This window comes from Spinacia oleracea, chromosome 5, assembly GCF_020520425.1.
Source record: "Spinacia oleracea cultivar Varoflay chromosome 5, BTI_SOV_V1, whole genome shotgun sequence".
NCBI classification, from domain to species: domain Eukaryota; kingdom Viridiplantae; phylum Streptophyta; class Magnoliopsida; order Caryophyllales; family Amaranthaceae; genus Spinacia; species Spinacia oleracea.
The window spans coordinates 3642595-3765520 of NC_079491.1; the positions used below are offsets into that span (position 1 = coordinate 3642595).

The window sequence follows — 122926 nt, forward strand, 5'->3', positions numbered from 1 at the left end:
GTTTTGTTTTGTTCGACTTATTTTTACTTATTTCAGACAAAATAAGTTCATATAGTATTAATTCATAAAAAATAAGTTATTTTCATACATTTTCACAGACAAATAAGTTTATATCGGACAAAATAAATTTTTTAGATAAAATAAGTTCATATAAATTCAGTTAAGTTTAGTTAAATTCAAATAATATAAGTTCAGTTAAAATAAATCGAATATAACTGAGCCTACATCGTTTAGGCATAACAAAAAGTCCATTAGCCACGAACTCTTTGTTGAAACTCGATCTCAACTTTTAATTAAGATCTTAGTATTTGTAGAAAGTGAATATATACCGGTTAAATTAGTAATAGATTGATGGATCATATATCTAATTAACATTCCAATAAGACATCATCCACAACTATTTATTTTTTGAAAATAAATGAAGAAAAAGTTCTCAATTAATAGACAAACACATTAATGATATTAATTATCATATATTGTCAACCTCATACCAAACCTAGGGCAACTTCTATTAGTTACCTCTATTTTCCACAAACACAATAGTCCCATGAACTTGATGAACAAAATATTGGATAATGAATGAGCAACAAAGAAATTAATAAAATTGGCAAGATGTCCTTTTCCAATTTGAGACTTCGTACGTAAAAAAGGATCGTTAGTTCTTTGCCCATGAAGATTCTTGTACTACATTAAGATCTCAAAATATAGGTACAAGTTTCTTTTGTAAAAAATCCACAAGATTTACAACATTCGGTTCTTTATTTTATATATATATATAGAAAATACACAATGGATTTTATTATAAGGTCATTTCTTAAAAACAACGAGTGATTATGTCCTCATAATTCATAAATGTAAGTCATAACCAGGAAGAAACATCATACTTTGTACAAGTGTACAACTGTACATACACAGATTGATCCCAACCCCGAGGGTTGGACCAGAATCCATATTCAACGGACTCTATCCTACTAAGCTACGGAGTATATATTCAGCTAAATAACGATATACTTGGCATGCATTTAGCATCATCCAAGAATCTGTATGTCTTCATCTCAGGCCCGGCCCTAGGGGGGGTAGGCGAGGGGTGCGACCGCCTAGGGCCCAAGGCGAAAAGGGCCCCAAAATAATTGTCTATCCAGTAATTTAGTACTAGTTATAAACAACGCATTAAATACCCATGTTATTTTCTTGGCTCATTGGTAGAAAGTTGGTTCTAAAGTTTTGATATCTACTTTTATAAGTTTTAAAATAGATAAGCATTTTAATGAAGGCAAAATTAACTGATATTTTTATATGCTCAAAATGAACCTTTATTTTTAAAAAATATCTCTTTACGCATATTAATTATCTTGTAATTAAATGAGTATTTATTTTATTGAAATATTTCAAGAAATCGACTAGAGCCGGATTTTGAAATTCTAGGATCCTGCAAATGAGATATAGTAAGTTTTTATTAATTTGAATTCAACAATATAATGGATTTCACAAAAAAAAATTATATATATTATTGGAAGGGCCCAAATTCCATATTTCGCCTAGGGCCCTCAAAATGTCAGGACCGGCCCTGCTTCATCTGTTCCACAAATATCGCATTATTTTGACTTTTACACTATTTACGATGTATCTTTGACCATCTTTTGCAATATTATATAAATAAGAAAATATGTAATCATGTAAGATCTTGTTAGATTCGTATTGATACATACTTTCTAATTAAATATCAAAGTTTTACATATAATTATTACTTATGCATAATTCGAGAGATTAAGATTCAAAGTCATGTATTGAAAACGTAAAGTCAACATGGTGCAATATTTGAGGAACAAATGAAGTGTATATATTTTATCTTTCATAAAATTAAACATCTGGTCCTCTAAAAATGTTATCGTCAATTCATTTTCTCTTTTGGCTTCCATCTCTAATTTTTTTCAATTTTTTTCTCCTCTCTCTTATTAGACTCCGTTTTATTGGACTTATTTTGACTGAACTTATATTATTTGAACTTATCTGAAGTTAACTGAACTTATCTGAATTTAACTGAACTTATCTGAACTTATCTGCACTTATTTTCTGAAATAAACTTATTTGTGTGTGAAAATGTCCGGGAAAAAACTTATTTTTTATGAACTTATATTATCTAAACTTATCTGAATTTAACTGATTTGCGTTCTATTCACCTGATTTCCACTTATTTTTCCTGAACTTGTCTTATCTTAACTTATCTGAACTTATCTGAACTTATTAGAACTCATTAGAACTTATTTTAGTTATAAATTGTACTTGGGCAACCCTTATTTTTCCTGAACTTATCTTATCTGAACTTATCTGAACTTAACTGAACTTATTTTTCCTAAAATAAATGGAAATAAGGTGAACAGAATAGGGCCTTATTTTATCTGTAAGTCAAAATAAGTCGAACAGAACAAGAATTACTTTTTCTCTTAATAAGCTTGTTGACGGCAGATGCTAAGGAGGAAAATGCCCGGAAATGCAAATTAGTTCCCAAAAAAATGGGGCAGTGATATTAATTATGGTATCATCTACCCATAATTCGATTATCTGGGGTTGGTGCCACACGTTTGGTTTATTTATTAATTATTGTTTTGAAGAATATATATTAGCCACTAATACTATACTAGTGCTATAGTCCGTAATATGGTTGGTCAATTGTAGTATTGTGAAAGGAATTTGCTATCTTTTTCAAATTGATTTTTTCTTTATTTATTAGGGATATGGGCACACCACACGGGCACTAGACCTGGTTATCGGGCGGGGCGGGGCGGGTCAGGGTCGGTGCGGGTCAAAAGAGGGTCGGGTATTGAAAGGGTCATTTTTAGCGGGTCGATAATGGACGGGTCAAAACGGGTCGCGGGTCAATAGCGGGTCATTAGTGGGCGGGTCAATAAACGAGCAATGAAAAATGAAAAACAAAAGGGCCATGTGCAAGTACAAGTAAATACGAAACTATACACGTAATTTTTTGTATCATTACTATTTTAATTTTCAAAATAATTGTAGTATAAGTTTGACCCTATAATGACCCTGTCCAATAAAGACCCTGTCCAATAGGAGCCCTGCCCAATAAAAGCCCTATTAACTTGACCCTAACCCTATATCCATTGGACTACCCTGTCCAATAACCAGGTCTAATGGGCACACACCAATATTAAAGTACGGTAAACTTATTAATCAAATTTAATGATAATATTATTTGTAGGGTAGGAAGATTATATTATATCAAGCTAAGTGATGTGTATTATTGGTTGTTAATTATGATCATATTTGCGTTAAAATAATGTTAATGTGGACATGTGGTAGAAGTGCTTAATTCTTTAGGATTACTTTGTTATTTTTATTTTACAACGTAGTACACGCTTTTGTTGTCACGGAGTTTATTGTGCCAAATAATGTTGATAGTTGGTGCATACTACGTATGTTATTATGGACTTTTAAATACGGAGTACTATATATCGTGTATATTTTGGTAGAAGTTGTAAAAAGTACGGATGTAGTACTTCCTCCGTTCTTATTTACATACTCCGTAACACAATTAAGTTTATGACACTATTTACACAAGCTCCTTCGACTTCATTTTGTGATTTATACTTAAGAAAAAACATAGTCGTGTGGGGACTTATTAGTTTCGTCTCAATAAATATTTTGTAAATACCAAACATTTTATAATTTTTTCTTATCCATAATTGGAGATATTAACGTTTGAAATCATGCATTGGCAAACGTGTCTAAATAATTGTGTCATTTAAAAAAGAACAGATGAAGTATATTAAAAATAGATTAAACAAATCAAAAATAATGTTAAATGATACTCCGTATAATTGTTTTGGTGTTTGAGTTGAAATAGCTACCCATCTTTTGTACGGAGTAGGTGGGTATACTCCGTATAATTGTTGATTCTTTTAAAATAAAATTACAAGAAATTTAGTAGAAGATTACATTATTGAGCTAAGTGATATGTATCATTGGTTGTTAATTAATTATGATCAGATTTGCGTTAAAATAATGTTAACTAGATTTAAGCACGTGCGATGCACGAGTTAATTTTCATTTAGATACGAAGTATTACGTGGGTAATTAGTAGAGTAGTAACTTGATCATATACTAATATTTAAGATACAAGAGAATCCCATGAATTTCTATTAAATCTTATCCCAACTTTTGATAAATTTTGTAAACAGGTTGTTTTTTTATTTTGATTTGTTTATTGATTAAATTCTATATTTCATTTATCCTAAAATCTAAATACCATAATTATCTCATTATTTATAATTATGTGACTAGACAATCCTACATGGACGCTCTAAACTCTTTAATTATTTGATTATATATTAGGTGTGGTAGAAGAGCTTAATTCTTTAGGATTAGTTTGTTTTTGTTTTTTTTCAACCGTGCTTTTTTATTGTCACATTGTTTAATGTGCCCAATAATGTGACGGGATATTAGAGCATATTAGATGTACCTGGGTGCACCGTGCATTCTCTTACATTTTTTCTTTACACGTGAGGAGAAAATGTGGTAGAGATAAAATACCTTTGGGTGCACCTAATAATTTTCAATGAAATTATTAATTAATTAAATAAATTTTACTTAGTTCGGGTGCACGCTGTATCTGAGTGCACCTAATAATTTTCAAAGGAATACTTACGCCTTGTGGCAAAGGAAGTTATAATTTTATCTTAATAATGAATAACTCGTCTCAGACTCAACTAAACTCCTAAAAAAGATAATTAAATAGAATAAAATATGATGATGTGACATAATTTAATTTGGTTGAAGAAAGAGTAGAGTTTTAAGTGAGTTTGAGTGAGTATTGAATTTTCAAACTCACCTCCAAACTTGTCGTAATTTTTTACCTCATTATACCAAGAATTTAACTCCAAACTCTCTTCCAAACTCTCCTCAAAACTAGGAATAAACTCACTCTTACTTTTCAAACAACCTTATCTGCTAACTTCAACTAGTTTTATTTTGTGCGAGATTTAGGTCCTATCGAAACTCCAAGTCCATACCTACTAAAGAAAACATCAAGGAATACAAGGATAACTTAAATGTTACTATCATGGTATAGGCTATCACGTGAAATTTGCATGTTTACGACAATATTACTTTGTATACTATGCTCAATTGGTCAAGTTAATGGTGGCCCAAACAAATGACTCGTACCAACTACCAAGTACTAACGAGGTCTTTGACTAGTGATTAACTCTGAATGTTCGTGTACATACGTCACAAATTCTAATATGTATTTTTCATTATGATTTTTACTGTCATTTTGATTCATTAATCAAGGGAAATTTGTCATAAACAATCTTTTAGGGGGGAAAAAAACAAGTAAAATAGGACCTCAAAAATAATATTTTGATTGTGAAATGGGAACCTTAACCTATTTTATGTTCAGTGACTTCACTTTCCAACATAGATTTGTATGTGCCATGTAAATACCCTCAAATTCTCCATTTTTTTTCCGGTGTTTTTCTCAATTTTCTACCCGTTTATTTTTTGACATTGAATTCAATATAATTATAAAAAGGGTAATGATGATTCAAACTCAACACCTATCAATATATAAACCCTCAGTCTTAACCATTATGTCAAGATCTCGTTAGTTTATTTTGGACATCGGTGAATAGTCACTCTTCACAAAGTAACCAAGGGTGGGAAAGAAAAGGGGAAACTTGAGTTGGAATACCTTAAATAGTTAAATCAAATTGTTTAGGGCCACCATTAATTTGAGACCAAATATTTCTAATGTAGCAACTTGGCCCATTTTAAGTGTTGAAAATTGGGTTGACCAACTCCATCTGGCTAAGTTGGGTAACGCCTTTTTGGCCCATATGCATAAGCTTGTGGCCTAATTTTATTAAGTGAGTTTGGAAGTAAATGTCACCTAATTAGGCCCAACTAAGTCTTAATAGTTATAGTACTTTTTCGTTGGTATATTCTCTCTCGTTACTCTATACCATGCTAAATTTCAGATAATATGAAATGAGTCCGTGCGATATGTTAAGGAAGAGAGTTCAGTCTACCTATAAGAACATTAACAATATTGTGAATAATTCCTCAAGCTGACTAATTGTATGTTGATTCAGTGGTGATCGAGGCTGAACTTGGTAGGGAGAACTCGTGTTCGATTCCCCACAACAACAATTGGAAAGGGACTGATACCTATCCACCCAGAACTCGCACCGAATTCGAATTAGCCATAAGTGTGAACCGGGTGCTAATACCAAAAAAAAAAAAAAAATCCTCAAACTTATAATTTTTTCTCAATGTGGGATAACTCACATGTGGATAGCATTGGTTTAAACAGAAGTATATGAATCGTAAATTGTGAAGTTATATGTTATTCGCCTTTCAGTTTAACTTTGATGTGGCCTAAACCTACTTAAGGTCCGGCACAAGTGATTTTGATAAGTGGCCCTAATATCAAATGGGTTTGAATGTTTGATCAAGTCATGTTTCTTTAAGTTTCACTTAAAAAACTTTATCCAAACTCATTTTCTCTTACTTGTTTAAACTTATATTGTTTCTATTTCAATTGTAAATTAAATTCGAAGACATCAATTGAACTGGTTTGAACTAACTTGTTCTACTAATAATCATTAGGATTATTACATACCAATTTATGCATTTACAGCTTTCAAACGAGCCATATACGAAGTACAGAGTATATAATAGTCTTCGTCGTACTTTGTAAGGTACAGGTCGTAACTTGCGATCTTTATGTCATAATGATGATATGGAATGAGTATGTGTCATGAACGTAATTGAAAACTAAGATGTTTAACTTAAATAACCTATTATATATGTTACAAAAAAGTAGAAAAATCTTACTCCCTCTGTCCCTTAATACTCGACCTGTTTTGACGGACACACTTGCCAATGCACAACTTTGACCACAAATTTCTTTAACAACATATCATAAAAACTTATAAAAATATTAATATTTTGAAAATATATATTAAGATGAAGCCAAAAATATATTATATACTAACATCTGTTTTCATATACTAGAAATAAAATAGGGTCAAAATGAATTATGTGAATAGTTCAAAAAGTCAAAACAGGTCGAGTATTAAGGGACGGAGGGAGTAATATTCTAATTTATTATAAATATATAAATATTTACTTCCTTCTTTGTATCGATTACCTTATTTGCATATTTTAATAGTAAAAATATTGCATTGATAGTAAAAATATTTTGATAACGCATGACCTATTGACCTACATAACGCCTATGTGTACCATTTAGAATCTGACACGTAAAACTGCGACAATTAAATATTATCGGAACTTACGATATTTATTATCACCCAGTCAACCAATTAAATGGTGAACTTACCACTAATGATCAGTGATGATGAGCAACCGACCACCTAATCACCTATGTTCATGCTCTTTTTTTTTTGGATTTCACCTCTTATTACGATTTTGTATAAAATGTGATTTAAGATGTGACTTCTCTTATTCCAAATTCTTTTGGATCACTACCCCTTATTTTCTTTGACATCTTTTTCTTTTCTTTTTGTCAAAACATAGCAACCATTACTTTTAAAATGTACAACAATGTCCACTATTAATTAAACTAATTTCTAGGTATTATAGTTCGTTAATTTGAGGGGGGATGTTGTGTGGATAAGTGTGTGTGACCTAAGCACCAGCAAACATGAGGTACATCGTATGAGACTTTACGGTTGAGAATTTGCATAATTTTATTTTCAAAAATTATACGAAGTATTTATTAAGTGAAATACTCGGTAAAGGCTTTCTTTTTTTCATCTTATTTTTATTACATATTAAATTAAATCAGAAAAATCAGATTAGACTAGAACATAAAAAACTAAAAGCACTCACATACAACATTCAGTCTAAATCCAACTGAAAACTGTAAAAATCAAACCAAATCAGACGAAGAGACAAAAAACGGCCAAAGTTAGGAAAATTCTTGTAAAAAAGACAATTATGGCACATCATCCGTCATAATTGTTAACTAATTAAAAATTATTGTTGGAGGTAAATTTTACTTTTTGTCAATTCGACAAAAATATTTGGTCAAACTATCCGACAAAAAATGTAATTCAAGAGTTAGACTAAAAATTTGATTTTGCTTAAGAGAAAATATTAAACAACATCGAATAACCAAGATGTATATTGGCCATGTATTTTAGGACACCAAAATGGGGAATTTAGTTTCCTACACCTTTTTAATAGATGTGACTACTGACTAGTGCACTGCTGATAGTGGATTTCGAGAGCCAAAGGCAAATTAACGAAATGGATGTTTCAAAACATGCCTTTCACTTTCATTTCATTCTTTTGTGTTTGTTGGAATTTAATTTTAAGCAAAAATAAAACTCTAACAACACTATGTTGACGTACGGTTGAGGTAGACTTGATCAAAAGGCGGGTCGGACCAAGACATAAAAATCAGCCCGTATGTCGGGTCGGGCCAAGATTCGAGTCGGGTTTTTTGCGCCCAAACCTGCTATTTCGGGCCTAAAATGTCTGGTTTTCCAGGCCATTTTCGGATCGTGCCAAATTTATAACTAAAAGTGTAATTTTATATTGCCAATAGCCCGTTAAAATTTCAGGCCAGGCTCGAAAACCAGGCATAAAATTTCTTTCCGAACCCGCGAAATTTCGGATCGGGTCGGCAGGCCGGAATCTTGTTGATCAGGTCTAGGTTGAGGGAAAGCTTTAGTACGTGCCCCACCATGTGGTAATAGTAACTTTGTATGCATGTTAAATTGTTAAGTTGTTAACACGGTTGATAGGATGGGTGCGAGTTAAAAGTGGATTATACCATAGAGGGAAGCGAGTCAATAGTCAACTTTTACCGTAGCGGATGTTGAACTACTCCCTCCGTCCCGAAATACTTGACCTGTTTTCCTTATCGGGCCGTCCCTTAATACTTGACCTGTTTCTAAAAATGGAAATATTCTAACAATATTATATTATTTCTCACTCCACCCCTATTAACCCACCTACCCCCTACTCCATACAAAAAATAATTAAAAATTCAACCCCTACTCACCCCCAACCCCACCCCTTTACACATTTCTCACTAACTACATTAAAATAATACCCCACTATCAACTACTACCTATTAAATTAAATAAGTCAATTCAAGTCCCTTAAACTCTGTGCCGGTCAAATCGGGTCGAGTATTCCGGGACGGAGGGAGTACTTTATGAGGGAGGGTCGTATATAATAAGAGGAAGTATTTTCGGATATCAGATATGTGTGGGCAAATGCATATCATAGTAAAAGACAAAATAAGAAAAATGATAAAAAAGAAATTAAATGGTACTTTTTTAAACAAAAATGGTACTTTTCTTAACTGAATGGTACTTTTTTTTATAGAATGGTACTTTTTTAACATAAATGGTACTTCCTTTTTTGTCTTTTAGCTATTTGTCTTTTAGCTGATATGTGTGTTGCCACACATATCTGATATCCGAAAAAACAACCTCTATAATAAGCAACATAGTATGAAATTTATACAACTATATTCAAATTTTAGGGATAGTCGGACCCACCCAGGCCAGAATGAAGAACCGATGCTACACCTTTAGTAGATGGCCCAATATACAAAGCTAGTACTCCAATATACATTATTAAATACCGAGTACGTAGTATGATCTTTTTATTTATGTATTTAACTACTTTAATTTTTATCAATTGACTGTTGGTTCAGTGGTGATTGGGGCTGAACTTGGTAGGGAGAACCTGTATTCGATCCCCGCAACAACAATTGGGAGGGGGACTGAAACCTATCCACCCAGAACTCGCCCCGAATCCGGATTAACCCTAAGGGTGAACCGGGTGCTAACACCAAAAAAAACTTGTTTAACAAAGACTTTTAATTGACCATGTTTAACAAAGACTTGTTCGAGTTGAATTGTAAACTTTGTTTTAAGTTACTACTTGGAAGTAGCTAGAAATAGACATCCAACACAATCACAAACATAATTCACAAGCATCCCTAAGTACACGCATGTTATGTTATCATTCTGTTAAGCTAGATAAGATCGAGCTGATGCATCATTCAACATCATCGATCTAGCAAAGAATTTTTTAAGTAAGAGGATTAATTTGATATAGACACCTTAATTAATTAAGATACTCAATCATGATCATAATTTTAAATTTTAATTATTTATTGAGGCATATATGTTGCAATATAATATTGCCATGTGAACCTGTTATTATATTGGGAATTGAAGGTGGTAGTTGCTTTCAAATAGTGTGAGGGGTCTCAAAGTTTAGATTTTTTGGTTGGCACTTAGTAAGATGAAAGAGATCCATTTTTCCATAACCAAATCTTTGATAAATTTTTGAGTTGTAATTATAAATAAGAACTACTTGAATTGGAAGTTAGAATGTCATATTATATGAACCAATGTGCCATGGTTATATAGTATTTCATATGATTTTTACTTATGTGAACTCATAAAACTAAAGAGAACTTACTTTAAATCTAAGTTGTACTTGGTTAATTGTTACTGTAAAGTTTTATATTTCAATAGGATTTTCCGTAACATAACTTTTCTTGTTATAACAATTATCAATTCTTATTTAAATTTATCTATACTTATTAGTTTTAAAATAAGGGAAAACAAGATAGAACAGAACATCACCTACGTGTTTATTAATCCTGTATGATTTGGTAATCCATGCTATAAATATCTTCATTTTGATGACTTTGTATATACTAGTTGTTGGAACGTGCGCTAGCGCGCACGTTCCCCCAAAATATAAGAAACTATCTCCCGAAACGTTATGCAAATCATAAGCCTAATTACACTATTGAAATAGGTAAAAGCATGAATACAGTACTCCGTAGATGATAAGAAATGTATCTTATTAATTGATATAGGTTACATATATAGAAACCCCTACACAAGTCATAAGTGATCCCAAAGGTCAATGGCGCGCTATATATGTCCTCGGAACATAAAATTTGGTTACATGTTCCTCTAATAAAAACCCAACACATAAATACTAAAGCCATGCAGCATAAATAATGGTTGCTTGTAAAAGGCGTACGTGGTTCCGGTACTACTTAACTTTCACAAATACATAATATTGATTTTAACATGGATTTTAATAGAGCTTGCACGCATATAAAAGGGAGGCATTTCTGAAAGTGTTTACTCTTCTGCCGCAACCTCCAAAGTCTCCTTGGCATTACCCTCTAACTCCACCTCTTCTAATGCCACTTGTTTAAGATGCCACTTGAGCACGTTGCTTTTGGAGAGGGCTGTTGTTGGTCTCCGCCTAGAAATGCTTAGTACGAAACATCTTCACGGCAACGATTGTTTTGCAAATTTACAGAACTGAAATTAACATAATAAAATGAATTTGTTTGCAAATAGCAACGTTACAATACCTACTAAGGTGGGTTGAACCCAGCTCAAAACAAAACCAAAGTCCCTGCTTCCCTTCTTTTATTTTCATTTTCACCATTGGTTCTTCCTTGGATGGTTTTAGACAAACCCTAGAGTTAGGAATTTCTAATTAGCTCTAATCTAGAGTAGCTTACATGCATTCTGGACACTCTATCGCGACTCCAAAACACAATAATTCTAAAGTATGCAAATTTTCCATTAATTCAAAATTTATAGCCAACATGCATGTAAACAGAGTAAATATAACCAAAAACCCAACCCAAAAGATGGAGGCAATACCTTTAGTACAAATAGATAAGAATCTGAAAGTCCACTGTACTTTCCACCATGGCTATCCTCACCTAATGGGTTGAGAACAAAAAAACAAAAAAAAAATAGTGGATAATGATGCTTTAGCTAATACAAGAATATCATATAGATAAGAAAAATTGTCAATACGAACTTACAGGCTCGTACAACAAGCTGCAGAGTTGAGCTCTCCTAGTCCATTAATCTAGTACTGGATTCTTCGCAAAGTTGCATGGAGCCAAGCAGAAGTAAGGTGGGATTCGGGTATACTGACAATAAAATGAGAAAATAGGAGATGAAGGTAAAGGACTAACCTGTAGAGGTTGAGCATTTTAATACAGATTCATGAGCCTTTTGACCATGAGGGAAATAAAAGGATATTCAAAAGTTCAACATTCGCAATGATTTGATAGAGGTTAAACCAGATTTCCCAATTCAATAACAGAGCAAAACCACCTACTCTAAGAAGTGGAGGAATGTGCCAAATGTTGGGAAAACTGTGAGAGCTTTGCCTTCACATTTTCATCAAGAGGCTGCACAAAAATAATGGATGTTTAAGCTAAAAATCACCAGTGAGAAAAGTGTATATGTGCATGAAAAGAAAAGTGTCACAGGGAGTCAGGGTCACTCAAGTTATTAAAGATACAAGATTAAGTCTCGCTTTATAGGGGAACATTCGGCTAAAAACTCACTGTATAGTTGGATAATTGCTTGTTCATGCCTGCCTTCCATACAACTTTTGGATTTCCATTTACCAAACCAACTATTGAGTCCTGAAATAAGAATTTGGAGGTAGAAATATGATCAATAAAGAGATCGCTTGTTAGTTATATACACCGCTAAAGGTAGCAAGAACTCTACCTAGAGAAGTTTGGAGTTCAACCTTAGCTTAGATGCTGAATCTGCCACTAAAAGCTACAATGAAATATGAAAAAGTTACATTTTTTTAAAATATCTAATATGAAAAAGTTACAAATTGATAATCATTTGCTTTCCATGGATATTGCACGAGTGGATAAAAAAGTAGCACATGTAACGTTAAAGTTAACACTGAAATATGTAATTTGATCATCATTAATACATTTTTCTGGAAACTAAACCTTGATATAGTGGCCAACCAGTAGCATATGTAGAAGCTGGGTCTGAGCTGTATACTTTGGACGCTCAAGCTTGGGGGCTGAATAAATGGTAATTTTGAAAACTCGTAGACTCAATTTTACGGAGAGGTTTCCTTCCATATAAGGAAAACTTGCAAGTGGCTAGCCTTGAAAATTGGATTAGAATAAGAAGCATAAGAAAGGGTCATATATATGAATCCAGTTGAACTTACCCTCCCAACCCCTCCACAAGTTGGACAAATTCTAGCCTTTGCATAAATAGGATGGCCACGCCCATCTAAATCACAAGCCAAAAATGAAAATATATCAACTTTAGTAAGATGGGAAAAGAAGATTCTCAAATATTAGTGCACAGAATAGTTAAATTGATAAAAAAATTCTAGTATGTAGCAGTGACAGTGGAAGTATTATCAGTCAAATTGGGTTATAGGAAGTTCCAAACTCTTCATTGAGAAAAAGGCACAAGCTCTAACACAACTCTCAAATTCCATTCGAATTCCTATGAAAATCTTGACTCAGCTTTCCTCATAACAGATACTCTGTAATAAGTAAAAGAAGATAAAACCCAAAAGATATAACATCAACAACTTCTTCCAGGCTTCCACTCAAGTAAACAGAATCGATGCTAAATGTTCAGTAAACAGAATCCCCCTACTAAAACTTCCTTTCTCCGAATGTTCTGGCATATCATATAAATAGCTAAGGAAAAATGTGAATAACTAAAACTGAGTGCCAAAATAAAGCCAACAACAAAATATGCATTCAAAAGAGTGACAGCCATCTAAAATCAATTTGAAGCTACTATAAGGTCTATAACCAGAGAATTCTGTACAAGGAACAATGAAGGTACAAAAAAATTTCATTTCTACAAATAAAATTGAGAAATTGTTCACCTTTTCACACACAATCAACTACTCACTCTGAATTCAGTCCGTCTGAATTGCTTCCCGCAACTCCAAAACCCTACAGATCATGAAATGATGATGAAAATTAATCAACAAATGATCACACCTAGAATAGTGACAAATGACATTATTCTTAAGGAAAATGACAAAAAAAATTGGGGGCATATTTACCAATACAAAACACAACCCACCAAATTGTGATTTTGTTTGTCTGTTAGTCTCTTATATCTATTTATTAAAAGGCGATGATCAAAAAGTAATTGTAATAATCTATACTCATTCACTAAGTTGATGACCTCAATAGTTTTTTTAGGGTGGTCGATCCAGACCGTAGAGACAAAAGGCAAGAAGCAGTAAGCCAGTAACAAAAAAACGATATCCGGCAAAGGAACAAGGAGTTACAACTTCAAGGAGTACAAGTCAGGGGAGAATAACAAGTAACCTCACTGTTTTACTTTTGGGGTACATTTGGTTGAAATGTATCTTTGCAAATATGTTTTCTGAAGTACAATTCCCATTAGATACAATTAGAGATAAAGGATGTAACATCTATAAGAAAAGTTTTAATTCTGTTTACACTAATAGGAAAAAGCTAGTAAAGAACTGAAAACTTGCAAGTTGCAACAGGTAGTAGTTTATTTAGCATTAATAACATGATATTTAAGCAATAAGTTGGGCGACATACGATAGTGCTATTATCATTTTCAGATCTTGGGGGAGTTAGAAGAGGAAAGGAGTTACGGCTAAGCCTCGGGACATTGTACAATTCCATAACCTTCTCATAGTTACCCGTCCATCATTATTGGGCATGCCATTTGTTGAACATATATCTGCTAATAAAAGCATACAAACCATCAGAACCCAGATTTCATACTCCGTACTATATAGCCTTAAAAAACGTATACATAAACAAAGACATTGTAAGAATATTCACATATAACTTAGTATGACTTTCTGAAACTGCATCAATATATACCATAGATCTACACCATAAATTTCATGGTACATGTGTAATAGCTTCCAAAAGTAGGACTTAAATTCATACTGCAATACTATTTTTTTGGGAACAGTAATAACACGAGCTTGACACAAAGTTACAAAGCCTATCAATATCTATGATACCCAGACTCTTTATTTCACATTAAGAAAACGTGTCTGGTCCACTACAGTCTACAGTCTTACATGTATCCACACTTGAACACAAGGAAAAGGATTTTGCAGTGAACAGTCATATATATGGGTTTTTCCCATCCCCTGTATAAACTTTATGTGCTTTCTCGGAGGAACTTATGAAATTGATGAGGCGAAGCAAGATAAAAGAAACGGAATATTGATTGATAATTCCACACTTACAATAGTTACAAACTATATACAACTTACCATAGCCTTCTATCCACTATATATGATGCTTCTCGATGTCATATGCTTCCTTTACCATCCTTGTTTTCATACTTGCATCTCGCAAAGTTTTAAGAGAAGCATTATCCTCGTCGCTTTTCTCACTGCAAAGAATAAGAGATAGGATATATGTGAGAGTCTCTACCTCATAATCTACTTAAAAAAAAAATAAAGCTTGGTCTACACGAAGAAAGTCACATTCTCATCATTATTAATAGAATAAATTCTAGATTATATAAGCGTTCTAATGAGCTTATAATCTTGTACTGGACAAAACACCTTACATCTATTTGATCAACATGTTCAGCACTATTTTTTGAACTCGCCCGTATATAATATGCAAAGAAAAAGTTCCTCCCAATGATCAAATCTCAGTCTTCCGTCCTTAAAGTCGAATTGACAATCGACATTAACATAATGGATCAAATTATTTAAACACTTGAAAGATATGACAATTCCTACGTGCTACCAGTTCTACTAAACAATTTAACAACTGGATAATCAAATATTACTAACGAAAATCATAAGCTAATCCAAATATCCAAAACTCAAAGATTGAAGAGGAGAAAATATGCGTTCATTGTGTATAATATATATTCATTTACATAATTCAACTACACAAAATCCAGCTACACGTTATCTTATAAACCCCTATAGTTAAGAAAAAATGAGGCAAAAATTCAACCATAAATCCCAAAAGAAAAGTAATAAACTCTAACCTGACATTGCCAATTAGATTCCCCAATACCTGCACCCAAACAAAAATAAATGAAGTAGGAAAATGTTACAAGCTTAAAATCTCAGAAACCTTAAAATCACAACGCTATAAAACAAAACATTAATGAAATTGAATTAGAAAAGAGATAAAAATAAGAACCCTAAATTCAAAATCACTGGAAATAGACCAAATAAATTATCTTAATTGATGAATTAAAATGTCAAATACGTATACACTAATTAAAAATAAAAACTCAGACCTGAGATTCGAGGGTTCAAACGGTTTTCGCAGCGGAGAATTTGTTTGAGAGAGTATAATCATGAAGAACCTGGGTGCTGATTGTTGAAGAGGCGAATTAAGAATCAACCAATTCGTCACATGAGAGCGGATAGCTAGGGTTGAAAATGAAGGAGGTAGTGAGTTAAACTGACCAAAAATAGCAAAATTAATAACAAAACCATAGAAAACAATCGATTATCACATTCGAATGCATCAATGTCGGACTCCTTCTCAAAATCCTCGAACGTGGCCTTTGATCACCATAAAACAACATCCTCTTGAAGAAAAACGGGGATTGACGATCTGAAAATCCAGGATGATGGAAGGAGATAGGTGAAGGGGGCGATGGAGATTGTGGAGATTGCGGAGATAGAGCTAGGGTTTCTAGAAAATGGAAGGGGAAGAAGATCTCAGTCGAGGAAAGAGAAAGGGAAAACAAAGAGGAGCAAACCAGGCAGATGGCTGATAGAACACGTGGCACCATCCAACGTCATGGAAAAATCCAGTAATTAAGGTTGAAAGGTGGGGGCAAAATCGGCAGCACACTATTGCTGCAATAGTAACTTGAAGTTTGTATGTTTTAAAGTGTTAGGATTAGTTTTAACTTTGATGGCATTGGCTAATGAAGTAAGGAGGGTTTGTTAACATTGTTAATTCCTACATGTAAGTAATTAAGTGAACACTTGACTTAAAATACTTGGTGGATAGAGTAACGCTTGGCTACAAATGAAACTCGCTTGTGAGTTGTGTTTACGTGTTGAGCTTCGGTTCGTCCATGGATCTCATCACCCATGGGCCATGGCCCATGGGCTGTGACCCGTAGGCCCGTAAGTGAGAATAATCTACGTATATACTTCGTACTACGTATGTTGCAATATAAAACCCTACTTGATTCTTGTTCCTTTCAGCAATATTCCAACTTGGCACTATTTATCTATTGAGGTCATTTAAGTAGACTCATTATATGTTAGTGTAGAAGTGACAAATGGCAATCGAGTCGTATGGATCGGGTCAATTTGAGTTCGGTTATGTTCGTTAACTTTTGTGTAAGACCGCCTTATCGAAAAAGACCACTTTGATTTAACTAATTGGTTCAATTGGTTAACTAATTGGTTTCATTGTTTAATTAACTAATTAGTTCTAGTGTTTAACTAATTAGTTTCAGTGTTTAACTAATTAGTTTCATTTCTTAACTGATTAGTTTCATTGCTTAAATTAAATGACACCAAGATGGTCTTTTATATTTCCTTCAAAAAAAATGGTCTTTTATATAAGACCGTCGTATATTAAGGTTTGTAATATACTCATTATGACATAACAATTAGTATTAAAAACAAAAATGTGTTAGTAAAATCGGATCAAGCGATCTATAGGGTAGAATCAGTCAGAGGGTGCAGTAATTTTAGTTTTCCGTCCCTCGTAAAATTTGATTGTAATTAGTATCTAAAATAATTATATTAGGTCTCGTACACGCCCGATTATCATTGGACCATCATTGTTATAAAATATTTGAATAACGAAAGAATTGTTCAAAAATAAAATACCAAGGAGTTCAACAAATTAAATTTTGACTGATTTTTAAAGGATTAATCTAGTACTCGTATGAGACTATGAGTTGATTTTACCAGGCAATATGTGACTAATGCGAGTGTGTGGTTGCACAGTACTTGCATGTTGCACCCATTTTATGGGATAAAAGGAGTTGAACAATTGAAGTCGACATGTTACTGTATAGAAGATAATGTAGTTATCGTACTTGATAGAATATCGTATCTGGTAGGGTTAGGTCATATCTAGTTACGAAGTCAAAAAATAATGATATAGATAAAAGGATGTCAAAAACTGACTCGATTGAACCGTAGTTAAACAGAAATTAAAGTGGCCCAAAATATTCTTCTACATAAATGTGATTTGTACAGACATAGCAAAATAACCTAACACAAACTATCACGTAATATCTGACATGACCTGAGCTGATTAAATCTAATCTGTATTGACCACGACCCAATTTGACAATTCTAAATGTATACTCTCTCCATATTTTAAAAAGAGATACAACTTTGACTGATACATAGTTTTAGGAGAGTGAGTTAAATTTAGTAAAATAAAGATGAAAGCGGATAGTGGGTGAATTATTTATTATAATAAAAAAATATGAAGTGAGTAAGTGTAGGGACCACAAACAAAAAAGAGAGAAATATTAATATAATAGAAGTGAGGATAAAAACATATCAAAACGAAAAGTGTATATCTTTTTACGGTTTTTTCATGAAATGCCCATGAGGTTTCACGAAATTCACCAAATACTCCTGCGTGTTTCAAAATACATAGTATACCCCTATTTATCCGTACTGTTCATTAAATGCACCTGTACTTAACGGACGTTAGCCTGCCGTTAGCTGTGTTTTACCATTTTACCCTTAATTCGTATTTAGGGCGATTAAGGATGAAAAACCTTGAAAATCAAAAAAAAAAAAACATCTTCTTCTCGTCTCTCATCTCCCCTGTTCTTCTTCCTTCAATTCTACTCAAATGCTACAAAATCTGGGTGTTCTTTGGGTGAATTCGCGACAAAAAAGGATATTTGACGCGATTTCGATCTCACCCCCAATTCATCAATGGCAGATTCACCTCAAATTACTCAGAAACACAAACATGGGTATTTTTTCGTACTGTTCGGATGTTTGACGCGATTTCGATTTCACTCACAAACTTTCTTTCTCCTCCACTCAACCAACACCACTTCTGATTTCATTCACTAATTTCTCCTTTCGAATCTTCAATCAAATAATTGTTGATTCTTGAAATCCCCAATTTCTAGGGTTCATAGCTTTTATTCGCAAAATTGAACGATTTGCCCCAATTCAATTTTGTTGGGTTTTCGATTGTCTTGGTAATTTCTTTTGCAATTTTAGTGTTCCTCAAATATGGATTTCGATTGCCTTGGTAATTTCTTTTGCAATTTTGGTGTTCAAAATTTAGTGAAGACACTTACTGTGAGATTGTGAAAGGGTTTCTAAAGCATGAGAGTATTAAGGATTTAGCAGCATTGGTTGTTGAAGCTAAAATGTCAGAGCCTGAAATGTCGTTGGGGAACAATCTACGGGGTTTGGTATTGTTAATGCTTGTATTGTACTTGGGATGTTGGATAAAGCACATAGTATATTGGATGAGATGAAAGCTAAAGGAGCTTCTGTTGGACTTGGGGTGTGTATTTGTCAATCTTAAAATCCTACTGTAAAGAGTATCGGACAGCTGAAGCTGCACAAATGGTAGCGGAGATCAATTGTTCTGGCTTGCACTTGGATGTTAGTTGTTATGACTCTCTAATAGAAGCGTCAATGTCAAGCCAGGATTTCCAATCTGCATTTTCTTTGTTTAGGGACATGAGGGATGCAAGAATATCGGAGCTAAAAGGAAGTTGTCAGTCCACTGTTGGGTAATGGAACATCTGGAATTCTGGAGGCAAAGGTGCTCCGTCCCAGTTGGGAAGAACTACTAGAAGAAAAAACGCTCCTGACTTAACAAAGGAAACATCTAGAGGTGAAGATGCTTGTGTACGTTAGATTCAAATTCTGCAATTTAAAAAGCAGTTTTGGTATTTGGTGCAAACAAATTTACAAATATGGGTATATTGTGCAAGACATTTATAAATAGGTGCATTTGGTGAATTATAAACATGACTTAACGGAGGACTAACGGAAAGTCAAAATAGGGGTATTTGGTGAACAATACGAAAAAAATAGGGGTATACTATGTATTTTGAAACACGCAGGGGTATTTGGTGAATTTCGTGAAACCTCAGGGACATTTCATGAAAAAACCGATCTTTTATAATACAATCATTTAAGGAAAATGTATCTATTTTTAAAATACAGGGGATATTACGGATTACGTAATAGATAAGATGTTTTATTCCGAACATTAAAATAAAATAGATCGTCATCATGTTCATGTGGTGGGTCGTCTAAACAGTGGAACAAACACCATGTATCGACCTTATTGTTTTCAGGGTGATAAAAATCATAAAATCCATATAATTAATGATTGGATAAAGCCCATTTGCATGACCTATATTTTTACTGTAGCCAGTACCCACCCATAATGCTTGGGCAATATCTAGCTACGAGGAAGTCTTATTCTATGCTAAATATACCATTGAATGGTATACAGAGTACTAATATTCTGCATTTATATTTAGTACCAAACCACATAGTTTGGTACAAGAAAAAAAGTTGAATTTTCTCATATTATACCAAATAACATAGTTTGGTAACGTGATTTCATTTTTGTTTAGTTCCAAACAACATAGTTTGGTACTTACAAGTCAAAGATAAATGTTATTTTTCGTGTGCCAGACTCAATTTATTACATGAACGTACCATTTAGCCATTAATATACTAACTGAAGTTACTATTTTACCCCTAGTTATGGATGTAAATGGGTGGGATTTGGATCGGGTGGAGCATCACCCGCATTCATCCGCTCCACCCGATCCATCCGTCACCCGCTTTACTCATCACCCGAATTCCGTCCTTCCATCACCCGCGGGTGAACCGAGTGGATCGGGTGATATTCGGGTCAAAATGGTAAACCATTAAAAAATCACCACCTAATAATATGCGTAATAATTAACCAAAAGAAAAAAAAAATATACCTACATTCATCTCCGAAACATATAATTATTTCTTATTAGTTATTACGCATAACTTATAACCTACAAAAATAAACAAGCACTAACTTTAATAAGTAATGGATTTATCAACACATTTTATGTTTAAATATAAATATAAATGATAATATTTAAAATAAACGGGTATCGGATCGGGTGGTAAACGGGTGATGGATAAAACAACATCACCTGGATCCGTCCCGCATCCATCACCTACTTTTCATCCATTTAATTCGGGTTTTCATCCGTTTAATTATAGCGGGTGACCGGGTTCATGGATAATCCACTGGATATTTCCATCCTTACCCCTAGTATACCATTTTAATGATATACCAAGTATAAATTCAGAAAACCTCATCTAGCTACTGTGTTTGCTCCTTTGTTTTCTGTATACATGGACTATATGTGCATGTGATTATGTGATTGTTTTTGAAAATAAATAAATAAATAAAACATTTAAGTGGAGGTCAAACAAATAATGCAAAAAAATTTCATTATGATTTCTCTAAGTTTGTGGACAATAAGCTTTTGCATGTATGGTTTTAATCATCTCTAGTTCTCTATCACAAATTCACAATGTCAACTCCTTGATCAAATTAAATGGTTACATTTTATTCCCTATTACAAGTAACTACTCCCTCCGTCCCGGAATACTCGACCTGGTTTGACCGGCACAGAGTTTAAGGGATTTGAATTGACTTATTTAATTTAATAGGTAGTAGTTGATAGTGGAGTATTATTTTAATGTAGTTAGTGGAAAATGTGTAAAGGGGTGGGGTTGGGGAGAGTATGGGTTGAATTTTTAATTATTTTTTGTATGAAGTAGGGTGTAGGTGGGTTAATAGGGGTGGAGTGAGAAATAATATAATATTGTTAGAATATTTCCATTTTTAGAAACAGGTCAAGTATTAAGGGACGACCCGATAAGGAAAACAGGTCAAGTATTCCGGGACGGAGGGAGTAATTATAACGTTATTATATATCTTTTGACCTATATTAATTTTCCAAAATATGCGATGATTAATAAGTTGAATAAGTAAACCCTATTCCAATTCCAGCTATGTGTGAGATTTTTTTTGGTTGAAATGACCAACAAGACATTACATATTATAAATGGGGAGGAGAGATTTAGAAACTATAACCTATTTGTACACTTGAACTCAATCTTTATCATTAGACCAATATCTTATTGATTATATTTATTTGGTATAGATAGAGTCATTAAGAAAAATCAACAAATGGTGTAGACGAGATTCGATATCAGATCTCTAAACATTCTGCTTTAGCGGCTTCATATCTTGCCACTTCCTCAAAACTTTACCTCTCGTTTATTGGGGGTGAGAGTGTACTTCATTGCAAGAATGCAAGATTGTTGTTTTACTAGTGTTTACTCCGTAATTTTTTTATTCTGTAATTCAAAATGTGATGGCATACAATCTCTTTTAATTTTTTTTATTGGATTATATGAAAGTTATTGAATAGTATAGTATTCGTTTCTAATTTTAAAACTATGCATGTGGACTTTATTTCATATTTCAGGGGTGAAGAAAAACGAAACAGAATGGAAAATATTGATTGAAAGAAGAAGAAGAAAGCAGAATCTTATTTCTGTTTTTCTGTATTAGATGATGAAATAAATATTACAGCAATGAAGTATATATAGTACAGCTTAGGGATCTAGATTGTTCTAAAGTTTGTTATAACAAACTCATAACTAACTTGCTGACTGTGTGCTGACAAAGCAGCATCAGCAGCAAAACAACAGCATAGCATCAGCAGTAACACTACAGCATTAGGAAAACAGCATCACTAAACTGTTAGTATGCATAGAATGATAATGCTATAATCAACATCCCCCCTCAAGATGGAGCGTCACAAGCTCCAATCTTGGAAAGAAGTGTCTGAAATTGTGTAGAACACAATGGCTTAGTGAAGATATCTGCTAATTGTTGCTGAGTAGGCAAGTAATTTAGATGCAGTAGCCCTTCCAAAACCTTATCTCTGGTGAAGTGACAGTCAATCTCTATGTGTTTAGTGCGTTCATGAAACACTGGATTTTTAGCAATGTGGAGGGCTGACTGATTATCACAGTGTAATGTGATTGGCTTCAAATGATGAACTCCCAAGTCCTCTAACAGGTTGACAATCCAAGTAACTTCTGAGGCAGCTGCTGCCATTGCTCTATATTCAGCTTCTGCAGAGGATTTGGAAACTGTCCCTTGCTTCTTAGACTTCCATGAGATTGGTGATCCACCAAGCAATAAAATGTACCCTGTGACTGATCTTCTAGTATCAGGACAAGATGCCCAATCTGAGTCAGAAAATGCTTGTAAACTAACAGCATCTGATGCTTTCAACAATATCCCTTGACCTTCAGTGTGTGCTAGATATCTTAGAGTGTGGTGCAGAGCTGCCACATGGTGTTCTCTAGGATTCTTCAAAAATTGACTGAGAGTTTGGACAGCATAAGAAAGGTCAGGTCTTGTGTGGGTTAGGAAATTGAGTTTTCCTACTAAAGACCTATATTTCTCAGTATCAGAATAGAACTCTCCTTCTGTGTTTGATAATTTAACAGTCATGGGCAAAGGAGTAATTGCTCTCTTAGTGGTATCAAAACCACAAGATTCAATAAGTTCTCTAGTGAACTTCTTCTGGCTCAGAATAATCCCATCTGTAGTATAGCCCACCTCCATACCAAGGAAATAGTTTAACCTCCCTAGATCCTTAATACTGAATGTTTGATGAAGATATGCTTTTAATGCTTTCAGTGTATCAACATCTGTTCCTGTCAAAATGATGTCATCTACATAAACTGCTGCAATGTTGATGTGACCATTTTGTTTGTTGATGAACAAACTGTAGTCATACTTGGATTGTATGAAACCTTGTGTCTCTAAAGCAGTCAACAACTTCTCATGCCATTGTCTTGATGCTTGTTTTAAGCCATAAATGGATTTAACCAATCTGCAAACTTTGTTGGTTGGATTGTCTACCCCTTCAGGCATCTGCATATACACTTCTTCTTTGAGATCCCCATGTAGGAAAGCATTATTGACATCTAGCTGAAAAAGGGGCCATTTTCTACTAGCTGCAACTGCTAGCAAGCATCTAATAGTACTCATCTTCACAACAGGGCTAAAAGTTTCCTCATAATCAATACCATACTTCTGGTTGTACCCTTTAGCCACTAATCTGGCTTTGCACCTTTCCAGTGCACCTGTGGATCTCAATTTCACTTTGAACACCCACTTGCACCCTATAGCCTTTTTTCCTTTTGGTAATTCCACTAATTCCCAAGTGTAGTTTCTATCCAAGGCTTCCAGTTCTTTCTTCATTGCTTCAAGCCATAATGGATGTTTAGCAGCTTGAGTATAGGACACTGGTTCTGTGATAGTACAAACTTGAGACAAAAAAGCTTGAAATTCATCTGGAAATGTGACATATGAAACTAGATTACACCAATGCTTGGTGACAACAGGGGTGTCTGTGTTGGTGGATGATACTGCAAAACACTCATAAGCATCTAAGTAACCTGGTGGTTTATGTATTCTTGCAGATTGTCTGATAATAGGATAAGGGAGAGGTGAATTGGAGGAACTGGAAGTGGAATCTGTGGAATGAGTGGTGTTTGGGTGGGATTCAGAAGAAGAGTTAGAGTTATTAGGAGTTTGAGTGGTGTTGGAGGGAGGTGGTGTTGGAGATGGAGAAGAAGTGAACTGTGTATGCACAGAATCTGTAGATGTGGCTGATTCTGTGGGTGGTGGTGAATGTACAGGCAAAGAGTGACGTGGAAAGATGTTTGCATAAGAAGTGAAATCAGGTGGATCAAAAATTGTAGGTGACATGAAGCTAGGTAAGTAGATGGCATTAGTATAGGGAGAAGGTGAAAGGCTGTGTTTTAGATAGAGATGAAAAGGAAAATGTTTCTCATGAAAATGGATATCTCTGGTTACAAAGAATCTATTTGTGTCTATCTCCAGTACTTTGTATCCCTTCTGAGTAGTAGAGTATCCCATGAACACACAAGGTGTTGCTCTAGGATTCATCTTGTTTCTCCCAACCTTAGATGTGGATACATAACAAAGACAACCAAAGGTTCTTAAATGTGAGAGGTTTGGAGTTTGTTTAAACAATCTGTAGTAAGGTGTTTCAAGATCTAAGGATTGTAGAGGCATCCTGTTGATCAGATAAGCAGCACAAAGGACACACTCTCCCCAATACCTCTCTGGCACCTTAGATTGTATGTACAATGCTCTTGCTGTTTCTAGTAAATGCTTGTGTTTCCTTTCTACAACACCATTCTGTTGTGGAGTATGACTACAGCTAGTTTGAGTCAAAATACCAAGAGTCTGATATAATTTTTTCATGTCACCTTCACAAAACTCTTTAGCATTGTCTGATCTGATGCATTTCACTGTCATTCCAAACTGTGTTTTCACCATGTTTAAGAAATTGCTCATGACAGTAACACAATCACTTTTCTGTTTCAGAAAATGTAACCAAGTAAATCTGGTATAATCATCCACAATTGTCAGAAATTGATTACATCCAGTAGGAGTTTTTACAGAATGAGGGCCCCAAATATCTATGTGTATAAGATCAAAAGGACTAGTTGACTTAATGCTACTAGAAGGAAAGCTAAGTCTAGTCTGTTTGGCAGCAGGACATACTTGACAGATAGTATCCTGTAAGCAAGGTGTGATCACACAGCTAGGGTTTATTAGTTTCAACCTACTGAAAGGTAAATGACCAAGTCTTAAGTGCCACAACTTGGCATTGTCTACAGTAGAAAGACAAGCTACACTACATGTGTGTGTCTGCACAGAATTAGCTTCTCCCAACTTCTTTTCTGCCAAATTGTATAAGCCTGACTTCACATCACCAAGAGGAATCAACTTCCCTTGCTGACAGCAAACAAAACACTTGTCATGAGTAAAGTGAATCTCACAATCCAAATCTTGACACAGTTTGTGCACAGATATTAAGTTGTACTTAAAATCTGGTACATACAGCACATTATTTAGGGTTATGTCATCATTAAGAGTTACTGAACCAATGTGAGTGACAGCTATTTTACTCCCATCAGGTATAGTTATGTAGGTGTTTTGTTTCTTAACAGCTTCATAACTAGTAAATTGTGTCAGGTCATAGCAATAATGGTCTGAAGCACCACTGTCTAAAAGCCACTTAGAATTTGTATGAGACAGTAAACAAATATTACCTGCCATCATAGCTGAGTTTGTTCCAGTCCCTGCACTCTGCTGTTGCTTAGCCAACATATCCATGAGCTGTTGATATTGGTCCATAGTAATCACTGGATTAGTTTCAGATTGTGGCACTGTTGTTTCTCCTTCATTAGAATCACCTCCAAAAGAAACAGCAGCTGTTTTGTTGTCCCTAGTCTTAAAACCAGGTGGATAACCATGGATCTTGAAGCATCTCTCCACACTGTGACCCTGGATTTGGCAATGAGTGCAATAATAGTTGGATCCTGGTTTACCATATCTTGTATTAGTTCCAGTTTTCTGAAAACCAGACTGAAATCCTGTTTGCTGAGTCTTGTAGCTCTTGTTGTTATTGTTCCAGTGATCTCCATTGAATCTTCTCTTTTCAGCTGCAAATGCCAATGTTTCCACTTGATTACTAGCCTGAGACACCTCTTTGTGTCTTTCTTCTTGAGCAAACAACCTGTAGGCTTCAGAAACTTTTGGCAAAGTAGGCACCATGAGTACATTGCCTCTAATTGTAGCAAACTGATCATTGAGCTTCATCATGAACTGCATGACCATTTTTTCCTGTTGTCTTTGGAAAAATTTCTTGGTCACATTGCAAGTACAATTGTTGCAGGTGCAATAAGGCAAGGGATGAGCCTCTTCAATTGCATCCCATATAGACTTGATTTCAGTAAAAAATTCAGACACAGACTTGTTTCCCTGTGCTATCTCAGCTAATTTTTGTTCGAGTGAATAAATTTGAGCCAAAGAAGCAAATCCAAATCTATCCTCTAAATCAAGCCAAATGTCTCTTGCAGATTTGAGAAACATAACACTCTTAGCAATTACCTCATTCAGATTGCCTAGGATCAGAGAGCATACCAAATCATTGCACCTTTCCCAAGCTTTGCATTCTACTGTTCCAGCATCTGGCTTCATGTAACTTCCATCAACAAATCCAATTTTGTTCTTTGCTGATAAAGCTAATAGCATCGATCTTTTCCAGCTAGTGAATCCTTCTTCACCATTGAACTTGAATGAAACCAGTTGTACTGAATTAGCATCAGATGGATGTATGTAATATATGCTAGTTGGATCTTGATTTGGTGGAAGATCTTTGTGTGAATTGGTGTTAACATTCTCATCACCAGCAGCCATTTTTCAGCAGTTTTGTTCAAAATATCAGCAGTTTTGATCAAGATGATCAAGACAAAATCAGAAACCAATGGAAACACAAATCCAGAATCAGAAAGAATACCACAAATTCCAGTGAACAAACACTAGAATCGATTGATCAATTTGACAACAAACAAAGACAGAACTGCTAACAGTTTTGCGGAATTTTTCAGAAAAAATGAGCCAAGGATCGTTGATCCTGCTCTGATACCATGAAGAAAAACGAAACAGAATGGAAAATATTGATTGAAAGAAGAAGAAGAAAGCAGAATCTTATTTCTGTTTTTCTGTATTAGATGATGAAATAAATATTACAGCAATGAAGTATATATAGTACAGCTTAGGGATCTAGATTGTTCTAAAGTTTGTTATAACAAACTCATAACTAACTTGCTGACTGTGTGCTGACAAAGCAGCATCAGCAGCAAAACAACAGCATAGCATCAGCAGTAACACTACAGCATTAGGAAAACAGCATCACTAAACTGTTAGTATGCATAGAATGATAATGCTATAATCAACAAGGGGCCGTACGCCCACAACCTTCTTGCCGGTGACAAAAAAGTTGTTAGGGCTGTTAAATCGTGTCATTGGTCAATTACGGACCGAGTCTGATCAATTTGGTTTTAATCGCACTACGTTTTGTATGGTGTCACTATGCCCTTAGGATTTAATGTATTGACCGAGTTATAATTTATTTTTCCGGGTCACTTTGATTTTTGTCAGTATCGTCTTGATCGCTCAGTTTTTAACAACCTCCCAAAAAGGCAACGCTACAAAAATTTGTATCTTTAACGACAACCTAATAACGACGGGTCAAAAATCCCGTCGCAAAAGCCTTTTGCGACGGGATAACAACCAAACAAAGACGGGAACAACCGTCGCAAATTAAATGTCTTTTACGACGGGTTAACGACGAGATTTTCCATTAACGACAACCCCCTTTTCTGATGGGCTCGTGACAGGAAATCTCGTCGTTAATCAACGATTATTGGCCTTTTGCGACGGGAATCCCCGTCGTTAATGGTACAATTTCTTGTAGTGCAATAAACTATTAAAAAATACTTGTTTATGTTAAGTAACGATCAGTGATGTGCAAATTCCCGCTCTCTCCCTCCTCTCCCTCTCTCAAACCCTAGCCTCCATTAGTGAATTTTGAAGGGGCTTCCATCGATTTTATCGGTGGAAAGCCCCGGTCTTTTTATTTTGTTGTTCTTTTTCTAATTTTGTTTGAGTTTTAGGGTTTTAATAATACTTCCTCCTTGTGCGAGGAATTGTTCTCCCTCGAAAGACATGGTTTTTTCTTCTCCTCTTAGGGATAATTTTCTTAAGTTAGAGGATCCTAAATTTCTGGTGTACGAGGGAGAATATTATTTAATTTCGCAGGAGAAATTGATTCAGCGATGAAGATTTGTGCGGTGTCGCAGCAGATATCAGTTCTACATCTACAATCAATTGAATCTGGTTTAATTCAATATCAAAATCACAACAGATCAAAAGACTCCCTCGTTGAAGGTTGTATCAAACAACGATGTGTTAGAGGGTATACAAGATGTTCGATGCGCGATGATCGTAGTTTTGCAAAAAACGAGTTTTATTTGATTCGATTTGTAATGTATTTGATAGATTCAGATTTCTTTTGTAAATGTTGTATGACTTTTTGTTAATGAAATAATTTTATTTCAAAAAAAGTGATGTGCAAATTCCTTGTTAAGTTACAAGCTTGCATCAGAGAGATGAATATTATAGAATTAAACAGCTATAATTGCAACATTTACCTTCATATGTCCAATTATTAGTTGGATGAGTACATAAGTAAATTAATGTTGGTCTTTTTCATTAACACAATAATGACGTTTATTTAAATGTGGGTGGGCAACATTAAGCTTCAAGCTATAAAGTATTTTTCATTTTTGGCGTACTATAAATAACGGAGTATCAAATAATGCAAATTAGTGAGACGTAATTTTGTAACTCAAACTAATAATACGAGTTAAATTTTATCAACTAAAACTAAAATATCACATAAGTTTCTCGTCATATGTTTATTAAGCACGGACGGATCTTTGTTGTGGACTGTAAGAGACAGATCGATCTACTAACATAAAATTTTAATTTTCCGTCCCTCGTAAAATTTGATTATAATTAGTATACCTCATCTGTTTCGGAAATATCGAATCATGGTTGACTTTTACTCCTTTGACCATTACTTTGACTCTTAATATCTCACATCGTGTGCAAGTAAAAATTAAAAAAGTAATATTTAGAAAATATATATAGATACAAATCTAACATAAACTCACATGACTAAAATTTTCTTACATACGAATCACAAAAAATGGCCAACGTGAATATTACATGAAATCAAAACAGTTTTTGTTAGGCTCAAATTGTTGATCATCATGACTCCACGCGTCTCGACAAATATTGTGTTTTAATTAGACATAATTTTGAGGCCTGTTTTTTGAACCCGGCCTGACCCAGACGAATTTAAAATTCTTTTGGGTGTGTTTGGGACAACTGATATGTGAAATTTTAGTTGTAAATCGGGTCGTCCTGAAAATGGCCTGAAATAGTGAGTTTTAGGCAGAAAAAATCGACCCAAAGTTTGTCAGCCCGGACGATTCGAACTAACTAGCATAATTTTTATCAGTTGTAGCCCGGCCTGCCTTTTGATCGGGTATGTTTTTGGCTATATTCTATAATCATATAGAAAACTATTTGAAGAACACATTAACCTACTATAGTATTACTTAAAGAATCAAAGTTCAATATAAGCATGATCCTGGTCTACAAAAGTATAGAAACACTCCATAATACTTAAACCTAACCTTCCCTTTATTTCCCATTATATTTGGTCATAGCCAATGATTCATCTACCACGTGTCATGTTATAACTTAATCAATCAGGTTAAGCACCTAATACAACACCCAAAACTAGAATTGGAATCTATCACACTTTTAGGAGATTCATGATCTCATGAACTAAGCAACTAAGAACCTGCCATGTTCCTACACCAAATTCTTATTGAAAAATATTGTAGAACATCCTCATTCCTTATAGTCTTATACCAAGACTAGTACCTGATCACTTCATATTTGTTGAAGTTATGATCATACGAAGATGAGGAAGGGGGCGTTCTCTTCACCTTAAAAAATTAAGTTTCAGGTCCAATAGGTTCAGATAAGTTTCAATAAATTTCAATAAGTTCAGATAAGTTTCGATAAGTTTAAACATTAATAATAATATTATTATTTTTCTATTATATTATTTATTATTATTTATTATTATTATTATTATTATTATGGGAAAACACTAAAACGTTACAAGTTTAACAAGCTACAAAGATCAGGTGAACTACAAGAAGTTGGAGGGGAGCCGAGATACAATCTGGGCCCCCACTCCTCTAGCTATGGCAAACCAGATCCTGCAGAAAATGTGGGCAGCTGCCCGCGCCCCAATATCTTGAGCCCTGGAGTACGTCTGGACCCGCTTCAGCAAAGAAACAACCCCTTTCTCTAATTCCCCAAAAGAAGAGAAGGAAAAAGGTAAGAAACCGTAACCCAAAGCCCTACAACGTGCCGCATACTTATTATTATTATTATTAGTAGTAGTATTAGTATTATTAGTAATATTAATTATTACTCCCTCTGTCACAGATTAGTTGTTACATTTTCCTTTTTCGTCCGTCCCTGATTAGTTGTTACATTTCTAAATCAGGAATGACCCCACAATTATTATATTGTCTCTCTCTTCCCACTAATTTTCTTTTTGTCCCCACCCCCTCTCTCATTCAATTAAAAAATTACTCCACTAACTCCTATCCCATCTACTTTTTCAATAAAATAACAATTGATAACCAAACAACCACTTATCACCTAAAACTTTGTGCAAAGGTAAGTGTAACAACTAATCTGGGACGGAGGGAGTATTAATTATTATTATTATTTTATTAATTATCATTATATTATTAGTATTGATTATTTATTATTTATTATTTATTACTTGTTACTTATTACTTATTCCTTATTCCTTATTAATTACTTATTAAGTTAAGTTCTTTTCAGTTCAGTTCAGTTTAATTCAGCTCTAAAGAATAGGGTCTTACACGTAATATATATATATAAAAGGTGTTTATAATAAAGTTCATATGCCACATGGCGCTCTCCTTCTCCCCTTATTTAAATGGTCTTTCTCCATGATATGCATTTACATACAATAAAAAAAATTGTTTATACTCCACCAAGATATAAGTCATATTTGATGTCTTTCTTTCCCAAACAAAATATAATAAATTACAAAATAGTAAATATAACAAAATTACAGTAGCATCCAATCATATTTTTGTATGTAATAGTATCAATATGGTTTTCCATGTAACGACCCGGTGCATCGCCCGGGAGCAAAAGCTAGATTGTAAATAAATAGTAATTAATTATAATGGATTAAATTCTTAATATAGATTATGGTTAACTTATGTTCTACATCCAGTGATATACTCCGTATTTAGAAAATTAAATAAGTTATGTTCCCTAATTTTATGCTTTCCGGGATCATTATATATTAATCGAAATTTTTAACAAAGAAAAGCACAAAAAGTATTTATAACTAAGAACAAAATGGTTGCTAAATAAAATTACACTTGTACATTTTTTTTCCTTGCATTTTATTTGCTCGTCCTAGGAATTAAAGGTGTGCTCGTTCCTCAGGGTGATACCATTGTTTTTGACATAACCAAGAATGGAGCTAAGCCTGATACTGATGTTGCAAAGGTAAAGGAATACTAGACAAAATCAATGTAAAATCATAAGAGAAGCTAGTTTCTAATTTGAAACTACGTAAGGATTTATGGGATAACTTTTTTTGAGAAATGAGGCGACATTTTCCATCACATAACATCATGCAGTGTAATAATAGAATTTTAAAAAATTACTTACGTATAGAATCTAATAACTCCATTTTTTAATTTATAGTATTTGGTTTGTTGATCGTTTTTAGGATTTTTTGCGCGCGTGGACTGATGCATGTGCATCAAAAAAACGAAGCAAGGTGTTAGTTCCTAAAGGACGATACTTGCTAGGTCCTATTACGCTTAAAGGTCCATGTCAGGCACCAACTATAATAGAAATTTTAGGCAATTTTATGGCCTCTCCAAATTTGGAATCATTTAAGGGGGAAGATGCATGGTTTGAGATAGATAACGTCGATAGTCTAACAATCACAGCACCAAAAGGAGCAGGAGTGTTTGATGGCCAAGGACAAGAAGGTTGGAAAAGTAACCATTGTGTAAAGAATGACAACAGTTGCCACTCCCTTCCTCATGTAAGTCCAATTTAGATCATGGAAATATATTTGGCATGGGAATGTTAGGATGCCAATATTGTTTGCAAAATGATATACAATTACTAACTTTTTATGCTTTGTATTACAGAACTTTAGGTTCAACTCGCTAACGAATTCAAAAATTAGGGGCATAACTTCACTAAACAGCAAGTTATTTCACATGACCCTCCAAGGGTGTAAGAACGTGGAAATGACTTACATGACTATAATCGCCCCAGGAGACAGCCCTAACACAGACGGCATTCACATTGGACGTTCAAGTGACATTACCATTAGAGGAGCCAAAATTGCCACTGGAGATGATTGTATCTCCTTCGGTGATGGGTCCAAGAACATGCTTGTTGAGCATGTCACTTGTGGTCCTGGCCACGGCATTAGCGTGGGGAGTCTAGGTAGATACCCCAATGAGGAGCCAGTGTCAAATATCACTGTAAGAGATTGTACATTCAAGAACACTATGAATGGTGTTCGAGTTAAAACATGGCCCGACTCTTATGTATCCTCTGCCACTTTGCTGCATTTTGAGGGTATCACTATCCAAAATGTTACATTTCCTGTCATTGTTGATCAAGAATATTGCCCCCAAAATCATTGCAACAAAAAGACTCCGTCCAAAGTTAAGATTGCTTACATTCGGTTCAAGAACGTGAAGGGAATATCAGGTACCAAGGACGCTGTGCAGCTGATTTGCAGCAGCGGCGTGCCCTGTGACAAAGTGGAACTCAGTGAAATAGACTTGACATACAATGGCAAAGATGGTCCCGCGGTTTCAACGTGTAAATTTGTTAAGCCTATTCTTACTGGAAAACAGAACCCACGAGCTTGTGATGCACCTGCTATCCCAATTGTTGAAGCAACTGAAGCAGACTCAGAGTAATCTGTATATATTTATGTATTTCATGTGAATGTAAAGCTACTAAATTTCGATCGTGTCACTTTAAAATCATGTCCCTTTTCCCTAACTATCAATATGAAATAATTTTTTTGAGGAGAAAACTTCACAATAACCTTCTGATTTACCATTTAAGAACATACTCGTAGTAGAGTTAGTTGGAGTGTGAACCGGTCCAAAACCAATCTGATCCAGACCGAAAACTAAAATGGACCGGAACCGAAATTATAGAGATTATTGGTGCAGAGATCGGTCCCTTATAATTCGGGACTGGGCGATTTTGGACCGGTTAGACTTGAATAGTTATTACTTCGTATTTAAGAAATGCAGAATTATGAATTCTTCAAAATAAAAAAAACTTCTTCCTTCACATTTACCAAGACTACTCCCCTGGTACCTCTTGAAGCCATGTACCACGGTTCGAATGTTTTAACACCAGATCTGTGCCACACACACTTGCCTTTTTGGCGCAAGGACGCAACCCTTGTACGTAATGAGTGTCTTGAGGCTCGTAGAGGCACGAGCAAGTGTTTGATTAAAAAGGATACTCCGATTGTTACTAATTAGTTATCGGACTCTAATTGAGTTTATGTGTACGTGGTTATACACCTTGAAGGGTTTCAAGTCTTCAACTAGGTGTTATACTTGGCACAATAACGTACACTACCATCGACCATGCAACTTGATATCTTTGTGCAACTTCTCTCCTTCACAATAGATGAGTACAGAGTACCCGTCTTAAACTCTCAATATACACTCATTATTTAGCCTATTGTCTTTGAACCATGACAAATTATACTAGTCATGTTTTTTTTAAAAAAATTGTTGTTGTTGCATTTCAAGAGTACGTAGTTTTCTTTTAAGGGTGTGTCGTGTGTACATTCAACTTGTTTTCATAAGTTCTACTCCCTCCGTCCCGGAATACTTGACCTGTTTTCCTTATCGGGTCGTCTCTTAATACTTGACCTGTTTCTAAAAATGAAAATATTCTAACAATATTATATTATTTCTCACTCCACCCCTATTAACCCACCTACACCCTACTTCATACAAAAAATAATTAAAAATTCAACCCATACTCTCCCCAACCCCACCCCTTTACACATTTTCCACTAACTACATTAAAATAATACTCCACTGTCAACTACTACCTATTAAATTAAATAAGTCAATTCAAATCCCTTAAACTCTGTTCCGGTCAAACCAGGTCGAGTATTCCGGGACGGAGGGAGTAATAAGTTAAAAATTATAAATTTAGACAAAATAAATCCAAATGAATAATGACACTCTTTTGCACGTTCAGTAAATTTCAAATAAAGTAATTGATTAAATAAATACGAGTAGTTAATATAAGTTTAGATCAATATATAAATTCTGATAAAATTTATATAATTCTAAATAAGTTGTACTAGTATATATATATGGAGAAACACACTCAAGTTAGTCATAAGAGACGTACATTTGTAAAATAAAGGAATCGAGTTATTAAAATAAAAATGTGACAATTAGCATTTATAATATCTTACTGTAAATAAAGATGGATGTGGATCATGTCTCGTGTTGAGCCCGCGTGCTTTAAGTCTAGCTAGCCCAGACTCGCTAAATGCATCATGCACTCATGCGTGTCTAAGCCAAATTCACTTCTTTTAGCATGATTTTGTCGTTTCGTGCATTATCATCATACTTATTCATAAAATACAACACAAAGCCCGGCCCACGGGCCACGGCCAAACACGGTTTGTAGTGGACGGTATCAATTCAAGGGCCGTGTCCCCGCCTACTGCATCTTAAGCTGCAAACAGCAAAAACTGTAAATAAACACAGTAGCAATGTAGCATGAATAATTGAATATGTGACAAGCTCAATGACTCAATCTATCTCTAGGTAAAAAAATGACCAATTAGGAAAGGCAAAAAAGGTAACGAGGTTTACAATTAGGAAAGCTTCTTCTCCATTACCAATAACATCTAGCTAGCTAGTCTCTCTCGTGCATCAATATATACCAGCCACGTTTCCAGCTGACGCACACTCACAAGTGGGTCCCTTTGCGCACTTCTCCCTAACCTTTACTCCGTACATTCTAGCGTTACCGGATACTTCTTCTGTCCCTAAAAGATTTGACCATAAATTCTCATTAACATAAGTACTCCGTAAGAAAGAATATGGTCACGCGAGATGTAGTTAGGTTCGTTTCAATATATGTTTTTGAAATATCAATTTTTTTTAAATAATTTTTTCTCATGTAGAATTAGTGAGATATTTGTGGTTTAAATTGTGTCTTAAAGATCGTAAAAAGTCAAACGGAACAATCTTTTAAGGATGGAAAAAGTAAAACTCCCTCTGTTGTCCTTTTTTGTTTGCCCCATTTCCCTTTTTGGGATGTCCCTTTGAGATTACACAAACCCTTAAATGGTAAGTTTTCTCACTTAGCTTGCTCTCTCTACCCCTCTCTCTCTCTTCATGAGACCATTTTACTATCTCATGTGCATTATTTACACCCAAATCTTAATAAAGTAAACTTTCTTCCATAGAATAATAAAACAACGACGGGAAAAGTACCAAAGCTAATCACATAAATCATTAAATCTCCCCCTCTATATAAACTACAAACCCTCCATTTATTTCCCACCACCTTCACTCCACTTCATCTCAACCCTCTTAAATCCATTCTCAACTTTACATTTCCAACATTATTCTCCACTCCATTTCCATTTCCATTTCCATTTTTAACCATATAACACTATAACATACTTATAACACCTCGTCAACAGTATTATTAATTTCTCGTAAATAATACTCGTATCATACATGGGTACACTGAATGATCATCATCAGTACATGTACCCCAGTAACAACATGAACAACGAGAAGTGTAAGAGTCGGGTGGCGGTACCGCCACCACAACCGTTCTTCAAGTCACTACAAACCTCATTTAAAGAGACATTCTTCCCCGACGACCCGTTAAGGCAGTTCAAGAACCAACCACGGTCAAGGAAGTTCGTTCTCGGGTTGCAATACTTCTTTCCTATACTCGAGTGGGCCCCGAAATATACTTTGGACTTCTTCAAGTCGGACCTTATTGCTGGGATTACTATTGCTAGCCTTGCTATTCCTCAAGGGATTAGCTATGCTAAGCTTGCTAACTTGCCACCCATTCTTGGACTTTGTAAGTAAATTTATTTTTTCTGTTCTTTTTTAGTTGCAATCTTTCTATTTTGGAACGTTTTTTTTTTTTTTTGGTTCTACTACGAGTAGTTTTCACTGCCTTCGGCGAGTGGACTAATCTCCCGCGGGAGTTTGCATGGGTACCTCGATGGGCAGCATCCCTCCCAGTTGAGATTTTTTCCATTCCCAAGGCTCGAACCCGAGACCTTGGTTAAGGAGCAAGAAACCCTTAACCACTCATGCCAACCTCAATTGGTTTGGAACGTCTCTTTTAAGTTATAACCTTTCTGTTTTTTGACAGTTTTATACACTTGATTTTACCAAATTATCCTTATTCATATTCAATAACCCACACTTTCCCCTAACTTTATCTAAAAATAGAGGGTATAAATGTAATTTATTACCTATTCATCTGCAATACAAATTTTGTAGTGAACAGTAAAAGTTGCATCTAAAACAGAACAAATGAAGTATATTTCTTTGACAATTGATATGCATTTAAAATTTGAGATAGTTATTTTGTACTTCGTAAGACCTAAGTGTACGTCTCCATGCACCAAAATGGAGAGATGAGGTAAAAAAAGGGAAGATAATAATCAAGTGGTTAACTTTTAGGGGGCCTAATTAGCGCCCTAATGATCACTTTTTTATATTATATAATTGAGTATAATGCTCAGTACATGGTTGTTTAGCAGTAATATATCTTGATTATGATCCCAAAAGTTGGTTCAATAATATTGTAAAGCGCTTAATTATTTAGCTTTTCGCACTAAACTGACTCAACTAAGTGTCTAAGTGTGTTATAAAATTATTAGATTTGACTTGATTGGTTAATTATATAAGTTCACTAATTCTAATCATTGATTCATCTAAAAATAACATTGTATACACAATTAAGATCAAAACAAAAAAATAATAATCGTTTTACTGCTTTACTTTTTGTGGATTATCCTTTTTCATTGGCGAGTTAACATACAACTAAATAACAAATAAATTGTGGTCGTCTGATAGAAGACTTACTCCTAAAGTACGTGCAACTGAATAACATAATCGATAGATGTACGTACTTGTAATGGCGGATCTTTGTTTGGGGTGGGGTGGGCCTGACCCCCGGTCGGAAAAATTTATAGTGTATTTTTTGTTAAGCCCCCTAAAATTTGTGTATAATTGTATAATTACATAGTATGTTGCTTAATTTTTTTTATTACCGGACCACCTCGTGAAGTTGTTCAAGATCCGTCCCTGCGTACTTGTAATTTGAAGCCATGCTAACTAAACTAAACAACAACAACTTGCAAATTTTACTTATTTAATTATCATTAAACATAAATTTTAATTTGTTTTTATACTCCTTTTTTAGATATTATGAAACCTTAATTAATTTTGAAATTGTTGGGTGTAAAATATTCAGATTCTAGCTTTGTTCCACCATTGGTGTATGCCATGATGGGAACCTCCAAAGATGTGGCGGTAGGAACGGTGGCGGTGGCGTCGCTGTTGACCGGATCTATGCTAAGCACCGTCGTTGATCCGAACGAAAATCCAAAGTTATTCCTCCACCTCGCTTTTACTGCCACCCTTATTGCTGGTATTTTTGAAGCCACTTTAGGCCTTTTAAGGTTCGTACAGTAACTTTGTACTTCTGTGTTACTTTCTAATTTTTTTTGTTTTTACTACAGTAATTAACTACTCCTCCATCCGTCCCATAATATAGTGTGTGTTTTCTTAAAATGGTGTCCCTAAATGATGTGCATATTTCTATTTTAAACCATTAATTTTTACCCATAATACCCTCATGCACTAATTGTAATTCCAATATTGTCTAAATAAGTCGGAATTTTTACTTTGAAAATTGTACTTTTTGACTTTTATTCAACCCCATGTGCTTAATTTTTGTTTTTTTAGGCTTATTTATTATGTACACACATTTAATTTCTAATTTCTCTTTCCATAAAAGGCAACTAACATGTACTTTATCTTGAAAGTACAAATAATTATTGTTTTTATTATCAATGTTATCCTTTACTTTAATAACCGTAATTTTGGTCAAACGGACACTATATTATGGGACAGAGGGAGTAGTATGTGTACGTGCTAATACACGTGATTTCTACACAATTAGAAATCTAGTAAAAATGGTTGGTACTTGGTAGATGATAGATAACTTTTTAAACCATGTTACACAATTAAAATGTTTGTAGATGCTTAAGACACATTTTCATTTTTAGTCAGTGCATGAGAATTGAGAATTGCGTGTTTGGAGGCCTCACATTCACCAACACTCTGCTTTAACGATATAGATGTGAACTACGGAGTATTACTTATTGTCAAAATTATTTAATAAATTATTCATCTATAGATACGAGTAGGTACTAAACACAGTCGAGAATCACTAGTGATCTCTATTGTATAAGCCAAGTCTTGAGCACTTTGATGTCCACGTCAAATATTAATAATACTTTTAATTAATATTTGATTAAAATACGTGTGTAGAGTGTTGCAACAATTACAATTAAATATAAAATATGATTTTCGAAATATACATACGCATCACGTGCACCAAATATTAGTATCTCTATCCTAAGATTTTTAACACCTTGTAACTAAACATATCACGACTTTTAGTTTCATTCAATTCAAGTCCGTTTATAATAGTTTTTCACTCAATCTTAGTAATTAAGGTACCACGAATGGTATACGGAGTAATATGTAATGGTGAAAGTTAGTGAAACCAATTACAAATTATTTTGGGACTACTTTTACCGGAGATACTAAACTATTATTCTGTAGTAAACTTAGGCTATGTTCTTTGCACCTTATTTGTATTGTTTATTACTTTTTTTTCATAAAATTAGACCAGATAAGAAAAATACTTCCTCCGTCTTTTAATACTCGCAACGTTTCTTAGTTTTACGCATGCCAATGCACAACTTTGATCATTTATATCTTAAATTCTCTTTATGCAAAAATTATAAAAAGTTGATATTTTGAAAATACACATTGAGACGAATCTAACAAGATCCCACATGACTATGTTTTATCTTATACAAAAAACACTAAGAATAGTCAAAGTAGATTGTATGAATAGTGACAAAAGTCCAAACGTTGCGATTATTAAAAGACGGAGGAAGTACATATTAAACTAGAAAAAAGCCACTCAAAGAAAACAACAAGATCAGAAAATCTCAGACCAGACCAAACCAAATCAAGAAAAATCAAATCAAACCAGACTAAAAACTACGGAGTAGAAAAATTAGACTAGAGCAGTTGAGCAGGTGAAGAGAACGTAGCCTTAATTATTTACGAGAAATTATAAAAAGATTGAAAACAAAACGACATCCAACATTAGGAAGTGTCGACATCTAGATAGATTGAAGTTGATATTGGGAGTATATATTACAAATGTATGTTCCTTTTGATAAATATAGAGTGAGATTGGTCAAAAAATAGTGGGCAAAAGGCAGTAACATCGACCATGGTTTGGAAATTGGAAGTATGGGTGGTAGTGTGGTACGGATACGTTTCATTCACCTTATCGAAGTGTACGTCGTAGTAGGCCATCTATCTATAATTCTATACTCCCTCCGTCCCCTAATACTCGCACAGTTTTGACTGGACACGCATGCCGATGCACAACTTTGACCACCAATATCTTTAACTACATATTATAAAAACTTATAAAAATTTTAATATTTTGAAAATATATATTAAGATGAAGCCAACACTATATTATATACTAACATTTTTTTATATTCTAGAAATAAAATAGGGTCAAAGTGAATTATGTGAATAGTGCAAAAAGTCAAAACGGTGCGAGTATTAAGGGACAGAGGGAGTATGATACAATTTCCAATATTTGGTTCATTTTACACAAGGAATATATTTTGATTATTGAGTACTTTGAATTCTACCAACAAATATGTTAGTCACGTATTGCATTGCCAAAATATTTTCAGAGGGAGATAGTACTTCTTGTGACTTTCTTCTTGGAATTTCTTTCACTTTTTCCATCTTTCTTACAAGTATCTTTTATGTAGTACTCTTGTGTAATTATATTGTGTTATTATAATCTCACCTTTCAACTCTGTTTTAGCTAGGTTCTGTTTCAATAGGGTCGTGTATATAATGTTTTGAAGTAAAATTAAATCGAATACTCTGTCAGTTTCTGAATAAAGGTATTAGGTTAATGGCAAATGCACTTGCCAATACACAACATATATAACTTTGACCACTAATATTCTATGTAGTGATTATTACTACAAGGAATTATACCATTAACGACGGGAAATTCCGTCGCTAAAGGCCAATAATCGTTGATTAATGACAGAATTTATGTCGCGACCCGTCATAAAAGGGGGCCGTCATAAATGGAAAATTCTGTCGTTAACCCGTCGTAAAAGACATTTGCGACGTTTGTTCCCGTCTTTGTTGGTTGTTAGTCCCGTCGCAAAAGACTTTTGAGACGGGATTTTTGACCCGTCGTTATTAGGTTGTCATTAAAGATACAAATTATTATAGTATATCTATTAGTAAAAGTTATAAAAGGTTAAAATTATGAAAATATACATCGTGACTAGTCCAACAATATATTATAGGATAACACACGAAGTATAGTTTTTATGTATGTTAGTAAAAAATTAAGTCAAAGTTAATTAACAGGTGAATAGTGTAAAAGTACAAGTAATGTTGTCAAAACAAAATTACAAATGATGCATTTATTCGCAAATGAAGGAGTACTAATCACACCAACCGACTTCTAATTTTGTCTTGCATTTCTAAATTAATACGTATAATATGCATTTTCTGTTGTTGTACCTTCTGTATATGCTTCGATCCTTTGTAAGTAGTGATTGATGAATGATGCTCGTGACATATTCCTAGTACATAAGAGGAGTTTAATTTCAAGTGCTTCATAGACTTGTTCATGAACGTTTTTAATTGTTTAACAATATTACAAAAAAATATACTTCGTCCGTTCTTAAATATTAGCCTCCTTTTGACTTTTCAACCCGTTTTAACTCGATATTTAAATGTAAATATCTCTAAATACGTATGTTAAAAAAATATAAAAATTTGAAATTGTTAAACTACACATTGAGACGAACAAAACGATCTCACATGAATATGTTTTGAATTACGTATTGGAAAGAAATTAGAAGATTCTCTTGAATTGTAAATAGTATCAAAATTCCAAATAGGACTAATATTCAAGAACTGAGGGAGTACTTATATTTACTAGTAATAATTAAGTTTTAATAGTTGATGGTATGTAAATAATGATTGTGATTAATTAAGTTAATTATGAGATTAGTGACAAAATTGGATTATATTTAATGATGGATAGTAATAATGCAGGTTAGGGTTCATAGTGGATTTCTTATCACATGCAACAATAGTGGGGTTCATGGGAGGAGCAGCAACAGTGGTGTGCTTGCAACAGCTAAAAGGAATACTTGGTCTCACTCATTTCACTCAATCCACAGATCTCATTGATGTTATGCACTCTGTCTTTTCCCAAGAACACCAGGTTCATATTCATTTAATTCATCACTTCTTAATTATTCTCTAATTAAATCTAGCTTCATTAGTGGAGAATATTATTACTTAATTAAGAACATAATTGCAAAATTTATGTAATTAGTACTATATATCTCACACTGTCACATGTACACGTGCATGCATGCCTTATTTGTTCTTTTATTTTATGATAATTATTGAAATGATTGAGTAATTACTCTATTATTGTAGATTTAATCAAAATTATTATTGTTTTTAATTGATGTTTTTGTTCTTCTTTCAGTGGAGATGGGAAAGTGCAGTATTAGGATGCGGTTTCCTCTTTTTCCTCCTCCTCACCAAATACTTTGTAAGTTTTACTTATACTGGATTGCACATCTACAAGAATTTGTATCTTTAACGACAACCTAATTACGACGGGTTAAAAATCCCGTCGTGAAAGCCTTTTGCGACGGGGCTAACAACCAAACAATGACGGGAATAACCGTCGTAAATGTCTTTTACGACGGGTTTACGACGGGTTTCTATTTACGACGGCCCCCTTTTATGATGGGTTCGCGACAAGAAATCCCGTCGTTAATCAACGATTATTGGCCTTTCGCCGACGGGATTTCCCGTCGTTAATAGTACAATTTCTTGTAGTGACAATAGGAATACAAGTGCATACTCTCGTTATTCGACGTTCGCGTATGCTAAAATACATCGTATTAAGTTACTTTATTTATCCTCTGTACTAATTATTTGTGTGTGTGTGTTTTTTTTTCTAATGTAGAGCAAGAGAAAGCCAATGTTCTTTTGGATATCAGTCATGTCTCCTTTGATTTCAATCACTTTGGGAAGTGTCCTAGTTTATCTCACACATGCTGAAAAGCATGGTGTTCAAGTGGTAAGTTACAACAAGGGATCTTTAGTCTTTACCCTTACTCAAAGTTACTCCAAATATTTCTACGATTTATATACTTTTTTTCATTTATAATATTGCACTATTTGAAATTTCACGCTTGCCAATAAATTATTTTCACCGAATCACAAATAATGATTATATAAGAGTCAAAACTCAAATGCTGCAATTATTTAAAATGGAGGAAGTATAATACGTACTCTGTAATATGTTATGGAGTACTCTGTATTATTTAATTAATTCATAGAATAAAGAAAAGTGTCACGTGACAAATAACCTTGCGGGCAAAGCTTTATATTGTAAATATCTATTTATTACTATATACTAAAAAAGATACCAGGAATGACACATGTCAATTCCTGGTGCGATTCCCCCCCCCCCCCCCCCCCCAAAACCACTTTTCCAAAAAAAAAAGTTTATCTGTTTGATTTTATTTTTATTCTCTACCTTTTTTAATAAACTATTTATGTATGGAAACAAAATTTAGTTTATAAATTATGGCCATAATAGATACGAGGTAATAAAAAATTATAGTAAATTACTAATATTTTAATCAAATCGCTATATTAAAAATGGAAAATATATCACCCATGTTAGCGTTTTAAATATGCATATTAACTGAAATTTAAACGAGTATGTTAAAAATGTTATAACTATGCAGTAGTTTGGGAGATATTCAGTTAAATATTTCGTAAAAAAATGATCAAAATAATCTAGTTACTACCATGTTTGACCTTTGAAAAATCATAAAAAAACAATTGTTGTAAGAAATGGATATGCAGAAAATGCATCCACAAATAGTGCAACCATCCTTGGACCACAACATAAATAATGAGTTCCATGTTATAAGTATGACGTATCATCAGAAGAATATTGGGTTGTGCCCACTGAATCCACACCACTATTGCTTTTAAATCTTGACGTATTATAAGGTTGGGCCCACCACTCATATTTCTTCAAAGAGTCTTCTAATTGGGCCCTAACGGAAAAAGACTGTTTGCCATGATGAAGTCTTTGGGCTGGCCCATACTTTCATAATTATGGTAATATGATTCCTTTAAATGTAGAATCACTCATTTAATAGAATCTTCCTTTTTTATCCAATTCAATTATACACAAAATATAAGGGACACACCCCCACAACTCCACAAGTCCACAACTAGGGTGAGCATGGGTTTGATACCCAAACCGATCGCATTATCGGATTGGGTATTTGATAACCAATAATGCTAAAATTAATACTTCTTCTGTTTTGAAAATATCGCACAATTTATTTTTTACACTATTCACACTACTGCGACTTTGGCTATTTTTTGTGATTCGTACGTAAGAAAATTTTAGTCATGTGGGGTCATGTTATATTCGTATCGATGTTTATTTTCTAATCATTAATTTTTAATAATTTTTACTTGCACACGGTTTGAGATATTAAGAGTCAAAGTAATGGTTAGAAGAGTAAAAATCAACCATGGTGCGATATTTCCGAAACGGAGGAAGTATTTATATCTGATATCAGCTCTGGTTTTGAATATTTTGCTCTGCCACATCCACAAGGACCCTCAAAGACTTCCATTATGTTTAGAAATGCGGAATAATGGTTACACTTTTCTACTTTTAACCGTTTTAAAATACTGGTTACACTTTTATGTATTCATATGAATGAACTATTTAGTGGAGATTATAAAAAAAAGCTACTCCTATATAAAACTATAACAAATTAAGGAGTACTTAACAATGAACTTTTCACTAATCAATTTATTTAATACTTGATGAATATGCAGATTGGTTCTTTGAAGAAGGGCATTAATCCACCTTCCTTTGGAGACTTTGTATTCAACTCTCCTTACTTTCCAGTGGCTCTCAAAACTGGCCTTGTTACGGGAGTCATTGCTATGGCTGTAAGTCACTAATTAAGTCTTTTATCTTAAACTTCGTACAACCCTTTAGATAAAGATGTTCGTACAACCTCTGGTGTACTAAAGAGTAAAGATGTTCGTGAGCCGGACCAGGCTTGACTTCGGGCCGACCCATGCCAAAGACCAATTGGAATGGGCTGGGCCAAACAAGTCAAAACGTGGCCCAGGCTCACGTGTCCTTATATCGGTCTAGTTCATCGTGTCAAACCCAATTTCACTAAATGTAGTGTGCTTTATTGAGATGGGTCGGGCTGTGTCATGCCTTGTCATACTTTTTCTAAAAAAATGCATGTCAGGCTTATCCCACGGTCCATGACTTTGTGTCCATGCCAGCCGTGCTTTCAGCCATCTTTACCCTGGACCTTAAGATTTCCTACACAACTGTTGCAGCACGTCAACATAACTTAAGTACAATAGATATATAAATCGACTAATTAAAGCTTTCCTCTTCTAGATGAAATATAATATTGGGCTTAGTGTAATTAGGGGGGGATCAGTTTTTTGGGTAGGGAATAGATGTTATAGTAGCTTTTGGTTTACTCTGTACGAGCTGCAAGTTTTTGGGGTCTTGCTCGTACCTTTTGTAAAGTTTGGATTGCTATCTCATGCTTTAGCTTAATATAATATATCCTTCGTTGCGTCAAAAAAAAAAAGACTAATTAAAGCTTTCGTCCGGTATCGTTTTTTGTTTTGAGTTTTCAGTTTTTTACAAAACTAAAAACCAAAATACGAAAACCACAAAAAGTAGTTTTCAATTTTTTGTTGTCAGTTTTCAAAATCAACATGATTACAAAATATAGTGTATGTTATCCATTTTGGGTGTCCCAAAATGTTTTGTCTGTTTTCCATTTTCGGTGTCTCAAAATGTGGTCTAACATTTAATGTTTGTACCTAGAAAATAGTGTGGTCCTATCAATAATGTTTCTATCATGAAAATGTAGTCCCATAATTTTTTGTTTTTTGTCCTTTTGTTTAAAAAATAAAATAAAATGTGTACTTATCTTCTAAAGTACAATAACACTAATAGTTCATCATGTTATCTTTTAAGTTTCTTAATTACCGTGAAAAATGTCAAACAGGTAGTATAAATATGACTTTCAAAATCACAAAACTAAAAATTGAAAACAGTGATACTAAAGGAGCCCTTAATTACTTTGATATGATCTAATGCAGGAAGGGATTGCCGTAGCTAGAAGTTTTGCAATGTTCAAGAACTACAACATTGACGGTAACAAAGAAATGGTTGCCTTTGGGGTAATGAACATAATTGGATCCTGCACCTCTTGTTATCTTACCTCAGGTATATACATTAATTAACTTAAACAATAATTAGCCAAAATTGCTAAAAATGACATTTTATAATCCAAATTTTGCGAGATAGGACCTTATATAATTTCTTTTGTGAAATCACATCTTAATGTAATTTTTTTTTGCGAAAAAGGACCTTATATAATTTATTTTGGTACAATCACACCTTAATGTAATTCTTTTTTGCGAAAGACAACCAAAAGTAAGTTTCTAGCATGGACTAGGCTTTTCCGGCAATTGACTTGCACGTGTGGCTTTATTTTATTAACCACACCCGATTTTCCTTCAAAATTCTAAGTTTTAAAACTTAAAGTTGAAAAAAAAAATCGAAATAAAATCAAGTTTGAAAATTCAAGACTCGGGAAAATCAGTGTCTTTAGCCAAGTTAAGCCACATGTGTTGCTCACGCGCAAGTCAATGGCGTAAAAGCCCAGTCAATGTCGGAAACTTCCCTAGGTCCTTTCTCACAAAAAAAAATACATTAAGGTGTGATTTCACAAAAAAGAGTATATTAAGATCCTTTCTTGCAAAATTTGAGTTATAAAAGGTTCGTTTTAGCAAATTTGCCTAATAATCTACTAAAATACATCTCAAATAACTTTCTCATTTTACTAATCACAATTTTCTCATGTATAATTAATCTGTTATTAATTGGTAGGTCCATTTTCGAGGTCAGCTGTGAATTACAATGCAGGGTGCAAAACAGCGTTTTCAAACATAGTAATGTCAATTGCAGTGATGATCACATTGTTATTCCTGACACCATTGTTCTTCTACACACCTCTTGTTGTTCTATCATCAATTATCATGTCTGCTATGCTCGGCCTTATAGATTATGAGGCCGCGATCCATCTATGGAAGACGGATAAGTTTGATTTCGTTGTTTGTATAAGTGCTTACATTGGTGTGGTTTTTGGTAGTGTTGAAGTTGGCTTAATGATCGCGGTAAGTATGTTAATTCAATAATGTGCTTTTCACTTCACCTGGTTTGGTATTTTAATGTTTTTTGGTTTTTCTGGTTTGGTTTGTTCTTAAGATGTCCGTGAGACGGATCAGGCTCCGGGCCGAGCCATAGTCGTGGGCCTACACGGGTCGGCCCACCCCGAGCTCCACTCCGTATCGAGCCGGGCCGGGTCGGAAAGTTCAAAATATATCAGGCCCATTCTTGGCCCATGAGCTGCCGGGCCGGGCCGTCGTGCCTAATCCTAATTTTACTAAATTTAGCGTCTTTTGTTATGTCGTGTTTAATAATCGCGGTAAATATGTTCAACTTGTTCTCTTCACTTCACCTGGTCCGGTACTTGAGTACTTTTTGCTTTTTCTGGTCTATTGTGGTCTAAAGATGGTCATGGGTCGGGTTTTGGTCTTAGCCCGTGGTTATTGGCTTAAACGTGTCGGGCCACAACGTGCTGTTCTGGAAATTCCAAAATAGGACCCAGACCCACGGACTTTCGGGTCGGGCCGTCGGGCCAAAGCTTAAATTTAGTGTGCCTTGTCGTGCTTTTTTCCCAAAAAAATTACGGCTCAGGCCCGATACAAGGCTTACGGCTTCATGCTCGTCCTGGACCGTGTTTTTTGTGCCCGTACCGGGCCGGGCCTGGCATCGGGCCGGCCCGACACACATCCATCTTTAGTCTGGTATGAAATTTTCTAGTTTGATCTAATAAGCAGTAAGAATAAGGTGAATAGAACAGAGCCTAAGCATATAGATAACGTACTGATGTTGTTCGAAAAATTAATGCAGGTTACATTATCAGTGTTGAGGGTATTGTTGTATGTGGCTAGACCAAAGACGGTAGTTCTTGGTAATGTGCCGAATTCAATTTGCTTTAGGAGTGTTGAGCAATACCCTGAAGCTCAAACTGTGCCTGGAATTCTCATACTTGAAATTGGTGCTCCTATATATTTTGCCAATGCCACTTACCTAAGAGAAAGGTAACATATATATGTTCAAAATTGAAGTTCTTTCATGTGGTATACAACTTAATATATGGATTTTATCTTGTTTGATCTCAGGATTGTGAGGTGGGTTGATGAGGAGGAAGAGAGGTTAAAGTCATCTGGAGAGAATAGTTTACATTATGTAATCTTGGATATGAGAGGTATGTTTGTGTTTTACCATGTCCATATGAATGGTGACTTGTTGTTGTATGATTTTTATGTATGATTTGGCTATAAACTTTTACTACATAGTCCATATACAAGAAGTGAAATGGCACTAACCAACGTTAGGTGACACCAATGGTTACAAGTTCGAATCCCACAATTACTAGACCTGGTCATCTTGAGCCCGTCACATTGGCCCAACATGACCCACTAAATAGCGGGTTTTGAGCAGATTTTAAGGCCTGTTTTCAGACCCAGTTTGATTTTTTTTTTTTAAAAGGCGGTTTTGGGCTACTGTAAACTGCACTTTTGGTTATATAAGTGATATAGCCCAAAATGGCGGGGTTTAGGCATAAAATCAGTCTGAACTTAGGCCCGACTCGACACAATGGGTTGATTTTTTTACCCGACTCGACCGGAACCCAACCTGCCCCGTCTTTTTCAGGTCTAACCGTTACAAAGATCTTACGACGTGGTGAGTCTAGACAATTACTGCGTTACATAGTGAATGTTACGAAGTATTTTGGTAAGACGAGTTTAAACTTTGGAGAGAAACTAAAAGATTATATTATTTTTTTGGCATTGCAGCTGTTACATGCATTGATACAAGTGGGATCAGCATGTTTGAAGAAGTTCACAAGGTCATCGACAGAAGAAAACTTCAGGTAATAAATTTAGTTTCACAAATGTTCATCAAAATAGATCGATACTACATACTTCGTACTACGTATAAATTTACATTTTCTTACCAAATTGTGTGTCAATTTCAGCTTGTATTAGCAAGCCCTGGAGGAGAAGTGATGAAGAAATTAGACAGAGCAAACTTTATAGAAAAATTAGGGCAAGAATGGATACATTTGACCGTTGGGGAGGCAGTTGGAGCATGTAGGTACATGCTTCATACTTACAAGTCAAAGTCAACGGCTGAATCAGAGACATGGAGTAACAATGTTTGACCTGTACTAATTAATTTTGTTTTTGTGCTTTATTACAAGAAGTTAATTATGAGCAATTAGATAGGTGGGGGAAGTAAGTATTTGCTTCATACTTAATTAAATGAATTAAGAAAAGAGTTGTATTGTTTTTGGATTATGAGTTTGTAATCGGTCAGGTCGGATTATCCGATCACCTCAAGACTCAAGTGGGTAAAGAAAAGTTGTAATGTGATTCTTCATTGGCAGCTTTTTATGCCTTCCAATTATTAATCATCAAGATGTAAAATTACTACTATTTTGTAGCACATCAAATGATGCAAGTGTGTACTTTATGAATCATGAAAAGTTTTTTCCACTTCTCCTAATGTATCAATTTGATTTTCATATACAAATTTATTATTAGCTAAAACTCATAAAATCTTAACTAATTGATTTCATTGCTTAACTAATCAGTTTTATTGTTTAACTAATTGGTTCGGTGCTTAACTAATTTGTTCGGTTGCATAACTAATAGGTTCTGTTGCTTAACTAATTGAATTTCAGACTTAACTAATTGATTTCAGTGGTTAACTAATTAGTTAAAGTGCATAACTAATTGGTTCCAGTGCGTAAAAGTGGTATAACCATTACAACGTATTTCCTAAAAGTTTGTAATAAAACAATAAATTATTTGTACTTTTAAGATAAAGTACATGTTAGGTGGCTCTTAGGGAGAGAGAAATTAGGGATTAAATGTGTGTAAATAATAAATGTGCCTCAAAAAGACAAAAACCAAACACATGAGTTGAACAAAAGTCAGAAAGTACAATTTTCAAAGTAAAAATTATGACTATTTAAGGATAATATTGGATTACAGTTTGTGCATGAGGGTATTATGGTAAAAATTTAATGGTTTTAAATAGAAATAGACACATTATTTAGGGACACTATTTTGGAAAAACATGCATTATATTTTGGGACGGATTGAATAAAAAACTAAAATTTGTATTTTACCACCTAAAAACATTGTTATTGAAGTTTATATTAAACTAGAGCTTCTAAACATACTGTAAAAGTTTAGTACGTAATTCCATCTTTTTTAAAAAGTCAATATATATGCACATTTTATAATGGGGCGATCAATGTATAGTAAATTGGTGATAATATAAACTAGATTTTAGCCCGTGCGATGCACGTATGTTTAAATAAATATACTATGTATATACCACTTTTATAAATTAGATTAGATTAGATTAGTTTTTGATTTTGCATTGAATTTCATTTTAGATTTTTTATTATTATTTTTATTATGAGAGTGTTTGTTTCTGGATGCGTAATATTAATAATTAATTAATAAAAAATATCTACGTGACACTTAATCATTTCTTTACGTGGCACTCAACTTTTTTAATTCAAAATTAATTTTGAAATCTTATTGAGACCTTGGTTAATGAGCGAGAGATCCTTAACCACTCAAGCCAACCTCAATTGGTAAAGAAATCTATACCTATTATGACTTATTTTTTGAAGGGAAGATTGACCTTTGATATCAATGCGTAACTATTTAATTAAAAAATACAATAATTTGGTAATAAGTCGATCTTATACCGTTTTATATTTCTCCCCTCGTACTATTTTTCCGAGTTCTGACTAACTAGACCCTGCTCTTTATAGCTGAGCGGAACTGAAGTCAGTTGAATGCTCCTACACTGAATTAAACTGAACTAAACTGAATTTACCTTAACAGAATATTACTGAATTGGAATAAAAATAATAAATAATAACTAATAAGTAATAAATAATAAATAATACTTTGTATATAATAAATAATAATTACTAATTACACATATTATTACTACTAATTTTAACTTTTAAGTATTAAAATACTTCATAATAATTAATTATTATTAAATAATTACTACCTCCGTTCCTAAATGATCTTTACGGTTACTATTTGCACGGTAATTAAGGAATTTTGGTGAACATGTGATGGTGGGGTAACAAATGGAAAATGAGTGGCTATAAATTGTCCAACAATGTGAGTGGGTGGAAACTAATATTAAAGTATTGTGAGTGGGTAAGTTATTGTGGGCCAAATAAGAGTAAAAATGGAATAAAGTAGGATTGTAAAGAACTTTCAGGAATAGACTAAAACGGAAAGCGTAAAGAACTTTTAGGAACGGAGGTAGTATTAATTATTAAAGTGAACTGAATGCTTCTGAACAGAACTGGACAGAACCGGGCTTTCCTAACGACTGGTTTGTCAGCAACAGTATAGAACTCAAGCCCAAGAAGCAAGAGCTAGTACAGGTTCAACTTTACAATGCATCAACTTACACGAGTTCTCAATTTCAATTTCAATTTCTTCAAATTTCCACCTGCAATTTTATCTATATCTCATCATCTTCTCGTCAAATTTCATTACTGCGTTCCTCCTCACAGCTTTAAGGTTCGTCATTTGGAGATGCTACTTCCATTTTTCCGAAATTTAATTTGCTAATCTAATACTAACAATTTTTTTGCAAAAAAATGAAATTTGCATAATTTGACAGGTTTCCAGGTGGCCAAACGAGGAATGCGATGATTTTTTGCCATGGTTGTAGAAGAAGGCTAGGGTTCAGATTTCTGAAGTGCTTTCAATTGGAAATTCTGATTTTTGAAGGTTCAATTTTTTAATTTTTTGATGGTTACATTGATTAGTGTTAGAAATTGTTGTGAATTTAAAATAGATAGTGGTAAGATTCCAAGCCAACCTTTGATCAGTTGTATGCATTGTGTATTGTAAATTTTCGAGCTTTCGAAATTATTTGGCTCATGAACCTACAATGAGTTGCCTGGAAATTTGTTCATGTTGTGCACTCTTGTTTTATGGAATACTAGTAATACAGAAAGGTAAAATCCAAGTCTTTTTTTGCTGAGAATACTAGCATAATGCTAAGAGTGAAAAAGTAATCTGCAATGTCTGCACTAAGCTAAAAAGGCAAGCTTGAAATCTGGAATTATTTTTTAAAAGTATTTTGTTAGTTTCTCTAGTGTTTTTTTCTGGTTTTATTTACTGATTGAAGAGGGGAAAGAGAAACTCAGAAACAGATTAGATGAAGCGAAAGAAAAATGAAATGTAATTGGCCAGCTTAGGGTATGAGAATGTTGAGTGATGTTTTTTAATTTCTGTTCGTCAAGAAATAAGTGTTTTGTCGTCCCAAACGCTAATCGTGAAATCCAATTATTAGTCATTACTTATTTTGGCTTCAAAAATAGTATGGTTCCTCTGTTGTCCAACATATGCATTTGGACACGTTTGCCAACGCACTGAACATATGTTTTATACAGTTTATTAATTATCAAACATGTTCAAAGTTAGTATAGAAATAGTGTAAAAAGCCAAATGATATTTGAAATTTTCCAAATTGTGGAGTATTTTATTCTTGGTGCTCAGTTGTGAGTGTTGGACTACAGTTGGTGAGTGTTGGTGATGATTCAATGAGCCTTCTAACTTTCACCTCGCCGTTTATTTTTGTTTTCCCTTTACAGGTCCTTGTTTGCTTGTAAGAGTATACAAGCTGGAGACTGCCTACTGAAAGTTCCTTTTAATGTGGTAATTGTTGTGGAGGAAGTTCTATTACATCCAAGATACTTAACTACCTCAACTTTTCTCAAGAAACTGTCACTTTTGAATTGACAGCAAATATCTCCTGATAATGTCCTGCCTGAAATCAAGCCTTTGCTCACTGATGCAGTAGGGACTGATGCAAAACTTGCAATTGTTATTCTAGTTGAGCAGAAAAAAGGTCAGGTATGTTTTGAAATTCAGATAATGACCCCAGCTGGGATGAAGATTGAAGATTGAAGAACTATCTTTAAATACCGTAGACTTACATTAGTCAAAGGTTATTACTGTTAGGTGTCACTGGCTTATCCACTTCTTATTAAAGTAGAATGATCAACTATTATTTGATTTTTGGATTGTGATGGAAATTGGATCTCTTCTTACTTATTTTTGGGAGTAAAACGTTCAATTTGTTTAGTGTCGCACGGCCTGCCCCCCCCCCCCCCCCTACGGACGAGCTTCGCATTCTGCATTGGATAAAGTTGATATTGATTTTAATTTGCTTTGGTAGGATATTTACTTTGTCTATAGGATCTAAGTAAACTGGAGTTTGATATTATGTTTCCCTATTCTTCCTGGCAGAGTTCTGAATGGGCTCCTTACATCTCTCGTCTTCCTCAGCATGGAGACTTGCATAGCACGGTAGTTACATTTCCCTTTTTTGGATATGTTTTTTCTTTTATATTCTTGCATTGTGTTGTGCTGTGAATAGCGTTTTTTTTGTTAATTCCGTCCTGAATTTTGTTTCCCTGGTCTTTTGCGTTTATTGTGAGTTTTCATTTTTCTTTTTGCTGCACCATTTGACAAATAATCTCATGTATATGTGTGTTTACCTTGTTTAAGTGTTTTCCGTGATTATATACTTCCATCAAGTTAGCAGGGGTAGTTAATTTGTTGTTAATTAGTCATTTACGTTTCTTACTTTCTTGTTGTTAATTTGTTGTATTAGGCTATTAGCATTATCGGAAATACTAGCATAGTTTTTTTTTTTAGTTTACCTGTATCTTTATTTTTTTGATACGTGGGATTGTTTGAGGTCACGACCTAAGTTCATCGTGCAAGTTGAACAACTAGAATTTAATGTTTTGAGTTGAACAAAAGGTAGTCCAATCTATTGCGTCTGTGAATCATGGAACAAGGTCATGGATTCGAAGTCTTTGTCTGAAATTTAAGTCTTACATGATGTGCTATAGGACATTGCTTGCAGATATTTGGGTATTACCAAGATGATATTTGATTCATCTTTCAGGAGTTGCCTTTGTGCTTCACACAGTTTAGTTTCTGCTATTTTATCTTGTAGGTTTCATGGGTAACTTTCTTTCTCAAGCTTGTTTTCGAGAAATTCCTCTTGTTAATTCAGTTTCTAGAATATGCCTAGTCAAACACACGACTTCCTGTACAGTGTTATGGTCACAACTCACAAGTCTCAAGCCTTTTTTCCTGCATTTGACCTAAAATTTTCATTCTTTGGCATATGTTTGAGGCTCTGTCTTTACAACTTGGCATAACTCGTGCTGATTTTACTGGCAGTGCATTAGGGAGGTTTTAATGTGTTACAAAAAGAGTTATTTTGTACTTTTCCTGCTTCTCGTTTGGTACAATGATGATTGTTTTAAGATGTTATTTGCTCTACATCTTGGCACGACAGTTAACCGTCTTTGAAATATTGTTAGTAGACTAACTTGAACTGATGACGCAGTAGTATTCTCTATAATGTTGTAGATAATGAAATAATAAATCCTATTATTTAATGTCGTAGGTAATGAAACATAGATTACTGAGCACAATCTTTTCACACCTTTCATAACTGATTCCCGATTTCAAACTCTCTAAGGTGCTTGTTTAAGCTGATTATGGTATTAGCTATGTGTTTGGAATTGGCCAAACCCATACTTAATGTTCGGTTTAGTTATTTAACAAAATCTGAAACCTGGGGGACCCACCCTCCAAACGGCCAAGGTATGGGTTTCTCATACCCCGGAGGAGATGGGTTTGGAGGAAACTTCCACCCCTGGAATCAGCCATCAAAGCCTCTTCCTTTTCTATCTCGTTCAATGACCGCCATCAACCTTAACCAACGCCAGGAAAGCCTTGCCAGTGTTGCCACCATAACTCCCAATCACCGACCACATGTAAGCAATTCACCAATCACACCATATCCACCACGACAACCACATACCTCCATAGAAAAACAGAACGAAAATAATGGACTGCCTATAATAAAAAATTAGAAAAATTACATATGAACTAATTTCCATCTAGATTGATAGATTTGGCCCAAGTTCCAAATTCCATATATAGAACTAAAGTTGACCTCTAAAAATTAAATGTTCCCCGTGTAAATTAGAAAAATTACATATGAACTAATTTCCATCTAGATTGATAGATTTGGCCCAAGTTCCAAATTCCAGATTTAGAACTAAAGTTGACCTCTAAAAATTAAATGTTCCCCGTGACTCATGAGAGAGGCAATGGTAGAAGATGATGTGAAGAGAGAAGGTTGTTTGAACAAGCAGATCAAGAAGAGAAAGAGAAAGAAAAAAGAGAAAGTGAAAATTGAGCTATGCAAATTCTTAGTGAGGCACTCGTAGAGAGGAAGGTGGAAGGGGAGCAGCCGAGCAGTTATAAGACATGGAGTATTTTAGATAATGAAACCATGGCATTAACAGAATAAGACCCACCTAAACTTGGGTATTCTAGAATCTCACTTTTTTTGGTTGTAGAGTACGATCCATTGTTGCTTACCTAATGCCATCGTACTCTCTTGGATAAAGCTCGAGGTAAGGACAGAAAGGAGAGTTGAAGAGCATATTAAGACCATTAGACCAGCTATGTTATACTTTTCCGTCACTTCGAACTTTGAAAAGATATTGGATATAGTTTATGGCACTTTTGGTGTATTATGTAAAGATGTGTTTATTTCCTAATATCTTTCCTAGGTCTTGTGTAATTAAGGAGTTTACTTAGGCTCCAAGCCCTAAAGCTACTATATAATGTAAACGCTTCCGCAATTCAATACCAAGTCAATTGACACAATTTTTGAAGTTTATCATGGTATTAGAGCAGCCCATTATCAACACCCAAGAAGGGAGGGTCCATTGAATTGATGATTGCAAGATGGAGAAGATTTGAAGATCTGTTTGGAGCAAGAAGCCCAACAGAATTGATTGCCCCAAGTAGGGGCCATTTGACCTCATGTTGGAAGACCAAAGAAGGCCCAGCAAGGAAGTAGTGACCTAATCCAAATTGCAAGAAATAAGAAGGGCTCACATGTGAGGGAGAGTGTTGAGAAGATTAACCCACATGTTTCACATGAAATGCAATTATTACCTAATCCCACCCTCCCCAACCCACACCCAAACATCTTACCATCCTTTAAGGTCCTATTCTGCTCATCTTATTTCACTTATTTCAGTACTAGTAAGCTCAATAAGTTCATATAAGGGTTACCCAAGTTCAATTTACAATTAAACTAAGTTCTACTAGCTTTTTTTAACAAGTTCAGATAAGTGCGTTTAAGTTTAGATAAGTGAAAGTCAAGTAAGTAAATAGAAGACACCCTTACTCCTCTCTTGGAGAATTTTCCTATATCTTTGCAAATTCCTTTATTTCCCCTATTTTTTATAATTCAACATTTATTGAAAATCTTCATGTAGGGTTAAATAATTTCATAATGCTAAATTATGAGATTTCTCCTACCATTGCTGCATTTACATGGTTGTTTTTCTCATGTTTGTCGTTTATACTCAAGTTCATTATCATTAATTTGTTTGCTAGAATTTCTATAGCAGATGTTGGTTATTGTTATTCTGTTTTTCACTTTTTTTGTTCTTCTTTCTTCTAGAATTTTATCATTAGCGGGGTTCTGTACTTCTGTGTAGTTGTTTACAAGATGTATTACCCTACTTTTTTTTGCTTTTTCGTATTATGTTTGCATAAGTTACACTAGTTCGTCTCTTATAAAAAAATTATTACACTAGTTGATCCAGTTTGCTTTGGGGAAAGTAATTTACCAATTTGATATCAAAGTATGAGAAAGACTACAAGAACGAGTATCTTTCTCCTATTTTCCGGTGGGGCGGTGGGGAATGGAAAAGCAAGCTCAAATTGGATCACTAGTTGATAGATCACGAAGGTGGTCGTATTCCACATATAAGACCTCCCTTTGTTCTCCCAATTATGTGGAAATTTATTCTTTTTACTGGTCAGCTTTTTTATTCAGAAAACCTTTATCTTCGCTTGTAAAAGTCAACATCACCTCAATGCTTCTACAGAGCCTCCGATCTTAGGTGTTTTGAGGAGGTTTAGATGTTTTCAGCCTTACCCTACGACGATTGAGACGCTGTTTCCAACCAACCTTGAATGCTTGTGCTCTTATATAATGTTGTAAATGCTAGCAATTTCTGAAACCAGATGATTGGGAGATAGTACCATGTGACAGGGTCTGGAAAATGCTACTTTACCATAGGTTGGCTTGGATCAGTTTAATTGTAGCAAAATGTCTAGTAGGCATGCGATGAATAGAGAGATTCAAAAGTCATTGGTACTTGGTAGCACTAGATATTGAGGGTTGAGTGGTGGGTTTTCTCACTGGGGTTAGTGGAGTATCTCAGGAATTTCGCGCAAGAACTGTCTCTCAATTCTGTCATGACACGCTCTGTTGATAGCAGATTGAGGGTTGAGTCGTGGGTTTTCTCACTGGGGTTAGTGGAGTATCTCAGGAATTTCGCGCAAGAACTGTCTCTCGATTCTGACACGCTCTGTTGATAGCTGCATATCCTCCTTTTTGCATGAGTTTGATTTCTTGTTCCTGCAAAAGGTTTTCTTTAGAGTTGCATGTAACTTCCATGGATCTTCATTCATCCCTTATTTTTGAATATTTAAAATAATTAACTTTCACATCCCCTTTTAGATTTATTCATTTTTCTTCTTTGTTCTACTACTGCAAGTTGACATATGTTGCTGGTTTTTTATATAAGCATTCAGGAATTTCATGATCATTTGGTTCTTTGGTCTTGATTGCAATACTTTACTAGAGCAGGATGTATGTATAGCTGTAATCTAAGCTGTTTTGGTATTGTGCTCTGATATATAATGGCAAATAGGAATCTGTTATTGGAAAGGGAGCATAGGTGTATGAACAACTATGTAAAGCATTTTTTTCTTCTTATGTGATTCCGAAATGATTCTTAGGTTCCATTTGATTTGACATAAAACACTTTCCTGGAAAAAAGATTTTCCCATTTCCCTTTGTTGTTTTGTTAAGGGGTGGAAAACAACTTTCCCAATGTGGAAAACATTTTCCTTTTGTAAAGAAGGATTGCCATATTTTCCTCCCTAACATCCCTACTTCCTTACATTTCTTGTTATATCCTCCCATCCATCCTCTCCTTCCCACCTCCATTTTGTTTTTCTCCATATTTTTTCTTGTAACGAAACAAACAAAGGAAAACTATTTAACCATTGTATTTTCTCTTGAAAATTATTCTCCATTGAAAATGTTTTCCGTTGAAACAAAGGACCCTTAAATGGGTAGTTTACTTCAGTGTGAAATCAGGAACATTGGATTCTGGATTAAAATGTTGAACGGTTTGGTGATGAATTTCGGCTTCTAGTTACTAGATAGGCCTCATTATTTTATTTTGTTTTTGTTTTTGCTTCAAACGGTGATTTGTGTCCCCGGTTATATTTTTGCCATTAGTCCTTTTTTTCACTTTGTATGCTGGATACTTGAATGGATTTTCTTACCTCTCCCAAATTATGAAGAGGACTGTGTCTCTGGTTCAATGTACCATCTTGCATAGTGACAAGAGTGGCCAGAAGATGCTATGGTTCCTGCTTTGATTTCCCCAAAGTCTTCAAAGGACCTGTATCAGCTAATTATTTGGTTGTTCTATTTTGGGCTTCTCTTTTCCTAAGCTGCACGCAACCCCAACCTTTAATCAGACCAAGTTTAGGACATCTTTTGACGAGTATCAGCTAAAGATAGTTGTGGGCCAGGCCGAGCCCATGACAAGCCCACTTTGCATCCGTCGTGCCTAAGCCTAATGTTGCTTAATTTAACGTGCTTTGTCGTGTCGGGTCGAATCGTGGCGTGCTTTGTCGTGCTTTTTCCAAAAAAAAAAAAGCGGCCCCGGCCCACGACTTCGTGCTCGTGCCGAGCTGGGCTTTTTTCATAGCCTGGCCCGGCACACAAGCATCTTTAGTATCAGCCATTGGTCTTTTTCAGGATGAGGGGCTTGTGGGGGAGTTTGAGCTCCGTTGCTATAAGTTGTTTGATTTGTATATTGTTTGAATGAGCTACCCGTAGGGGTGACTGTAGATACTATGATGCATAGAGCTAGACAGAATGTTTGGACTTGATTTTACAAATTATTTTGTCTGTGACTTGAGATTCTGAGAGTTGTGTTTTGACAGCCTACAACTGTCCCTTAATTATGTCTCTTAACCTGCAATACAGGTATTGGCTTTCAGTTGGAGCCCAACCATCGGATCCAGTTCAACGAGTTCTGTTTAGATCCGGGTTACTCCCTCCTCCACCAATGATGGCAATGGGACGAAAAGGTGGGCCACGTGATACCCGGCCTGTTGATGCCATGACTGGACGTATTTTGTCTCCTGGAAAGCCTAGCAGTTCAGAACTTCAGAAGACGCTGACAATCCCAACATCGAGGATGCAGAAATAGTGGATACCACCTAAAGATGGCCGTGCTTCGGGTCGAGCCCGCGTGCCGTGGGCCTAACCGGGCTGGGCCCATACCTGGCCCTTGTTATTTCGTGTTGGGCTGTACCGGGTCGAAGAGGTTAAAAAGGGGCCCAAGCCCGTGGGCTCCCGTGCCGCGCCGGGCCGACCCGTCGTGCCTAAGGCTAATTTTACTAAATTTAGCGTGCTTTGTCGTGCCGGGTTGAGTCGTGTCGTGCCTTGTCGTGTTTTTTCCAAAAAATCCAGGCCCGCCACACGGCCCACGACTTCGTGCCCGTGTAGGGCCGTGCTTTTTTTGTGCTCGTGTCGGGCCGGATTTTTTCGTGCCGAGCCCGGCCCACAGCCATCTTTAATACCACCACAACCACTTCATGATGCATCTTTCTTAGGCTTTTATTAGTCTCCTGCAGTTAGTACAAGTTCACGTTTAATAACTCTGGTATGGTTTACTTGGATTAATTTGGTACTGTTTGGATTGCATTGTGTATTTGGAGGATTTATGGCAATGCCTGCTCATTTTTTGTTGTAAACTTGTCCAAATGAGGTTGATCGTTGATGTTAGAATAAGTACTTAAATCGCGATAAAAATTGGATGGTTTTGGCATTACTTTGTTTGTGAACATTTTTTTGTTTGAAATAAAACTTCCCTGCTGTGAAAAAAAAGCTGAATGACTTCCAGAAAAGCTTAAAATTCATGAGAAAGACCATGATTTCAAAGAGCAAGAGGAAAGATTTATCCAAGCTATTCTTGATTCTACTATCTGGAGTTTCATGGTAGAAACACAATGATCCAGCAGCAAACAATAAATTATGGGACAGTTGTTACACTTCACAACTCTTTTTCTTTTTTATCTCCAAGGCAAAAGGGAAAAGCTTGGGTTTGAGAGCTTCTAAATCTGAAAGAGAGTTTGTTGGAGTTTAACCCTTCTCCATAGCCAAAACTCAAAAGGAAGGGTTGGCTAAATCAAGAACAGATGGCGTTTTTTAGGAATTAGGACGCAAATAATTTGTATGGGTACAAATTCAGTATGTTATTGGTATGAATTTATATAATTAATATTACAAACTACACATGGTTATCAAAAAAGGGATAAAGAAAATATAAGTTTAATGATATTATGGTGAAAAAGATATAACTAAAATAGAAATATGTAAAATTGGAAGAACTTTATGGAATACCCTAAAACAAAATGCATAAAGAACAAAATAAAACAAATGGATCGAAGTATTATTAGATCTTAGGGATCAATATTATTGTTTAACTATATCATCAATCTGTGTTAAGCAAAAATAAAAACATGGTCTTAAATTATAAGACAATATGCATAATACTCATGCTTAAGGTCGAAAAAGGGAACCTGAAAGGTTTGAGGGACTCAAGGAATGGACTGTGTGTGTCACACCTATTTTTTGCAGATGATTCGACATTCTTTCTTCAAGGAATAAAAGACAATTGCAGGATTTTCAAAAATATTTTGGATGCCTACTGTAAAGCCTCTGGCCAAATCGTAAACCATGAGAAATCCCTAATGTTTGCCAGCCCGAACATGGATGAACAACAAGTCAATGAGATCAAGGAAATGGTGAGTTTTAATATGTCAAAGAATTTTGGAATCTGCCTGGGATTGCCAGCTGATTTTGGCACTAACAAGAGGAGTCTGTTTGCTAAGATCATAGACAAAGCCAACGAGAGACTAAATGCGTGGAACTCTCTCTTTCTTTCCCCTGCATAGCGGCTTACTCTCATAAACTCGGTGCTAAGTTCATTGGGAACTTACTACTTCTCACCCTTCAAATGTCCTATAAGCATCCTAGATAAACTTAGAAGCATCATTACCAAATTCTGGTGGTTGGGTGCAGGAAAGCAAAAAGGAGTTTACTGGAAATGTTGGGAGCAACTGATTAAACCAAAGCAAGAGGGAGGACTAGGGATCAAGGACGACCCTAAAACTTTTAATAGAGCTCTTCTGGCTAACCAGGGTTGGAAGATCATAAACAAACCAGACAGTCAGCTCGCTCAAATCATGTCCGACAAGTACAAAATAAATGTTGAAAACCTGTTTGAGGACAACTGGAAAAAAAAGGCAAGGGACTTGGGGTGGGAGAGGCTTGAAATGGGGTCTGGAGCTGATAGCGGAAGGCAGTTCCTGGAATGTAGGAGATGGATTGAAAGCAAAGTGTGGTCACCCTCGGATTCAAGGGAGTAAGCCTACATGGAAAAGTGCTTATCCCTCCTGGATGAAGGAACCAATAAGGAATTTGATGGATGCAGGTAGCAATCGGAATTGGAGACTTATTAATAGTCTCATGGAGGAGGATACAAAGAGGGGAATTTAATTCCCGACTCCTCTGCCAATTGGCAACGAGGATGTGATAGCCTGGGGTAAGGAGAAGAATGGGTTGTACACGGCAAGAAGTGGGTAAAACCTCCAAAGGGAGTCTAGAATAGAAAGGAACAAGAGGGATTTTATCTTAAACAAAAAGAATCGGTGAGACTTTGGAAGGCTCATGTCAACAACAAATGGAAAGTGTTTCTTTGGAAAGTCCATAATAATGCTTTACCTGTTGGTAAAGAATTTCAAGTTAGGAACATGGACGGTGATCACAGTTGCATGTGGTGTGGGATGGCCACGAGGAGTTTAGAACATCTTCTTAAGAATTGTGTTATCAGTCAGCATGTGTGGGCGGCAGGTCTATTAGGAATCAGAACAGAAGGACAAACTATGCTCTCCGTTTCTGAGTGGTTAACAAACTGGTTTCATTTTATAGGAAAGGATAGAGACAAGGCCGGGGAACCTAAGTCAGGCTTACTTCACAGCACCCTTTGAGAGATTTGGAAGGAGAGAAACAACTCTTTCTTCAACATCAAGACATGTGATCCCAGAAGAATCATGGAGGTTATCAAGAGGAACTTCGAAACAGAAATTAAAAGGTGAAAAATGGAGCACATAGAAGCAAAGGAGGGAAAGAATGAGGAGGAAGAACCACCAGGCTTTGGCAGACAAATGGGAGGAGCCACCAGGGTTTGAAAGGGCTTTAGGGAGGGAAGAGGTCCCAAACATTGAGATTATAGGGAATGGCCAGACTTGCAGCAAGAGAGCTGTAAGAGTGGAATGGAGATGGGTGAATAGAATTCTGGGTGGTTTTCTTGTGCAAGTTCAAAGGGAGCACCGGTGATGGGGAAATAATAGAGGAAGAAATGAGAGCCAACAGGAGGGAGCAAGGTGATCTTGTATCCATTGCAAGGGCTCTTAAACTGGCTGACATCAATGGATGGAGACACATTGAAATTCAGGTGAAAAACATCAAGATTATAGATCTTATAATAGGAGAAAGTAAAGGGAAAATTGGAAGCAGGAATGTTCTGATACAAATCCTCAACCTTTTGAAGGAGTTCCACTGTGTCTATTTGCAGGATCACAAGAGTAGGAGGGAGACCTGAGCTCCTTTACCATTTCTGTCAAAAAAATTCATGAACTTTAACTAATATTTCCTTTTTCCTTTTGAAAGAATCATTATTATAATAGAAAAAGTCACAAAAATTATCTCTATATTTTCTATCAAGAGTATTTGACATAAAATGTCCATTTACGATGGAGTCAAAGATTCATTTGTTCTTTTGGCTGTGGGATGTAATGGACTAAATCAAAATGCCTATTAAAACCTATTCGTCCCGTCATTGCTTTTGGGTCAATTGAAAACAAACTCTCTACAATTGCAGGGGTAAGGTTGCGTACACCCGACCCCCTCTTACCCCGCTTCTTGCGGGAGTCTCTTTGAGGCAATGGGGTAATGATAATAGAGTATTTGACATAAAAATAGATATCCCGTACAATAGCACAAGCACAAATCATCTCTATTCCAATTTATGCTTCGTAATAATTTGGTATACTTCGTACGGAGTATACAGACTTCTCTGTTTAACAGTTCTAGATCATACAATAATTCCGGACCTGGGTTTAAATCGTAATCCATGACCGACAACTTTTGCGTAAGATCCCCTTACCGGAAATACAACTTTCATTGCTTAACTAATTAGTTCCAGTGTGTAACTAATTGGTTATATTGTTTAACTAATTTGTTCCAGTGATAAACTAATTAGTTTGAGTGCTTAACTAATTGATTTTATTGCTTAATTTATATGAAACCAAGACGGTCTTTTGCTAAGACCGCCCTCACAAAAGACCATCTTATATAAAAGTTTGTAATCCACAACATTTGTGGGTGAGGCAACTGAAGTTTGTCCATGTCATGTGTGTTCGTACTAGCCTCGTACTCCCTCCGTCCCAAAATTATAATCCTATTTTCTAAATCGGGCGTCCCAAAATTATAGTCATATTTCTAATTTTGGCTATTAAGGTCCCACTTTTCCATGTACTATATTAATTAAAAATGCATTGAAAACCCCACACATGTACTATATTCCATTTTTCCATATACTATATTCTCTTTCCCATGTATTTTATTCTATTTTTCCATACAACTAATCATCATTTGTACTTTATTCTACTTTTTCATGTACTATATTTCATTTTTATTAACATTCGTGTTTTTTATCAAACGGGACTATAATTATGGGACGAAGGGAATAGGAAGGAAGAAGTCAAGGGACTCTAACCAACACCCTCTATCTTCATTGCGACAACGTATCTCAGCCGTTCACGCACTCTGTCTTTCTATATAAAACCGAAGAGAACGAGATAAGTGCACTTTTCTCTCTCCTGTTCTTTGGTTCGAAACAAATCTAGGGTTTTCGTGCTTCACTTTTTTGTTCTTCAGGTATGCCTCACTCTTCCTCGATTTTTTGATTAATTCCTTTTTTCTGCACCCAATTGCTTCATCATAATTACCTGTTGAATTTATAATTTTTCCGATTGATTGAATTTCTTTAGATCAATGTGTCTTTTGGTGTATTTTTCTCCGAGTTTTGTGTCGGTAGTTGCGAATTAATACAAAAGTAATTAAAATTTCCTTACTTTTTATCGATTTATTGGTTTGAGCAATTTCGATGCAGTTTTGTTTATCTATCTGATTGAATTATTTGTTGTGGATGATTTTTTCCTTCTAATTAATGGATTTTCACCTTTTCTATATGAATTTCACCTATAGCTGTTTTGAAAGTGAGATGATGTGCGGGTCTTTAAATTGCACGAACATTTGAAAACAATTCGCTTTGAATGATCAAGAAATCGTGCTTTTGTCTGTTTAGGAAGGAGTTGATCAGTAGTTAAATCAAGTGCTAGCCTTTTATGTTGTGTGCGCACAAATATGGAATTTGTGTGGAAGTTTATGGGGGTTATGCATGAATTCCTAAGGTGAGTAAATTATTGGCATATGAATGAGTTTGTTGACTTATTGTATCTTCAATTATGTAGGAAAAATGCCTCGCTATGGTGACCGAGGTGACCGGGGTGACCGGGGTGACCGTGACCGAGGTGATCGTGACCGTCACGGTAGTGGTACTCGTCTCTATGTTGGCCGCTTATCTTCGCGTACCAGGACTCATGACTTGGATGATCTTTTCAGCAGATATGGAAGGTAACGTACTTTCAGGTTACTATTGTTTTAAAGATGGCAATTTTTTTGTCTTGAATCTTCTGCATCTTGGTGCTTCATTGTGAAGATGGTTTTTGTTGTATATGTAAAAACCATTGTATAATATGGCATCGAAAGTTTCAGTACTGGCTCTTTATACTGCTAAAGAAATAAAAGAAGTTGCCCTATTAAAAATAATTCTTTGGTTAAGTTTCTCTTGTCAGTGGTGTCTGCTGCTTTTTAATCGATGTGAATGAGGGGAATTTCCTCCTTGTGACTTGTGCTACGGCAAGTCGAGGGGACTCTTGAAAAGGTTCCTTAATCTTTATTGATTTGTATTTGTTCTTAATGAAAGTATTTGTTCGAGGTGTTGCAACCTGCATGTGTCGTGTGGCTTAACTAAAATGTCTTGTTGAAGGTTTCTAGGCTTTTGCCTAGCCTTGGAGGTCTATGGTGGGATGGTTGCCCTTGATGGAATTGGTGGCTATTCTTGCAATGTATAGGGGACTTTGGCGATTCTTTCTATAATTTAATGCGTGTTTTTATGGAATTGGCAACATTCTCAAAGTGGTGTTTAGTTGATCTGTGAAGGGCGAGGTATCAACCCTTCGGTAGTTTTGTCCTGATGGCCTTACTGTTTATGGAAACCGTTTACGCAGAGTACGTGACGTGGATATGAAGCGCGATTATGCCTTTGTTGTATGTATCTCCTCTCTTACACTCCACTTTCTCTTTAACCATCTGCAGATCTGCTGCTCACAGCAGCGTACTATGATGAGTTGTGCTCTTTTGTTAATCATATATGAGCCTTTTGTTGTTGTTTTTGTTGCATTTTGATAACAGGAGTATAGTGATCCTCGTGATGCTGAAGATGCAAGATATAGCTTAAATGGGCGAGATGTGGATGGTACTAGAATCATCGTTGAGTTCGCAAAAGGGGTATGTTGCAGTGGATTTTCTGCTGCTTTGTGTTTGAAAATGTGTTATGTAGAAGATTCTTGTTAATATCAATTGTTCCTTTTTCTTAAGCATAAAAAAAATTGAACTGAGTTTCTGGCAGTCAAGTGAGTCAACATTACCTAATTTGTATCATTAAGGTCTTATGATTTCAGCGTCTTGGTTTCTACTCTGATAATTTATATGTGGTTGTTACTTCATTTTTCTTGTTATTGTCATTTTTTACCTTACAACAGCAAGTTTTTTTGCATTCACCATACTGGTTGTGGAGACAGCTGTTAAAAGTTAAATAAGCTAATTTACTACTCCCTCTGACCCTTTTTGATTGCCCTATACACCAAAGTTCACTTTATTAACACTTGGGCTCCTTTTTGATTGCCCTATACACACCAAAGTTCACTTTATTAAGGACAAGGAAAATTACATATGGGTTGATATTTGTCCTTGAAATCTTTACCATATAAGCTATGGGAAAACTCAAAAACAAAAAGGGAAGGTACCAAATTGTAGGTTAGGATGAAGCAGCTGTTACTCGATAGTTGATTGATTGCATGATTCTGGCTCATTATAGATGCTCATCACCTATTTTTCGCATTACTTATATTCAAATGTACCTTACTAATTGTAATTACATGTTATTGATGTGCTGAGTTTGTTGTGTTGGTCATTCAGGGACCACGAGGTCCAGGTGGTTCACGTGAGTCACGGGAGTCACGTGACTTCGGAGGGAGGGGACCAACCCCTGGATCCGGGAGATGCTTTAATTGTGGAATTGATGGGCACTGGGCTCGAGATTGCAAAGCAGGTGACTGGAAGAACAAGTGTTACCGTTGTGGAGAGCGAGGCCATATAGAAAGGAATTGTCAAAACAGCCCCAAAAAACTAAGGTCTTAATTTGATATTTTCCCTCTATAGTTTATGTTATTACATTTATGTTGTGAGTTTCTCTAAAGCTGCCTCCTGCTTTTTTCCCCTCACAAAACCTCTTGGGATTTTACCATCAGTTTGCCACTATGCATCAACACTACTTGCGGAAATGTTTAAGAGATATAAAAGAATCTCACCCTTACCATGCTGGTTGTGATTTGAAATACATCTCTTACTCTTGACCTATAAAGAGCTTGTTTTGGCGATTATTTAGTGCATGCCCTCTGCCTCTCACCCCCACCCAGAATCCGAGAGAAATAGAAATTGTAGACTAACCAGTGTTATCTAATATGCTCGTTTCTCTTCGTACAGCTTACTGAGTACACGCGTATTATGTATTAGTATTATGGAACTGAAGTGTATAATTAAGTAGCGAATTGCGTGTTCGTACTCATAGCATGTACTGAAGTGTACTGCGTATGGTAACACTGAGACTAACAATAATAATCACATCTTTGAAAGAGTAAAAACTTTTGAGGTGGTTTGCTTTGATAAGTATATGTTTGTTTGTAGCTGAGTGAATCATGTTTGATTTCTTTTAGCAGACGTGGCCGGAGCTACTCACGGTCACCGTCACCGCGCCGGCGTTCAGCATCTCCTCGCCGAGGAAGAAGTCGTAGCCGTAGTTTTAGTAGGAGCAGGAGCTACAGGTGCGACATTCATTCGTAGCATATTTCTTGCTATTGCAATTTTATTATGTTGTGCGCATTAGTTTAATCTGGGCTGGAAATGGTAGGAAGGGTTTTTCTTTTTGGCTCAGGCATTATATATTATATATTATTAGGGTAAATGTTTCGAATACATTAAAACTAAATGGTTGTTAATTTTCCTCTCCTGTTTCACAGTCAGTCTAGGTCTCCACCAAAAAAAGAGAGAGAAGTCGAGCGCACGGACAAGTCAATGAGCCCTCGTCCAAGCAGGAGCCCTAAGCGACAGAAAGGGTCACCTGTGACATCAAGGGGCAGGAAACGTTCTCCAACACCTGATGAGAGGAGTCCAGAAGGCAGAGGTAGATCCTCAGAGAGACGAGCAAATGGATCTGATTATGGTGGTAGCCCAAGGTCAAGGAGTAGAAGCCCCATCAAAGAAGACAGCCCGAGGAATGGAGATGCTCGAAGTCGAAGTCGAAGCCCCTTTGAAGAGAACGGACGAGATCATAGTGTCAGCCCAGTTGCTAGAAATGACCAGAATGGTAGGGAGGATGATAACGACAACGGCGACTATGAAGCTTCTCCTAGAGGTAGTGAATGATTGGAAACACTAGTTTCTTTTTTAAACCTTGTGTTGACAACTTGAGCTGTGTTAAACTGCAAGAATGTCACTTTTCCCCTTTAATTTTGAAACTCTGCTGTGTTATTTACATAATAGTAATTTTCTGTATTTTCTCAATTTTTTGTGATCTTGATAGTTATTAGATTTTTGCATATGGTTACGAAATTACATAAAACCCAACATTCGGTTGCACCTTAGTTTGCCTCGTAGCTCCCATAGTTATGCCACTCCTTGGTCGTAGATTAGTAAACACACGAGCAATCCATCGTTACTTTCGTTCACTTGACACGTCTCGAGCCTTACTTTCCTCATTATACTTTGTTGTTTTAACTTTAATCTACAAAACGATACCGTCTTATACATAAGACCGCCTTTTTAAATGGATGTGCTATCGCTGCTTTGTGGTGACATTTAACATTACCTAATATTTTTTTAGTACTAGCTAAAAATTAATAAAAAAAACGTTACTTATTGTCAATGTGGTTGGAAATTCATAGCCTTTTTAAAATAATCCTAGGGATTGCTGCTCCTGAGCAACCCCATGGGCGCCCCCTATGCTACGATGACCCACCTGCTGCTCATGCGATGGTGCCCAATAACATTATCTCCCTTTCAGATGCATTAAAGGGTAAAAGTAAATTATGTGAATAGTGCAAAAAGTCAAAACGGGTTGAGTATTAAGGGACGGAGGGAGTATAAAATAGGTACAGGGATAAAACCATTCATCCATTCTGTTTCCAAAATAAGCAATCCAAATATGGCTCCACCTTGGCAACCTGATCAGAGTAAAAGCCCATAGAGTATCGACATCATTCTATATGTTGCCAAATGCTGTCAAGAATAACCATTAAAAACATACAGCTTTCATCAGGACAGAAAGACATGATCATCTTTCAAGCAATTGCTGTTAAAACATTCAGATACATAATTGCTGGTAAATAAAAAAGAAATTGTTCAAATTTCCATTTTGCTATGTACATGTGGGTAGCTACGGATCACAGCAAAGAAAAGCTATTTTTGTCAAGAGTCTACAAGTATTTTCTAATTACATAATTGTTCAGGGTACTGATTCTATGAGATATATGCCTTAGCAAGATCAGAATAATTGCAGACTACACCTGTCCTCGGACAAGTAATTTTACCATTATTCCTACGCGCCATTTCTTCTAGAGCCTGCCACGTGACATGAGAAATCAATCAGAATGAAGAACCATGGTTTTAGAACAAGGAAAAAATATAATTATTAAACAAAAAAAAGCAAAAGTTTTGGGACACTATACAACCTTGGTGCTGTAGACATAGCCATTTGGTAAGACCATTGGTGGATTTTCTGTATCCATCAATTCTTTTGTTATGTAACAGACAAGCTTTGAGTGTTGCTGCTTTGAGTTTACGGAAACTTTCCTGAGACAATGGATCATCTTTTGGACAGTCATCTTCATAGCAGAATCTAAAAGAGGTCAATGAACAACACATTTCACAGAACCTAAACGAATCAAGATGCGGTCCTCTGTAATTAGCAGTTACAGGGACATTCATTCTAACAGAGCCAGCTTCTTGTTAACATTTAAATAGAAGGCTCTGTTAACTGAGTAGGTCTGCTGATTTTTTTTAACATTGCAATAGGAATATGTGAAGAATAAAATAATATTACAGCTGCTAATTCCTGATTCCTAACAGCTTATTTAACAACAAAACAAGTTCCACAGTGAACTTCTAAATTCTGGTTGACAGGTAATTAACTACTTATAACTTTATCCCTAGGAAATTTCCAGACAGATTTATATACAGAGTTACATACAGAAGGCTTTACTAGCTTTCCTAACAGCTGAGAGTATACATACATAATTACATACAAAAGGCTTTATTATAGAGGGAATTTAATGGCTTTCCTAAGAGCTCATCTTTAAGGTAAGTCCAACCTTCGGTAGATAGCTACATAACGGCTGAAGTAGAATAAATTATGAAGTAGCAAGATATTTGATGATGATTATTCGTCAAAAACCATACTTGATTCAAATTCCACATTCTTAAAATAATGCTACAATTGTATATACCTTTGACTTCTTCAACCTGGACCTGTTATCAGCACACCAGGCTAATGCAGGAGCTACCTCTTTATTTTGAAAAGCTTCGATCACCCTTCTAGCTTCATGAAATACATCGATATGAACAAGATCCTAACATGAAAAGGTCATAATTAACAACCAAACTAATGAAAACTTCAGTGAATGTCTTCTCCAACTCAAGAGAGCACAAACCTTGCTAGGGGGTGTCTTCTCCAACCTTTTGAGCGGGGGGGGGGGGGGGTCTCTACAATCTATATAGTTCGTACTACTATACTAATGTTCCCAGACACCGATTTCCAGAATTTTTTAAAGAACTGTTTACTAAACTAAGGAAATTAATTTTTTTACAAATTTATGAAACATCATCTGCGAGAACTTCAAATGAAAAAGACGGCTCTAAATCCATCATTAGATTCTCCAACAATATTGCAATTTTGTAACAATCTCATTAAAAGTTTTTCTTTGTTGTAAACGAGCCTAAAAAATCTGTCCTCATCCTCATCTTAAGTGTATATCCCTTTTCTGCACCCAAGAACAAGAAAACTACAGTTATTAATTCCTTAAGAGAAACAGACAAATAAAAGGATCCCAGGAGAAAATCAGAATCTTAACCCCCCCCCCTTCGAAATAAAAGGGGGGGGGGGCATTGAGATAAGACAAACCCAGAAATACAGGAAGTGGTACAAAATATGGGAACCGCGTGGCTCACTTCAAAGGCACACAGAGGGTGGAAGAAAACAAGGTAAAATAATGGGGGAGGGGAAAAGGGAGGATCGAAAGAGGCTTGGATGCAAAACAAGGAGAGCATCAGCTGTGCTAGATCAGCACTACATTACCTTGCTACAGGAGGGGCCATAAAGAAAGCAAAAGGCATCCTCTCCAATTCTTTTCTTCCAATTCCAATCTTGAGATAAGAACACGTAAGATAGCAACCCCCCCCCCCCCCGCAACACGCACACATTTTTCCCCTTTCAAGCAACTATGACGGTCCATCTAAGATCTGGAGTATGTAACGAACCAGTCAACCAGCCATAATAGGAGTATAGCTGGAATTGCATCAAAATCAGTCAGGAAGCTTGAAGGAAAAGGGAAAATTAGTTAGAGGGAAGAGAGAGAATAAGAAATCAGTAATTCAATAAATAGAGGAGATCATCAGAAGAATTAAGAGCTTATTTTAGCTTTTAGTTGCCCAGTTTAGGATTAGGAGTGTGCAGCCACGAAGGCTTGGGACTGTAAACACCATTTAATGATTTAATTGCATCAGATTACAATCTATGCACCCTTCACGTACGTAATTTTTCAATTTTATCAATCGAATGACGTTCTCTTCTTCTACTTTCATCTAATTACATCAGTTCATTACAAGGTACTAGACATCTGGACCATCCACTTCATTTAGGAGTTTAGATGATCTATTCTAATACAGTTATGAATGCAACCCACAGAATGAACATTGAACACCATTCAATTTATCAAAAAATTGAAAGAAGTACACTCGTGAGTCGTGACGTAATACAATGTCAAAAGGGATAAGCAAAATACTTTGCAACCATGAAATTGAAATTTCTAACTACCACGATTGCAGGACTGACAAATTTTCAACAATTTTTTAAATTCCCCATAGAAAAGACAAAAGAATTTCGTTGATGACTGGGCAAATGGCACACTACGCATCATTACAAGAATATCCTCTAGATTGTGCAGGAATTATATGCTATACTCAACAATATCTCGCTATAAATAATTAAAAAAAAATATAGAGGTCACGCACAAAATATTGAAGAGTTTCTAGCTGTAGAAGAGCCCTTTGTTCACAAAAGAGCATATACTATAGGAGTACAGGCTAAAAGGATAAACCATCCCTTTTAGAAGAATCTCTCCTGGGTACCAAATACAAAGGATGGCACAATGTTCGTGGTTTATTCTGGCAATTTTTTGTTCATTGTTCATGAACAGGGTTAAGACACATTTTCCCACTACTTTTTTCATTCACATTAAACAATTAAATCCCACTATCTTTTACTTGCCTTCAATCAATCAAACCCCACTGTCTTCTGTATTTTATTTACAATTAATCAACCAAACCCCCACAATCTTCTTTTTTTATCCACCTTTAATCAACAAAATCCAACTATCTTTTTCTTATTCACCTCTCCCAAATACACACACACATTGGCTAAACAAGAATTTTAAATAGGCACAGAAGGAGTAATGTTTGGAGGAGTCATTGGGAGTACCGGGCTTTTCCGTATACTGTTTAGGATCTGCTGCAAGTCTGCTTTGTGGGCTTCAGTAAGGCAAAGGAGAAAAGATGATGTGGCGATAGCCGCGAGCCCACGAATGCTTTTACTATAGAACAGAATGTGCAAAAAAAAATTCAAGGGACCGCTCTAAGTAGTTTTTTGCTGTGGGATAAGATAACTTATTTAGCTTCTTTGTGGAAGGTAAGGCAACAGGGGACTTTAAAAGTTACTCCGTGGGAGAACTTCAATGGCTAATATGTAATAAGTTATTTGTTTCTAAGAGGACAACTTGCTTTCCGTTCTTGTACTTTCTACTAGTTGTTCATTTACAAAATGAAAACAAATTTCATAAATAACAAAAAGAAGAAAAACTAGAAAGCAATATACCTGTATATTGCTAGTTTCAGCCAACTTTGCAGCACTTTCATAATAGGACATACGAAGCTTATACTCCACAAGAATCCGCTTCAAACGTGTGTTGCTCCATTCAGATAAATTATCTGCATCTGCAGATTCCAAATGGTCTAATCGAGCTCGACATCATTGTGCTTGCAAGTTCTCAACTCGGCTTCCTTCCTCTAGCTAAACAATCATGACATGATTACCAATAAGCACCACGAATAATCTCAAGAATTTTATGCACCATAGAAATGAACAGCAGATAGTTATTCTACTCTGAAAAACCATAGAAATGACCAAAGAGGAGAGGGGAAGGGGAGGAGAGAAGAAGAGTATTCGAAAATTCAAACCAAATAATAAATGTTTAAGCAAAGAAATGAGGCATGGATAACCCATACCCATAGTTACAATATAAAGCCACACCGACAGAATATACTTCACAAAGCAGATACCTCTAGAGAAGGGTTTTTCCCTTTTAAAGGTCATTTAGTAGAGCAAAAATATAACTTTGTGATTAAAGATATTAAGTCAATAAGAAATAACAATTAATCAAAAAAGCTGAATACAACCCTGCACAAAAGATGACAGAATAATATTTATTGACACGGAAATAATGATTAGAAGTTTAATCCAACCCTTCACTATGAAAATTCAACTCAATTGTTTTTCTCCCCTGTTGCTGAAGGGTAATTTTTCAGTATAAGGTAAAGGTGGATGTACTTTATCACTACAATAAAAGTTAAAAATAAAAATAAGCAAGCCCAGTCACATGAGAGATCTGTAAGACACAAGGATAGCCCTTCAAGTTCCATTAAACAATATGAAAGCATATGCAATTAACTCCATTATGCACATGATGATCTCTTTTAAATGTCCATCTCCATACAAAGCTAGCTCGCCTCCAACCTATTCTGCATAAACTCCTAAACAACAGTAGGGCTATGTTGAGATAAAAAGTTTCTTCACTAAGGCTATATTAACTAAAAGGCTTTAGTAAAAGGGGTTTCGAATGGAAATGTTGTTTCCTTTATTTGTATTTGTTTAAGTTTTTCGGCATTCCTTTCTAATGGAGTTACCTCAAACTCCTTTATTCATCCCTACCCCCCCCCCCCCCCCCCCCCCCCCCCCCCTCCTTAAGAATGGGGGATTCTGAGTCCCAAAATTAAGGAATCCACTTTCCCGTTGCTTAAGACCCACCAACTCCCATTCTTCCAGCATTCTACCACCACTGCCATTTCCACCTAACCATTGCCCTGCCCCTAACGTGTCCCCAACAGCCCAACCACAGCACAACTGTCATAAACATATCACCACCCACTTAAAATGTGGTCCCATCTTATTTCTTGGTAGATGGAAGCTAAAATAATTAAAGGGAACTCAAATAGATATGACAAGTTTTATAGCAAAGAAGCTAAAAGCAGTTCACTCATCCTTTGATGCTACCAAATCCAAAAATAGTGAAGCTCATCATCTTTCATTAAAAATACTAATTTTGAGTAACGCTCAGATGAACGGTTCCCAGCAATCCACCAATTACAACATCTACGATTCACATTCCCATTCGTTCGTTTTATTTCCATTTAGTATGAGAGTAATGAGACATTGGAATGTTTAGTAAATAAAAGAGGGTAATCAACTCAAGAGTTTTACATACGGATATCTATTAACAGTATGTAGCACGTGGTGATAAAAAGAACCCATTCCCATATTTTAGTTACCATTAGAGACATGAGTCTATGCGTCAACATAAACTAATGAGGAAAAACAATGATATCTTATACTCCAGAATTCAACACCATTTACAAAACAATTTCTAACCTTCCAATTAAAAACTACCAAGAAAATTTGATATGCAGTTACTGCAATTGAAGAAAACTGCTGTCTAAAACAACAGATCAAAGATATGGAATAGATATTGCCACAAAATTACGGCTATATTAGCTTCCATGAACCATGAAGCAGACAAATGCAAATTCTTTTATACTATGATACTACCCAGTACCAACAAACCAGTCCACAAAAATACAACTTAAAAACCTTAGTACAACAAAGAAAGATATTCATAATCAGCTTCAAGTATGATAAAAGGCAGTTACGACACGATTGCACAGTTACATCCATGTGTCCCAAAATCAATTCATCAGCCAAGAAAAAACAATTCCACAATTATCATAATCCTACTACCAAATAGTTGAGTATTGATCAAATTCTCAAATTCAGTACCTAATTGAGTAATTGTACTGTATGTTAAAATCTACATACTCCGCATATACTATTCGGTTAAAAGTCTTAGGCCGTGGTACCTAAAACCTCGGAATGATCGAATCATGTCTGCATCACTCCGCTTCAAAACTAAAGAAAAGTAATAGTAGTGAGATACCTTTCTCTTGAGTCTTGAGACCTTGGAGGCGAGAGACAAGGGATGATAGATGAGAAACGGCGTCGTCACGGGAAAAATCAGAAGAGGAAGAAGAATCAACGGCAGAGATAAAGGCGGAAACTTCCTTCTCGACGGAACGGTGATTAGCGCGGATTGTTTTCTTGTGGGACCCGCAAAAACTGGTGTTCAAGCTTGAGTGAATCCGATAAGTGGCTGACCTTCAACGCCGGCGCAGCCGCCTTTGCCGCTGCCGCTAGGGAAGCAACGGCGTCGGATGCTGGTCTTGCGGCGGCGTTTTCTGTGGCGGTGTTTCCGTTTGGGAGAGGGTCGATCTCCATCGTAGACTTTTAAGAGCACACCCAACTCTTAATAAAGATAATAAAAAACATTTTGGGACAATCTTTGCGTGCCGGAGGAGTAGCCAACGGGAGTAACTTTTTATATTATGAAATAATTTTTAATGGATAAACTTGTTGAAAGGTTAATATAGTTACATTAAATGGACCTTTTCCGAACTAAATTTATTGTGGACAGTGCCCTAGAAAAAAGTCAACAACTTGTTTTTAATTTATTTTGGCATATTTATTAGGATTATTATGGATTTTTTTTTTTTTTACTAAATAGGTGTTGTTGATACATGTTGTGCTTGAATAATGTAATTAAATCACCATTCACTTTTAAGAACACATGGTTACTAATTTACTATGATTCAAAAAATGGTTAATATATCTAAAAAATTTGGTGTTTAATTTATTAAAGTCACTATATGAACAACAAAGTTCCATGCGTATGTCTAAATAGTGCTAGATTAAATTATTTTTTTTTGGTCCGCACTAATATTATTGTAAATCAGGTCCACACAGAATAATCCTGTATGAAGTATGATTGGTGTTTGGAGGGATAAAAAGAAAAAAATTATTGCTTAAAATTAAATCATTTTTATTCCAGTAACTTTTAAACAGCAACTTTACGTCTACCTCACATCCTCACAATCTCACAATCTCACATCCTCACAATATCGATTGCATATCGGTTGTAATTAGGTTAAGGAATAATGGAATACTCCCTCCGTCCCTTAATACTCGCACCAAATTTAAGACATTGGAATTGATATTTAATGAGTGTTAGTTGATAATTAGGTGTGTTTTTTTAATATAGTTAATGAAAAATGTGTAAGTGATGGGGAGTAGTGAGTGGGGGTGTGAATTTTTAAACGATATTTTGTAGGGAGTAGGGGTGTTGGTGGGTTAATATGTAAGTGTGAGAAATAATATAATACTGGTAAAAATATTCATTTATAAAAACGATACAATTATTAAGGGAAGATCGAAAAGAAAAGTGGTGCGGACGGAGTACTTGTTAACAGACACAATTTGTTGCGGTAATGAAACCAAACACTGAAACACACACTACTCCGGAGTCCGGACTCCAAAATCCAGAGTCACTAACTAGGGTTCTTCCTTAATTCGTTAATCTCTCAGTAGCGGTTCCTAAATCACAGAAATTTTAAATTTCAAATGCAATTTCACTGAATAAATCCCACCTCCAAGTGCTTCACATATACAAAAATATGCCCCATTTGAAGAAGAAATCAAAGAACTCGAAGAAGAAGGATTTCAAGAAACTAAAGAAGAAGATCAAAACATTGAATGTCGTTCCAATTGAACCCAGAGCCATCGAATCTGATTGGTGGGACAGTTTCTGCCACAAAATCTCCTCTTCTCCAGGTACCCAATTCCCTTCATTTGAAGTTTTTTTTTTTTTTTTTTTAAAGGATTTTTCTGTCATGAAATTGCAATTTGTTAATGTATATCTACCTGGGTGTTTGTTGATTTTCGGAATTTCTTTGAGTTTGGTTTGTGAATTGCTGCTAATTTATCTTTGTTAATGTCATTTTGAGCTGTGGTTGGTAATGGGTATGATGAAAATTGATCAAAATGTTGGTATATTGACTAGCAATTTTGTTACCTGGGAAAAATTTCAGGTTTGAACATACCTAATGATAAAGAGGAGGCATTCAAGTATTTCTTTAGGGTATCAAAAAGCACTTTTGAGTATATATGTTCACTTGTAAGAGAGGACCTGATATTCTACCTGGGTGTTTGTTAATTTTGGTAATTTATTTATCTTTATTAATGTCATTTGAGCTGTGGTTGATAATGGTATGTTTGTTGTTGTTGTTGTTGTTGTTGTTGTGGACTTATAGTGTAGGGTGTACAATTATATGTAATGTGTATGATGAAAATTGAACAAGTTGATCAAATTCTTCAAAAATCTTGGTATATTGACTAGCAATTTTGTTACCTGCGAAACTTTCTAACTTTAGAATATGCCTTGAATCGGTCAAGCCCCTTATTGCAACGCCACAACACGGGGATCTCACATCTGTCTAGATAGTACTATATAAACTCTCTAGGTCATAACCTAGTCGTATTATGTAATCTGTACTCCTCAAGATTAATAAACTTTTCTCCCTTGTGCCTGTGGACGTAGCTTACACATTGTTAATGAACCACGTTAAATCTCTGTGTTCTTTGTTTACGTTATTTATAATCTTTCTTGCTTCCGTTATAACACTTTCAGGTTTGACCATACCTAATGATAAAGAGGAGGCATTCAAGTATTTCTTTAGGGTATCAAAAACCACATTTGAGTATATATGTTCACTTGTAAGAGATGACCTGATATCAAGACCACCTTCAGGATTAATCAACATTGAAGGGAGGCTATTAAGTGTTGAGAAACAAGTTGCCATTGCGATGAGAAGGTTAGCTTCTGGTGATTCACAGGTTTCAGTAGGTGCCTCATTTGGGGTTGGTCAATCCACTGTTTCTCAGGTAACTTGGAGATTCATCGAGTCATTAGAGGTTCGTGCTAAACACCATATTAAATGGCCTGATCAGGACAAATTAGAGCAGATCAAATCAAAGTTTCAAAGTGTATTTGGGTTACCCAATTGTTGTGGATCAGTAGATGCAACTCATATTCTTATGACCCTTCCATCTGTTCAAACTTCAGATGATTGGTGTGATGAAGCCAGAAACTACAGCATGTTGCTTCAAGGAATTGTTGATGATGAAATGAGGTTTCTCGATGTTGTTACTGGTTGGCCTGGTGCAATGACAGTGTCTAGGTTTTTGAAGTGTTCTGGGTTTTACAAGTTGTGTGAAAATGGAGAAAGATTAAGTAAAAAACTGAGATTAGGTGAAAATATAGAGATTAGAGAGTATATAGTTGGTGGAGTTTACTACTCTCTTCTTCCATGGCTAATAACCCCTTACGAAGATCAAGACTTTGCGACAATTAACTCGAAATTTAGGGAGGCACATGATGCTGCAAGGTTACTGGGAGTTAGGGCATTATCACATTTGAAGGGAAGTTGGAGAATTCTTAGTAAGGTTATGTGGAGGCCTGATAAGAGTAAACTACCCAGTATTATCTTGGCTTGTTGTTTACTCCACAATATTATGATTGATTCTGGGGATAAGTTACTCTCTAATGTTGCTATTCCTGAACACCATGACTTTGGTTATGAAGAGAAATCATGCAAGTTTGTGGATACCTTAGGGAGTACCATGAGAGATAATTTAGTGAAATGTTTGCAGCCTAGATAGAGGAAGTACTGATTGCCGACTACAGAAAGTTGGCAACTAATGAGGCCCAAGAATAGAAGCCCAAGAAGAGCGTCCCAACAGCAATAGCAACACAACAGCCACAACAGGGACGGCAGAGCCGTCAGCAGAGAATGTAGTATAAATAGAATTAGAGGAAGAGAGAGAAGTTCAGGTACTTGGTAGTGAATTGTGAGACTTGTGACCTAAAGTCACTAACTTGGAGAGTGATAGCCTAAAGCTACTGATTTTGTATCCTGCTCAGTTACTTCTTCAATCAAAACTTCCTTCTTTCTCCTATTTCCTTGTGTGTGTCTGATATCTGTGTCTGAGTTTGCAAGTTCTTTACAGGCATAGTTGTGTAACATACTAACATGTCGCAAGTTCTTTACAGGCATAGTTGTGTAACATGTGTTAGTTTGATTTTTTTGCTTTTTTTGAGTATTGAGAACCTTGGTAATTACTCAAGTTACGGAATATTTCTTAATTCGGATGTTTCATTTTAGAATTTTATTTTTTCTAAGGTCTATTATATATATTGGTTATATGAGAAATAATTGTAACTCAACTGGAAGTCTTGCAAGAGTAGGATTGTTGCCTTCTTGTAGTGTATACTCTGTATAAAACAAGAGTGTGGAGTCTGACCTTTGCTCCAAAATGTGTTAAGAGGAAATGCAGCACAAATGGCTGACAGAAGCAACACTACACCCACCTTTGAAACTTGGGAAAAGTTAGCTGGGTTAGAATCAGAAACCAATGTGGAATTGGTCCTGTTAGTTGGTTTCCTCTAAGATCTGCTTAATAAGGTTAGCAAGGAAAGATGGAATATCACCAGCTAAATTAAGAGAACTTTGTCAGGTTACTAAGAGAAGGTGGGATTGAACCTGAGAAATGACTCCATGACAGAAAAAGTTGCTCCAAACTTGAAAGTCTTCCAATGGAAGGCGGCACTTCTCCAGAAAATGCTGACTTCTAGGAGAGATCTAGTTTTTTTTAGAGGGCTTTTACCATTGAACTGAGGAAGGAACCCTGCAAGATCTTTATTGTTATTCAAAAGAAGGATTTCAAAAGATTTGCTAGCAGTTCACCATATACATTGCAGAGTTGAAGGGAAATAGCTGTTAATGAAGTGAGGTTTGTCAGAATCATTGGCACCGGAGATAAAGATGGATGTGGGTCGGGCCTGCCCGAATAAAGCCCAGACCGTGGACTGAGGCCCGAATAAAGCCCGGTTTGGCCCTATTCAAAATTTTCGGCCCGGCCAGACCCAGCTGTTACTGAGATTAAGCCCAATAACACGTCCAGTCTCCTTGTCACACTCCACACCGTCCCACAAACAGCAATTACAGTTCATCTCACCTTGCCATGATTTTTTTACCTTCGGAATTGCAGTAGGATGATAAGCAGAAGCAGCACAATCTATTAAAAAACTTTGCTTGAAATTCAGTACGGCTGCTCTCTCATCACCAGGACACGGCGGCTGCAGATAGGGGGAAGAGATTGCAAGAGTTAACACAGTAAAAGGTTCTAGTGTAACTAAGATGAGCAAGTACAAAAGCCCCATTTTGCAATATTACTGAGGTGAGATATTTACTTTTTGAACTTACATTGACGAGGAAAAATATCATGTTTTCTTTTATACTACAAGAATGCTACTGTTTGCGTGTGCTGTGTTCTTGTTTTGATACATTAATTCTGGCATCAATTCTGCATATGATTAGACAAACAAGTTGGACGGACGAAGAAGAAGAGGAATTTCAGATTTTTGATAGCAACAGTTGTTAATGCAACAACCTGGTATTAATTCTACTCCCCAATTTGCATAAACATTTGTTTTCAATTTTCTTTGGATTAGTTTGACTATTGTTATGCTTTGAATTTTGGGGAGTTTTATTTTTGGTAGCTTGTAAACTGAATTTGCATAAAACATTCTTCTACATTGCCGATTAAACTGAAGTGAATGAATGAATGATTGTTCTCTTCTCATATGTATCTTGCTAACACTTTAATTATCTTCTAACAATCTAGTACTAAGATTATTGATTTCGTAATATAATCACTCATCAAAGATTTAGTATTGATAGAATTATGAGGCTGCAAAGGGCAATTAGAGGATTAACCTTGGAGAGAAGGCCAGCATTGTATGAGTCGGGGATCACAAATACAGATTTTAGCTACAGATACTAAGGCGAGGCTAACAAGGATGGGCCTCATTACCTGTTAAGACCTCTTAAAATATGAGATGCTCTAGTAAGATTGAAAGCAAGATTGAAACCAGGGGAGACTATGTAAAGGAACTCTGGAAATAACGAGGAAAAGCCCCATAAATCATGATAAGAAAGTGAACACTATTCTCTTAGAGCATCAACATTGGTGGGAAAAAATGGAAAAAAGAACCTTCGCACCAATGATGGAGGCTTCTCATAAAATGTGGAACCTAATAAATACGGAAGCTTCTAATATTGAGAAACAATCAGACATGTGGTCCCCTTTCCCCAAAATTCTGACGTGGGGTATGGAAAAGTAGCAGAGAGAAGGTAAATAGGGAGGTTAATGAATGTAGGTATGAAATTGTGAAATGGGAAAAGTAGATGATAAAGTTAGTGGAAAGTGACGTGAATTAATGAGGTGAGGAGAGAGAAATTAAGTGGAACCTCGCCAATGTTAATGCTCTTGAAGCCTAATTACTTGAACTTGAACATAAACACTAGGAAACCCTTGTAAGTAGCAATTCTCTCACAAAGTGCTATGTTATTTATTTACTGAACTAAGTACAAGCTAGTGATATTAAAAAAATTGTAGTCTAGACATACATGAGCAAGAAAAATAAAAGTCTAATATTACTAGTATATAACATATAGAGCCAAACTTATCATTTGTGTCTTTGATTCTTTATTTTCTCCTCATTGTCCTCCTCCTTCCAAAGGTCTCCATAAACCATTCATGGTACTTGTCAGTGATGTAAATTTTCCCAATAACAAAGCCAACTATGGTTCCACATATACAGCCCAGCGATTTGATGATCCAATCAATCAGTTCCGAATCCTCATCCTCGCTCTTGTCACTATGCACTGATGGCGGTGACAGTGGTATAACATCTTCATTTCTGCACTTCTGGTAAATTAGACTTCCACACAATCCTGGGTTTCCTTGGAAAGAGGTATCATCAAAAGTATTGAATTGGTTTCCTTGTGGTATTGGGCCCACGAGATGATCATTAAAGGAGATGTTGAACACCTCGAGAGTTGTCAATTGTGATAATGCTGGAGGGATTTCACCTGAGAGTTTGTTGAGAGAAAGGTCAAGTGACTCAAGTTCTGTTATGTTGGATAGAGAAGGTGGGATTCTGCCTTCAAGATTGTTGTTGGACAAGTTGAGTGCTTGTAGTCCCTTTAGATCCCCAATGCCATCGGGAATTCTGCCTGTGAAGTTGTTACTGGATAAGTCAATGACCCTAAACACTTTAAGTATCTTTGGATAAATAATTTCACTGCCTTTGTTTGTTATGGTGATGGAGTACTCGAAATTCTGTGTAGAAATAACATAGTCTACTCCCAACTTAAAATAGAAAGTAATCAAGGTATTGTATGAACCTGATTGTTCTTCCTTTGAAACTTTCATTGCATGCCAATTTTGAAAGTACCTAGAGGGTAAACAACCTGTATGAAGATTGTGGGACAGGTCAATAATGCGCAAGAATCGGAAACCGAGGTCATATTTCTGATATAGTACGCTTCCGTGAAATTTATTATGCCCCAGGACAAGAACTTGCAACTTTGGGAGACTTCCTAACAATGATGGAAAAGAATCATTAATTTGATTTCTTCCAACATCAAGTACTTCAAGCATTGTGCAGTTGGGAAGAAATCGTATTAATGACACTTTTCCATCATGGTTAGGAAGTCTTCCCAATTTGCAAGTTCTTGTGCTGAAGCATAACAACTTCCACGGGAGGATAACATCCCTGTTGCCCAGTCGTATTTTTCAAAGCTTGCGAATTATTGATTTGTCTTATAATTTTCATACTGGTAACTTACCTTCAAGGTATCTTCAAAGTTGGCATGCGATGGAAATTTCAACCGAAGACATGTCTACTTCTTCCAACTCTGATTTTCGAATAAGTATTACTTTTAATGATGGCAACACTGAGTATGCACATGTGTTATATGAATACAGTATCACCATAACAAATAAGGGGAGCGAAACAAATTACAACAAGATATTGAAAGCATTCAGAGTAATTGATTTTTCAAGCAACAAGTTCACTGGTGGAATCCCTAAAATCATTGGAAAGCTTAAGGGCCGGGCCTTCAGGCACTTAATTTATCCAATAACAACTTTGTTGGTGATATCCCATCTTCTCAAAACATGCTTTCAGGAGTGATCCCTTGGGAGTTGACAAGGCTAACATTTCTTGAAATTCTCGACGTTTCACACAATCGTCTTGTTGGTCCAATCCCTGTAGGAAAACACTTCAATACTTTTGACAACGATTCCTTTGATGGGAACCTCGCGTTATGCGGAGCTCCATTGTCTGAAAAGTGCGAGAAACACTCCACGCCATCATCAATACAAGAGTTAGCAAATGATGAGATGACTGAAGAAGACACCAAGTTGATTGATTGGGTCATTAGATCATTGGGGTGTGTAACTGGGCTTATAATAGGCTATATAATTGGGAAAATCTACATAACTGATAGGTATCATGATTGGTTCATAGAGACTTTTGGAAGAAGAGGAAGGTCTAAGACACGAGTGAAGAGATCAACACAAAGGCTCAGGAGAAACTGATGAGGAATTTGCACATGTGACCAAGCTTCAAATCATGTTTAAGTTGAAGCACCAAATGTTGTTACTTCAGTTTACCTCTTTTTTTCTTTTTTTTCTTTTTTTTCTTTTCATGTTGCTTGTTTGTTTGTGTTTTAACAATTTTGTTTCCCCGTACCTTGTAATTTTGCTTATTGTATGTGTATTAGCTAGTATTAATTACATGTAATATTTTGCTACATGAATAAGATAACACCCTATGAGATAAGCTAGAGTGCTGCTTATAAGGGTTTTTCTAGTGTTTTGCATGGTTTCAGAAACAAGTTTGTCATCTGATCTTCAATAAGTTTTCAGTTTCAATCTCTCAAGTTCAAGTTTTTTTGGAGGTATTTCCACATTTAATAGACAAAGGTAATCCAAAAAAATGATAATTTCCCAACAAATGAGCTATTATTGAAAGTGTTGAACTGTTTTTTATAGGGGTATCGATCTCTTAAGATGATCGTGTGAGACACTGAAAACCTCAAAGATATGTTAGCTCATTGTTAGAAAATTGTAAGACAACTCAATTATAAGTAACCCATGGAAATTTGGAAAGTGAAGACCGTATTTTGGAGTTGCACTGGTAGCTTGATCATAAACACTGTTATATATCAATAAACTAGTTAATATCTACATGAATTAGTAATATTTATGGTCTTATGGAGTAATTCTACTTCCTAACATCAAATAAAATGCATTTTAAAACAGGGGCGGATCTTACTTATGTCTGGAAGGGGCCTCAGCTCGTCCCAAAGACTAAAAATTTTGTAGATTTTTTTTAGTTATGCCTTCTAAAAATAGTGTATATATTATTCAGTATATTGCTTAATTTTTTTTCTACCCCCACGTAAAACATTTTAAGATCCGTCACTGCTTTAAGAATATGAAGAGGAAGGACTATGAAAAGGAGGGAATAATGAATAGTAAGACTGGTAATGTTTTTAAGATTGAGGGTTTGTGTAACACATATCTGTATATTATATGTTCGAATCCCTCAAGCGAGGAGGATCCGAGTCGTGACCTATCTTAGAACTAGCGGCAATCTCTCACATTACATGTGAAGAGAAATATAAGATGGATCATCCATAAACAGAAAATACTCTTATGTGCACGGTACATACGCAGTGGCGGAGCCAAGCAGGTGCATGAGGGGTCCACCGACCCCCAAAAAAAATTTGGGAAAAAACATATAGCTGAGTTCTAAGAGACCTGTTATTATATAAAACAGATCTCTTAGTTTATACTTAAAGACATCGGGTAGACTATAGAGATCACCCTAAATCAGCCTTTAGAAACAACGGGTCTCTTAGAGTTTTGAATAACTTAGGGGGGATAGTTCTAAGAAAACAGTCTTTAGAAATAACTGATCTCTTAGAATTTTGAATTTTAATAAATTAAGTTATTCTTTTCACCGGACATATGAAAACTAGAGAATAATTGTTATTCTTTTCAGCGCACGACACTCTAAAAATCCTGCGAACGTCATTGCCGACACCCAAAAAAAAATATGACTTCTCTACTGTACACACGGATACACCTAATAATTTTCAGACCTATCCAAGCATCCAGCTCAACTTCAGCATGAAGTAATCTTTTGCACAATCGCACCGCTACCAAAGACACATCATGCCAAAGTAATAAATGTCATCCCAAAAATCTACCACCTCATAATCCCTCATGCACTCCAAACCTCCACGTGGCACTTCTCACTTTCTCCAAGAAAAAAGGAGTAAAAAAATCATCGTTACTTGTGGTAACTAACCGTTAAATGCCTAAAAATGGCATAAAATGAAAAACAGTTAACCGAACTAATTGAATGCAAATCATGGGAAGCAACCAAGAAAAACGAGATGATGAAAATGGTGAAAGTGATAAGAAAGAAGAAGAAGACAAACATGAACTTCCATTAATGGCATTAAACCATGTGTCAAGGTTATGTAGGTCAGTGAAAGATTCAATAGAGTTTTACACAAAAGTTTTAGGGTTTGTTATTATTGAGAGGCCTCAAGCTTTTGATTTTGATGGTGCTTGGCTTTTCAATTATGGGATTGGTATTCATTTGGTTCAATCTAAGGATGAAGATCGTTTGCCATCCGATAAGGAGGGTTTGGATCCAATGGATAATCATATCTCCTTTCAGGTAGTGCCTTCTCATAAGTTTGTTTAAAGCTTAATTATGTTTTGTTCATCTTATTTCTATTTATTTCGCTTAATTATATTCTGTTCATCTTATTTCTATTTATTTTAGATTATAATAAGATAAAATCAGATAATACAAGGTCAATAAGTTCATACGGAGTATAAGATAACACTCTATAAAATGTAGTTCTAAAATGTATTTAGAAAATACCGGTTTTCTAATAACTATTTTTATATTTTACCTTTGTTTTATATTGTACATTTACTCTTCATTCTTGTTTTAGTTTGTTTTATAAGTTTTAGTTTGTTTTATAATGGTCTTTACAGGTTTTAGTTTGTTTCATAACGTTTTTCATATTGTGGTTTGGAGTACATTATTTTTGGACATATAAATGTATCATCTACCCCACCCACCCTACATGATTTACAAATCCACCCGCCTTTTAACTCTTTTCTTTTACTTAATTATACTCATCCATTTATTTACCAATATCATTTATTTTAATATTTGTTACAAATAGTAACATTATCAAGATAGTAGATGGTTAGAGATGTTAGGTTTTTTTTTTTTTTAAATCTCCACTCCTCTCAGGAAAAACAAGCCCGCCTAGGGAATAAGTATAGGTTATTGAAGTAGCATTTATAAATTCTAATTCAGACAATGTAGATATGCAATTTAGAAGGTGGACCATGGTCCATATAGAGCATGGTACTAGTATATAATTGAAAGAACGTCTGGTTACGAGAAAAGAACATTAGTATTTTTTTATTTAGGTTTTTAATAAATAGTAACATAATATACTTTACCATGGTTGATTTTTGTTCCTTTAACCATTATTTTGACTCTTAATATCTCAAATTATCTGCAAGTAAAAATTATAAAAAAAATAATATTTAGAAAATATATCGATACGAATCTAACATGATCTCACATGACTAAAATTTCCTTACGTACGAATTACAAAAAATAGTTAAAGTCGTAGTGCGAATAATGTAAAAACAAATGGTGCGATATTTCTGTTATAACAAAAAAGCGAAATATTATATCCCATGTTCTTTCGCCGTAGTGTCATGTTCTTTTGCTTATGCACATATGTTCTTTTAGCACACCATGCTCTATGTGCACAACAATCTATAGTCCACGGATTGCAACGAGTCAACTATGATCTTGTTGTATCGGAAAAATGCAACATTGAGTACAAAACTTCTTAACTATCATACAACACAACTTGTTACTTTTAGTTAAAAACCATTAGCCCAAAGCTCAAATATAACTCTAATTAATTATCAAATTTTTGGAATGTGGAATAGTGCGAAGATATGGAGGCAATGGAACAAAGACTGAAGGATTTTAATGTCAAGTACATGAAAAGAACAGTGGATGATGAAGAGAACAAGACGTCGATCGATCAGCTTTTCTTCAACGATCCAGACGGATTTATGATCGAAATGTGCAACTGTGAGAACCTCAAACTCGTTCCTGCAGGTTCCATGGGTAAGATTAAGCTGCCTTGTGATCGTCATAACCCTCCGATTGAGCTACGCAAAGATGATAATGAAAGAAGTCAAGAAAAACCTATGTCAAACTCAAATTAGAAAGAGGTTTTCATCTTCAGTTTTTTTTATTATTAAGATGTCTTTATGTCTGTTTTTCCTGAGGAAATGAGTTTTTATTAGAAATGGAGTTACTTGCATTTTATCTGAATGTATAACAGACGATTCAATCGGACAGGAGTTGGCAATCTGTTAAGAGTGTGATCCACATGTGAGTTGAGACTAGTCTTCCCACATGGAAGAAACAGTGAGAGATTATGACCCACCCATCACTAGGGGTGTCAAATCTGGTCATCAGTCAGTTACGGATCGGGTATAATCGATTTGGGTATAATTCGATAATGTAGTTATGCAGAGCCATTATGCTTATGCGCATTGAATGTGAAAATTTTGTTTTTCGGATCACTTCGGTTTTTGTCAGAAATCGATTGGATCGGCTCAGTTTTGACAGCCGTACCCATCACCTTATTGTTTTTAGGATGGAACCCTGTCAGACTAACATGAGGTCAATGAATTTATCACAATCCCAATGGCTCATGTGCAACTTTCATAACTTCAAACCCTATCCATCTAATTAGCTATACTAAAGCTAAGCTCGAAGAAACCTCAAAAGTTCGATATGTAACTTGATATATTCTTTCAAGTTTAGTGTGGTAACTGAAACAACAACGCAGTACCAAGATGTATGAAGATCATAACTAGTGCGCTATTTAGCGTAGGATCTGGAACTGGATCAAATATACATAGCATCACCCTTGTTTTCATAAAATAGTTGTTTCCAAAAGTGGACAAATCTATCAACATAGGTTCACCAAAACCACAAAAACCTGCGTTATGTGTGTTTCTAATACTTGTGTTTTCAATGTTCACCTATTGTAAACTTCACAGAGTTTTTGTTGTTTGCAAGTTCAGATGAAACTAAAATGCGTCAGAAATCAATGACTTGTTTACATCGTTTTTGCTTGCCAGAAATTTGACAGCAACAGTATAGAGTTTCCTTCATTCTAATCAATAAGGGAATTGGAGGGTTGAAATTTGAAAGTTTACCTATCATAATCTATACAAGTCTGATAAACACGAAAAACACGATGTTTACACAACTTACAGTGACAGTGTGACACTACTGCTAGCAGCTAGCAGCTAGCAGCATTCCTGAAACACACAGACATCTTCATCTCTCTTGAGTCTGAAATGGAAGATTGGAACAGTTTATCTGTTAGTTACACAGTCTATCACTAATATGAATCAAGCAATATCAAAGTCAGTGCAAAAGATTGTCCGGAATTAATCAAATTATGAGCTGATACAGAGTAGTTTGCTTCTTGTACTTGTGACTTGATTTTTATTTTTTTGATAAGGAAAGGTACACGGTTTCTAAGGTCTCTCTATCACAGGGAAAGTTGTACCTGTGACTTTTTAGTACAGAGTAATCTGCGTTATTTGGGCGCCTTTTACGTTTTAGTTCAGTGTAAATTGTAATTACAGATTTACAGAGGCACAAAGGCCAATATCAATTTACGCGACATAACAACCGTAGTCCGTAGTACAACCCTTCGGGACTTCCCCAACTAATTTAGCTAATATCGCCATATCGGACCCCTTTGGTCAATAAAGTAATTAATTCTATAGCAACAAACAGTCCATTGTTACTTGTTACAAAGGCCCTATACAATAACTATACTAGCTACTTGCCTCATTTAACATTGGTACTGTACTCAACACATCGTGTAACTAAGTAATTAGTCAATGTTGGTACCAATTCTGCAATGTAGTCATTAACACCTCTTAAGAATTTGCGCATAACCTCAAACGGCACTTGATAAAAAACAGAGAAAGTATTACCATGTCTGATTGTTAGTTTTCACTTCTCAGAAAGGTGCACCTACCAGAATCTAATGAACTTTATGATACATTCATAGTTTCATACATGCTAAATTAATTTGTTAATAATTGTAGTCAATGAAAAGAAAAGTCAAACTAACACCCAATTCCAATACTCCATGTATGTTTTGCCAAACACAAAATTCAAACAAAAAGAAAATTTGAGTTCAAAATGACTAAGGCAACAGGTACTATATCCACCATGACTTCCCCAGGTCTTTACAAAGACTTTTCCAAGTGCTATTATCAGAAGGGCCTACCAGCTGTTGAATTAATTGGTTTACCTAACTGATCATCCTTTGAATCAACTCTTAAGGCATAACTCAAGTTTAGCAGTCAAATATCCTAAAGTCTGAAACTAGAATCCAAACTCTAAACATCAAGACAAGTTTCAGTTCAAAATAACAAATATCGTTGTGTATAAAAATAAAAAATAAAAACAAAAATTGTTGGTGCCCTATCGAGACTTCTCCAGATAAATACTCCCTCCGTCCCTGAAGTTTCTTCGCACTTTTCTTTTTGGGCTGTCCCGAACTTTCCTACACATTCCTATTTCAGATTAAAGTTGACAGTGTAAATTTTTCTTAGCTCCTCTCACCATCACGTTGATTCTTTCTCTCTTCATCCCAATACTTAATTTTGATGTTCCCACAAGTGGGCAATTCTTCTGCCATTAGTTAAGCCATCTGACTACGAAGAGTATGCTTAACTAGGAGCTAGACAAGTGTGAAAAATACCATTAAATTTCCTAGTAAATTACATGAGAATTTAAGTCCTGCAAACTAAAGATTGGATTCCCATTTAAGCAACAAAATTCTGTTCCAACTACTTCTAAAGAAACAGACACTGAAATGTCAACATCTTCTTTGAATGGCAAAGAAAATCATGTCTTCCATGGCCTGTCTATAAATCAAATCCTTATTTATCCTTTTTTCTATAAGTTTGCACCACAATAACACTACATTCATGGGTTTTCTTACATGGATTGACATTCTTTTCTTAGTCCTGGTATGTTCACATGCCACAAAACAAATTATCTTTGTATCCTCTTTTCGGCCATCATGTGCTGATCATGAAAGAATGGCGTTAGTGCAATTTAGGCGGAGTTTCCTTACAAACTGTGCTATTTCCGATACTCCATCTGAATATCCAAGGGTGAAATCATGGTCAAGTGAGAAAAATGAGGATTGCTGTTTGTGGGATGGAGTCGAGTGCGAGGTAGAAACTGGTTATGTGACAGGGCTCGACCTAGGTGGCAGCTGTCTTTATGGAAACTTTCCTCCTAACAGCACTCTCTTCAGTCTTACTCATCTTAAAAAGCTTAGCCTAGCTTTTAATGATTTCAACTATTCTCACATCCCTTCTAAAATCGGGGAAATTAACAAGCTACAAAGTCTTAACCTCTCGTATTCATCATTTAGTGGCCAAATACCATCAGAAATCTCAAAATTATCAGAGCTCCGTGTGCTCGATCTTTCCAACAATGGTGATTCTTTAGCTAATAGCCAACGTGGCCTGAAACTTCATGATCCAAGCCTGGAGAAGTTGCTTCGAAACCTAACTCATATTAGTCAACTCTATCTTGACATGGTGGACTTGTCTTCTACTGTGCCAATCACCCTCACAAAACTATCCTCTTTAAAAGCTATTTCCCTCCAAAACTGTAACTTGTATGGTGAACTACCAACAAGTCTTTTCAGATTGCCACAACTTGAGATCCTTCATTTGAGTGGCAACAAAGATCTTGCAGGATTCTTGCCTGAATTTCACTCGAATAGCCCTCTCAAGGAATTACATCTTTATGGCACATCATTTTCAGGAAAAGTGCCACAGTCGATAGGAAACCTTGCTCATTTGGAACAACTTGACCTATGTGGTTGTTATTTCTCAGGATCACTTCCATCTTCTCTTGCTAATATGACAACACTCACCGTCTTACTCTTAAGTAACAACAATTTCAAAGGTGAAGTTTCCTTCTCTATCACAAATCTCACAAACCTCGAATCTTTAGATTTCTCAAATCTTGAAATTAGGCCAAGAGAACTATTTTCCCAGTTGTCCAAACTAAACAATATCATTTACCTACGCCTTGCTGAGATGAAACTAGCTACTGAGATACCGTCGTTTATTGCAAACTTCACGAAACTTACTTATTTAGATCTTGCAGGATCCCAGATAATGGGTCCATTTCCAAAATGGTTTGCAAATCTAACCCAACTAAGGCAATTGTATCTCGAGAATAATCAGTTAGAGGGTCCAATACCACATTGGTTTTCTCAGTTTACTAATCTTCAATCTCTAGACTTGTCTTACAACAACTTGTTTGGCAAGTTCGACACCTTTTTCCAGTTAAAAGATCTTCGTAATCTAGTTTTATCTCATGTCAACCTAACATTTCCAAATTCTGGGACCAATTCATCTCTTCCAAAGCTCAAACTCTTAGAACTTGCATACTGCAACCTGACTGAGTTTCCACAGTTCCTGCAGTATCAAAATGAGCTACAATCGCTATCACTCAGAGGAAATAACATCAAGGGTATTTTGCCACAGTGGTTGGTGAATATAACTAAAGAGAGTCTCCTTATAATTAATCTTTCCGGAAATAAGTTGACAGGTTTTGAACAGGCTACAGTAGTTCTTCCATGGACTCATTTGGAAGAATTTCATTTCGCGGGTAATAAGTTACACGGACTACTTCCTTCACCACCAGATTCTATGAAGTTCTACGATGTCTCAAATAATAAGTTGACTGGAGTAATGCCCAAGCAAATTTGCAATGCAAGGTCACTAATTTCCCTTGACTTGTCTGGTAACAACTTGACAGGACAGATACCAGATTGCATAGGTAATCAGCTAGGTGAATCTCTACAACTTCTGAATTTGCGAGGAAATAATCTCCATGGCACCATTTCCACAAAATTTACAACATCCTGCAAACTAAGGATGATCAATTTGAGTCAAAATCAACTGGGAGGTGAGCTTCCAAGGTCATTTGCCAACTGCACAATGCTTGAAGTACTTGATGTTGGAAGAAATCAAATTAATGATTCTTTTCCATCATGGTTAGGAAGTCTCCCGAAGTTGCAAGTTCTTATCCTGGGGCATAATAAATTTTACGGAAGAGTACTATATCAGAAATCTGACCTCAGTTTCCGATTCTTGCGCATTATTGACCTATCCCACAATCTTCATACAGGTGGTTTACCCTCTAGGTACTTTCAAAATTGGCATGCAATGAAAGTTTCAAAGGAAGAACAATCAGGTTCATACAATACCTTGATTACTTTCTATTTTAAGTTGGGAGTAGACTATGTTATTTCTCAACAGAATTTCGAGTACTCCATCACCATAACAAACAAAGGCAGTGAAATTCTTTATCCAAAGATACTTAAAGTGTTTAGGGTCATTGACTTATCCAGTAACAACTTCACAGGCAGGATTCCCGATGACATTGGGGATCTCAAGGGACTACAAGCACTCAACTTGTCCAACAACAATCTTGAAGGCAGAATTCCACCCTCTCTATCCAACATAACAGACCTTGAATCACTCGACCTTTCTCTCAACAAACTCTCAGGTGAAATCCCTCCATCATTATCACAATTGACCACTCTCGAGGTGTTCAACATCTCCTATAATGATCATCTCATGGGCCCAATACCACAAGGAAACCAATTCAATACTTTCGATGATACCTCTTTCCAAGGAAATCCAGGGTTGTGTGGAAGTCTAATTTCCCAGAAGTGCGGAAATGCAGATATTATACAACTGTCACCACCATCAGTGAATAGTGACAAGAGCGATGATGAGGATTCTGAACTGATTGATTGGATCATCAAATCACTGGGATGTATAAGTGGAACCATAGTTGGGTTTGTTATTGGGAAAATTTACATCACTGACAAGTACCATGAATGGTTTATGGAGACCTTTGGAAGGAGGAGAACATAAAGAATCGAAGACACAGATGATAAGTCTGGCTCTATATGTTATATACCAGTAAAATTAGAGTTTTGTTTTTCCTGTTCATGTATGTCCACAATTTTCTAAATATCAATAACTTGTATTTAGTTCAGTACATAAATAATATAGCACTTTGTGAGAGAATTGCTACTCACAAGGTTTTCCCAGTGTTCATGTTCAAGTTCAAGTAATTGAGCTTTAAGTGAATATAGTTCACTTTCTTATCATGATTTATGGGGATTTCCTCGTTATTTCCTGAGTTCCTTTACATAATCTTCCCTATGAGAGAAGAACAATCATTCACTTTAGTTCAATTGGCAATGTAGAAGAATGTTTTATGCAAATTCAGTTTACAAGCTACTAAAAATTAAACTCCCCAAAATTCAAAGCAAAACAATAGTCAAATTAATCCAAAGAAAATTGAAAACAGATGTTTATGCAAAAAGGGAGTAGAGAATTTATACCAGGTTGTTGCATAAACAATTGTCGCAATTAAAATTCGGAAATTCCTCCTCTTCTTCTTCAAATTTATTGGGGTTTTTAAATAATCTGAAACCCAGAAAAATTGAACTATTGAAAGCCGAAAAAATCGAAACATATGCGAAATTGAAATTACATTAAGTTTAAATTTACCTCAAAAGTGAAGAACTGATCAGAATTCCTCCATTTAATTTCATCGTTTTGGAGCAACCAAAATAAACAACTCTTCATCTCGGAATTTGTTGTATAACGAAATCAATCAATCAATTTACAGTACTTCAATTACTGACCTAGGTTTCAATTCGTGGCTGAACCCATTTTTGGCTGGAACTCATTGATCTTTCAAAATTATTTACGGGTCGCTGATTTGCTGATGTAATGTTTCAATTCGCTGAACTAGCTGATCTTTCAAAATTATTTAAATCAATTAATCAAATATTGTATCCTTTAATAATCCTCCATCCAATAAATACTTCCTCCGTCTTTTAATACTCGCAACGTTTGGACTTTTGCCACTATTCATATAATCTACTTTGACTATTCGTGGTGTTTTTTATATAAGATAAAACATAGTCATGTGAGATTTTGTTAGATTCGTCTTAATGAGTATTTTCAAAATATCAACTTTTTATAATTTTTGCATAAAGAGAATTTAAGATATAAATGATCAAAGTTGTGCATTGGCATGCGTGAAACTTATAAACGTTGCGAGTATTAAAAGACGGAGGAAGTATAACACTATCTTATTTTTATACTATAAATTCTAAAATTTATGTCATCATTATAATCTTAACCATGGTGTAATATTTAAGAAATAGATATGTAAAATTCTCTAAAGTCTAGTGCAAATTGAAATTGAACCCTTTTTGGGTTGAGTAACGTCAAAGGTTAGTTACTAATATGGCTTTGACAAACTTAGTTGCATTACTTAGGAGTTAGGACTGTAAGAGGTTTCACTATAAAAATATATGACAAGAAGGGTAGTAGCTCTCAGCCTCATAAAGTGATATAACTCTCACTTTTGTTTTCAATTTGAGACACGTGATGTTTTGTGGGTCTTATCTTAACAAAACAGTTCAACACTTTCGATAATAACTCATTTGTTGGGAACTTAACACTTTGTGGAGTACCTTTGTCTATTAAGTGTGAAAATACCTCCAGAAATTATCAGGCCCCTTGTTAGTTGCAATACATTCAATATCTTTTTGTAGTGTGTTTCGCTCCCCTTGTTTGTTATAGTGATACTAAAATCATATTTCTCATTTGTATAAGTAATAGCACCATTGGGATAAGGCTCTGTTTGGCAAACACTTTCAGTCACCTTAAATGATTAGGTGCTAATAATATAAGTCAACTTAAGATTAGAAGTGTTTGGTAAAGAGGTGAAATTAATTAAATTTAAGGTGAATAAGATGACTGATTTTGAAACGTTACTCTGATTAACGTTTCACTTTCAGCACCTGAAATTTTTTTTCTTCCGTGAAAAATAAATAATAAATACGGAGTAACATCATATTTCAAGGTATTGTAAAACTGTGGAAAGTGTAGTGCATATAGAAGAAGATGCGAACTAATCTACAAACTCCATAATATCTCTGCTATTTTTGTTGTTAAGTTGAAGTAGTTATGAAAATTAAAAGGAAATTTAAATTTGGTGGAGTATTAAGGGGGTCAGGCCCTAAATCTTGACAAATTAAAATCGAAAGAGTTGAGCAATGAAAAAAAATGAGATGATATGAAAAAGTGAGTGGGTGACTTTGCATCGATTTCTAGAAACCTTTGATCTTGAAATTAAATCCACAAATGGAATTGGAAAAACATATAAGAAGATGTAGTTTGTAGGTTGTGAATTGTGATGGTTGGGGTCTGGAGGAAGATGATGAGTGTGAACTGTGAAGGGAATCATCGCACTTTTATTTTTTATGTTTGTAAAACAATTCGTAAACACAAATTCTTATTTACAATGGGTGTACAATAAATATTGTACACCGAAGTAAAAGTTGACTTAAAATGCTTTAAAGTTACATTTATATATGTAAAAGTTATCTATTTTTTAATGATAAATTTTTTCATTTGAATAAAAAATTATTTCTTCAAAATCACTAATAATGTATAAATTAATCATTTAACCCTTTAAAATGTTTATCTATCAACTTTTTAATTTTATGATATAAAAGTTACAGAAAAATAGGTTAAAGTTACGAAAAACTGCATAAAAGTTATCTTGGTGTACAATAAATTTATTGTACACCTTGTGCGCGCAAGACCTTTTGATTCATAAATCCCTTCAGTACCATCAATAAACAAGAAAGGGATATGATTATTTTTTAAGAAAATACTATTCCGTATAAAATACTTAGATATGGAGATACGGAGTATACTAAGTATTTTATTCTTAGATATATTTAATTTCATATTTTAATATCAAATTATATTCAAATATCAAATTAAATATATTAAGGATGAACAACTAGTTTCAGGTAATTCAGAAATTATTTTTACCAAACAGTTAAGCAAACAACCGCCTTATCAGTTTCAGCTAACTTATCAGTTTCAGCTAAATTTCAGCTAGTATTGCCAAACAGAGCCTAAATAATCATTATTCTAAAATCAGAGTTGGATGAATTAGACATGTTTTCGGTTGAAATTTCCATCGCAAGCCAACTTTGAACATAACTTGACGGTAAGTTACCAGTATAAAAATTTGAAGACAAATCAATTATTCGCAATCTTTGAAAACTAAGAATGGGCAAAGGGGTTGTTATCCTCCCGTGGAAGTTGTTATGCCTCAAGACAAGAACTTGCAAATTGGGAAGACTTCCTAACCATGATGGAAAAGTGTCGTTAATATGATTTCTTCCAACGTCAAGCACCTGGAGAGACGTGCAATTGGCTAATGAATTTGGGAGCTTGCCCTCAAGTTGATTTTCGCTCAAATTGATCATGTTCAAATTACATGTTCATCATCCCAAGGCTATTCCACTTTTTTGTGACAATCAGTCTGCCCTCCATATTGCAAAGAATCCAGTATTTCATGAACGAACCAAGCATATTGAGATCGACTGTCATTTTGTTCGAGATGCAGTGACAGAAGGGATTATTGCACCGTCATATGTTGCTTCAACATCTCAGTTGGCTGACATTTTCACCAAAGCTCTAGGCAAGAAACAATTTGACTACTTGTTGTCCAAGTTGGGCATCCACGATCCACACCATGCTCCAACTTGAGGGAGGGTGTTACGAAAGGATAATAATTAGAATTGGCCTACAATTCTAATGTTGGTATATTAGTCCTAGAGTTTAGACTAGATTGGGATTCCTGAGTATTAGCAGTACTATTAAATTACAATGCTATGGTATCCTAAGCCTAGCAGCAATATAATTAAGTCTACACCTTGTACTATATATATCTTGCTCATTCATCATAATAAATTCAAGCTTCAAGCATCAATAATAATCTTGTTATATTTTGTGAAAGTGATAGTACTTGTAGCTGGTCTTGATGAAGTAAGAATTCTGGGAACTTGGTCAAATTACATGATACTAGACCCAAATTTTCCAACTTCAAAAGAGATGAATTGGTGCTTATATTTGGAGGAAATGTTAGGCTGACACCAGACAAAGATAACTCATGAAGATAAGGGAGTTCGAAAAATGAATCAAACTTTCCAACCGAACCCCTAAAAGATAAACCTAATACATGAAGATTAATAAGGTTAGAAATCCACAACAGGATTGGACCTTGCAAGTGATTAAAAGATAGATCTAAGGTATCTAATTGGGTTAGATCCATAAACATGCTTGGTAGTAGACCTGGTTATTGGACAGGGTAGTCAAATGGATATAGGGTTAGGGTCAAGTTAATAGGGCATTTATTGGGCAGGGCTCTTATTGGACAGGGCCTTTATTGGACAGGGTCATTATAGGGTCAAACTTATACTACAATTATTTTAAAAATTAAAATAGTAATGATACAAAAAATTACGTGTATAGCTTCGTATTCACTTGTACTTGCACAATGCTCTTTTGTTTTTCATTTTTCATTGCTCGTTTATTGACCCGCCCACTAATGACCCGCTATTGACCCGCAACCCGCTTTTGACCCGTCCATTATCGACCCGTTAAAAATGACCCTTTTAATACCCGACCCTCTTTTGACCCGCCCCGACTCTGACCCGACCCGTCCGATAACCAGGTCTAATCAAGATTCAAGCCCAAAGAGAGTTGAGTTAGCAGGAAAACTGCCATAAAGACAACTGCTACTAAGGTCAAGCCCTATAACATAACGCGTATCCTGGTCACACTTAACACCATCCCATCTACAATAATCACTACTTGAACTTCCATTAGCAACATGATTAGATTCATCATGCCATGATTTCACCTTTGGGTATACTAACAAGTATTGAAAAAGATAAAACAAAGAGGAACATGTATGTAGTAGTAGACCACCCAAAACCCATGGTGAATTGGTGATCAATATAAATGTGTGTTTAAAATTTTGTGAGGGACTTGTTTTTGGGAAGCAACAAGAGAGAAGACTAGCTTTTATAATGGTGTCATTCTCATTGAATCTTATGTATGAAAACTCTCTGTACTTGAACTTCTATAGTACTAACTACGACAAAAAAAAATGGTGTATGTAGTTTCTATCAAACACCGGCAATTACTAGAGAAACAATAATAGTGTGAACTACACCCGTCAAAAATTAACCCGACTTGAAAACCGACTCGAACCTGACCCGAAAATACTGGATCTTGAACAAGATTTTGAGACCCGTAACCCGATTTTATCCGAACCCGAGTAACCCGAAAAGTAATGGGTCAAGACCCGACCGAACCCGTTTTGGACCCGACCGATTTAAAATCATTGTATTTATAGTAATAAATGAAATTATGAGAAAATTTAAGCATAATAAACACGTTGTTTTTACTATTGTTGTGTGTAATATGATTTTAATTTGAATTATACGTCATTTTATGGTTGAATTTAACTAAATATAAACTTATGTAAGAAAATTTGTTAATTTGTGCCCATATTTTGTATATATTTATTACCTAAATTAATTAAAATATAATGCGCGTTTTAAAATCTCTCAACCCGTTGGGTCGACCCGAACCCGAAAGTGACCGACCCGATTCAACACAAACCCGAACACAATTTTTTATAACCCGACCCGACCAACTCGTTTGACAGGTCTAGTGTAAACTGTAGTATGTGATTTTCGGCACCTTTTGTTTGCTGTGAACTAGTCAACATTGTTTCCTCAAAAAACAGACAAGGAAAATGTTTTAGCTAACAGTCTGAGTGAATGATATCTTTGAGAAGAGACAAATTAAACGTGAAGGGCATGGAAAACTAAATAGACAAGATTTATTTATTTATTTATTGGGTTAAAGGATTTTTTGAAATTATTTAATTGGGAGAAAATTAGAATTATGGCATCACTTAGCCGAAATCCGTAATATGGCATTTTCGGTATCACCGTCAATTTTCCGTTTTAGGTTTTTTTTTTTCTTAAGTCATATTGCGTATGATTTAGATTAAATCATGAATTAAAAAGAAGGCATACCTATATAATTAATCATGTTGATTTTGAAAACTGGAAACTACTTTTTGTGATTTTCATATTTTGGATTAGAATGTGCCGGAAAAATTGTCATCTTTCTTAAAATGATTTTTTTCTTTTTACTAGCACCGTTTTTCTAAATTATGAGAGAGTAATTCAGGAATTGCTCTGTGTGTAGATATTTTCGACAGGAAAAAAAAAACATAGGGAAAAAATTAGTAGCAATCCCTAAAAGCAGTAACCTGTTGCAAGATAAAGCCCTAAACAAAGCCTAGCAATTGTACACCAGATTCTCTTTCCCATAAAAATAAAGAGAATATATGTATGTAAGTTAACAAGTTCTAATAAAATGGGAAAAAAAATTACAAGAAAAGCTAATAATACTGATCAAATTCCTAACCTTAAAAGTTAAAACACCAAATAACCAACCTCAGTCACCTCTAGTGTGAGGCTGCACACATCCACAAAAGTGAGTCTTCTTCCGCCTGCGCGGAGTCCGTGAACCACCATACAGATAATCCCGTAACAGTACACGTGTATTCCTCTCGGTTACTCGGGTCCCACTTTTCCCTACTTTGTTACTATTATCAAGTTTCATCATCACAAACTGTAATTTCTGCACTTCAATCTGCAACCTTCCAATCTTCTCTGAAATCCTCCTTGCTTGTTCCAAACACCTCCTCCTCTTACTACCATTCCCACCACCACCTTCTGACGAATCCGCCGTAACCGACCCGTCAAAAGACGACGCTGTTGAAGAAGAAGACGACTTCTCGATGTTCTTCATTAACTTCGCGCTGTATTCAAACAACTTCAAGATTGTAGTCTCACTTTCCAGGAGTTGTTCCTTCACACCATCACATTCAACAACACCTTTACCTTTGTTGCTGGAATCAGTCATTTCCATCTTTGTTTTCAGATCTTGAACTGTTATTTGCAAGTTAGTTAGTTTCTGAACATCAGAAGCAAGCCTTTCTAAGGTCTTCCTCTTGTTACCATCATCTTCTTCCTCGGGATTATTGATAAACCTCTTTTTTGAGATTAATTGTTGATCATCAACTCTCAATTCCTTTTCCACCAACATTGATGATTCTGTTGAAGGTCTACCACTTCTGCTCTCTTTTACAGAGTCAAGATTGGAAATTACTCTGCATGGTTTTCCCACTGTAAGGTCAATGCTGCCTTGTTGGTCAATGGTTTCCCATAACTCGAGAATCTGATCATCTGACCCTGATATAACTCTTCTGTTTTTGCCATATGATGAACAATCTGATACCTGATCAAGCATTATGTCTTTCATCAGAAGCTCCTCCTCTGGAGGTGACACGTCAGCGCTTGTTTTCCGAGGCCTACTTAGTCTTCCACTTCCACGGCGTGAGATTTTTAGTGCCTCGATTTGTCGTAATGCCGAGTCTAGCTCGGAACGGACACCGGAGTTTTCCTCCTCTGCTTGCTGTTTTAGCTCTATAACTAGCTTTTCCACATCTTGGACTTTAGCCTGGATATCATGCAAGTTTACAAATGCAGCTGTTTGATCTTCACTCAAGTTTTGACTGTTTTCAACACCCTGTAAATACATAAAAATGTAAGTGGCAATTCAACAACATGACAGCTTTGTATATCTCTCAATTTTTATTTTTATTTTGACAATGGAAAATCTTAGAAAATAAAAAGATTGAAGTGTAGCAGCAGTTCTTCATTGATGCAATGTGCACTGAATATTGACATGTTATCATGGATTAAAAAAAAGTTTAAGAAAAGGTAGATGAAGACTTGAAATGGAGATTAGTGGTAGTCTGGTAGACAAACTTCCACTAACAAATATATTCCCTGTATAATCAAAACACATACTCATATGTGACATTGGATTCTCACAAATTAGAAGGTGCACCCGGTTGTATGTAGTTCTACATGCAACCGGGTTAAAAACAGATTTTTTTTTATGGCTTAAAAGCACATTTTACCTATTTAATAACACATTTTAACGATTTAAAGCACATTAACGATTTAAAAGCACATACTTATATATCTTCCGTTTCTTTTACTTACAACACTTTTTTTTTCATATGTAACAATATATGTGCTTTTAATTTTGTAAATATGTGTTTTTCAGTGGTTAAAAGTATAAAAAGAACCGGTTACATGTAGTTCTACATGCAACCGGGTGTACCTTCTACCAATTGATTCTTTCTGCAACGACCCTATTTCCATAACAATCCACACTCATGCATGAACCATCACAACATATTTTCCAATCTTTCAACTATTTGCAAGACAATGCAACCTTTGAAAACCTTAAACAAATAAAATTTGAAAAGTAGAATGCAGTACCTCTTTCTCTTCATTGTCAGTTGTATTAATCTTCTTGTGCCAATTAGCATGTTTCTCAAGAGATAACAAAGAATCCTTCAGAGACATAATGGTAGAGAGATCTGCAGCCAAACGAGCCTTTATTTCAGAATTTTCACCTTCCAAACTCCCAACTCTTTCTTTCAACTGAACAACATCCACACATTTGGAATTACATTCTTCTTCGAGGATCTCATACGCTTTCAAAAGCTCTGAAAACTTTTCCTTAATCAATGCTTCACGGAAACTCGAGCTTTGCAGCTCGGTGAAAAATGTTCCTGCCACAGTCTCCCATAACTTGACCTCGTCTTTTCCCTTCTGCAACTCTGAGGTCAGAATTCGTATTCTAGCCTCACTTTCTTCGTGTTTTTTCTGCATTTTGGAAATCTGTGAATCTAGATTCTCGATAAGTTCATGAAGCTCTTCACATTCTTTAAGTTGCTCATCATTTACAGTTCTCACTTCTTTCAGTTCATTCTCTGACTTCTTCAACGAAAGCTCAAAATTCATGTTTTTACACCGCGCATCTTCCAAACTCCTCTCTACAATTTGCACTTTCTCCTCAAGGGTAATGTTGTCATTGCAAAGCTTTTCTATATTCGAACTCAACTCTTGAACTTTCTTTGATTTCTCAGATATGACTTTCTTGAAAATAAATGACAGATTTTCCAGAACAACTACCTCCCCAACCATACAAGAGCACTCATCTTCTAGGTTGTGTTTCTCCTCCTCCAAATTCTCATACGCCTTCATCAAAGTTCCCTTTTCCTCAATAACCTTACAATTCTCTTTCTGTAAATCCTCATAAGCAACCTGGAGATTAAACAGCATTTCTCGGAGTTCTTCCATTTCAGTGAGAAGAACAACTTCTTTCTCACCTCCTTCCCTAACTTTCAGAATCAACTCTTCATTACTTTCTAGAAGCTTCTGTAAATCTTTCTGGAGTACTGTAACTTCACCATTCCTGCTCTCAGCTTCCAGTCTGAGTGTGTGGATAACAGCATTCAATTCTGCTACATCTTGTTTAAGCTGCCAAATCATTGAAAGAAAAACAGATTTCTGGATAACGAGTTCTTGATTTTCATCCCATGATTTATACAGAGATGTTTTTATATGATCGAGTTTTTCAAGTATCAGGTTAACAACTCTTTGATCCTCCTCATTGCCGTAGTAGTCACCACCTACTGAACAACCTGCATCAGATTCAAGTGCATCTAACAAATGAAAAATCCCCATTCTCAACCCTTGAACTTGACCAGACAACACTTGAACTTCATCCTGTTTATCAAGACTCTCCTTTTCCAGTTCAGAAATAAGCTTCTCTGACAATTTGGATGCTTCCAGAAGTTTATCAGAGTATTTCAGCAATGAAGAATTGTTATCTTTCTGATCTTGTATACACTTTTTTAAGATGAAGATATCAAACTGAGCATTCACAGCTTTATCTAATTCTTCTTCAAATTTCTCCCTCATATGATCACCCGCCTCTTCAAGAACATGAACCTGGTTTTCCAAATCAGCCATTCGGGTCTTATTCAACTGATTCGAGTTACCGTGTTCTTGCTTTTCAGTATCTAAGCATATCTGAAGTTCTTGCACCATCTTGAGTGTGGATTCTCTCTCTTCCTCCATACCCGTGAATCTCTGCTCTAATTCTGCATGTGTTTTCCCGAGTTCTTCCAACTTACAGTGCATTGTTTCTAACTCAGACGTTAAAGCTAGTTTCTCCGTCATAAGGGCCATATTTTGGTCATCAAGCATCTTGCATGAATCTTCAAAGTGTTTAGATTTTACCTTCAACATTTCAAGTTCGGCATTGGCATCGAAAAGAGAGTTCTCCAAGAAAGTGTTGTGTTCAGAAAGTTTCTCTAGATTCTCAGTTGTAATCTGCAACTGAGATATCAGAAAACCTTTCTCAGCAACAAGTGTAGACTTCTCACCTAGAAGAAACTGGAAAGATTGCTCCAACTCCTTTACCCTCTTTCTCGCAACTTCTAACTCCACCTTCAAGCTCGACATTGAATTCTCCAGAAACTCGTTCTTTTCAACAAGTTTTTCCATTACCAGAAGCTTCTCGTTCACAGTAGCTAAGCTATCTTTGAGTTCTGAGTTCTCATCCTTCATCTCTTTCACAGATGAAGCAAAAGATTCTGAATCAGATTGGTGTTTCTGGGTCAGACTATTGAATTCCTCCTTCAAACATAAAATTTCTTGCTGAAGAGAATTCCTCTGATCAATCTTAACCTCGAGTTCTTGTTCCAGATTCCCTTTTCCCTCCTTCAACTCAAAGATCATTTCTTCCATGCTTCTTATTGATACAAATGAGGAATGGTTAAGCTCATTGAGGCTCTTGTTTTCATCTTTTACCTTCTGAACTTCATCTTCAAAACTCTGCTTCTGTTTTTCAAGATCCTTCAAAAGTTGAACATTCTTATGAAGGTCAACAGCAACAGACTTAAGCTCCTCCTGGACTTTTGCATGCGTATTCTGGAGTTTCTCGAAAGCAGATTCGGTCTCCATAAAACGCATCCGTTCTTCCTGCACACATGTCCAAAGTCTACCTAATTCCTTCTGCTTCTCACATAACTCCTGATCTTGAACATCCACTTTCTGTTCTAAAGATTTCACTACCAACTGCAAAGAATCATTTGACTTATCCAGCAAGAAGCACTGTTCTTCACTTCCCTTTAACTTAGCAACCCCATCTTCAACCTCAGCTTTGAGCCTTTCAGCTTCTTCCTGAATGAGAACAATTTCACGTTCTAAAGTCGCTATCTTTTCCAAACATTGCTCGTGTTTAAGAACAGCAACCTCCTTTTCTTCAGTTAATCTGGTTATTGTCTCCCTTAAATATTCAACTTCCTTTTCAGCTAAATCAGCTCTTTCACTAGTTCTACTGGCATAGTCCTCAGCTAACAATAACTTGTTCTCCAAGTTAGCTAACTTCTCCAAACACTCCATATACTTAACAAGAAGACCTTCTTTTTCTGCTTTCAATACCTCAGATTCTGTTTCTGCTTTCTCCAAGTTGGATACCCTACCTAAACATTGCTGATACTGAAGTAAACAAGCTTCCCTTTCAGCTTCAACTTTTTGCAGGGATTCCTTCAAACATTGAACTTGAGCTTCGGCTTTGCTTGCTCGTTCAATGAATCCTTGAGAATCCTCCTTTGCTTGAGAAACTTCAGACTCAAGTTTCGACAATCTTTCAACAGTCTGCTGATACTGATGAACACCAGCTTCTTTCTCATCTTCTAGTTTAACAAGGGCTTCTTTTAAAGCTTGAATGTCAACTTCAGATCTTCCTAATCTCTCAGATTCAGACAAATTAGCATTATTCTCAAAAATATGCTTCTCAATCTTTTTCACGATTTCTCTCTCCTCCGCTTCTTGAAAATTCAGGCCTTTTCTTGCTTTCCCTAACCCGTTCAGTTGCTTCGATCCCTTTCTTCCAGCTAGAGTATCAGCTTCACCTGTGAAATTCCCATTTGATGAAGATAGACCCATTGCACCCTTCTGTAATTCAACGGGATCAAGTGAAGCCCGTGCAGGAGCCTGTAATTCGGGTGTACGGGGGCCCGAATCATTATTAGTTCCATTCACAGGCCCGTCATCAGTCATAAGGAACGGGACTTGGTTAGGAAATGCTTCTGCCATTGTTGTATGTGCCTGGCGAATTACCCCCGTAGCATGATCATATCTTTCAGCTAAAGCACGGTACGCACGGTAAAACTCCTCAACTAATTTCATTAGCTCGGGACGTTTCTTATAATACATTTCAGCTCGCCTTGCAAAAGAGTCTTCATCTACTTCAATGAGCTTTATCATTGTTTTCACTTTGCTATCCATATCTACAGGAAAGAAATTGCGGGAGTTAAGTAACATAGGCCATAGCTAGGAAAAAGGAATTCAAAACAACTTTTTCCAGTTTAGTAAGGACAGAATTTGTGTGAAGATTAAGCATTGAGATGCTATTACTATAATTCCATATTCAGACTCAACATCAAATTCTGTTCAACACTTAAAATCCAGCATCTTTCCACACATGTAGCAACATTTATACCATAATGATTAATGAGTATTACATGTACACAGAACACAAATTCAGAATGGATATTTTTCCATGCAAGTAGCCAAGTAGGGCTGGCAAACCCTCACCCGACCCGATAACCGGACTCGAACCCGACCTGAAGTTACGGAGAGAAATCCGAACCCGACCTGAACCAAACCCAAATGACCTGAAATCAACCCGATTTGACCCATTTATCATACTTTTGTAGTAATATTAAGTTTCACAAGATTTCTTATATTTTTTGACACAACTCGAAATCGACCCGAAACCAAACCCGAACCTGACCCATTGAACCGAGTTTCCATCCCTACCTTCAAGGCTCATTCATTTTCATCTACCATCAAAATTTCAACAATTCACTACACACACAATACAAATATACACGCGCTTCTTCACAATACACGCCTAATGAATCAACAACATGACAAGAACTAATCTCAATTTCGTGCTAACAATCAACAGCATAACAAAGCCAGAGGAAAAGCATACTATACCTGTTAGATTTTCCTGGAGCCATTTCGAGTTCTTTGGGCTAATGTGGCTATCCCACCACCAAGAATACATGTCTTTACTTTTCGCCATTTCTCACACCAAAAAACTATCTCAATTTCACAATGCCAGCACTGAATTTCACTACACACAAAATGAGATTATGCACCTTTCAACTAAAAGTTACCTGCAAACCAAAATTAGTGATCTTAAGTTAATTACAACTTAATATAATCATCTCATCATGTTAACAAACACCAGAATTCCCCTTCCAAAGTACCTGATCAATCAATTACTCCACTCCAAAACCCCCCAAATTTCCCAAAAAAAGAATAGATTTTCCAAAATTTTGTAAAAAAGGGACAAATTCGGCAGAGATGGTCAGACCCATGAGTTATTTCATTAAAAAGAAATGATCTTGAATAATTCAATTTCATCAAAGCAAGTACTATTTCAACCAAAATCAACCAACCAACCAACTGTCAAATCCCATTAAAATTCCCAAATTTAATTTTGTGACAAAGTCCAAATCATGAAATTATCAGAGGAGGAAAAAAAACATGGATTTTCATTTTATGTACTCATTTAGTAGTCAAAATGATCCAAGAGAAAAACAAAAACTATAATCATACAAAAAAACAAAATCAATAAAAACATACCAGAAAATGATGTTTAAGAAGAAACCCAGTTGAATGCTTGAGTATGATCCCATGGTGGTTCACCCCATTGATTGCCGTTGGATGATGGATCTCTCAGTTTTCTCTCTCTAGAAAGTAAAAAAAAAAACTGTGTCTCACTTTTGTTTCTCTCTCCTCTGTTTTTCACTTTGCTTTTTATTCTTTGCTTTCTACTGTTTTTGGAGGCTGTCACGCTGAAAAAGAAATCAATTATTGCCAATTTTATTGGGAGTTTCCAACTATACTTCGTAGAATACAATATTTATACGTTATATTTAATTCAGTGGGTCCCACGTTGTGAATTTTTTATTTTAGCAAATAATGTAGAAAGGGTAATTTTGATTTTTTATTTTGATTTCTTCCTAATTTGGTAGAGAATCTGCTGAATTAGTTGATTAATTTGGGGCAAATCTTATGGGATTGTAATTGAGAAGAACGTTGGTAATTTAATTACTGATTTGAACTTTACTTTTTCTGCGAAAATTACTCCCTCTGTCTCTTTTTGTTCTTTACGTTTGTCATTTTACACGCGTTTTAACGACTAATTAATGTACATTGATATTCTCTATTTTTTTATTAAAACAAGTCAAATTACGTTTATTTATGATGTTTTCACTTTTATCAAAATTCTGATATTGGGAAAATGAGAAAAAATTAATATCTCAGTGAAAAAGTATGAGAGATTAAATGACCCGATGAATTTAATCGGTTAAAATAATAATTGGACACAAGTTTTGATAGAATACTATAGCATTTATGTGATAATATAAAAGGAAAGGTAAATACATTTTGGGACTCTAAAAAAAACGTAAAAATAAAAAGTACTTCGTATCGGTTATTGTATGGAGATGAAATGTCGAAATTAGCTTTGGATGGGAAATTTGAAAAGGTTGGTTCTTCATTATTATGGTGATCAACATAGATTATGAAAGATTGTGCATGTTTCATGGGTCATTAAGAATATTTAACTACTCTAGCCTACGCAAACTAAGGTTATTCTCCCCTCAAAAAAAAAAAAAAAAAGGTATTCTGATCTTCTCTTCAACGCAATAAGATACTTGTGGACTTGTGGTGTGATCGAGGAAGATTTGGGTCAATGGTTTCACAAGATGCGTACACATATGCAATAAAAAATACAGGGAATTTAATTTATACTATGTATTAAAATGCGTTTATATGAAAGTATATGTGACATGTGGCGTTCTGCTTATAAGTCGTTCGCTCTATGTAATTTTCATATACATAATAAAATAATAAACATGGATTGTTTCCATGTTTGATTTGAACCCTTGATCTTGACTTTAAACAATAAAGTCTTTACCATTAAGCTATTATATATTTCATGCATGTTATCATCTCAAAAAAAAAAAATAGTAAATGTTAAGCTTTTTATTGTAGTAACACGAGGCATCGACGAGCACAAAACTAGTTATACATTGAAAATGTGAGCAAATGAAAAGATAAATACTCCGTACAAAGTAGAATGGTTGGAAATCATTGAGTTGTAGACGTGTTATTTTACGATCTTACTTTTACTTTTTCAGCTTTCTACAACGAGATGAGCCCAGTAAATTAGTTAAAGAAAGAAGGGTAGTCACGTAAAATAGCACGTCTACAAATTACAATCACAATCTTTGGTGAACTTTTTTAAATTAAATTAATTAGTCCTAATTTAAAGCTTAGTAAGTCTTGTTCTGTTCAACTTATTTTAACTTATTTCACACAAAATAAGTTCAAATAAGTTCAAATAACTTCAGCTAAGTTCAGATAATATAAGTTCAACAAAAATAAGTTTTTTTCAGATATTTTCACACACAGTATTTTCACACACAAATAAGTTTATTTCAGATAAAATAAGTTCAGTTAAGGCTGCGTTCTATTCACCTGATTTACACTTATTTTTCCTAAACTTATCTTATCTGAACTTAACTGAACTTATCTGAACTTATTAAAAATTATCAAAACATATTTTATAAATTGTACTTGGCCAACCCTTTTTTTCCTGAACTTATCTGAACTTATTTTTCTTGAAATAATTGGAAATAAGGTGAACAGAACAAGGCTTAAGTTCATATAAGTTCAGTTAAGTTCTGATAAATTCAGAAAAATTTAGATAATATAAATCCAGTCAAAATGAATCCAATAGAACGGAGTCTTAATAAACGCAAGGCTTTAAATAAGGTGGGCTCATTGGACGACTGGACGGTGGAGATGGACGCCCATTCGTCACCAGGAAAGTGGAATATAAGGATTCCTCCCTTTACGAATTGGATCACGTTGCACCATAAATTAAAAACAAATTGGATCACGTTTCTATGAATGTATATACTTCGTAGTTTGCTCTAACACGTTGAAATACTCGGTACTTTAGAATTAGCACAAATTTCTTCCTTCAAAAAAAGAATTTGCACAAATTTCTAAATAATCCGTGTGGACTACTTATGTTTAGAATTAACGAATTTGCTTTATACTCCCTCCGTCTCTTTTTGTTCTTTACGTTTGGTATTTTTCACGCGTTTTAATGATTAATTAATTTGCATCGAGATTCCTCAATTTTTTTATTTAAACAAGATAAATTACGTTTATTTATAATGTTTTCATCAAAATTCTGATATTGAGAAATGAGAAAATTTTAATGTCCCAATGGAAAAGTGTGAAAGATTAAATGACCTAATGAATTTAATTGGTTAAAATAATAATTGGACACAAATTTTGATACAATAATAAATCATTTATGTGATAATATAAAAAGAAATAAAGAACATTTTGAAATACCCAAAAAGGAAAACGTAAAGAACAAAAAGAGACGGAGGGAGTAATAGATGCAGATTTTGACTTATTAGTACTCCGTAATGGTCAGGTTGAGCTATTGTAAAATTACAAAATATTTTTTTTGCGCGAATGAGTCAGAAGGACAATAAAAATTACAAATGGGTGCGGGGGATTTAAACCTGAGACCTATTGTACACAGGCCCTCGGTCTTAACCACTAGGCCAAAACATCATTGGTAAAATTACGAAATATATTATGGATGAAGGGACTTATTAGGAATGATTGTTGACTTGTATGATAATTTAATGTTGTACTAAATGAAGAGATTAAAACAGATATAAAGACTTAAGATGGTTCACTCTTAAATGAGCTACATCCTCCATGAAGGAGGATTTTGAGCCTGTATTACTCTTTAGTGGAGAAAGAATTATAAAGAGAAATTCTCAAAGGTGAAAAGGGGTTTTCTTGGTGTGCTTAAATCTAGAGTTTCAACTTCACTCACATTTCTATCTCATGGTCCGAAAATCTTCATTACATTGGTATTTACGGAGTATAGAATTAGGCATCAATATCAAAAGGGAAAGAAAAGGCACGTCGATTGATGTTTGCGGAGAGGAGAATTAGCCTGCGTCGAACAATTTGGGTGAACCTATAATAGGTTGTGTTAAACCATGGTCAGGTTTGGTCAAACCTCTAAAACCATAAAGTTATTGCCTCTCTTCTTCTCAATCGCGTTAGGTCGAACTTCCTGCATGTTTCGTCGAACCTCAAACATACTATTCGATTACAGATGTTGAGTACCACCCCTTGAAACTTTAAGGGGGCATTTGGTTGGGGGTTTTCAGGAAAGGGAAAGGGAATGATGGGGTTTCATTCCATTTGTTGTTGTTTGTAATTATTAATTATTAATTATTAATTATTAATTATTAATTATTAATTATTAATTATTAATTATTAATTATTAATTATTAATTATTAATTATTAATTATTAATTAATAATTAATTAATAATTAATAATTAATAATTAATAATTAATAATTAATAATTAATAATTAATAATTAATAATTAATAATTAATAATTAATAATTAATAATTAATAATTAATAATTAATAATTAATAATTAATAATTAATAATTAATAATTAATAATTAATAATTAATCATTAATAATTAATAATTAATAATTAATAATTAATAATTAATAATTAATAATTAATAATTAATAATTAATAATAATTAATAATTAATAACTAATAACTAATAACTAATAATTAATAACTAATAACTAATAACTAATAACTAATAATTAATAATTAATAATAATAATTAATAATTAATAATTAATAATTAATAATTAATAATTAATAACTAATAATTAATAATTAATAATTAATAATTAATAATTAATAACTAATAATTAATAATTAATAATTAATAATTAATAATTAATAATTTATAATTAATAATTAATAATTAATAATTAATAATTAATAATTAATAATTAATAATTAATAATTAATAATTAATAATTAATAATTAATAATTAATAATTAATAATTAATAATTAATAATTAATAAATAATTAATAACTAATAATTAATAATTAATAATTAATAATTAATAAATAATAATTAATAACTAATAATTAATAATTAATAATTAATAATTAATAATTAATAATTAATAATTAATAATTAATAAATAATTAATAACTAATAATTAATAATTAATAATTAATAATTAATAAATAATAATTAATAACTAATAATTAATAATTAATAATTAATAATTAATAATTAATAACTGGTAACTAATAACTAGTAATTAATAATTACTAATTAATACTTAATAATTAATACTTAATAATTAATAAATTAATACTTAATAATTAATAAATTAATACTTAATAATTAATAAATAATTAATTAATTAATAATTAATAATTAGTAATTAGTAATTAATATAAAAAATGAATAATAAATAATAAATAATTAGTAATTAATAATAAATAATGAATATTAAATAATAAATAATTAATAATTAATAATCAATAAATAATAATAAATAATTAGTAATAAATAATAAATAATAAATATTTATTATTTATTTATTTATTATTTATTATTTATTATCTTACTTAGGAGAGAGAGAGGGGAGAAGAATGGACAAACCAAACAACATTCTTAAACATAGGGTTTTCATTCCATTCTCCTTGATTCTCATTCTCATTCTCATTCCCTTTCCCCTTCTCCAACCAAACGGCCCCTAACCACTAACCTTTGACATTTACCTTTTAAACAAGTTTGTGAATACATGTTTTTTTTATCAACTCTATGTTAAAATAGTTTGGTTTTATTTTTTTTTATTTTTTTGATGTAATAAAATAGTTTTTTATTTTTTTGATGTAATAAAATAGTTTGATACTGGTGTGTAATTCAAATTGAGCAAAAATGATAAAAACGACAAGGGATTTTTTTATTTTTTATTTTTTTAAAAAAAAGAAAGAAAAAGGAATGACCTTGAACAATTAGGTTCTTGAATCTTGACTAAACATACCTTAACATTTAACGTATACTCCGTATTGAAAAGACCCACCAACATCACAATCCACAAGTCAAGTTTTGGTTGTACTCATACTGTATTTTGTTAGGAAGTCATTTTAATAGAGAATAAAAATATTAAAATGGAATGGTGGATTAGGATAATTCCATAATAGTAGTAGAGTAATAGAGAAGGTCGGCGCATTCGTAGGCAATTAGGCATTTCAAATGGCAACAACGGTTTACCAAAAGCCAAAAATAACAAGTTGAGTGACTCCTACGATTGTTTGTAGGGTATATGCATGTAGGCACTAGGCTCACTTTAGTTTGGAAGTTGGGAGTCTTGGACACATCACACATCTAAAATTTAATTGTTTTCCTAACTCTTGATTGATTATGTTAATGTCAACACTTTGGACGTTTTTATTTTATTTTATTTTCTACTGCGAGGAGTTCCCACCGTCTTCGGCGAGTGGACTAATTTTCCGCGGGAGTTTGTATGGGTACCTCGATGGGCAGCATCCCTCCCAGTTGAGATTTTTTCCATTCCCAAGTCTCGAACCCGAGACCTTGGTTAAAGAGCAAGAGACCCTTAACCACTCATGCCAACCTCAATTGGTGACGTTTTAATCTTATAATAGACATTTAGGTTTATAAATCTTTATCCGTAGATGAGCATAGGAAGTTCTACTTCTTGGTTTCGATGCTCGTGGATAAGCATATAGAGGATTTTTTTTATACATAGAGAAACTACAAACGTACGAAAATCGAAAAGAAAATATTCTGATTACAACATGCCGTAAATAGGCTTAATTGTTACTATATATAAATACAATAATTTTCAACCGGTCGTGTCAAAAACATGTTCGGTCATATTTTGACCCATTACCTTTCGTATTTTTCGGGTTCGGATAAAATATAATTATAGGTCATAAAATCTTATTCAAGACCTAGTATTTTCGGATCCGGTCGATTTTTAACAGGTCTAATCAGTGGCGTATCCAGAATTTTGAAACAGGGTAGACATTTTTAAAAGTAATAAAAGTTACAATTTTTGTTTTAAAAAATACAATGAAAATGACAATTTGCGGAGTACTAATTACTATGTTTATATAAAATTTACCAATTTCACCGTTACTTTATTAATTCGGATCTTTTACCAAACTAGCTACTTTTACAATTTTATTTACCAAAATGGCTACTTTTAAAATCTATTTACCAAACTAGCTACCACGTATAATTTATTTACCAAAATGACTATTTTCATTTTGTGGCAAAAATAATTAAACTGGTTTTGTTTGGTGCATTTTTTTTAGTATAGTTAACCGGCTTTTTGTGGGTGTAGTTATCTTTTATTTTTGTTTACTTTATACTCCGAATTAATTTTTCTTTTGAATTTGCCCATAAATAATATAAAATGTTGCTCTTGATGGTTTAATTTTGATACATACACGATACAGCATAGTAATACTTTAAGTTGATTTTTTTTTACCCATTTTAATATTTTATTTACTTTTACTTTTTGACAACATAAACTTCAATGGTCGGATTTTTTTTATTATGCATGCTTGTTATGACGCATTATCTTCTCAAGTTACACACTTGCTACATATTTCTTGCTCCGATCCAATGATAAGTTAATTATTTTAATTAATTTTTATTCAATTCATAGTTTCAACTTAATAATGAGAAATTACAGTAATTTAAAAAATAAAAAATGACAATTGAGTATAGTAAGATAGTGGTCCGACTTGTAGGGATAATAGACGCAAAATTTGCATTGTTAGACGCCTTTATTGCACGCGTTACTCTTCTCCTTCACGTCACTTTCACGCACACGATTTTAGAGTATGTTAAATTCTTGGTTGATTGAGTTTGCCAAGCAAATTCGTTTAACACAACAAATTCGCGTAGCTAAGAGATCGGATTAACAATATCCGCAACAACGGTTCAATTAATTTCTTTATATTTGTAATATTTACGAGCAAGTCCTTTAAAAACTTTGAAGTTGCTAAGAGGCTAAAAATATAAGTAAATTGTCAATCGGTTCATTATTAAAAAAAATCAAATCGGTTCACTGTGTAAAAAAATTAAACCGGTTCATTGGTTTTAAAAAAACTCAAACCGGTTTATTGATTTTTAATTGAAAGTAAAAAAATTAGCTACTTTTTTTTTGAAACTAATTGAAGAATAGCTACTTTGGGAGATACAATTTAAAACTAGCCGTTTTGGTAAATAAAATTTTAAAAGTAGCTAGTTTGGTAAAAGATCCTATAAATTCTAAGATTTTAAAGATTATACAAGGTAAATGTATACGGAGTACTCCGTGTTATATAAGCAAACTGGATGAGAATATCCGAAGTAGAAATTAAAAATCGAATGAGAATATGAGATTCAGCAAAGTAGTTGTACGCAATGGCGGACCCAGCTAAGGGCCAGGGGGGCACGTGCCACCACGGGAAAAAAAAAGAACTGGAATTTTAAATACTTGGCGAACTAAAAACATGTTTATATATTTAAACAAAGAAATATAAAGGCAAGATGATGGAATGGTCAATGAGAAAATTTAATTATGTTATTGTCCCAATTGGCCATGGGTTTGACTCCTAGATTGAACAAATTCGTGTTTTTTTTCTTTTTTAAAATACTCGGCATATTAAAATAATTTTTCAATTAAAAAACTGGGTAGACAGGTGCAACGTACATCGCCCCGTGGGTCTAATGAATGTAGAGGAAGTTGATACCAATTCTAGTTTTTCTTGCATGTACTTTGACTATTTTAGGATTGTTTTGTTCACCATGTTTCAAAAACTTATTGCATTACTTATTTTAAAATTATTAAAATTAAAATTAAAATTTTGAAAAATATACATCCATCAAGAATAACCTAATAAGACTTCCTTGATAATAGGATCAAAGTACAAATTTCAATCAAATCACTAATTCAGATCAAATCACTAATTCAGACTAGATTAAAAAAATTTGAAACTAGATATAGCAAACTTATCAAATTCAGAACCGAACACCTTAATTTCAAGCTAAAATAACGGACCTCACCAGTCACCACTTCTTCCACTTGTTGTATCGTCTGCAATTCATTAATCAAACAGTAAGGCGTGACACGTGATAAGCACCAGTGCGTTTATGATGGAATAATCAAAATGAATAATGTAATTAATTAATAGTATGATTTATTATTAGGTACGGAGTATGTGCCAATTGGTTGATGATAGGTGTCACCACGTAGACATTGATGGAATTAATTTGGTTAGGGAATAGGTACTTCAATACATAGTTATGACTAGACCTGGTTATTGGGCGGGGCGGGTCAGGGTCGGTGCGGGTCAAAAGAGGGTCGGGTATTGAAAGGGTTATTTTTAGCGGGTCGATAATGGGCGGGTCAAAAGCGGGTCGCGGGTCATTAGTGGGCGGGTCAATAAACGAGCAATGAAAAATGAAAAACAAAAGAGCCATGTGCAAGTACAAGTAAATACGAAGCTATACACGTAATTTTTTGTATAATTACGATTTTAATTTTCAAAATAATTGTAGTATAAGTTTGACCCTATAATGACCCTGTCCAATAAAGGCCCTGTCCAATAAGAGCCCTGCCCAATAAAAGCCCTATTAACTTGACTCTAACCCTATATCCATTGGATTACCCTGTCCAATAACCAGGTCTAGTTATGACCTCTACTTTAATTAGATGACGTTATTGCCGGCCTACTTACTCCGTACTTATTTAAGAGATATACTTGGACGGACACGAGTATTAAGAAAAATAATTGAATGAAATAAAATAATAAAGCAAGTGGGATTGAGTAGATATTTTAATAAGTAAACAAGTGGGGACCATGTTATTTTCGGAATAGGATTTGGAGTGGGTTTCTCAAATTATCCATTAAATAAATACGGAGGGAGTACAACTGTACAAGTGATAATGTGATATAACTATGGAAATCAAAGTATATGATCTCCGGTCTCCACGACATTATGTTCCACCTCCATCTAGTAAAATGAAAGGGATAGATCAATTATTTTTAGTGCAAATTAGCAACGAGTTAATACAGAGTACAAGTTGCGAATGAAGATTTAAACTTACGACTTATCAAACAACATTGGTACTCCGTATTACTTCCTCCCTTTAGAAATAATGGTACCACTTTGACTTTAACGTTTCCAACGTACAACTGTAACTAACACCTTTAATTATCTATACTCCGTACTATTTTTTTTTTTGATAATTTGTAAAGTATATATTGAGACTAATTCAACCATTTTTTTTTTTTTTTAATATGATAGACATCTTTTTGCACTATAATATATGTATGATAGACATGGTGCAAATATTTATAAACAGAAGAAGTATTACTTTTAAGTTTACCATCAAGTTATTTTGCACAATTAATTCCTATCCTACCCCTAAAAGAAGAAGAAAAAATTCCTTGTATATCCTATCTTCCGCGAAGTAGGTAATTTTTCTGTATTATATTAATATTAATTTTGCAAAGGTAGCATATAAAAAATCATAGCTCATTTGTATAACACTCTAGTGTTGAAAGTGGAGACCAGGGGTTTGAATATTATGCAAACCAATTATCTCTTTTTTTTTAAATGAAAATGGATTGATAACATTGAATTATGGATTGAGGGAGAGCGTCAAGTGACATGTGGACGTTTGTAGAAACGACTATTAATATAGTACAGTATAGATATGTACTAGTTTTTTTTTTTTTTTTTTTTAAATGATTGTACTGTTATATTGAAAATAATTAGGTGTATCCAGGTGCACCGTGCACCCAAGGGTAATTTTGTCCCCCTTAGTTATCCCTACCACATTTTCTCACATGTAAAGAGAAAATATAAGAGGGTGCACCATACACCCAGATAAATGTAATATGCTCTACTGTTATATGACATGTTAAGTGGACAAAAAATGTCCTTAATAATATGTCCAAGGTCATTAACGCCTATAGAGAGGGAACACTTACCTTTAAATTAACTCCATATTATATACTTCAATGACCACATATTTGACTATTTTGTCCTAACGAAAGTAACAATTGGTAGATACGACTATACGAGTACATTTTAGCTTTAACGTACCTTAGTTTCTTTAGGAAGTTTCTCCCTCGATAGCTTTTTAGGAGTGTACGGTGCTTCCAATTATCAAAACTTAAGACAAATTAACCCATATCATTATCAATACCCTACGACATGAAGTAATGGGCCCAACTGGGCCAACTCTATAGTTAGACAAAGGACCAACCCGTGGAAAGATATATCTTAGTGGGCCCCCATTTAAGTAACGTCTTTGTTAATTGATGATGAAAATGAAATGCGAATTTTAATCTTTGTTTTCATGTGGGAATTAAAGTGGATATGGAAGAAGAAATAATAGAGAAGAGAGAAACTCACACAAAAAGGTTAAAAGCTAATTGTCCATTATTTGTCCTGTAAAAATTTGCCATTATGTTGCCTTGTTAAAGTCATAAAAACTGAAATTCAGGCCCACCTTCAACAACTAATAAAAGCCCGTAGGCCCATGTGCTTCCTTTTAGCATGGTGAAATTTGTTACTGTTGTTTTACCACCCAAAAAGGATAGTGTTTCATTCTTGCAATCAATGCCTAAACATTAGAAGAAAGATTAATAAACATCACGGTTTAAGTACCTTTATTAAGTAATTGATCTTTTGATTAGTCTTGACTAAAACAAAATTACCTATATACCTTCATAAAAAAACAAAAAACAAAATGACCTATATCACATATGACTCAAAATGATCATTTTTTTAAACCGTGGTTGATATTTTAGTAGACACATTTTGTTCCAAATATGCCCACTAAATTCACTGCAAGATACGACACACAACAGTATGGACAATCACATCACGATATGAGAGCGTTATCCTTAGTTGCAAATAACTTTTTTACATGCCAATGGACTTATATTTACTTTCTCGGTTTCACAAATATTGCAATGTTTTACCGATGAGGTTTGACCTTGTGGTTAAGACTAAGAGTTTTCGTACGATATGTCTCAGGTTAAGCAATTTGTGACTCATTTGCACCATAAAGAAATACAAAAACAAACATTGCAATGTTTAAACTTTTACACTATTCTTACACTCTACTTTGACTATACGTTGCAATTTATACATAAATAAAATTATAACCATGTAGCATCTTGTTGGATTCCTCTCGATTTAAAATGTCAAGATAATGCCATATTCGTGGAACATGTACATCAGTGATTAGTGGCAAACAATACCGAACAGTGAAAATCAACAATCGCTTTCTCTCTCTCTCCTTTTCTATGGTTTATTTTCTTGGCCATCGTAGGCCGAAAATAGTCTAATTTCTTTGGAAATTAGACTATTTTCGACCCTTTGTCTTCAACTAATTCATCTATTGTCTCTTAAATTCAATAACTTTTCACCATATGGGCGGAGTTCGTCCTTATTCGTTAGACTCCCTATGGTGGAGTTAGTTTTAGTTTTTTTGGTTTGTCGTTCACTCGTAGTGGATTTATGTAGAACTGATCCGTTAGTAAGGTTTTATGCGGGATCGCAACAAATATCATTTTTTCGAGTACAGTCAAAAGAATCAAGTGGATATCATCCTCGCGGCTACAACAAATCGTTAGACCCTCTATTTAAAAAGGCTGCATGTTCCAGCGTTATATACGGGAGACGTTCTACAGCGCAAGATATATTAAACGACCGTAATTTTGATGAAAGAAACCTTTATATAATTAGATTTGTCATATATTTGTTAGATTAATATTTCTTTTGTAGATATCGTATAACTCTTTATTAATGAATTAATTCTCCTTTTTAAAAAAAAAAAATTCCGAGCAGTGGATAAAGTCTCGGACAATTCCTTTGTACTTGGGCCAACTATATTTCCGCATTGGGCCGAAATGAAGCCCAAACTAAATCAAAACACAAAAAATTGAGGAGAGAGAAAAAACGAAGGAAGAAGACGAAGTTGACAATGAACTGATGATCGAAAATTGATGACTCACTCGTCAATGCCAACCCTTCATCATCATACATCAACCAAATCATTAACGTGAGTCATTATCCTCTCCATTTTTCAAGCTAATTTAACCCCCTTTTTAATTAATTAATCGACCATTTCTTTAAAAATCTCCCTTTCCAACATTTTTCTAACGGTTTGAGGAAAATATTTGACCAAAATGTATGTATCTCTATTATATAAGCCAACAGCTGGGATTAATTTGGTAAATACACTTTTGGTGTCCCCAATTAAAAAGACTAAATTACCCTCAATTCTTCCACATTATGCGTAAATCTCTCTTCCAAATACGCAAATTACATATTAATATATTATTGTTATTCCACATGATGCGTAAATCTCTCTCCCAAAAACGAAAAACTGCTTTCAGATCTCTCTCCAAAATTGATTATAAAAAAAATTCTGGTTGATTATAAAAAATTTCTGGTTGATTATAAAAAATTTCGATCGATTTATTCAAATAATTAAAGGGGATTCATTTTGCAAGTCCAAAACCGCATCTCCATTTAGTTATTGTTAATTCAGCTTTTCTAATTCAAAAAAGGAATTGGGTATTTCCATTGATATCTTCCACAGCCATATAATTCGAGCTCTATGCTTCACCAAAAATACCCACAAGCATTACCAATTAACTATCCAGAAATTTATAAACCCAAATCATCTTACTATTTTCGCCTATTTTCTCTCTTCTCTGTTTAACCACCGCGGCACCACCCTTCTGGCCGCCGCCTCCACTTCCAGCCACCACCGTTCTGACCTTCAAACCGGCATCACCTTATTTTCAGTCGCCGGAGTCCACCCTGCTGCACCGCGTGCCGTCAATATTACGGAGCTGCTGCGCCTGCTTCAATTCCTCTTTATCCTTCGCTACTACTCATATTGCTATTACCCTTTGAATTAATTAATGTTGGATTGGTAAACAAAGTCAATTGAATTCTAATAGAGTGGGCCATTGGTTTTATCCAAGTGGGCTTGGTCAGAATCTTTTCTTATTTGTTTTCTATGTTTGAACAACACCTCCAGTTTTGTTTGAGAGTTAGATATTTCATTCCTGTTTTCCTTTGTTTTGTTGGTAATGAATGTAAAATTAAACATTTATTATTGCTACATGTAACATACTAACATATGGTAAAGTAATTTAGTGCAGTACAAGTTTATGATGATTTGGTGCACAATTTTTACAAGTTTTTGTTAGGGTACAATTTCTGCCTAGAGCTTATGTTGATATTACAAGTAAAATATACAGGGATATATCAAGATATTTTTTCCGCTATTTCTTGGGAATAATGAGTAATGACGTTTGGGTTTGTTCTCAATCAACTGTGACAGTAGTAATGTGCTTGCTTTTCCTGTCTAATGACGATTTAGTACATTTATTTCCTTAATGTCTATTGGCAGAGGATAGACAGTGTTAGCGTTAATATACTATTGGTAGCGAATTAAGGGCATGGGAATGTTTTGGTTAGGCAAATTGATAGGGAAAATGTTTGGTTGACTCTAAGGGTTGGCAACCCCTAAGATACATATAACATAAAATAATATATATGCATAATTAATTGAAGAGAGAGTGTTGTATGTAAAGTTTCAATGCATTTGTAACCAATTAAAATTCAATATTGAAAGGGTTACCAACCCTTAGGGTCACTCTATCATTGTCTGATTGACAGGAAACTTTGAGAATGATTGAAACCGTAGATGCATATTGTTGTCAGAAATAAGCTTATTTCAAGTATAGCTCACGAATAAATTACATATATAGTCAATTCCTTACTTTTTGGCTTATGATGGATAAGTGCCAACTATCGGAATATGCATCGATGATGACTAAATGGTCGTTTATTATCAAGTTGCCCTTAGCTATTTAGCCAGGTTGTGGTTGTGGTTGTGGCATGTGGGTATAGTTGGGCCATAAAATTAAGGAAGGTTGAAGCCGCAGGGAAGAGTTAAGGACTTGAGTTAAGGACTTGAGCCGATGACGGGAATTGAATGAAGATACACAATCATAGTGTGATTATCACGAGTAAATAGGATTTCTATGCTTTTGATAAGGACGGAGCCGCTAGGCAACTCACATCAGTACAAGGCTAGCCGATCACAAAATCGGATATTAATTAATTACTACTACTTGATTAGAATACTACTCTTCATCTAAGTAAACACTAAATAGGGGATCTCTATTATATAAGTGAAGAGATGATGTTGTTTTAGTAAAATCACTTTTGGAGTCCCCCTTTGTCATATTCTTCACTTATATAATGGAGATTATGTATTTTTCCCTTTCAAAATTCTTTTAAGATAAAATAAAAGAATTATGAAATTTTTGTGTTATTTGTTAATATTGATGATATGATCTTGATTTTACATTATGTTTGCTTAGGGTGATCAATTTTTATTTTTTATTTTTATATTCGCACGCATCGCGTGCATATAAGACTAGTTTCATAAAGTGAAAGATACTCATTTAAGTTCGTCAACTGTAAAATCACATTACATCATTTATCATGCTAAGTAATTTTTCAATTACATCAGCTTATAATTTGTAGCATTTGTTTTCTAGTTGAACTAAGTGCTGCAAGTTAATAAACACCAAATTAGATACTTCCTTAGTTCCGGAAATATCGCACCATTGTTTTTTACACTATTCACACTATGACTTTGGCCATTTTTTGTGATTCGTACGTAAGGAAATTTTAGTCATGTGGGGTCATATTAGATTCGTATTGATATATATTTTCTAAATATTATTTTTTTTATAATTTTTACTTGCACGCGATGTGAGATATTAAGAGTCAAAGTAAGGCTTAGAGGAGTAAAAGTCAACCATGGTGCGATATTTTCGGAACAGAGGAAGTATATATAAAAGTATAAAACCATGTAGGGCATTTTTGTAGTTGATGCTTATGAAACTTACGACATCATTTTCTTCATGGTTGTTCCAATGCTTTAATTATTATTATTTTCCCAAAATAGTCCATAGAAAATAAAATGTCACATAAATTTTTGTTGTTTTAGATTTCATGTTAACGTTTATTTATAAATTAATGTAAAGAGATAAACCATATATAATTGTTGGCTGGTTTTATCATCTACAGTTCTACATACACATGAGGTTTTGTGTTCGAAATTCATTGTATTGAATTTTAGTTGTCCATGACATGATAATGACGACATAATACTTGGTGAGTGGATAATGTAGCGTAAAGCGATAAGTACTACGTGACATATAGACATTTTTCTGAACGCTTTTTAATACTCCCTCCGTCCCGGAATACTTGACCTGTTTTCCTAATCGGGCCGTCCCTTAATACTTGACCTGTTTCTAAAAATGGAAATATTATAACAATATTATATTATTTCTTACTCCACCCCTATTAACCCACCTACCCATACTCCATACAAAAAATAATTAAAAATTCAACCCCTACTCTCCCCCAACCCCACCTCTTAACCCACCTCCCACTAACTACATTAAAATAATACCCCACTATCAACTACTACCTATTAAATTAAATAAGTCAATTCAAGTTCCTTAAACTCTGTGCCGATCAAACCGATCGAGTATTCCGAGACGGAGGGAGTATATTAGTATAGACTTTGAAATAATTGCTCTGTACTACCTTGG

The 122926-nt window shown here is 34.8% G+C and overlaps 9 protein-coding genes, 2 long non-coding RNA genes and 1 pseudogene across 16 annotated transcripts; 7 read left to right on the forward strand and 5 right to left on the reverse strand.

The window, feature by feature from the left end:
* Window positions 1-11014: 11014 nt before the first annotated feature.
* LOC130461981 (uncharacterized) lies at window positions 11015-16227 on the reverse strand. 3 transcript variants are annotated; one of them, XR_008922060.1, is made up of 12 exons: window positions 16119-16206; window positions 15861-15889; window positions 15124-15245; window positions 14429-14576; window positions 13732-13801; window positions 13051-13115; window positions 12582-12635; window positions 12413-12493; window positions 12035-12253; window positions 11879-11938; window positions 11712-11773; window positions 11015-11360 (listed from the first exon to the last, which is right to left on the reverse strand). It is a non-coding gene; the product is annotated as an uncharacterized lncRNA (long non-coding RNA). The 3 variants fall into 3 exon arrangements; XR_008922059.1 differs by lacking the exon at window positions 13051-13115 and having other exon boundaries at window positions 11017-11360; window positions 14429-14573; window positions 16119-16204; XR_008922058.1 differs by lacking the exon at window positions 13051-13115 and having other exon boundaries at window positions 11020-11360; window positions 16119-16227.
* A 12375-nt stretch (window positions 16228-28602) lies between these two features.
* On the forward strand, window positions 28603-33495 carry LOC110781607 (probable galacturan 1,4-alpha-galacturonidase SALK6). The gene is made up of 4 exons (XM_021985753.2): window positions 28603-28714; window positions 31884-31972; window positions 32199-32522; window positions 32632-33495. Exons 1-4 carry the CDS (start codon window positions 28603-28605, stop codon window positions 33418-33420), a joined length of 1314 nt encoding a protein of 437 aa, XP_021841445.2. The 3' UTR covers window positions 33421-33495.
* A 2553-nt stretch (window positions 33496-36048) lies between these two features.
* LOC110783412 (sulfate transporter 3.1) lies at window positions 36049-49638 on the forward strand. The gene is made up of 12 exons (XM_021987758.2): window positions 36049-36601; window positions 38012-38219; window positions 41956-42127; window positions 42401-42466; window positions 42890-43003; window positions 44800-44916; window positions 46108-46234; window positions 46901-47187; window positions 47987-48177; window positions 48259-48344; window positions 48937-49013; window positions 49119-49638. Exons 1-12 carry the CDS (start codon window positions 36244-36246, stop codon window positions 49302-49304), a joined length of 1989 nt encoding a protein of 662 aa, XP_021843450.1. The 5' UTR covers window positions 36049-36243; the 3' UTR covers window positions 49305-49638.
* Window positions 49639-50392: 754 nt separating this feature from the next.
* Window positions 50393-53443, forward strand: LOC110783405 (uncharacterized). Its single transcript, XM_056828344.1, has 4 exons — window positions 50393-50419; window positions 51530-51711; window positions 51815-51924; window positions 52794-53443. Exons 1-4 carry the CDS (start codon window positions 50393-50395, stop codon window positions 52838-52840), a joined length of 366 nt encoding a protein of 121 aa, XP_056684322.1. The 3' UTR covers window positions 52841-53443.
* A 10750-nt stretch (window positions 53444-64193) lies between these two features.
* On the forward strand, window positions 64194-68380 carry LOC110783377 (serine/arginine-rich splicing factor RS2Z32). Of its 4 annotated transcripts, none has more exons than XM_021987716.2 (7): window positions 64194-64351; window positions 64948-65110; window positions 65767-65806; window positions 65951-66046; window positions 66737-66951; window positions 67534-67641; window positions 67837-68380. In XM_021987716.2, the coding sequence occupies exons 2-7, from the start codon at window positions 64953-64955 to the stop codon at window positions 68240-68242; spliced, it is 1023 nt and encodes a 340-aa protein (XP_021843408.1). In that variant the 5' UTR covers window positions 64194-64351; window positions 64948-64952; the 3' UTR covers window positions 68243-68380. The 4 variants fall into 4 exon arrangements, with proteins under 4 accessions (XP_021843408.1, XP_021843415.1, XP_021843424.1 ...); XM_021987723.2 differs by having other exon boundaries at window positions 67537-67641; XM_021987732.2 differs by lacking the exon at window positions 64194-64351 and having other exon boundaries at window positions 64970-65110; window positions 65526-65806.
* Window positions 68381-69104: 724 nt separating this feature from the next.
* Window positions 69105-75791, reverse strand: LOC110783370 (protein MAEA homolog; annotated as a pseudogene).
* Window positions 75792-76688: 897 nt separating this feature from the next.
* Window positions 76689-79452, forward strand: LOC110783363 (protein ANTAGONIST OF LIKE HETEROCHROMATIN PROTEIN 1). The gene is made up of 2 exons (XM_021987698.2): window positions 76689-77081; window positions 77938-79452. The coding sequence occupies exons 1-2, from the start codon at window positions 76925-76927 to the stop codon at window positions 78966-78968; spliced, it is 1188 nt and encodes a 395-aa protein (XP_021843390.2). The 5' UTR covers window positions 76689-76924; the 3' UTR covers window positions 78969-79452.
* A 2269-nt stretch (window positions 79453-81721) lies between these two features.
* On the reverse strand, window positions 81722-82814 carry LOC110781509 (receptor-like protein 6). The gene has a single exon (XM_021985687.2). The coding sequence runs from the start codon at window positions 82812-82814 to the stop codon at window positions 81858-81860; it is 957 nt and encodes a 318-aa protein (XP_021841379.1). The 3' UTR covers window positions 81722-81857.
* Window positions 82815-85497: 2683 nt separating this feature from the next.
* LOC110781419 (glyoxylase I 4) lies at window positions 85498-88216 on the forward strand. Its single transcript, XM_021985625.2, has 2 exons — window positions 85498-85914; window positions 87225-88216. The coding sequence occupies exons 1-2, from the start codon at window positions 85591-85593 to the stop codon at window positions 87507-87509; spliced, it is 609 nt and encodes a 202-aa protein (XP_021841317.2). The 5' UTR covers window positions 85498-85590; the 3' UTR covers window positions 87510-88216.
* A 164-nt stretch (window positions 88217-88380) lies between these two features.
* LOC110783357 (uncharacterized) lies at window positions 88381-94235 on the reverse strand. The gene is made up of 3 exons (XR_002532049.2): window positions 93945-94235; window positions 93776-93860; window positions 88381-88653 (listed from the first exon to the last, which is right to left on the reverse strand). It is a non-coding gene; the product is annotated as an uncharacterized lncRNA (long non-coding RNA).
* Window positions 90302-93342, forward strand: LOC110783346 (receptor-like protein 6). Its single transcript, XM_021987680.2, has one exon. It carries the CDS (start codon window positions 90315-90317, stop codon window positions 93297-93299), a length of 2985 nt encoding a protein of 994 aa, XP_021843372.2. The 5' UTR covers window positions 90302-90314; the 3' UTR covers window positions 93300-93342.
* A 5330-nt stretch (window positions 94236-99565) lies between the features above and the next one.
* Window positions 99566-107138, reverse strand: LOC110783336 (protein NETWORKED 1D). Its single transcript, XM_021987668.2, has 4 exons — window positions 106931-107138; window positions 106277-106458; window positions 101693-105561; window positions 99566-100928 (listed from the first exon to the last, which is right to left on the reverse strand). The coding sequence occupies exons 2-4, from the start codon at window positions 106362-106364 to the stop codon at window positions 99792-99794; spliced, it is 5094 nt and encodes a 1697-aa protein (XP_021843360.2). The 5' UTR covers window positions 106365-106458; window positions 106931-107138; the 3' UTR covers window positions 99566-99791.
* Window positions 107139-122926: the final 15788 nt, after the last annotated feature.

Excerpts from the sequence above, each read along its gene's own strand:
- LOC110783346 (XM_021987680.2), top strand. The coding sequence starts at position 90,315 with ATGGGTTTTCTTACATGGATTGACATTCTTTTCTTAGTCCTGGTATGT.
- LOC110783363 (XM_021987698.2), top strand. The coding sequence starts at position 76,925 with ATGCCCCATTTGAAGAAGAAATCAAAGAACTCGAAGAAGAAGGATTTC. Across the intron at positions 77,082-77,937 it reads CAAAATCTCCTCTTCTCCAG|GTTTGACCATACCTAATGAT; the intron begins GTACCCAATTCC and ends TAACACTTTCAG.
- LOC110783377 (XM_021987716.2), top strand. The coding sequence starts at position 64,953 with ATGCCTCGCTATGGTGACCGAGGTGACCGGGGTGACCGGGGTGACCGT. Across the intron at positions 65,807-65,950 it reads AGCGCGATTATGCCTTTGTT|GAGTATAGTGATCCTCGTGA; the intron begins GTATGTATCTCC and ends TTTTGATAACAG. Across the intron at positions 66,952-67,533 it reads AACAGCCCCAAAAAACTAAG|CAGACGTGGCCGGAGCTACT; the intron begins GTCTTAATTTGA and ends GATTTCTTTTAG.
- LOC110783412 (XM_021987758.2), top strand. The coding sequence starts at position 36,244 with ATGGGTACACTGAATGATCATCATCAGTACATGTACCCCAGTAACAAC. Across the intron at positions 42,467-42,889 it reads TCCTCCTCACCAAATACTTT|AGCAAGAGAAAGCCAATGTT; the intron begins GTAAGTTTTACT and ends TTTCTAATGTAG. Across the intron at positions 43,004-44,799 it reads AAAAGCATGGTGTTCAAGTG|ATTGGTTCTTTGAAGAAGGG; the intron begins GTAAGTTACAAC and ends ATGAATATGCAG.
- LOC110781607 (XM_021985753.2), top strand. The coding sequence starts at position 28,603 with ATGAAGATTTGTGCGGTGTCGCAGCAGATATCAGTTCTACATCTACAA. Across the intron at positions 31,973-32,198 it reads CTGATACTGATGTTGCAAAG|GATTTTTTGCGCGCGTGGAC; the intron begins GTAAAGGAATAC and ends GATCGTTTTTAG. Across the intron at positions 32,523-32,631 it reads GTTGCCACTCCCTTCCTCAT|AACTTTAGGTTCAACTCGCT; the intron begins GTAAGTCCAATT and ends TTTGTATTACAG.
- LOC110781509 (XM_021985687.2), bottom strand. The coding sequence starts at position 82,814 with ATGCTTGAAGTACTTGATGTTGGAAGAAATCAAATTAATGATTCTTTT.
- LOC110783336 (XM_021987668.2), bottom strand. The coding sequence starts at position 106,364 with ATGGCGAAAAGTAAAGACATGTATTCTTGGTGGTGGGATAGCCACATT. Across the intron at positions 105,562-106,276 it reads GCTCCAGGAAAATCTAACAG|ATATGGATAGCAAAGTGAAA; the intron begins GTATAGTATGCT and ends TCTTTCCTGTAG. Across the intron at positions 100,929-101,692 it reads CTGACAATGAAGAGAAAGAG|GGTGTTGAAAACAGTCAAAA; the intron begins GTACTGCATTCT and ends ATGTATTTACAG.
- LOC110783405 (XM_056828344.1), top strand. The coding sequence starts at position 50,393 with ATGGGGCGATCAATGTATAGTAAATTG. Across the intron at positions 50,420-51,529 it reads GATCAATGTATAGTAAATTG|CAACAGTATAGAACTCAAGC; the intron begins GTGATAATATAA and ends CTGGTTTGTCAG. Across the intron at positions 51,925-52,793 it reads GGAAATTCTGATTTTTGAAG|GTCCTTGTTTGCTTGTAAGA; the intron begins GTTCAATTTTTT and ends TTCCCTTTACAG.
- LOC110781419 (XM_021985625.2), top strand. The coding sequence starts at position 85,591 with ATGCAAATCATGGGAAGCAACCAAGAAAAACGAGATGATGAAAATGGT. Across the intron at positions 85,915-87,224 it reads ATAATCATATCTCCTTTCAG|TGCGAAGATATGGAGGCAAT; the intron begins GTAGTGCCTTCT and ends AATGTGGAATAG.